This window comes from Dipodomys spectabilis, unplaced genomic scaffold (genome assembly GCF_019054845.1).
Source record: "Dipodomys spectabilis isolate Male_0828 unplaced genomic scaffold, ASM1905484v1 ptg000137l, whole genome shotgun sequence".
Classification (NCBI taxonomy): domain Eukaryota; kingdom Metazoa; phylum Chordata; class Mammalia; order Rodentia; family Heteromyidae; genus Dipodomys; species Dipodomys spectabilis.
The window spans coordinates 8,034,336-8,178,514 of NW_024870814.1; the positions used below are offsets into that span (position 1 = coordinate 8,034,336).

A 144,179-nucleotide genomic window follows, 5' to 3' on the forward strand; every position below is an offset into this window, starting at 1 on the left:
GTCTTCTCCAAAGAAGGAGGGAGGGGTGGGGGGAAGAAGGGAGAGAGGAAGAGAGGGAGAGAGAAAGGGAGAATCCATAGATACGGAAGCAAGCTTGGCATTCTTCCTCTTAAAATACAATTTTATTGTTATTGTTAAGGTATTCCTAAGTCAGGTAATAAGTACCTTCTTTTCCTTTACCCCTTCCCTCTTCCTTCCTTCCTTCCTTCCTTCCTTCCTGTTTTTCTCCCTTTCTTTTTCTGGACAATGTATTCTTATAAAGTGACAAATGTCAAGCCAGGTCATTCATACCTGTTAATCCTGGCTACTTGGGAGGCTGAGATCTGAGAATCACAGTTTAAAGCCAGGCAGGAAAGTCTGTGAGACTTATCTCCAATGAACTATAAAAAGTGGGAAGCAGAAATGTGGCTCAAGTGGTAGAGTGCCAATCTTGAGTTTTTTCACTCAAAGGAACAGTGACCAGGCCTTGAGTTTAAGCTCCAGTATTGTCACACATTCACACCCTAAAAATCCTAAACTGGGGCTAGGAAGGTGACTCAGTGGTAGAGCACTTGTCTTGCATGCATAAGGCCCTGGGTTCGATTCCTCAGCACCACATAAGCAAAAAGGAAAAAAGCCGGAAGTGGTGCTGTGGCTCAAGTGGTAGAGCACTAGCCTTGAGCTGAAGAGCTGAGGGACAGCGCCCAGGCCCAGAGTTCAGGCCCATGACCGGACGCCCCCCCCCCAAAAAAAAAATTAAAAACAAAACAAAAATCCTAAACTGGGGAGGTATGTCAGTGGTAGACTCTTGACTGGAATATGCAAGACTCTGGGTTTGACCCCCAGCAGTGGGTGGGAGGGGAGAGGGGAAAGCATTCCTTTACTCTCCACTATGGATGATAGTATACATACTTTGGTATTATTTCCAATGTGGAATTTTCAAATGTGGAATTATTGTATCCAGGGAAACTAACTTTCAAATTTAGACAGAAACTGATGAAAAAATTTCATTATCCCCCCCCCCCCCCACATACAACATTTTGGTATGGAATTGTAACCCCTTTGTACAACTACTTAATTTTAAAAAATGTATAGCCCCAAAAGGCATTCTGGTTTGTATTTCCAGCCACAGTGTATAGAGAATTCTTTCACTCTGTTTCTACGAATGGGCACATCTTCAGAACTTTTGCCATGTGTTAGTGGAAAAATGGAATTCCATCGTTGCTTTCATTTGTATGTCCTTGGTGAGCAGTGCACATTGATTTTATTTTGTTCTTTAAAAACAAAAACAAAAACTATCTTGCTTTCAAAAAAATAAAAAAGCAAACCTACAAACCATCTGTGATTTGCCAGATTACACCTGTGGTGGATAAATCCTTACAGTCAGCAAGCAGCCCTTGTCCTGTTTTGTAAATGGGGGGGTCACAGCATCCCGAGGTTGGGGAGCGAAGGGAGTGATTTCTGTGAATGTAAATGACCCAAGACAGAATTTGGTATGCAGCTGCCCCCCCACCCCCACCCACCAGAAACCTTTGCCATTGAAATTCACCCAGAAGCTCACCTGCTGGCTGCCCAGCAGGCCTTGGCCCAGGGAGGAGCCAAGCCACCCCAGGCGGGATTGGCAATTACCTGTCCTCCTCTTCATCCCCCCCCCCCCCATTTCACTTCCCAAGGGTCTCTCTGAGCTACACCTTCAACATCCCTGGTCTCCACACACAGTCCTCCTGCATCTCTCTCACAAACCTACTTGTTCCCTCCCAACTGCACCTGTTGCTGACTTGTCTTTCCCCCATTACAAAGTCCCTGCCAGGGAAACCAGAGTTCTAGGCCTTTCTTCGGTGTCTGTCGTCCCCACGTGGCTGGTCTGAACCTACCTTCTTGAGCCAGGTATTTGCACCAACAAAGCCTGGCGCCACTCCCGACTGGGCAGACTGCCAGATTCCTCATCCCAGCCTAGAAAATGGACACAGCAGCCAGGCATCTTTTTATCTCTCCAGACCCTCGGGCAAGGCTGTGTCCTGGCTCCTAGAGATGTTAAAGGAATGGAGGGGACTCACACTTAGCTACTGTGTTGCCTGGCAGGCTAGGGTCAAAGTCCGGGGAGGAATGCTTCCAGTCCCATATAGCCCCCCCATCTAACAAGGCCCTTCCTTCCCTATAATTCTTGAATCCTTTAATAATAAGTAACTGTGGTCTTCATTGAAACAAATGCCAGCTTCCACTCTTAACATGCATATTCAAACAACTCCATTTTCGCAGAAACTCTGTGTGTGTGTGTGTGTGTGTGTGTGTGTGTGTGTGTGTGTGCATGTGCAAGTATTAGGGCTTGAATTCAGGGCCTGAGCATTGCCCTGTACTATTTGAGCCAAACCTCCACTTCCAACTTTTTGCTGGTTAATTTTGGAGATGAGAACTTCATGGACTTTCCTACCTCATAATGTTTAGATCTCAACCTCTTGAGTAGCTTAGAATTACAGATTGAGGGCTGGGAAGGTGGCTCAGTGGTAGAGTGCTTGCCTTGCATGGCCTGAGGCCCTGGGTTCGATTCCTCAGCACCACATAAGCAAAAAGAAAAAAAAGCCGGAAGTGGAGCTGAAGTGGTAGAGTGCTAGCCTTGAGCTGAAGAGCTGAGGGACAGGGCCCCTGAGCTCTTCAGCTCAAGGAGAGCCCTCTACCATTTGAGCCACAGCCCACTTCCGGTTTTCTAGTGTTTTATTGGAGCTAAGAGTCTCACAGACTTTCCTGCCCGGGCTGGCTTTGAACCGTGATCCTCAGATGTCAGCCTCCTGAATAGCTAGGATTACAGGCGTGAGCCACCGGCGCCCGGCTTGCCCTTTTTCTTTCTTCCTTTCTATCCTTTAACTAAGCCATGGGAACATCCAGAGGTTCTTTCTCTAGCTTTTTCTCTGACCCTATCAATCAACTAACCAACCAACCAACCAATCAAATGTACACACGTGTGCACCTGTGATTTTATGAGTGCATGTACATATTTGTATAACACTTTAAACCCATAATTATACTACCAAATCCTCACCATAGCCCTACTGTATACAGAATTGCTCCTATTTTAGAGTTGAGGGGTTCGAAGTTGTGATTTCAAATCGCTATTTATAGAATTCTAACGATATTGGCTTCCATGCCAAGGGTTAATGTTTTATTGCTTCATTTTATCAACAGTATTTTCAGTAAACAGATTAGAGAGCTAAGGGAAATATGTCAACAAGAAGTAAAGCAGCAGGCTGAGGTTCCAAGGCTCAAAGTTGTCAAGTCACCTGTCACTCCTGGGAAATGCCCTGGAGATGGGAAGGACAGCAGAGCAGTGAGAATTGTTATGTAAATGTGGTGGATGGAAGGATAAGTACATTATTACAAGCTTCCTGTTATGCTGCTGAAGTTGTTTTAATGATTGTATTCTGCTTTCTCATGGGTAAAACAGCAATAAAAATATCTGCTTTGTAGCAGTTAGGCTTAGTAGGATTAAATGAGACCCTGTTATATTCTTCTACAAAGCAGAATACAAATGTGAGATCAATTAAGGTATTTTAAATGATGTTTATTGGTTTTCTTATTTCTTAGTTTATTAATTTAGTATCGGGCTGTGATTGTAACCCAATGAATGCTTAGTATGCATGTGGCCCTGGAGTTAATCTCCAGCATCTATCTGTCTGTCTGTCTGTCTAGCTAGATATATGCATGTATATGTACATGTATATATATTTATGTATCACAGAAGTATGTTAAATCATCAGAAAAGAGTCTGATAACATGGACATGGAGACGCACATCAAATTGAATCTCTTTACATCATCTTTCAACATCCTCAAGGCAATAAGTACATATATATATGTATATATATACACATACATATATATATATATATATATAGTGTGTGTGTGTGTGTGTATGTGTGTGTGTTTGTGTGTGTGTGTGTGTGTGTGTGTGTGTGTGTGTGTGTGTGTGTGCCAGTCCTGGGTGTGATGATCCTCACCAAAAATTCAAGGTATCCAAGTTACTATTCACTGGCAGAAACTTCCTTCTATTGTATCCTTGGGAACAAAAATGTGAAATCAGAAAACAGAACAAAATTATTGATAGAGGGAAAAACCTCTTGGTAAAGAGGTCAGCCTTAGCTCCTTTACATCCTTGCTAAAAAGCAAAAGACCATCTCTCCCTCACTCAAGTGTACCAAGCTGTCAGCTTTGCAGTTTACCACAAACTTTGCTGAAGTCACTCACAACCTGGAGGCTTATCACCAGCTACACTGAGATGCTGTATTAGTCAGGAGCTTATAATAAAAACCGTTTCTGTATAATAGACTACCCCCACCCAAGGTTGTATTTTGACTTCTGTAATCCAAGGATATGTTTTGATGTTTTGTAATCAAGTATCAATAGTGTCAATAGAATTGATAGTATCAGTCATGTTGGCCAAGTCTAGAATATGTTTTGCCTATGCTCTTGTGACTCAAGGCTATGTTTTGCTTCTGTAACCTTGCTTTGGCAAACATCACCTACATGTAATCCCTTCCTATAAAAATCCCCCATGCAAAGCAAAGCTCCAGCTCTGTGAGCTGGAGACCAATGCCACGTGGCTAATAAAAGGCTTCCAGCCAGTTTGGCTGAATATTGGTATTCCTTTTTGCCGATCATGGGTTTGAGTCCCCCTGGTCATGGGAAGCTGGGATATTTCACTGGGGCTTGAACTTGGGGCCTGAGTGCTGTCCCAGAGCTTCTTTTGTGCTCAGAGCTAGCACTCTACCACTTTGAGCAACAGCCCCACTTCTGGTTTTCTGGTGTTTAATTGGAGGTAAGAGTCTCATGGGCTTTCCTGCCCAGGCTGGCTTTGAACCCTGATCCTCAGATCTCAGCCTCCTGAGTAGCTAGGATTATAGGCTTGAGCTACCACCACCTGGCAAGTACAATATTTTGAATGCTTGAAAACTGTGGGGAGATAAATTTAAATGGGCATAGAAGCAGCTGTTTTGTTTGGTAGCACATACACTTAAGTTAATATGCATTCTGCTTTCTCAGCTGGCACACTGGCTTTAAGCAGATGCATAATATTCAGAAGGTCAATGTATTTACCTTTATTCAGCTATTCTGCGTATGGTTTCTGATGCAAGGTCATTTTTTCTTCTTCGAGACTTTTCAGCACCATTCTCTCTCCCTTTGGGTGGGTTTGTGACCTTTCTGGGTATTGAAAATTCTCCCAGGCTCTGGGAGGCACTGGAGCTATGTACCTATACTACTGCCTTCTTCCTCTTCTTCTTGCCCTTTTTCTTCTTCCTTTGTCTTTGCTCCCTTTATTATTAATTATTTCTAAATTATTATTTACAGTATGGGGATTGTACCCAGGGACTTGAACATACTGAACAAGCTTTGTATTACTTGAGCTAAGCCAGGGGGCTTAGATGCACTCTGTCCTTTGGCTACACTTTCAAAGGTAACATCATTTAGGAAGGCAATGGTTCTTTTCAAACAGGTGGCTTCTTACCATAGCTCCCCTTTCCTGGAAGTCCCTCAAAATTCAACACCATAGAGCAGTAACATGCTGGAAAGCAGACATGCTTAGATGCTTGTCAGAGTTGCCTTTCAGTTCCCTCTGACCTTGTACTCAGTAAAGCCATTAGCTTCCTGCTGGGCACCAGTGGCTCACATCTGTAAAACTAGCAACTCAGGAGGCTGAAATCTGAGGATCTTGGTTCAAAGCCAACCCCACATTCTTATTTACAATTAGCCAACAAAACATTGGAAGTGGCGCTATAGCCCAAGTGTTAGAGTGCCAATCTTGAGCAGAAAAAAGCGAAGGGACAGCACTAGGCCCTGAGTTCAAACCTCAGTGCCAGCACATCCCCCTCCCCGCACCCCACACATACCAAAGGAACAAAAAACCTATGACCTCCTCCTCCCTCTTCTAGCCAACCATGTTCCTCTTTTCCCAGGGTGACTTTAAAACCCACTTTTATCACAGAATTCTTGGAAAATTATTGTGTTCTTAAAGGGGACACTTGTCAATCCTCAACCCTCCTTTTGGATTATGTGGAAATCCTCACACCTGAAATCCAGGAGCTAGGGGCTGGGAAGGTGGCTCAGTGGTAGAGCACTTGCATTGCATGCATGAGGCCCTGGGTTCGATTCCTCAGCACCACATAAGCAAAAAGAAAAAAAGCCAGAAGTGGCGCTGTGGCTCAAGAGGTAGAGCGCTAGCCTTGAGCTGAAGAGCTGAGGGACAGCGCCCAGGTCCAGAGTTCAGGCCCCACGACTGGATTTCCCCCCCCCCCCAAAAAAAAAAGAAAAAAAAAGAAATCCAGGAGCTATGTTTTCCCTAATGTCTTAGGGAAGTCTTAAACGGATCTATTTCTTCCCACACCCACCATGATAGTCTCCTCTTTACTCCTCCCCAGAAGTCTTAGATATTCTGCAACTTCCCCCAACTTTTCTCAGGCCTCTCAAAGCTGAAAGAATTAAAGAAGAGAGCAACTCTGCTGCTTCAGAATGGGAGGAACTGAAGAAGGGCCTAGGGAAACATAAGAGTTGCTGAAAGTGGCTGGCTCTCTTAATCACCCTATCTTTAGTGTTTGAAAGTCATCTTCCACATGAGAAATTTAAAAGCAGTTCACAGCAAAAACAGTATGGGATTTTGTGTGGTTGACTTTTGCAATGTGTTACACATTTGAGTCAGTCTCCCATTGATGTGCTTACTGGCCATGATGCATTGGATGTTTGGACTAGGTTGAAGAAAGTTAACCTCCACCTTCAAACTACTTCTTGTGGGAAAAAGTGGTAATGTGCCACCTGGTGGTACTTACTGTAGTTGCAGGGATGGAATTTCTGTGGGGGAAGTCTTAAAACAGTGCCTTGATAAATTTTTTCCAAGCCTTTCCATTTCCTAACAAATGGGGCAATGTCATTCTTTTTGATGGAGGTATAGAATTCCATTGTATATATATACCACATTTTCTTGATCCATTCATCTACTGAGGGGCATCTGGGTTGGTTCCATAGCTTAGCTATAGTAAATAATGCTGCAATAAACATAGTATATTAAGTGAAGTAAGCCAAGCCCAAAGAAACATAGGTCCTATGGTTTCCCTTATTTGCAATATCTAGTATATGTCTGAGTCTAGCAGAAAAGGTCAGATAAGGTGATGTTAGGGAAATGAACCCTAAGATATGTATTCAAATGTTTTTTTTTCTTTCATGCAATTGTTTCTAAAGCATTTATAAGATTATTTCTTTGTTGCTTTATATGTCCCTCCCCCACAGTATAACCCCTGCTTTGACTGCATTTGATGTTGGTATAATTGGTGGAGGGGAAGGGGAAAAACGAATCGTTTAAATAGGGATACAGGTGGACCCGTTGCAACAATGAGAAGTACAAGTCGTTATGTCGAAAACGAACTTTACAACTTTGGGGGGGGGGTGGGGAGGATTGGGTGGGGCGGTGGGGGGGAGGATGGGAAGGGATGGGAAGGGGAAACAAAGGAGGAGGCTACAATCTTGATAAGAAATGTACTCATTATCTTGCCCATGTAATTGTAACCCCTCTGTACAGTATTTTCACAATAAAAAATAAATAAAAATTAAAAAAAAAAATAAAACAAAACCAGTGCCTTAAACATCTAGTTTGGGGGAAGACCTAATGCTCCCAGAGGTGAGATGTATTCTTTGCTGGTACTCTTTTAAACCCCCAAAGACAAGAACCCTGCTGCTTCATGTTTAATAGGGCACCTGTTCAAGGCGTGTCAGCCAGGGTCAGTTCTCAGGGAACTACTGGGCAGGCAGGTGGAGGAGAAAGAAGTTCAGTTGGCAGAGGCAGTGGTAGTGACATTTTCAACCTCAGCCTGTAGCCTCTGGAGAGAGCAGTGCTAGTCTGAATGTATATATGAGTTGATCTCTAGTGTCAGGCTACTTCATCAGGCTATCAAGCAGGTTCTAGTAGCACATAGATATATGAGGGATAGAGGGGCTGGATTATTAAACTCATCAGAAACCAATCAATTCTACCTAGTTGGGAAGCATTTGTGTTCACTGTTCTTTAAAAGTATGGTGAAGGGCTGGGAAGGTGGCTCAGTGGTAGAGCGCTTGCCTTGCATGCATGAGGCCCTGGGTTCGATTCCTCAGCACCACATAAGCAGAAAAAGCTGGAAGTGGCGCTGTGGCTCAAGTGGTCTTGAGCTGAAGAGCTGAGGGACAGCACTCAGGCCCAGAGTTCAGGCTCCATCACCGGACCCCCCCCAAAAAAAAAAAAATATGGTGAAATTCACTGGGTGCTGAGTAGTACACTGGAAATAGTTACTCAGAAAGCTGAAATCTGAGGATCCAGTTTGAAGCCAGCTGAGGCAGGAAAGTGTATGAGACTTTTATCTCCAATTAACCCCCAGAAAGCCTGAAGTGGAACTGTGGTTCAAATAGTAGTGTGTTATCCTTGAGCAAAAAAGCTCAAGGACAGTACCCAGGCCTTGAGTTTAGAACCCACCTTCCCCCCAAAAAGTATGGGAAAATTCAGTAAGGGAAATCAGGACTTTTTATGTGAGATTTTGTTACTAGTTCAATCTCATTACTTTGTTATCGGTCTATTCTGGTTTTTATCAGTCTATTCTGTGTGTCCCAAGATGAGAAAAGATTTCTGTTATCTCATTGAATAGGTTTTTCTAGGCCTGTGGTCTTTATTTCTTCACATTCAACTATGTAAATGATATTTAATCATTAAGAAGTCTTCCCAAGTGGCTCAGTGGTAGAGCGCTTGCCTTGCATGCCTGAGGCCCTGGGTTCGATTCCTCAGCACCACATAAACAAAAAGAAAAAAGCCAGAAGTGGTGTTGTGGCTTAAGTGGTAGAGTGCTAGCCTTGAGCTGAAGAGCTGAGGGACAGCGCCCAGGCCCAGGCCCATGACCGGACCCCCCCCCACCCAAAAAAGAAGTCTTCCCAAAATCCTGAATGCCTTCTTCCTTATTTTTAAAGTTTTCTGTCCAAAGGAGATATTTAGACAGGCTTCTCTTCATGCTCCAATATTTGTTATTCTAACCGATCTAGTATGTCATTGAGGGTTCCAGCTGAATTTGTATCTAAGTTATTGAGCTCTTCATTCTATGATTTTCTTTTATTTTGGTGGTATAGGACTCAAACTCAGGGCCTTGGGTTAAGTAGGCAGGCACAGTCCATGGTTTCTGATTTGTTGTTTTTTCAAATCTCTCTGATGAATTTCTCCTTCATATCCTGAATTATGTCTCTGATTTCATTTAAGTATTTATCTGTGTTTTCTTGGATTTCACTGATCTTTTGGAAAATCATTCTTTTGAATTTTTTATTAGGCATCTCATATACTTCATTATTTATGGAATTTGTTACTAGAGAGTTATAATATTTAGCAAGTGTCTTATTGCATATTTTTATACTGAGACTTATACTTTGCTAGTCCTGGGGCTTGAACTCAAGGCCGGGGCACTGTCCCTGAGCTTCTTTTGCTTGAGGTTAATGCTGTACCACTTGAGCCACAGCCCTACTTCCAACTTTTCCCAGTAGTTTATTGGAGATGAGTCTCAGGGTCTTTTCTACCTAGGCTGATTTCAAACTGCAATACTCAGATCTTAGACACCTGATTACAGATGTGAGCCACTAGTGCTTACACTTTTAATAGAATGGATAGTTACTTTTGTCAGTTGTGGGGCTTGAATTCTAGGCCTGGGCGCTGTCCTGCAGCTCTTCAGCTCAAGGCTAGCACTCTGTCATTTGAGCCACAGTGCCACTTATGGCTTTTTCTGTTTTATGTGGTGCTGAGGAATCAAACCCTGGACCTCATGCATGCGAGGCAAGCACTCTACCACTGAGCCACCTTTCCAGCCCATATATATTTTTAAACATAGCAGAAGCTTGCAACCCTACTTGCTTCAGTTCCATGTGCTGAATTACAAGCATGTGCCACTTTAATACCTTCCTTCCTCCTTTTATTGAAGGGCCCTCTTTCTAAGCTATTTTACTGACTTGTTATTTGATGCTGAGTTTGTTCCAGACAAGTAGCATACAATCTCCCTGTCGGCTCTTTGTGATGTGTAACTTTGGTCATAGCAAATACTGAATCAGTTAGAGAAACTGACCATCTCTGTGTCACAGGAAAATGAGGGCTAGACATCAGACTGTGTGGGGTACACTGTGTGGGTATTCCCACGTCAGTGGCGTCCCCTAGTAGGTAATGGGAATTTCCTCAGGCACTGTTGCTATTTGTTTTGTTACTTGAAAGACAGGTTTCTGGTCTTAGCTGCCCCAGTGCCAAGTGAGGTAAAACATCTGTTTTCTGAGTAGATGCTGACAAGGTCCAGGTGCTTTCCAGGGAACACAGCTCCCTCTCAGTGGCATGCACACCAACCAGTCTTGGGGCCCAGGTAGGGGTGGTGACAGCAGTGGCTGTTGCCCTTATCTGCTGCTACTGTGAATGGGCCTGACCAGGACAGAGACCTCAGAAGCTCCTCTCTATACATTTCTGGGACTAGACAATGGCCAGGGGCTCCTCTTCCCCACAAGAGAACCAGCAAGAGTGGGTCACAGTAGGACAATATTCCTCTTAGAGGAGCCAGTAAGAACAGAATGAGGCTGGCTAAACTAGAGAATTCTCTTCAGACCTTCTTGGACCACGTGTGGCCTGGAGATGGGGGACAGATGGGATGACGGCATTGCTTTAGGTCATCCTCAAGTGTCTATGTGGGTGGGGGAGTAGCAGAGATATCATTCTTCCTTCTCTGCAACCGGTGACCCAGGGCCCTGATAGGTGGCGGGCACCACCTAGGGACTCTAAGTCCTGCCACCCATGTGAACCCATATGATTGGACACATCCCTGATCTTTAAGAGCAGGTTCCCCAAGATGGCTTCTACTCAGCCACCTTATTCTACCCAAACTCCCCAGGATTTGCAATGATAAGTAAAGTCTTCTTCTTTTTCCTATTTGGCTATTCACTTCTGAGGGCTGCAGATGCCCTGGGGTTGTACCTATAGTCCCAATATGCAAATACGTAGCCAAGGACCATGCTTTACATTAGACTGTGCTGGATCACAAGCAGCTTTTTCTTGTGAATCATAACAATGACTGAGGGAGGCCAACATGTACCAGAACTACTAGCTGATCTGTAGCTTGACAATGATAAATGTAATTAGTACCAAGCGCTAAAAGCAGAGGCCAGTGTGTACATGGGGTGTTGGAAAGGTGCCAGTCTAGCAGTAGAGAGGGGGTTAGGTTTGGAGTCAGTAGACATGTGAGAAGGCAGCTGTGGACTTGTCAAGTGTTGCTGGTCCAACCCCTTGTCTCCCATCCTCAGGCTGACTTCCTGAAGGTGGCAAGCAAACTGTATCTAAGATTAAAAACAACACAAGTCCTAATTATAACATGTAAGGATTTGCAAAACTAGATCTCGTGGTACAAGAGAGTATACAAAACACTGACTGCGAATCAGATTTACGGGTTTTGACCCAGTTCTGCTCTTGCTGGCTTTGTCATCTTGAGAAAATCACAGCACCTTTCTGGACCTGAGTTTGGTCCTAAGTAGAATGACAATAATAATGGCTGTCACACTAGCTCCCAGGGCTGTGGTAGGGGGTTGTGAACCTTCAGAAGGCTGAGTGAAATGTTCTGAGAAGCTTAAAGAGGAAGAGAATAGCAACTGGAAATCTCTATTTTAGGACTCCAAAATAAAAGCCAATCATAAGTAATTTAAAAAACTTTTATTAAATCATTTAGACTTGAAAGAAGTCATCATAGTTAACACACTTAACGTGCGTTCTGTACACCACCAACCCAAATGGATTGATTTCAGAATTTTTTTATAAATAAAAAATAAACATATTTACAGGGAAAAATAAAAACATGTTAGAAGTGAAATGATTAATCTATAATCAGTTTGGGGATGAACCAACCTACAGCATTATGTAGAAAACTTTTAAGATTTTATTATGTCAAAAGTCCATAGTTGAAAGTTAGTTGTAATAGATGATCCATTTTTTTACTAGTTTCTTTCCTCCTCAAACCAGAATTTTGACTGATTTCCATAAAAAGCTTCATTTTCCCTTTATTGGTGGTAAAAGTACAAAAAGCTCTTCAACTCTCCCTAGAACCATCTAAGGAATAAAGCTATTGAATGCTACAAATAGGACTATAAAACTACAGACATAAACTGTCATACAATTTGTGCTACTTGTCCTCCAAAATAGTGCAGATTCATTGTCTCTCCAGGGACAAAAACGGAGTCAGCTTCTTAGAAATCGGTTTCAAAAATCATGTCTTGAAAGCATGTTTCTAGAACAATATAGTTACTATATGGAGGACTTGCATTCTCCTGTACTATAAAAATATTTCCAGTTTAAATTTCTTTGTATTTTAAGGATTGCTTCTACTTCCTAGGTAAAAGGTGAGGGAGGGCTCTTATAGTTTGGCCAGCTAGCCTTAGGAGATAAACAAAGAATAAGGACCATGTACTGTTTAGATAGTCCTTTCCTTTAAGTACAGCAACATCAAGAGTTGGCTCAAATTAGGGTAGGCCCTAAAATCCAGTTTGATTTGACTTAGAAAAAGCAGTCCAAATAAAACTGAGCAAAGTGGCTGGGTCTCAGTGGCTCATGTTGTAATCTTAGGTACTCAAGAGCCTGAGATCTGAGGATTGTGGTTCGAAGCCAGCCCAGGGAGAGAAATCCACGAGACTCTTATCTCCAATTTAACTGGCAAAAAGCTAACAGCGGTATGAGTCCAATAGTAGAGAGTTAGCCTTGAGCAAAAAAGCTAAGTGAGCGCATGAGGCCCTGAATCCAAGCCCCTGTACTGGCACAAAAAAAAAAAAAAAAAAAAAAAAAGAAAGAAAAATTGTGCAAAAAACAATCTGGAATGCCACCTTCCTCAGAAGTGGCTGTCCTGTCACCTGCTTGGGTTGCTTGCACAAGTGAAAGCTAATTGCTGGGCAAAGGGCTGTGAGAGGTGCTGGACTGTCTGGAATGTTTTGTTCCCGATGAACTCATGGAGCGGGAGCGCTGTCTGAGCACTGTTTTTCCTGGAATCTCCAAGTCTGCAAATACAGCGTTTTCAATGATGTCTGTGGCTTCAGGTCGTTCCGTGGGGGATGGGGAGAGCATGTCTTGAACCATCAAATACTGAAATAGAAGATTTGTTTTGTGATGAAAGGGCCAGATTAGTAAGCACTGAAGGCTCATAACACCTTTAACACCTTCAAACCCAGCAAAAATGTCTGTATACAAAGTTTGCAAACTATATAGTTTCTGATTTGACAGATCAACTTTGTCATGAAAGCCCAACTCAGACATAGATAATATGTAAGTTCAAGAGAATGGCTGTGTTCCAGTAAAACTTTATTATACAAATAGGTAGCAGGCTAGATCTGATCTACTGGTCCTAAGATGCCAACCTCTGCTCCAAATGAACATGGAAAATTTGGGGCAATTGGTGTATTCCTAGCATATAAAAGTTAAAAATCATATCTTCGAAGCAAAGCGGTCATTTGATTTTAAAAATAAATTCAGTTGAGTGCCAGTGGCTCTCACCTGTAATCCTAGCTACTCAGAAGGCAAACCTGGGCAGAAAAGTCTCTATGAAACTCTTTATCTCCAATTAACCACTCAAAAACTGGAAGTGGCACTGTGGCTCAAAGTGGTAGAGCATTATCCTTGGGCAAATTGCTCAGGGACAGTGCCCAGGCCCTGAGTTCAAGCCCTACAACCGACAAAAATAAATAAAATAAAAACAATCATCTAGGGGCTGGGAAGGTGGCTCAGTGGTAGAGCACTTGCCTTGCATGCCTGAGGCCCTGGGTTCGATTCCTCAGCACCACATAAGCAAAAAGAAAAAAACCGGAAGTGGCGCTGTGCCTCAAGTGGTAGAGCGCTAGCCTTGAGCTGAAGAGCTGAGGGACAGCGCCCAGGCCCAGAGTTCAGGCCCCACGACCAGACCCAAAAAAAAAAACACAAAAAAAACAATCATCTATTACTCAATGTGTCTACAATTATTTGATAAGATTTTAAGTTAAAAAGTAACCATGCCACAGAGCAGCACCCAGCACTTCCTCTTGATTTTCTAGAATAGTTTGGAATGTTACCATGTATTCTTATGAGCCATGCTGAGAATAGCTTCATCCATTTTGAAAGATAGAATATTTCTTTATTAAAACATACTTTGTAGGTTAGCATATCTAATTATATTATAAAGTTTTTGGTTTCAGTGCAAGCTTTCCTTATACTTACAATACTGAAAGACATTTTGACTTTTCCCAACTTGTTCATATACTGACTACTTTACTTCAATTTATTTAAGGAAATTCAAGATTGACTAATGTATAAATTTTAAAATGATATGTTAGTGGGCATATGTACTATGAAAGCTGAAAAAAAAGACAACTTTAGAAGTTTATGACATATAATTTTTTTACCTTCAAGACCGGCTTAATTTTTCCATCTTATTCTTCCTGTGTGGTATAACCCTTGATACCCATAATCAACAGAAATTAGTGTCTTTCTCTCTTTTTTTCCCAGAAGTCTTTTTTTTTTTTTTTTAAAGAGCTCTAGCAAGTTCACCAAAATAAAGACATCAACAGTCTGCTCCTAACCCTGACTCTGCTTCTATGGGGTACTGGAGGGACTCAGCCTTATTCAAGCCCAGGGTCAGGACTGTTGAAGCAAAGTTGTTTAATAAAATTTTAAGCAGGCTGAGACCCCTGCAGCTGGACCTCTGCAGGGCCCTGGGCTGAGAAGGATCTAACCAATGCTGTTCTTTAGGGAGCCTGATCCTATATTCTTTAGACCTTAGCTTCCCTATTTTCTATAAATGAGAAAACTGATGAGTTAACTGCTAAGGGCCCTTTAAGTTCTTGATATTATTTTAAAGAGAATGGGATAAGAACATACATACCTCATGAGGATATTTCTGAGTAAACAGTGGTGGAAATTTAAGATTTCTTACATCAGTTAGGGTCTAAAAAGAAAGAAAAATGAGATTTAATGTTTACATTTACTTTGACTTGTGGCTCTATTTGAAATTTTTTTTTTTTGTGGTGCTGGGGACTAAATCAGAGGGCCTCATTCTCTACCATGGAGATATACCTCTTAGCCTAGAATGCACAGAAAACTCCAGAAATTCTGATGTTATCTAGTTCTTTAGTCTTTACCTTTCTTTCTCCACTTATTGTACAGACCACTTGAGTTCTTTCTAATTAGATATATGAGTCCTTTGGTTCTGTATTAGGACTTCATTCTCACCTGGGCACTGATGGCTCACACTTGCAATTTTTGGTCCTCAGGAGGCTGAGGATTGTGGTTTGAAGCCAGCCTGGACAGATGAGCCCATGAGATTCTTTTTTTTTTGTTGGTCGTGGGGCCTGAATTCTGGGCCTGGGCACTGTCCCTCAGCTTTTCAGCTGTAGACTAGCGCTCTACCACTTGAGCCTCAGCCCCACTTCCGGCTTTTTCTGCTTATGTGGTGCTGAGGAACGGAGCCAAGGGCCTCATGCATGCAAAGCAAGCACTCTACCACTGAGCCAACTTCCCAGCCCCGCCCATGAGATTCTTAATTCCAATTAACCAGAAAAAAGCTGGCGTGGCTCATGTGCTAGAGTGTTATCCTTGAACAAAAAATTTCAGGGACAGTGCCCAGGCCCAACCCCTATAAACAGCATAAACAAACAAAACCCCTAAAAAGCCTTCTCTTCTGCTAAGGTCAGAAGTCAGCAGAAATTAAGAAATGGTGATAAGAGCATAAACTTTGAAAATTGGAAGGTAAGTGCAAGGGACAACAACCGGCAGTGTAAAACAACTTAGGAAGGATGTTGAAGAATATGACAGGCTTACATTTTTGTTGGTGTTGGTACTAGGGCTTGAACTCAGGACCTGAGTGCTGCATTCCTTAGCTTTTTCACTCAAGCCTGGCACTCTACCACTTGAACCACACCTTTACTTCTGGTTTTCTGGTGGTTAATTGGAGACAAGCACATCTTAAGCTACCAGCACTGATAGACTTACTTTTTTTTTTTTTTTTGGCCAGTTCTGGGGCTTGAACTCAGGGCCTGGGCACTGTCCCCGAGCTTCTTTTGCTCAAGGCTAGCACTCTATCACTAGAGCCACAGCACCACATCCAGCTTTTTCTGTTTATGTGGTAATGAGGAATCAAACCAGGGCTTCATGCATGCTAGGTAAACTCTCTACCACTGAGCCACATTCCCAGCCCGATAGACTTACTTTTAAAAGACCTTCAGTACTGTCTTAAAATCTATAGCCATACTTTACTCTGAGAAGGAAAAAAAACAACAACAAAACAATGGCTCTGTATGTAATTTACCAGCTTTTAAGTATAAGAGTGGGTGGTAACTGGTCCTCAAGAAGGTTGTTTTTTTTTTTTTTGGCTATTATGGGTCTTGAACTCCGGGCCTGAGATCTTTATGTTCAAGGTTAGCACTCTACCATTTTGTGCCACAGTGCCACTTCTGGTTTTCTGGGGATTAATTGGAGATAAGCCTACCTGGGCTGGCTTTGAACCGTGTTCCTCAGATCTCAGGCTCCTGAGTGGCTAGGATTATAGGCATGCCAAGCCTCTGGAAGAATTTTATGGCCAAGTGCTATCACTAGTTCATCCCCCTACTTTTACTACCATGTTGTTCTCCTGGTTTTCACTTACTGTAAAGGCATTGAGTGCAAGATATTATTAAATTATTATGAATTTGAGCCTAAACAAGGTATGACGACAAACCAATTGATCCAATGAAATAAGTGTTTTGAAAACTGAATTTTAAGTAAAAGCTGTCTACAAGTCTTGTTCACATGGTCTCTTTGCTTCTAGTCAGTCTGCTGGCCTTATGAATAATCTTTTTCTTTTTCAATTTTTCTATGTACATCATGTTTTATTTATTTTGCAGTACTAGGGATGGAACCCAAGGCCTGCCGTCTGCTAGGCAAGTGCTCTTCCACTTGAGCTACATCCCCAGCCTTCTTGTTTACATTTTAAAGTTCTTTCATAACTTGTAGATAGTTTTCTTCTTCGATTTGTCTGAAGAGGAAGATACTTACCCTGACTCTCTCCATCTGAGTGCTAAATGGGTACAGCAATTCAAACAGAATCAGGCCTAAAGAAAAGATGTCCACTTTATGAGAGTAGTTGTTTCCATGAATCTGAAATACCACATAAAAGATATTTTAAAAACTTAACACAGAAATAGTACAACTCAGAGTATAGCATTACTGAATGCTGAAGTTTACTTTAGCCACTTCTTGGTTTAAATACAACAAAGAGTTAACCTATCCGGAGCCCCTTTCACTCCAGGAGTAATTACACTACTCAGCATTTCAGAGGGAAAGCCCAGGTATGGCCCAGAGATATGCATCAGTAAAGTCAGCCAGCAGAAACCTGGAGCCTGGTGTGCTAAAAAAGTGAGACAGAGCCAGAAGAGAGCTCAATTCCCCCTGAGGTGAAGATTTTCAAAGCAAATGCTATCTCCAGCAAATCTCATTTCTAATCATCCTCATCCTTACCCATTTTTATGAGAAAATCTTCATTACTCCAAACCACTAATCAACTGGAGTTAGCCTTCATTATGGCACTTAATTACGGACTGCTTTGCATTCCTACTTGTATTTTTCATGTGTATATCTCTTATTCTACACAATTAAATGATAAAGTCCTAGAGAGGAGAGATCTGCTTCTATTGTATTTCTGTCATTCAAGCATTGGGCTAAGTATAGAGTGAGGCCCCAATAAATACTTGTTAAGTGAACAAATGAATCACAACTCAATTACTCTATTAAAGAAAGCCTCCTTCAAATGAAAAGTGACCTCATGGTGACTCAGTAGAGCTCCTTTATTGGTGACATTGTTTTTAGACAGGTAACAACATTTTGGTAAATAGCTTAAGAAGGGGGACCCATATGGAAACTCAGCATTTCTTGACTGGGGAACGGAGGTGAGGTGAAAGGCTTAAGAGCTCATTATACCTTCTTCTCTACCTGTCTCTTGGTATCTACCTCCCCGATTCCTTCTATGTAGTAGCCTGGCTCTGCTCACAGAACAGAGGTCCTAACCTGAGGTTCTAGTGACCTCAGCTCTGTCACCCTCTTCACCTTCCATCTCTGTGGTTCAGGAGAATATGGTGAAGATGATGCCTACAAGGGTACAGTGAAAAGGACACCCTCACGGCCATTCGGACAACATTAAATGGACACAAATTCATAAGGAACCAGATTGTAAATATTTGTCCCCATGTAATAGTCCATCTAATCTTTTCTATCCTAGTTTAGATGGAAGTGTGACAGAGATTTGCATGCAGGGGTAATTATCTCAGTGACAATTCTGACAGGAAAATTTACAAAATTTTACAAAAGTAAAGTACTTGAAACAAATTCTGAGTAAACTGCTGAACTGAGTTAATGTTACCCAGTCAAGAATATTTTCCAGAATTAAAAAAAAATTTATTTTATTTGCAAGACATTGACCATAATGCATTGTACTCATAAACTGACACGTTGAATTGTAACCCCTTTGTACAATTACTTAATAAAAATAAAAATGTTTAATAAATAAAAATGTTTAATAAAAAATGCTTATATATTAATACTGTGACCTATGGAACAGACTCTCAATTGTGTCTCCAATAGACTAAAATTGCTCTATATAAGTTGTATATTTATATAAATAACTAACCATTATAAATATTTTAGAGATTTTTAGTAAGTGCCTTTTTCTTTACCTGTCCATGCATAAAAAAACAAATTAATATATAACAAGAAAAACTATCATTAAATATATTTAGTATAATGTTAAATATTTTAGGACTTTTGTTTTTCATGTAGATATTTTAATTATATTAATTATACTAATTCATGGGTATTAAAAGATTTTACCTAATGAATACCTGTAGAATTCTAGGCATTGTTTTATGTAGTAAAATAAAAAGGCAAGTTGGATCTCAATTCTGATAGCTTCTATTTTAGAGGGCTTTAAAAAGACAATTTCAGAGAATTTAAAATGTCATGAAGGTTGTACTGTGTTGCTTATGTAATGAAGAAAGGCACCTAAAAAAACATTTATATCAAAACAGAACTTTAATAACTTCTAAGGACTTCATTTTCTCTCTCTCTCTCTCTTTCTCTTTCTTTTTTCTTTCTTTCTCTCTCTCTCTTTCTTTTTCTTTCACTCTGGGTCTGGGCACTGTCCCTGAGCTCTTTAGCTAAAGGCAAGCGCTCTACCCCTTGAGCCACAGCACCACTTCTGGTTTTCTGGTCGTTAACTGGAAATAAGAGTCTCACGGCCTTTCCTGCCTGGGTTGACTTTGAACCGAGACTCTCAGATCTCAGCATCCTGAGTAGTTAGGATTACAGGTGTGAGCCACTGGTGCCCAGCTTTTCTTTTTTCTTGAAAGTGGCACTGTGGCTCAAGAGGTAGAGCACTCCCCTTGAGCTGAAGAGCTCAGGGACATGCCCAGGCTCAGAGTTCAAGCCCCATGACTGACCAAAAAAAAAAAAAAAAAAAAAACCCCACAAAAACATATATATGTTAGTACTGGGGATTAAACTTGGGGCTTTGTAAATTGCACTATACTCTCTTTCCCACTTCAAGCCCTTTTGTTTATGGTTTTTTTTTTTTTTTTTTTGGTCAGTTGTGGGGCTTGAGATCTGGGCCTGGGTGCTGTTCCTCAGCTCTTCAGCTCAAGGCTAGTGCTCTATTACTTGAGCCACAGCACCACTTTCAGCTTTCTGAGTGGTTTATTAGAGATAGGAGTTTCTCAGCCTTTCCTGCCTGGGCTAGCTTTGAACTGTGATCCTCAGATCTCAAGTCTCCTGAGTAATTAGGATTACAGGCGTGAGTCCCCCCCACCCCCACCCCCGCACCCAATTTATGGTTTTGTTTTTGAGATGAGTTTTTCCTAACTTGGTGGACTGGCCTCAAACTGCCTCTACCTTCTAAGTAGCTATGATAACAGAGGTAGGCCACTATTCTTGGCAACTTGAGTTATTTAGGAAGGTTTTTAAAAACCTGCCAGCAAACTAAAACAGAAATAAAAACAAAATAACACAAACCAAATTAAAAACAAAAAACAACAGTAAAAAAAAAATCCCTCTAAAACCTCTATTGCATTATGATTACAGAAAGAGACATATTTTGTTTTCAAATACATTGACATTTCTCTGTAACCTAGCAATGTGATAAGAAGGCACATCTCATTTTAACTTATCCATCAAATAAATGTTCAAATATATGTAGGCCAATTATATAAAAAACCTAATATATTTTTTTGCCTAGTTTCCCTTTTTGGCTTTAATTATCGTATTATTTGGTTTTAGCATTACTTTAAGCTTTGTTTCTTTTGTATATCCTTTCCTTTTTATTGTAGGTTGTGTTTATCTTCTGTAGTGATACAGACATATTGTTAAGTTCCATTTGCTGAATGTATGTTTATCAAAAACAAATCCCTACTCTTTCCTTGTTCTTACCATCTTTCATTTCTTGATCTCTGATCATGTAATGTGTGCATTTAATTCAGCTTATTATAATACCTATATTTTAGATAAGTATTTTACCAAAAAACATTCAATTTCAAATTGACATCTATATTCATAACAGCCACTGGCACATATCACTTACTGATTTTTGTTTTTTTGTTTTGTTTTTTTTTTTGGTTGTGTTGTTTTGTGCCAGTACTGGGGCTTAAACTCAGGGCCTGTGCACTGTCCCTTAACTTTTTCCGCTCAAGACTTGTCCTTGCCACATAAGCCTCTCCTCCACTTTTGGCTCTTTGCTGGCTAATTGAAGTTAATAGTCTCTTGGATTTGTCCACCTGGTCTCTGCTGCAGTGGCCCAGCAGTTTGACTCTCCCAAATAAACTCTTTTCTGCCTGAACTGTGTGGAGGTCTCCCTTCGGCAACCCTTATATCTTCAAACTGCAGTCCTCAGATCTTAGCCTCCTGCATAGCGAGGATTACAGATGTGAGCCACCAGTGCCTCGCTTGAATTTTGCTTAAGACAAAACAAACAAAAAAACCCCAAAACAACAACAACAAAATTCCCCATTTTTTTTTTGGCAAGTACTGAGATGCAAAGTATGAAATCATTGATTTAAGCATGATCAGTCTATGAATATCGTTACTTTGGTGGTGGCCAGTTCTACTACTTTAAGCTCTCAGGATTCCCCATTCCTACTGTTTCTGCAGTCCCCTCCCAGTTTATAGAGCTTGTCCTTTGAAGCCTTCTATAAGTCTACCTGTCTTGGTTTCTGCATGTCTATGTCTTGCCATGGTACAGCCTGGAAGGTGCCTATTAATTAACATAGAGGGTAGCTCAAGGATGTGCTTCTGTTACAACAGTTTATACAGTCTACACAGCATATACTAGAGTTGGGTTTGAGAGGAGGCATTCAAAGTCTCATTCTACATTTCTTGTTAGGTTTTGGTTCAGAGGGCAAGGCCATGTTTTATGCATTGTATTTTCCTTACTCCATTTCCAACTCAAGTTAGAGGTATATTGCTTGTGGCACGCTACTTTCCATCATTTTCAGATGGTATGGAAATGGGTATTTTAATGAGAACAAAGAAAAAGATTCATCTGGAATATCTAGCTTTTTGCCCTATCTGGAAGACTCACCTGCTCTGGACTCATATATAGTTTGGTCCCTACTTGTCCTGTGTGTGTGGCATAGGCTGGCATTGGCGTCAGAACCGTCTGCTCTTCTTCATCCTGGTCCATTGCAGTAACTAATCCAAAGTCTCCAACCTTGACTACATCATCCATTGTGAAGAAAATGTTGGAAGGCTAGCAAAAACAAAATAGACAATAGTGAGTATGTATAGACAAAGAGAGAAAGTACTGGATATTATTTAAGTGATTGCAGAAAATATATGAAGGTAGAAATTCTATTTTTCTTTTTATGAAAATAACTTTTTTTTCAATGCCAGACAAGTACTATGGGTAAAGAAAAGGGAAGCATAGAAGAGAGAGCTGGATTTATTATCTACTTAAACCCATGGAGATTCACAACCCCTTGGGTCTAGCATTTTTAATCCCCAATCTTAATGGTCTGTGTACTTTCTCTGGGCAATGTTTTCTACATTTTTTTATTTAAGCCATAATAGCTATATTAATCATCATAATAGCAAATGCATATGTAGCACCTGTATGTAATGTGTTGGGTGCTATTCTTTTTATTTTCTTTTTTTGTTGTTTATGGGGCTTGAACTATGGGTCTGGGTACTGTCCCTGAGCTCTTCAGCTCAAGACAAGTGCTCTGCCACTTGAGCCACAGCACCATTTTTGGTTTTCTGGTAATTAATTGTAGATAAGGGTCTTACGGACTTTCCTGCCCTGGCTGGCTTTGAACCTTGATCCTCAGATCTTAGCCTCCTGAGTAGCTAGGATTATAGGCGTGAGTCACTGGTGCCCAGTTGGGTGCTATTCTAAGCAGTTCATTTCTATTAACACATGTAGTACAACTCGCTCACATGAGTACTATTGGTCTCCCATCTTACAGATTTGGAAACTGAGGCTCTGAAGTTAAACTAATTACCCAAAGTTATTCACCAACAAACTGTAGATCCAGGATTCAAACTGAGGCTGTTTGGCTCCTAGGAAAAGACTTTGTGCTTTACTATCATGTCCAACATTTAGCATAGGGAATTACTTTCTGATGATGAGTGCTAACTAGTCTTGGTTTGTGTCTGAGCAGAAGAAACAGAAGAAACAGACTACTAAAAGAAACAGAAGAAACAGATTATCAAAATCAGAACTCTTAACCAGCACTCTGTGCTGTCATTTGTACAACACATATGCCAAGCTACTGACTTAATTTTGTTTTTGTTTTCCTCATGGGGCTTGAACTCAAGGCCTGGGCACTCACTGTCCCTGAGCTTTCTTGCTCAAGGCTAGTGATTTACTGCTTTGAGCCACAGCTCTACTTCTGGTTTTCTGGTGGTTAACTGGAGATAAGAGTCTTATGGACTTTCCTGCCCCAGCTGGCTTTGAACCTTGATCCTCAGATCTCTGCCTCCTGAATAGCTAGGATGACAGGTGTGAGCCATCTGTGCCTGGCTCTTCCCCTCTCCTCCCTCCCCACCTGCCCCAGATCCTGGGGCTTGAACTCAGGGCCTGGGCCTGGGTGCTGTCCGTGAGCCTCTTTATGTTCAAGGCTAGCACTCTACCACTTGAGCCACAGCACCACTTCTGGCTTTTTCTGAGTGGTTTACTGGAGACAAGAGTCTCACAGACTTTTCTGCCCAGGCTGGTTTTGAACTGTGATCCTCAGATCTTAGCCTCCTGAGTAGCTAGGATTACAGGCATGAGCCATCTGTGCCTGGCTCTTTGGCTCTTTGTTTTCTTGATTGTCTGAGACTGGGACTTGAAGTTTTGCAATCTGACACTCTACCAATTGAGCCATGTCTCCAATCCTGTGAGTTCTAAACTTCCCTATAAAACTACTTACAGAATATATCTAGCCAAATGACTCACAGGTTCTTCAAACTCTATGCCTGACATGAAGAATGTCATCTTTTCATCAGTTTACTCTATCTTGCAGGTACCACAACAGAGCTATGAAAATAGGAAAAAGGAAGCTCACAAAATTGAGTTTCATCGTGTTTCAAATATTGTCAGAAAACGCCACTTTGTTCTCTATTTTTAAAATATCATTCTACAATTTTGACTTTGAGGCAATGAAATTATATAAAAATAAAATCTATGGTAATAACCAGCACTTTTTCCACAAAGAATCCTGTGCCAGAGATCAGAAGAGACTGTACTGCCTTCATCTTTCCTCTCTACTCATTTTCTGATGGCAGTTACTTATGGAACTCAGCAGACAGCATCTGTTCCACTATCAGATGTCTTATGACTTTGCTTTCTCTTCTTCCTGTTAGGCAGCGCCACTGGTATTTAAACCAAGCCATATAATCCCACTCCCTGCCCCAGAAACCGGTTTATAGACGGCCTTACATCCTTGGTTTACTGAGCAGAACAAAACCTAGGACTTCTGACCAATGTGCTCCTCACATCCAAAATCTCTCTAAAAGGTTTAAAAGAAAAATAGGCAAGCCCAGCACTGGTGGCTCACACTTGTAATCCTATACTTAGGAGGCTGAGATCTGAGAATTGTGGTTCAAAGCCAGCCCGGGCAGGAAAGTCCGTGAGACTCTGATCTCCAATAAGCCCCCAGAAACCAGAAGTGGGGCTGTGGCTCAAGTGGTAGAGTGCTAGCCTTGAACTGAAGAGCTGAGGGACAGCGTGCAGGCCCAGAGTTCAAGCCCCAGGACCGACCAAAAAGAAAAAAAAAGAAAAAGAAAAATAGGCACACTTGAGGATCCCTTGCAGCCATCCTGAGGCTATATGGGGAAAGCCTGCATGAAAATGGAAATAAGAAATGTGAGGAGAGACTCAAGGAGGATACAGTAGTAAGGGCCAATAAAGCTCTTTCTGGATAAATCGGTATTAACTGATAAGCATTTAGACTATGTTGAACTGAGGTGAACAAAACTGACATGGACTGGGCACGGGTGGCTCATGCCTGTAATCCTAGCTACTCAGGGGGCTGAGATCTGAGGATCATGGTTCAAAGCCAGCTGGGGTAGAAAAAGTCTGTGAGACTCTTCAATAAACTACTCAGAAAAACTGGAAGTGGCTCTGTGGCTCAAGTGGCAGCACTTGATCACAAAGAGGCCCAAGGCAGTGCCCAGGCCAAGTTCAAGCCCCAGGACTGGCAAACAAAAAACAAAAAACCTGACATGGTTCATGCCACCATGGAAACAAGAGGATAAATAAACCAGGTATGAAGAGAGAGATAGGAAAGAAATACAGGATCTCTCAGAATACAGTATATGAGAAACTAAGGAAAGAGTGAACGACTAGAAAAAAGCCTGAAGAGGCAGGAAGTAAAGGATAGATGGCAAAATGTGACCAAAATAAAAGACAAAGGAAAGCCTAGAGGTTTAACATTGAGCTCAAAGACTTAGATTAGAAGCTAGTAAAATGTATAGGCTTTTCAACGGGGCTAGAAAAATCTTAGTGGCATTTTTTTCCCCCAGCACACAAGAAATCCTTAACGTGGGTTATATTTGGAAAAAAATTGAATGTTTTTGATTTCTAGAAACACTAAGGAAGGAAGAAATAAACCTCAAGGAATTTTTCTGGTGTACAAACAAGTATAAAAAAAATCTTTACACAACATTGTATCAAGTAAATATTTACCAACATCACATTTACATTTATAAAATCAGACTATTCACTATTAGTTAAAAGCAAAATGGATCTTTTTCAGTCTGGGATATGTGGATGTGTGCAACAAGCATTAAGACCTAAGAGAATCAGCATATTACGTACTTGTTTTTCACCAAATGGAGAATGATTAGCATATAAACCTATTCCGCTATTAGTGTCTCAAGTTAAAGGATCATGGTTCTGCTTTTCTATAAGTTATCTTCTCTATCCAAAATGATTCCTCTCTAAACTTTTCATTCAGTGTAAAATAATTCCTGGTAATCAGTTTGGAGCCACATAAAAATCACTGAAAGCACAGTAATTATGTAACGAACAATTATACTGGAATCACTTCTAATTCTTATTTCTCCTATCTCCTTAAAATTTACTCACCAACTTGAAAATCTACCAGCTAATTTTAGAAGAAAATAATCTTTGTTCCAACCTCTACTTTGGTGCTTGAAGCAAAAGACTGTGGTAACATAAAATACAATTTAAAATACTTCCAATGGGGCTGGGAACATGGCTTAGTGGTAGAGTGCTTGCCTAGCATGCATGATGCCCTGGGTTCAATTCCTCAGTACCACATAAACAGAAAAAGCCAGAAGTGATACTAGCCTTGTGCCTAGGCCCTGAGTTCAAGCCCCTGAAGTGGCAAAATAAATAAATAAATACACCTTCAAATATATGGCATATACCAATAAACACAGGTCCTTGAGAGGAAGAGCGTGGAGGATCTTGGGGTGAGGCTGGCCCAGGCAAAAATGAAGACTCTATTTGAAAAACAAATTATAAAGTAAAAAGATTGAAGGTAGGGCTAAATTGCTGGAGCATGTGGCAAGCCTGTTCCTAGCAAGTGTAAGGCCTAGAGTTCAATGCCCTGTTCAGTCAAAAAAGCCCCTCAAACAACAAAAACTAAAAAAAAAAATTAAATTAAAAATATTTCAATCCAAAGCTGTCAAGAATTTAAATCACTTTCATCAGAAAAATATTTATACAGTTACTATATACCTATTGATTATGCTCATAGCACACAGAATATGGCAGAAATTAAAAGTTCTCATGCTTATCTTCAGAAATATATACTATAGAAATGCCATGTAGTTTAGTAAGAATTTTATGCAAATTAGCACACAGCATGCTATACTATTTAATACTGTATACAATAAAAGCAGACTATGAGGTTTTAGAACTATAATCATCTGGGTAACCATTTGTTACCTTTTCTCATCCACCTTCTCCCTCAAAGCTTAAACAGTTCTGGGGGACAAAGCATGGTGATCTGCTGCACCAATTCAGAGCTGGCTAGTACAAAGACTCATTTTCTTTCCACATGGGTCCCTTTCACTACCACTGGAGGTTTTTGTGGCAGGGTTATTCATAGTCATAGAAAAAATATGGTTTAACTGCTTACAGTGGAATTTTTTTTTTTTTTTTGTGCCAGTCCTGGGGCTTGAGGTCCTGGGGTCTGAATTCATTTCACTTCAGGCTTTTTTGATGCTTAATTAGAGTTAAGAGTCTCATGGACTTTCTGGCTCCAGCTTGATTCAAACTACAATCTTCAGATCTCAGCCTCCTGAGTAGTTAGGATTATAGGTATGAGGTACCCTTACTCATTGTGGATTTTACATAGAGACTTTTCTTTTGACAATCAGAACTAATAGGGACACCCTTTACAGTAAAATGAACATAAACATAGTGTACAGAAGAATGCATGGTTTGTCTGAGGGTACAAGAGACTTAGTCTTGAAGCAAGCCCTGTCTTAGGCTTTTGCTCCAGATGCCTTTACTCTTTGCTGTTCTTGTAGGTCCTTCAGTGAAAAACTGACAAACACTGCAAGTACAGCTTTGAACCCCCAAATATCAGACTGAAACCCCTGTGTGATGTTCCACAGTTACAGACCTTGAGGTCCCTGTGCATGAGTCCTTTACTGTGTAGAAACTCCACTGCCTCTGCGATCTGTAGGAAGATATGCAGACATATGCTCCTCTCTCTTTCCTCGATGGTACACCGTTGGTTCATCCAGTCTTTGAGGTTTTCCTTTCTGCACAGCTGCATCTGAATGTACAGATACACCTTTGGTGAACTGGGCTGAAGCTTATCTGTTGTGTTCTTAGTGAGATCTAAACTTAAAGTAGTGGGTCTTGGAGGGGAAAGAGACAATGTAGCTTCAGAAGATTTGCTGCTGGAATACTTGAAATCAGTTAGTTTATTAGCATAATGGTTGCCAATGTGTAACCGGTTAATGTTGAGATCTTCTTTACTGGATGCATTATCACAGCCAGAATCTTCAAACACTATGGAAGAAGAGGTTCTCTCCCTTGACCTTACATAAGGAGAGGCTTCAGAAGGGCAAAGTTCAAAGGAGTGCCCCTCATCACTGCCATCCATGGTACCATCTTCTACATCACAGTCTGTCAGGCAACTGTCCTGGAGGTTGTGTGCTGCATCCACTGACCCACTGCCATCTCCTTGGTCTGTTCCTGAGAGCTCCAGAGGAGAGAACTGGCTCTCAGATGAACTTGTCTGGCCACAGGAAATCCCCACTGAAAAAGACCTCCTTCTCTGAGGTGAAGGAGCTATGATTTCAATATGTTCTTTTGTAGAGAAAGGATCCATTCTGCGAATCTTAACGGATGGTGCCTCCATTGGGCTAGGAGAGCTGAGTGGCCAGTCTGTGCTAGAAGTGAGATAAAAACAAATGATTGAGAGGGAATCTATGTGGATTAAGATACCTGAGAGCCAGCCAGTTTAAAAAGCTTCAACTAAGCTGGCAGTCAGGAGCTTATGCCAGTAATCCTAGCTACGCAGGAGACTGAGATTGGAGGATGAAAGTTCCAAGCCAGATTGGGTAGGAAAGTCTGTGAGACTCTTCTCTCTAATTAACCATCACCCAAAGAAAAGCTTCAAGCATTATCAAACCACTGACCAAATGACAAACAGAAACAATATATAGACTAAATTAAACATATTATATGAGACAAAGAGCATCTCATCAAGGTCTTCATTTGAAAGCTTAATTTTATACCTGAAATAGTTATCTGGGACTGTGTTGCTTGATTATGTAGCTCCTGTACAAATTAAAATGGCTCACTGGGCCTTGAGACAAAGGGCCACATTGCTTGGTTCTTGAGTCTATGACAAAGGTCACTGAAACAAGGTATTTCTGGGGGATATAAAACTGCAGAGGTTTTACTTCCATAGTTTGGGAGTCAGTCTGCACATGCTGCCTCTTTACAAACAGCTTTTTTTTCTTCTTTCTTTTCTTTTTTCTGTCAGTCATCAGGGCTGAACTCTGGGCCTGGGCACTGTCCCTCAGCTGTTCAGCTCAAGGCTAGTGCCCTACCACTTGAGCCACAGAGCCACTTCCGGCTTTTTTCTGCTTATGTGGTGCTGAGGAATTGAACCCGGGGCCTCAAGCATGCAAGGCAAGCGCTCTACCACGGAGCCAACTTCCCAGCCCATATAAACAGCTTTTAAAAGGCAGCCTTCTTTCCTAATGTACACCACAGTCAGCAGGGAGAATGTTTTCAGACCACTAAGTTTACATGGTTTTAACTGTAATTAGTTTAAGACTATTTAAAGTGTAAACTGTTGTCTGCTAAAAACAACAACAACAACAACAACTTTATAAAAACTTGAGAAAACCCACCATGAATCTCTCAATCATAATTACTCAAACACTACCGATAATAATTTTAAAAACCATGTTCTCAGAAACGAAATGAAATCTCATTTAACAAGTGGCTGGGAAGCTTTTCAAACAATGATAGAAAATTCTATTTTTGTTTCCTGAGGAAAAAAATAGCAGGAAGATAGTAGGAGATGATACTGCATTCGGAGGAGCAAAAACTAGTCTGAAAAGAACTTAAAATCAATGTCTAACTAAGCTACCTTTCATCTTTCAGCCAGATTTCATCCATCTTTTCTTGCCATTTCTCTGGTGGTGTTTCCAGCCAGGCATTAAAATATCTCACAATTCCTGGGTGTTCCAGCTTGGCTAAGGCTTTAACTTCTCTCATTACTTTTTCCCGAGCCAGTTCCCTGAAAAAGAGAATAAGGAACGTTAAAAGTTGTCCTTGTCGGGCTGGGAAGGTGGCTCAGTGGTAGAGCGCTTGCCTTGCATGCCTGAGGCCCTGGGTTCGATTCCTCAGCACCACATAAGCAAAAAGAAAAAAAGCCGGAAGTGGCGCTGTGGCTCAGGTGGTAGAGCACTAGCCTTGAGCTGAAGAGCTGAGGGATAGCGCCCAGGCCCAGAGTTCAGGCCCCATGCCCGGACCCAAAAAAAAAAAAAAAAAAAAAAAAAGTTGTCCTTGTCTTGAGAAGTACTCAGACCCAATAGCAAAAACAGAAGAAAAAAAAAAGATATTGGAGGTCTCCCTTGAATCTAAACTTAGAAACAGATAAGTCAGCATTAGGCATAATTCTAATAAGCCACATATTAAGTCCTGGAATAAGCGTGCACTCTCTCTCTCTCTCTCTTTCCTTTATTTCCGGAAATAAGTGCTATAAACACACACCTATTGCCTCATCCAAAAAAAATTTCTTGGCTAAAAATCAATAAGCATATCCTTAAATATTTGCTTATCAATAGTATCCACACCATCAAGTTTCTACATTCCTATCAAGTAAAAAAAAAAAAAAAAGCAAAAAAACATAACTATGATTTCTGGAGACTGAACATCATCTAGAATAAACAAGACCCTTTCACAGGGATGGGAAGGAAGTGTTGCTGAAGGCCCATCATCTTAATCAGAATACTGTTCTTAACCAGAAATTCTACTCTGATGAAGCTACTCAAGGGAAATAGATGTGGTGAAAATGTTCTATACAAACTCCAAGGTTATATAAAAGATAAACTGCAGCCTGGCGCCAGTGGCTCACACCTATAATCCTAGCTACTCAGGAGGCTGAGATCTGAGGATTGAGGTTCAAAGCCAGCCCAGACAGAAAAGTCCGTGAGACTCTTATCTCCAATAAACCACTAGAAAACCAGAAGTGGCGCTGTGGCTCAAGCGGTAGAGAGCTGGCCTTGAGCTGAAAAATGCAAGGACAGCGCCCAAGCCCAGAGTTCAAGCCCCATGACCAAGCAAAAAAAAAACAAAAACAAAAAAAGATAAACTGCAAACTTTTCTTAAAATTACAAATTAGAAACCACATTGCTTAACAATAAGAACTGGTTAAAAGAAAATATAGTATATGTGTTTAGTGGATTATGAACCAGACATACTTCGTTGTTGTTGTTGTTTTTTTTTTTTTGGGTCCGGTCGTGGGGCCTGAACTCTGGGCCTGGGCACTGTCCCTCAGCTCTTCAGCTCAAGGCTAGCACTCTACCACTTGAGCCACAGCGCCACTTCTGGCTTTTTTCTGTTTTGCTTATGTGGTGCTGAAAAATCGAACCCAGGGCCTCAGGCATGCAAGGCAAGTGCTCTACCACTAAGCCACTTTGCCAGCCCTCGTTGTTGTTTTTTAAGATAGGATCTTGTTATGATATAGTCCAAGCTAGTCTCAAGCTAATGATTTTCATGTCTTAAAACACCTAAGTGTTGAGATTATAGTCATATGCCACAATGTCTAGCTAATAAGTCATACTTTTTCGTTTTCTTTCTTTTTTTGTAGGACTGAGACCAGGACTCAAACTTGGTATCTGACGCTTCCAGTCTTTGGCTGGCACTCTACCAACTAAGCCACATCTAACCTCTAATAGGTCATAAATTTAGTGAATTTTTTTGTATTCATATAAAATTCTCTTAGTAACGTAGAAAAAAGCAGTAGACAAAATTGTACAGTATTGATATTAGGCAGATTTATTATTGGAAAAAATGAAAAGAAAATATTCTAAAATGTTAATAGTAGTTATTACTGGGTAAAGTATATAATACTAATATTTTGTCTGTTTTGAAGTACTAGGGTTTGAATTCAGGACCTTGAACTTGCTAGGCAGGCACTCTACCACCCTTTTTGCACTGGTTCTTTCTTTCTTTCTTTTTTTTTTTTGGGGGGGGGGCCTGGTCGTGGGGGGGCCTGAACTCTGGGCCTGGGCGCTGTCCCTCAGCTCTTCAGCTCAAGGCTAGCGCTCTACCACTTGAGCCACAGCACCACTTCCAGCTTTTTACTTTTTGCTTATGTGGTGCTGAGGAATCGAACCCAGGGCCTCATGCGTGCAAGGCAAGCGCTCTACCACTGAGCCACCTTCCCAGCCTGCACTGGTTATTTCTGAGATAGTACCTTGCTTCCTACTGGGTCAGCCTGGAACAGTATCTTTTTATTTTCTGCTTTTTGTAGCAAGGCTGACAGGTACATACCGCTATATCCAGCTATCATTGAAAAAGGAGTCTTGTGAACATTTCTGCACAGCCTAGCCTGGAAATGAACTTTTTCTAACTCCAGCCTCCAGCTAGGATTACAGGGATAAGTCATTAGCAACCAGATTTTTGTGGTTATTGTTTTTGGATTTTTTTTTTTTTTTTTTGGCTGGGCTTGGGGCTTGAACTTTGGGCCTGGGCACTGTCCCTGGGCTCCTTTTGCTCAAGGCTGGTACTCTACCACTTGAGTCACAGCACTACTTCTGGCTTTTTCTGTGATTAACTGGAGATGAAAGTCTCCTGGAATTTACTGTTGTCTGGCTTTGAAAACTGTGATATTCCTCCTGAGTAGCTAGGATTACAGGTGTGCGCCTCACTATTGTTTTTTGTTTTTTAAGATACATGTGCCTCACTATTGTTTTTGTTTTTGTTTTTTTTTGGGGGGATCCGGTCATGGAGCCTGAACTCTGGGCCTGGGCGCTGTCCCTCAGCTCTTCAGCTCAGGGCTGGGAAGGTGGCTCAGTGGTAGAGCGCATGCCTTGCATGCCAGAGGCCCTGGGTTCGATTCCTCAGCACCACATAAGAAAAAAGAAAAAAGCCGGAAGTGGCGCTGTGGCTCAAGTGGTAGAGCGCTAGCCTTGAGCTGAAGAGCTGAGGGACAGTGCCCAGGCCCAGAGTTCAGGCCCCATGACCGGACCCAAAAAAAAACAAAAAAAAAGCTCTTCAGCTCAAAGCTAGAGCTCTACCACTTGAGCCACAGCGCCACTTCTGCTTTTCTGAGTGGTTTATTGGAGATAAGAGTCTCAAGGACTTTTCCTGCCCGGGCTGGCTTTGAACCATGATCCTCAGATCTCAGCCTCCTGAGTAGCTAGGATTACAGGCGTGAGCTACCAGGGCACCCAGCTCTATCTCACTTATTGATGTGCCAGCATGAAGTGAATGGCTTGCTCTACCACATATTCTTTGCCTTGAGGTGTTGCCCCACCACAGGCCCCAAATCAATGAAGCCATTTGACCATGAGTTGAGATGTCTGAAATTGGGAGCCAAAATAAACTAGCTTTCTATGTAGGTTGATTTATGTCAGGAATTTTGTTATTGTAACAGAAAGCCAACTAACACACTGTAATAAACAGAAATTATTTTTACATGCTGTGATTTATTAAAGTCTGTGGTAATTATACATTCCTATGGAAAATCTTGAGTTGCTAGGAATAAAAATGAGACTATTTTAAGTAAATACAAAACAATCTAGATTAGAACTTTCAGAAAACTTATTACTTGTTAGCACTTGGAACTAGCTTCTCTACTAGTGGCTATGCAATACAATAGTAAGAACATTGCCCTATAATTAGAGCATGCAGTACTAACTCCATATATATTAAAAGTACTATCCATTACCTATTGGGGAGTCTGATCCTCTTGATAGCATAATTGCAGTCATCTACTTTGTTTTTAGCTTCAAAGACAACTCCAAAGCCACCACGACCCATGCACTGGATTGGTTCAAAATCTGTTAGGTAGCTTAAAAAAAATAGGTAAAAAACTTAAAGGTTTGCCAAAGTTTTAAATAGTACAACAAGGTATAATACATTCCAATCTCAAATTGCCATACAAAAATGTATAAATAAGGTAAACTGTCAAAACTTAATTTCACAGGGAAAATAAAATCAAAGGAGAAAGGGTGAAAGAGTGGAGCAGTGGAGCTCATTGGACACTGATGAAAGTGAACTATTCAATTCGTAGGTGGAGATGGGAGGGAGGGAATAGAAGACACTGTAGGAAAGGAAATGTACTCATAATCTGACTCATGTAATTGTAATCCCTCTGTATAGCACCTTTTTAACAATAAATTAAAAAATTTTTTAAACTTTGTTTTCTTAGGAATCACTTGTCAATTACTTCTCCTTAGAATAATAATCATACTGTTGATTTTGTCCTATCCAATACTTACCATGATCTACTAAATATCATATCTGTAATTCTTTAATCTTTTTTTTTCTTACGGCTCTGTGTGTGTGTGTGTGTGTGTGTGTGTGTGTGTGTGTGTATGTGTGTGTGTGTGTGCACGTGCGCGCGCGCATGCGCGTGTGCATGTGTGCCAGTTCTGGGCTAGAAATCAAGGCCAGAGTCCTGCCTCTGAACTTTTTTGTTCAACATTAGTGTTCTGCCACTTGAATCACAGCTCCATTTCTGACTTTTTAGTGGCTCTTTGGAGATAAGAGTCACAAGGAGCCAGGTGTTGGTGGCTCACACCTGTAATCCTAGTTACTCAAGAGGCTGCGATCTGAGGAGCCTAGTTCCAAGTCATTTGGGGCAGGGAAATCCTTGAGACTCTTATCTCCAATTAAACCACCAGAAAACTGGAAGTAGAGCTGTGACCCAAAGTGGTAGAGTGCTAGCCTTGAGCACAAAAGCTCAGGGATACCAACTAGGACCTAAGTTCAAGCACCATGACAGACAAAAACAAAAAACACGAGTCTTAAGGACTTTCCTGCCCACCCTGGTTTTGAACGGTGATTCTTAGATGGCAGCCTCCTGAGTAGCTAGGATTACAGGCATGAGCCACTGGCACCCAGGTCTCCATGCATTTTACACCCAATTAAATATGTAGGGTTTTTATTATTTATGTATTTGTATTTTTTTATGTTGGCACCTCATGAGTCAGTATGCTCAACACTTAAGATATTCAGAGAGAAGCTAACTCACTATCTGTCTCTTATTGTGGACCTCTGCATGGCAACCTGTTTCTCCTTTTAGTGCCCGATCTCAATGACTTACACTGTAGAGTTCAGTCAGTTTGCACCACGCTTTCTCACATTTTCAGGAAATTTGCTCCTACCATTTGTTCTTTGCACTTAATGAAACCCTATTCTTCCTTCATCAGGCATCTCATCATCCCTGTAAAGCTTTCCAAGAACTGTGTCTTAATGTTCCCTTATTACTGTGTATCTAGCACTTTGAACTACTCAGTTCATCTCACTAATTTGCAGCTATTTGTATGTAGCTTCCTCATCTCACTACCACTGTATCATGGGGACCATGAATGCAAGAAAAAATTCTGGTTTCTCCTATATGTTCAGAACCTGGGCAAATCAAACATATAAAATATGTCTGTTGAATAACTATATGAATCAATGTACACATGTGTGTATGTTATGGATTATTCTAGCCACACTGAGGAAGGGGGAGAATTAAATCAGATGCTCTATGGTGTCTCTTGTTGACCCTTCAAAATGAGAATATGAACTTGATGGTCTTTTTTTGCTGTGGGAGATGGATTTGTACTGAGGTACTTTACCTGTTTTTAGGAATACTGATTATTATTTTTCATTTTCCATGAAGGTAATGGGTCCATGGAAGGTTGAGATCTATTATATCTTCTCCTGAACTCTGTTGTCTAACCAGCTGAGGCAACTACTAAATTAGCATAAGTGTTCAAGTCATAAAGCCCAAAACGTAACCTGAACTCTGGGCCTGGGCGCTGTCCCTCAGCTCTTTAGCTCAAGGCTAGCACTCTACCACTTGAGCCACAGCGCCACTTCCGGCTTTTTTCTTATGTGGTGCTAAGGAATTGAACCCAGGGTCTCGAGCATGCAAGGCAAGTGCTCTACCACTGAGCCACCTTCCCAGCCCTAAAAGGGAAATTTTGACTTGATTTTTTTTTTTTTTGGTCTGTTGTGGGGCTTGAACTCTGGACCTGGGTGCTGTCCCTGCACTCTTCAGCTCAAGGCGAGCGCTCTACCACTTGAGCCATAGCGCCACTCCCATAGTTCATTTTCTTAATAGTGTCTCGGAAATCATAGGCACAAATAAACAATAAATAAAATTATTAAAATCCTTTATTTAAAAAAACAAAACAAAACAAAACTGGAAGCTGAACATTGGTGGCTCAGTGCAAGTCCAAGCTATTCAGGAGGATGAAATCTGAGATTACAGTTCAAAGTCAGCCTCGACAGGAAAGCCTGTGTGACTCTTATCTCCAATTGCCCACCAAAATGGTGCTGTGGCTGAAGTGGTAGAGCATTAGCATTCAGGGGTAAAAAAAAAAGCTTAGGAACAGCACCTAGTCCCTAAATTCAAGCTGTAGGACTGGCATAAACAAACAAAAATAACAAAAACACAAACCAAAAAAATAAAAACTCTTGCAAAACAAAACAACACACACATACACACATTTAAGCCCATTTCATTTTTTTCTTTTCTTTTGGTTGTGAGCCTTGAACTCAAGGCCTGGACGCTGTCCCTAAGCTTTTGTGCTCAAGGTTAGTACTCTACCACTTTGAGACATAGTTCTACTTCCAGGTGGTTATTTGGAGATAAAAAGAGTCTGAAGCCTTTCCTGGCTGAGCTGGCTCTGAATCACAATCCTCAAATCTGAGTAGCTATAATTACAGGCATGAGCCACCAGCACCTGGCCCATTCCAATTTTAAAGTACAGCATTGTAAATCTCTTGACATTAGCCTTGAAATGCATCGTCATCCACCTCCACCTCAGACCCAATTCAATGTGACCTCATTTATCATGGCCTTTTAAATCATCCCATTCAGACCATTAGTTCATGGATTATTTTCCTTTAAGAATTGTCCCGTGCACTGTTGTTTAGAGAAAGCACTGAATGAGCAATGACTGGCTTTGGATTATGTCAAGGGAGTCATTGGTTCCCTTGTTCTTTCCCTCCCTCTGTCCTGCTGCTACTGAGAGCTACTGACAGGTTAGCCAGCATCTTCATTAGCAAGGGCACTTTTTATGTCCTTAGTATTTGTCACTTAGTAAGTTTGGTTTTATTCCTGGAATTCATTACTGTTCTTACTATTTTCCATTAGTTGGCTTGATAGAACAGAAAATCTTAATACACACATTTGTAAAAAAATCTTTTGTCATAAAACTATTATTCTAGATATTTGAAAGTCCCATATCACATAAATGATCTGAAATATGCAGTTAAAACATACATCTTCTGAGAAATCAACCAGACCACCATCTCCTATACCACATGGCATAAAAGATGACATTTTATTCCTGAGTTACTATAACAGCTTCTTTGATTTTACTTTGAAACTACATGAACTGTTTACCTTTAGCTGATCAATTTCCCTTGTGATTAAAAAACAACAATGGCATGTTCTATGAGTATTTTCCTTTATCTATCTATTCCCTATTACAGACAGAAAAACATGAACTTAATTTGATCATTGAGATTTTAAACCCAAATAACACTTTATTTTAATCCTTTTTAGGATTAAAACTACTTTTATTTATTTATTTATTTTACTTTTTGCAAATCTTGGGACTTGAATTCAGGGCCTGGGCACTGTCCCTGAGCTTCTTTTGCTCAAAGCTAGCACGCTACCACTTGAGCTACAACAGCACCACTTCTGGCTTTTTCTGTTTATGTGGTACTGGGGAACTGAACCTAGGGCTTCATGTATGCTAGGCAAACACTCTACCACTTAGCCACATTCCCAACCCAAAACTACTTTTAAGTTACTTAAGGGTTAGTTCTATTTGCTTAGGTACACATAAATAACAATTTAAAAAAATGTTAGTTTAGAGGCCTCTTCATGATTTAAATGCTTGCTATCAGAACCTATAACTTGTAGAGATGTTTCATAAAACTCTTACCGTGATACATATCCCGAGTTTTTCAGATCATTCCAGCTACTGTCACTGCCTTCGCCACTTACAGAATCGTATTTATTTTCAGTTTGACACTGAGTTTCAGATTCCTTCCTTTGCTGACAAGAGAAAAAATAAACTCACTACCAGAACAAAGCTGAACTAACCATCTGAGGTTATAACATTGAAAAGTAAGTAGTATTGAGAAAAATAAAGAGCATTAGAAGAACACAAAATACATCATCTCCCTTTAATAAAGAAAAAAGTTTATCTTCCCATTGCCACCACATTGAGGGGATTTTGTTTCTTTGTAATGTGGGTATGTTGGTGTAGGGTCTAATACATGACTAGATAAAAAGGATAGTGCACACATGTAAGTATGAATGCAGACTTCTGGGCAAGACTTGATTACTTTATTTCTCAAGACTCTATAGATGATTTAAAAATATTGCCAACAACAAGACACTGAATTTAGTAGCCTCTTCACTAGTATTTCCTATGATTTTTCAGAGGATGTTAATAGTTACTATGGTCAGGGCAGGGTACTGTGGTTCACTGATTCAGTAAGTGATTCTTTCAGCAAATCTTTACAACAATCTGGTTATATGCCAGATGCTGGGAAGATTAAGGCAAACAGACCACTCCCTGTCCTTTTGCTCTCTGCCTATAGACAGAGAAATTAGGAACTACTTATCAAATAAGTGGTCATTACTTTAGTAAGGAGAAGACAGGGAGAGAACCTAACTCAGAGTAAGGAGGTTAAAGAAGACTTCTCAGAAATATGACAACTAATTTCAAATTTAAAGATGATAGTTAATAATGTAAAAGAGAAGGGAGAGGAGTTCAGAGGATGAGCACTGTTGGGCTTGGGGAGAGCATGATTTCAAGAAGGACTGAAACAAGTTCAATATGGCACTGTGCGTGGGAGAGAGGGGAGGAAGGGATCAGGGTATGGTGAGAGATGAAGATAAAGCAGGCAAGGTATGATCATTCAGAACATTGAATGGTTCTAAAAGGTTAGACTTTATTCAAACAATAAGGAATTAGTAATTAGAGGTTTTGAAGTCAGGAAATGCAGATGGAGAGGACTAAGGGCATGGGGACCAGGTAGAGACTATTTGAATAATTCAGAAGAGGTATGATGCTTATATCAAAAAAATAGAAACTGGGATGTGGAGAAGACAGTGTATTTGAAGATAGGAGAAAAACGACACAATTGATGAAGGGTGAGGGAGAGAATGATTTTTGGCTAGATGATGGAATATAATGGAACAATCCACTCAGAGAAAAAGGATAGAGGACTAGGTTAGGGATGAGGACAGTATGATACATTGTTGATTTGCACTATTTGTATAGCTCCTACTAGACAGTTGACAAAGAACATGATCTGGAGTCAGGCGCTGGTGGCTCATGCCTGTAATCCTAGCTACTCAGGAGGTTGAGATCTGAGGATCATGGTTCAAAGCCAACCTGGGCTGAAAAGTCCCTGTGAGACTCTTACCTCCAATTAACCACCAGAAAACTGAAGGTGGAGCTGTGGCTCAAAGTGGTGTGCTAGCTTTAAGTAAAAGAGCTCATGGACAGCTTCCAGGTCCTGAATGCAAACCCCACAACCAAAAAATTAAAAAAAAAATAAATTAGAGTTTATAAGATGATTGGAGCTGGGAAAATAGGGGCAATTTTGTGGAATGAACAATAATTTGTGTCCTGAAGTATAATTGATGTGACCAGGAAAGCATAGAGCCAAGGAAGCCAGGCAAGAAAAGTCAAAGTGTTTGATATTATCAAATACAGAAGGGTTTCATGAGATGATGGGGAAGTGTTTATGACATGGAACAAGGCCATCTAAAACTTTGGCAAGAGCTGCTTCCATGGAATGGTAGGATGGAAACCATACTGTGGTGGGTTGAGAAGTGATTGGAAGTGAAGAAACAGGTATGAGAGACAGCTCAATCATCAACAGACCTCGTATATGACATTGGTCCTGCTAGATTATAATCAAGCTAAAACATTCCTATATTTTTATTGGGTCTTTTCTCATGGCTAGAAACACAAATACTTACCATTGGGTTCCAACTGCCTATGATATTACAAAGTGGAGGTATATGCTAGATAATTTTGAAGCCTAGGAACAATGAGCTATATCATCTAATGGAATTATGTCCTTTACATTCTGGAATTATATTCCTTTTTGCAATGTTTTCTACTGTCTAATGTATTTCTCAGCAGTCTCATCACTAAGTATGTACCACTCTACAAGCAATGATTTCACAATAAAACTTAAGTACATTTACCTTTTTCCCTACATAATAACATAGTTTTCTGTATTTCAAATGCTTTAAAATATATTTGATTATAAAAGAACATGTCTGTTGGGCGCTGGTGGCTCACAACTATAATCCTAGCTACTCAGGATGCTGAGATCTGAGGATTGGGGGATCAAAGCCAGCCTGGGCAGAAAAGTTGCTGTGACACTCTTGTCTACAAATAAATCACTCAAAAACCCTAAGTGGAACTGTGTCTCAAGTGGTAGAGCAATAGCCTTGAGCACAAAGAGGCTCAGGAATAGAGCCCAGGCCTTGAATCCAAGTCCCACAACTGACAAAAAATAAAATAAAAATAAAAAAACATGTCTTACTCTGTGAGGCTGAGGGTGGAAAAGTCTGCGCACAATAAAAGTTGTGGCTACGATACAAAACAGAATAGTTCCAACGATTTCCTTCCACCAGTGTAAGAGAAGAACAGGATCCTTTTTACGAATGTTCTTGCCATAATTTGGGTTGTCGAAGAATCTAACCGTGATTTGTGTGCTCCGTTTGTTTCTTTCTCTCTTATAGTATGGTAGATAATAACCATTATCTTTAAAAAAAAAAAAAAAACAAAAAAAATTAAAAGTTTTTCTTTTTCAGTTAAACCAAACGTACCCATCTTTAATTGTTAAAAACAATCTAAATTCTGTGCCTTATATTAGTAATTCTTTTCTTAAAATATCATTTCTTTATCTTAAAAAAATCTCTTTAGCATATATCAAATATCTTCCTTTGCCTCATTTTTTCTCTTTTCTTAATATAGTCATTGATCTTTTATGAGCACCTTATATTTTTTCTTTATATGAAATGGTAAGACTATAAAACAATTTTGAGATTCACTCCATTCATTACATACTTACTAATGAATTCTTCCTTTCCTTTTCTTTGTCCTTCCCCTTTTACTATCTTCTTCCTCCTTTTGTCATTCCTTTTGTCCTTCCCCCTCTCCCTTCCCTTTCTGGTGGTACTAGGGATTGAATTCAAGGCCTCCAGCCATGCTTTCAGTTTATTTTTCAGACAGTCTCACACTTTTGCTGACAGTAATCCTCCCATCTCTCCCTCTCAAGTAGTGGGATTACTGATGTGTACCATCACACCTGGCCCCACAATTGGATTCTTTAAGAATTAGTACTCAAGATTCTTTCAAGATGGTTTGTTCTTTTTTTACTTGGGATCAATAAAATACCAAATTTTACTATGCATCTTTCTTAAAAATTCTAAGAAAACATCCTTATGATGCTCTCTGGTTCAATTTTCAGCGGCTATAAGATGAATTCTGTTTTCTGTTTTGTAATATACAATTCTCTCTAGCCCTGTCTATTGATCAGTTTCAAATGAAGGCTACTATTTCTAGTTCAGAGCCTTCTGCTTTTAAAATATTGATTAAAATTACATAATAATTTTCTAGAATCTAAGATAATAGATGAGGAACATGTGTTTTTATCTTATATAGATCTGAGGATTTTTTTTTGAGACAGTCTCTCACTACATAGACCAGGCTGGCCTTGAACTTTCAAACTTGAGCATCTGTGAAATATTTTGCTGTTAAAAATTTTTTCATATGTGACCATTTCCTAACTAAAAAAAACAAACAACAAAAGAAGAACCAAACAAATAACCCCCCCCCCAAAAAAATCCTGCTGCTTACTTCACAATAATTTACTTCATGCTAAATTTCACCTATTTTTAAACTTTTGCACTAATTTGTCTGAGTAAAAAAAGTTAAAATAACTTCATTTTATAGTATTTTCATGTAGCTCTATTGGAAATATGTTTTCCTTTATTATGTAGACAATTATATACTTTATACCACAGAGGCTGAGTTAATGAGAACAAGAGTTAATATTTATTGACATATATGATGTGCCAGGCACAGTAGTAATTGAGACTTTACATCCACTATCTCATTTACACTAAGAACCCAATGGATACACAGTAGAATTCCCATTCTCATTTTACAGATAAGAATGAGACACAGGGAATTTAGGTGTACCCAACTTAGTATATGAGAAAACTGAGACTTTGGAGCTCCTATTCTTAGTCACAACCCAACAAAACTGCCCTCCAAATATTTTTCTATTCACCAATCAACTTCCCTTCCATTATTTAATTTCAAGTAATTGAGTAAGATAAATAAAGCTCAGTATTTTCAATCAAGAATAATCACACTGGGCTGGGAAGGTGGCTCAGTGGTAGAGCGCTTGCCTTGCATGCATGAGGCCCTGGGTTCGATTCCTCAGCACCACATAAGCAAAAAGAAAAAAGCCGGAAGTGGCGCTGTGGCTCAAGTGGTAGAGCACTAGCCTTGAGCTGAAGAGCTGAGGGACAGCGCCCAGGCCCAGCGTTCCGGCCCCACGACCGGACCCCCCCCCAAAAAAAAGAATAATCACACTTACCATAAGGATACTGTAAGATTGAAAGTGCCCCATTACTGTATTCTTCATGAGAAAACTTATCATTGCTAAGACATTTGTCAAATTCATCAGAACCTACCAAGACAGGAGTTCTAGATGGAGAATCTAAAAGACAATGATAAAATATTAATTGTGATGACTTCAATGAAAATGCATATGTTCACTCTTTGAATAAACTGATATCTCACCACAGTTCAGCTCAAAGATATAAGATATAAGTTGCTGCTATTGACAATCTTACATAGGCTATGAAGATGGGCATGGTAGTGCACACTTGAGGTCTCATACTTGGGAGGATGAGGTGAGAGGAATTACATAACCAGCATAAGTAACATAGTGAGACCCCATCTCAACATAAAACAAATATAGAATGAGTATTTTAAAGCATCAATTAAGGTGGAAAGCCAAGAAGTAAGAGCAAGTTAAGCCCTGTTTGGAGAGCTGAGAGAAGTCTTAAGACAATTGGAGGCTGGGTATGTGACTGGAGGATGGTGGTTGTTCTGGGCTGAATTCAGTCTTTCTGAAATTCCTATGTTGAAGCTGAGCACCAGTTGCTTACACCTATTATATTAGATACTCAGGAGGCTGAGATTAGAGGATCGAGGTCCAAAGCCAGCCTGGGCAGGAAAGCCCAGGAGGTTCTTATTTCCAATTAATTACCAAAAAGACAGAAGTGGAGCTGTGGCTCAGTGGTAGAGCACTACTCTTGAGCAAAATAGTTCAGGGACAGTGTCCAGGCCCTGAGTTCAAGCCCCAGGACCAGCCCAAAAATTTGAAAAATCCTATGTTGAGGTCCTAACCCTTAACATAGTTTCAGATTGTGACTGTATTTGGAGACACATTTTTTAAAATTAAATTAATTTTTTTTTTTGTCAGTTGTGGGGCTTGAACTCTGGGCCTGGGCATTGTCCCTCAGCTCTTCAGCTCAAGGCTAGTGCTTTACCACTTGAGCCACAGGGCCACTTCCTGTTTTCTGCTGGTTAATTGGAGATAAGAGTCTCATAGACTTCCTGCCTGGGATGGCTTTGAACCATGATCCTCATATTGAGATATGAGTAGTTAGGATTACAGGTGTGAGCTACAAGCACCCAACAATCTTTATTATTTTTAATAATAATTTACTGAAGTTAAAAGAATGGACTCTGAATATTTTTACCATAAAGAAGTCAGAAATGGTTAAAAAGAAAAAATTTTGTATATATTCAAACTATACAATTTATAATATATTAAAATATCACATAATATCTCACAAATGTGTAAAATTTTTATGTTCTAGTATGTTATCTAAAAATAAATTTAAACTTAAAAAAATAAAAAAAAGAAGCAATTGTGTATTAAAAAACAAAAAAAAGTTATGGAAAGATCATTAAAGGAGAGGGCAACACATTGTTTATATTCAACTCACTTATATCTCAAATAATATGATATGCTATATAGATAATTTTTACCCAAAATATTATTATAAATATGTTAAAAGCTAAACTTTATTTTAAATCACTACAAATTTTTCTAAATTATACAGAATTAACATTCATTTCTGGGCTGGGAAGGTGGCTCAGTGGTAGAGTGCTTGTCTTGCATGCCTGAGGCCCTGGGTTCAATTCCTCAGCACCACATAAGCAAAAAGAAAAAAGCCGGGGGCTGGGAAGGTGGCTCAGTGGTAGAGCGCTTGCCTTGCATGCTTGAGGCCCTGGGTTCAATTCCTCAGCACCACATAAGCAAAAAAAGAAAAAAGCCGGAAGTGGCGTTGTGGCTCAAGCGGTAGAGCGCTAGCCTTGAGCTGAAGAGCTGAGGGACAGTGCCCAGGCCCAGAGTTCAGGCCCCACGACCGGAACCCCCCCAAAAAAAGAAAAAAGCCGGAAGTGGCGCTGTGGCTCAAATGGTAGAGCACTATCCTTGAGCTGAAGAGCTGAGGGACAGCGCCCAGGCCCAGCATACAGGCCCCATGACCGGACCCAAAAAAACAACAACAAGAAAAACATTCATTTCTATAGAAGCAACTGCTGCTTCCCAGAAAAAATGTTCTGAATTACAAAATGCATTATTAATATCTGTAATGTCTTCCCAATTTATTGGTAGAATATAAAGTGTATAATAGTGATTATGTCTGCAATATTCAAATATGAAAAGACAGGATTAGGTCCATAAACATTTTAGCAGTAGTTGTGAAATTTATGATCACTTACGAATTAAGGGCTTCCACTTGATTGTTGGCAAAGGAATAATTGCATTCTCATTATTGACAGATTCCAAGGCTTTGGGACTAGTAGGAAATTTTTCTGAAATTCTGACTGATGACTGCAGATACAGCTGGCCTCTATACATTCCTGAATCAACCAGAACATTGCTGATTAATAATTGTTCATCAACTATGCAAGATCATTTTTAAAAGGTTCACTTTTATTGGATATGATTAACTCTACTTACTTTTTTTGTATGTATATGCTCATAGAATAGAAAAGCCTGGAGCACTTGAATTTAACTTAATGGTTACTAATGTTTATCTGAATACATATAATTCTAGAACTATAGCTAATCATTCAAATACTCTCATACCACATGTATGACACTTATTTCTTAAAATCCTTGCTTTTCATGGAGTCTGAATTCTATGCTGGTACCAGGGTCTGAACTCAGGATGAAGTATTTTCTAGTATTGTTTGCCTGGCTGGTGTTCTACTACTTAAACCACTCCTCCAGACCCAAACCCTAATTTTTAAGACAAGGGTGGGAGAATAATAAACATGGAAATACAAATGGAAATGCAAATTGTAGACAGTATATACTGTCTTCAAATTGTAGACATACATATTAAGTAATTTTCTATCAAGTTGTACAATAAGAACATTTCTAAACCCTTCTAATATAGATATGAGATGAAAAGGACAAACTATAATTAAGTTTCAGAACTGGATAAATGGAAACATAGCAGAAATGGAAATTAAAATATAAATTTAAGGGCTATCTAAATCAAAGAATACATTAAGGAAATAAAACTATGATAGGTACTTCTAAGTAGGAAGAAATAATATATCAACACAGTACAGCTGTCAGTATGCCAATGGTACTATCATTCTGCAAGTATTATACTCACCCAAGTATACACTATTTTCTGTGGCTCCCCGAGCAGCTTCTACAATGTCTTCTTCATCTTCCAAAACTTCTTCGTTAGATGCGTAACTTGTATCATCAAAAAGACTAATGGGAATAACTTTGCCATCCCTAACCAACCAGGCAGATGCAATTGGAGTACAAAACTAAACAAAAATGGAAACAAATTTTAAATAATTAAAGCAGTATTTCAGTAGTGCTAATTCATAAAATACCAATTAAAATTTTTTTAAAGCATAGAGAATAAGTTGAGGACACAAAATGTTAGTGACTTCACTCCACCAGTAAGTATGATCAAAGTAGGAGAGGAGAAAACATTTATAAGCTCTCAGTGGGTGTTAGATACCTGATACTCCCATTCCAGATGTCCTTCCTTCTTACTAAATGCCATAACCTTCCAATCAGCAACTGAGACCTTTATAATCACCGTGTCCAGCATGGCAGCCTCCTGTTCTTCCACATCTGAAATAATTTTAGTATCTTCTTTGTTTCCACTGGGCTTAAAGGTGCTTTCAATAAAGCCAGCTCTAGTTTCCATGTCTGGAATATACCGAAGTTCAAAGTGGCCAACACTGAAATTCCACCTTAAATTTACAAAGGTGTGTTTTAGAAACTTACACTTAAATAAAGGGACTAAGTAATACAGAATACTTCTAGACTAAAGAAACAAGCATCAAAATTTTGTGATGAGAAATTGAACAAATCAATGTAAATTTCTGGCAGAGGTTGTCTTACTGATTTGCGCCACAAGAGGGCCTGTGAGAACCCTATCTGAGACTAGAAAAACTAGTTCTGAGAGTTGTGGGCAGACAGACAATAGTATGGATCAGATATTTTTTCCCCAAAATTAACAAATGTTCACACTTACAAGTCAGAATGAGTCTCTTCAACACAAAGTCCCCTCAAAATGAGGTGGCATACACTCTGGCTTTTGAGTGGCTGATAGGAGATAAGAGTTTTATGGACTTTTCCTGCCTGGGCTGGCTTTGCATTGCAATCCTCATATCCCAGCCTCCTAAGTAACCAGGATTACAGATGTAAGCCACCTGTTTCAGGTCTTACCATGTCTCTTAATAACCCGAGTACATTTCATTCAAGTGCAGAGAAATGAACACATCCCTATAAACCAATGTAAAAAAGCCAGAAGAATGAATCAACTTTAGCGTCATGTGAAAACATGGCCTTGAAGATGCAACTTCAGCTCCCCTCACCACCTTACCTCCAGTATCAGATCTCTGAGTTGTGGCAAGTCATCTACTCTTTCCTAAGTTTTAGTGCACTGCTAATAAAGTGATAGTAAAGATTTCTCTATAGTTAGTAAATAGAAAGGTCACTTAACTATTGACATTATAATGTCTTATCATAGAATGGGTTAAGAACTTTGACATCTAATGAGAAAAATATACTTAAGAACATGGTTCTTGGAACTACACACTCTTTTTATTCTGGTAGGTGAATTGTTAAATTGTACTTTTGCTTTTACAGTGACTAAGTTCCCACTGAACACTCAGAGCCCTTAAGAAAACAAAATCCCATCAGGATAAAGGTCAGGCTGTCAGCACACGCAAAGCCCTATTCATGGCCCACCAAATGTGGAAACCATCAATGAATTTTTAACTGGGTTTGAGGAAACAGTTTTCAGGAAAAACAATTGAATCATATTGCATCAGACTGGGAAAAATCTGAGCGACTGGTTCACTTTCAAAAGATAAAGATGAGATCTAAGGTTATTTTTACTACTCAGGCAATTTAAAACTTTAGTATTAAGTTTAAAAAATATGGCACATGATAGAGGATCGGAATATCTTATGTTTTAATCCTATCTTTAAGTGTAGAAATCACATAAGGAATTCATTATCTAAAGAAACAAAAAGTAAGAGACTAAATAAGTTAAAGAAAGTAAAATAACAGTCCTAAAATTGGAAGCTGGGGATATAACTCAGTGATATAACACCTGTCTTGCATATGTGAGGCCCTGGGTCCAATGCCTAATATTGCAAAAACAAAATAGTAATAAAGACCCAAACTATGAAACTATAGAGAACTACAGAGTCAAGCAGACAAACTCTCATACATGATTGTTGTCTTCTGCAATCAAAGAACTTGGTGCTGTGAAAAGCATCATTAATCTCATCTCAGTACTGTCATTCTTTATACCCACTTCTCATTGCCACTACGAGGTCCGACAGCTCTCACGGTTTTCTGGGTGCGTTGCAGCAGCAGAATGTCTTCTTCTTCTTCCATTTCATCACTATCCCATCGGCGACACCCCAAAGCTGAGCAGATATATCTCACCTGAAAAGGCAGATGTAAAATGAGCAAAGGACATAAGACACAGGAGATCAGAGACATTAAAAAATGTCTAGAACTTTTAAAAAAGAGGAAATTAAAGAAATGTGCCCAAGTAGAAGTGCCTAATAAGAAATATCATGATTAACTCCTAAGATTTACATCATGAAAGTCAATCTCACAGTTTCCATATAACAAAAGTGGTGTGGTTAAAAAAAAAAAAAACCCAAAACTGAGGGGCTGAGAAGGTGGCTCAGTGGTAGAGTGCTTGCCTTGCATGCATGAGGTCCTGGGTTCGATTCCTCAGCACCACATAACCAGAAAAAAAAAGCCGGAAGTGGCGCTATGGCTCACGTGGAAGAGCGCTAGCCTTGAGCTGAAGACCTGAGGGATACTGCCCAGGCCCACAATTCAGGCCCATGACTGGACCTCCCCCCCCGCCCCCCAGCCAAAAAAAACCAAAAAACAAAAACTGAACCTTTTCTAATAGCTTTCAAACTTAGAATACCTCCAAAATATCACTGAACTAATAAAGAAGACTCATATTTTAACCCAAACTAAAATCCTTACAAAGAAAGTATATCTGCTAGAGTATCAAAATTTTGCAGTAGCACATCCAACAAGAACCAGATGATGGGGTTCAAATCTGTTATTTTACAGACGAGAACATGAAAGCAAACTTCAATCTTCAAGTGCGTGTTTGCTCAAAAAAAAAAAAAAAGATGGAATTATGATAGCCTTCTCAATACAACACAGATGCAGGTGGGTCAAGAAGGCAGCAAAACATTCCAAGTGCAAGAAGGTGCTATGGGCCTAACACTTAGTTGAGGAACAATTCAAGTTAAAAGTCACATTATTATGTTTCCTTATTTAAGACTACGTTTATAGCAGGGCACCGGTGGCTCATGCCTGTAATCCTAGCTACTCAGGAGGCTGTGATCTGAGGATCATGGTTCAAAGCCAGCCCAGGCAGAAAAGTCCGTGAGCCTCTTATCTCCAATAAACCACCAGAAAACCGGAAGTGGCACTGTGGCTCAAGCAGTAGAGCGCTTGCCTTGAGCTGAAGAGCTGACAGAGCCCAGACCCAGAGTTCAAGCCCCAGGACCGACCAAAAAAAAAAAAAGAATAGGATTATATACAAAATATTCACATACCAAGGGTTTAAAAGACTTTTGGGGGGCTGGGAAGGTGGCTCAGTGGTAGAGCGCTAGCCTTGCATGCATGAGGCCCTGGGTTCGATTTCTCAGCAAAAAAGAAAAAAGCCAGAAGTGGCGCTGTGGCTCAAGTGGTAGAGCACTAGCCTTGAGCTGAAGAGCTGAGGGACAGCGCCCAGGCCCAGAGTTCAGGCCCCACAACCGGACCCTCCCCCCCCCCCCTGCAAAAAAAGACTTTTTGGTTGTTTTAAAAGGATGATTTTAATAATGAATTTGCATTGCAAGATGCAATCTTAGAAGCAGATCGTATTTTGACTATATCCCAACAAAATACATCAAATCTGACCTGGGAAATTTCTGAGCCTTTTTAAAGGCCTAGTTCTCTCATCCGTAAGATGAGTTTAAGCTTTCCCTTTGGATTATCTTTTTATATGATCACATTAGATAAACCAATGAACTGGGATATCATCAGGGTTATTATTTATCTTTGCAGGGTTCTACCCTTGTCAAAATATGAATAAATCTTGTAACCCTTAGTAATACTCTGAAGCTTCAAAAATAATGTATGAGGGGCTGGGAAGTTGGCTCAGTGGTAGAGTGCTTGTGTAGCATGCATGAGGCCCTGGGTTCGATTCCTCACATCACATAAGCATAAAAAAGCCGGAAGTGGGACTGTGGCTCAAGTATTAGGGTACTAGCCTTGAGCTGGAGAGCTAAGGGACAGCACCCAGGCCCAGAGTTCAGCCCCCATGACCGACAAAAACAACAACAACAAAAATAATGTATGAGCTGGGTACTGGTGGCTCACACCCATAATCCTACTCAGGAGGCTGAGATTTGAGGATAGTAGTTCGAAGCCAGCCTAGGTAGGAAAACCCAATAAACTAATAAAAAAAATTGGGAAGGGCTGGGAAGGTGGCTCAGTGGTAGAGCACTTGCTTTGCATGCATGAGGCCCTGGGTTCGATTCCTCAGCACCACACAAACAAAAAGGAAAAAGCCAGAAGTGGCGCTGTGGCTCAAGTGGTAGAGTGCTAGCCTTGAGCTGAAGAGCTGAGGGACAGCACTCAGGCCCAGAGTTCAGGCCCCATGACCCGACCCCCCCCAAAACAAAATTGGGAAGGGGTGCTGTGGCACAAGTGATAGAATGCTAGCCTTGTATGCTATGAGATTCAGGGGACAGCACCCAGGCCTAGAGTTCAAGCCCTAGGACTGGCAAAAAACAGACAATAAAGTATGAAAAGGGCACCTGACATAGTAGAGCACATTCATTCTCTTCCTTCTACTATTTCTGGCACTGCTTTTTATTCTTTTCTTAGATAAATTTAGTTTCCCCTTTCTATTTTACTTTTTTCTTGTTAAAACAAGTGCTATCCCCGAGGAAATGATAATAAACCTCAATAGTATAGTTTCAAAAATTATTTCCTCTATCCCAACTTATTTTGATCTCCCCCAAATAAATACATTTTCACTCACCTTCCCACTATATGCACTGAGTCCATATGTAGTAAGGGATTTTCCTCCAACCAAAACAACATCATCTCCAAATTTATAAGAAGATTCAAGAAGGGATTCAACAGTGAAAGGAACAGTTTCCATGCTCTCCCGGTCTCGGTCCCACTGAAAGAGGTCTCCATCCAGGGAAGGAATTATCATTTTATTCCCAAATACCTAAAACAAAAGCTAACTTTGAAAAGGTCCATAACATTAAGAGTAAGACTTAAGAGCCTGAATCTTCAGTATCATATACTCCAGCCTCCTTCTGAAGAGCAGATGAAGAAGCTGGGTCCATCAACCAAAAGTGATTTAAAAAAAACATCTAATTATTCCTTGGGCCTACATAGAACAGTTCACTATGGTTTATCTCAAACTCTGATGTGAGCCAAGAGGACCTCTAAGGTAGATAAGTTCCCAAAAGAGAGTTTAGGAATCCAATAATGTCAAAAGGTTACTGTTGTTCTTATAGCTATTCACATAGTCAATGATTTTTCTAGCAAATGGATAGCACATACAGTATTTTCTAGACCTATTTTATCTAGTCCAATTATGGTCATGGACTTGAACCCAAGGAATATAGGTTTGGAGATGCTGATTCAAGCAGTATTCCTTTCCTTCTTTTATTTATTTTCTCAAATCTGCTATGAGCTAGATGGCTGAGAACTAAGCTTCCTGGGTTTATGTGTCAGTTGTTCTTGCTTCTTTAAACAGTCTTTATGAGGGTCAACTTATATACCTGGTACAGTCTTGATGGTTAGCCCACTGTGCAAAACAAAGAAAAGTCACTGCTCTTGTGTCAGAAGAAACAACGTAAATAAGTTAATACAGCCTGTTAGGTGATATATACCACAGCAGGGAAAGTATAACATGAAAAAGGGGCCTGGGAAATGTCAGGGTGAAGTGGGGAAGAGGCTGTCAATAAACAGCTCGTGTTAGATCCTGCTGAGAAAATAACATATGGACAAAGATCTCAACATGAGCAGGTAAACTATGCTGATGCTGGGAACCAGGCTTTTAAAATCCTTAGGTTGAAGTGTACAGGTCACAATAGAAGAACCACAAAGAAAATAAACAGACTGATAGGAGATGGTGGAGACAGGAAGTACAGACAGAGGCAGGAATTAGCTGACAGTGGCTGGTCAGGCCTGGGATATTACTGCAAGTTAGAGCAACAGGGCTTCATGGTGGATTCTCTGAAGTGCATAGGGCTGTACCAGTAAACACAGATACGTACAGTATGAGAAAGGAAGGTTAGAGTTGGAAAAATTAGCTTTTTGTAACCAGAAAGACTGGATTAGACAAGAATCAGCAATGATGTAAATGCTAATTACAGGTAGAAATGTTGATGAGGAGTACAATATTTGCACAGGCTTTAAATGTCTCCCTATAGATTATTACTTGTCAGTTATAAGACAATAAAACAATGGTATTGTGTGTGTATGTGCATGTGCATGCATGCACACGTGTGCCAGTTTAATTCAGGGCTTGGTCACTGTCCCTTAACTTTTTTTGCTCAAGGCTGGCACTCTACCACTTGAGCCACAGCTCTATTTCTGTTGTTGTTTTTTTTTTGTGGTTAAGGTCTGCCAAGGCTTCCTTTGAACTGCAATCCTCAGATCTCAGCCTGTGAGTAGTTAGGATAACAGGTGTGAGCCACTGGCACTTGGCTGCAGAATTCTACAGTGAACATCTCAGACAATACTTTTACTAGATAGTCAAAATTAATCCCATCCATTCAAGATAGCAGTGCTCTCTTTAGGGAGATATAACATAACTTATGTTGTACTTCTAGAAGTTAACTTGATCAGAGTGGACTGTCAGGCAAGCACAAGAATGATGAAGTGATGAGGTAACTTCTATTTTTCTTTAATAAAAGAGCAGCTAGGCTATTCTCCAAAAATATCAATGGCATAAAAAAAAGATGAAGGCTATGGGAACCAGATCAGAAAAGGCTAATGACATATAAATGATGTAAAGACTAGACGCTGAACTATGGGTAGAAGATGCTATAAAAAACATTATAAAGGCTTTATTATCATAAGGTTGAGTATAGTGGTGCATGCCTGTAACCCCCAAACTCAGGAAGTTTAGGCAGGGAGGATTGTTGAGTTCAAGGCCAGTCTAAGCTACATAGCAAGTTCTAGGCCAGTTGGTGATACAGCAAGATCTACCTTGGGGGAGAAAAAAGGACATTTATTAAATAATTTGACAGAACTCAAATATAAGGAGATTAAAGAACTGCAATGTTTTCAGGAGTAATATTCAACACACATATTTATGTATATTGAATTCATTTCCAAATGTTTTATACAAGAAGTGTCAAGGTGGCAGACATACAAGGAGTGCAATGACTAAGCAAAAGAACACAACACATTTTTAATAACTTCTTTAATAGTTACAATTATTCTATGCATTGGATATAGACAAGTTTTTCAGCTGCTTCCTATCAGTAAATTATGTTTTTATTATTTACTTTATTGTTATTATAATGGTGATACACAGAGAGATTACAATTACATGAGTTAGGTAATGAATATATTTCCTTTCATACATTTTTTTTTTTTTGTTGGTCATGGGCCTGAACTCTGAGCCTGGGTGCTATCCCTCAGCTCTTCAGCTCAAGGCTAGCACTCTACCACTTGAGCCACAGTGCCACTTCTGGCCTTTTCTGCTTATGTGGTGCTAAGGAATCAAACCCAAGGTCTCATGCATGCAAGGCAAGCACGCTACCACTTAGCCACCTTTCCAGCTTCTCCTTTCATACATTTTCTGTTCCCTCTCTCCCATCTCTATCCATGAGTTGTGTAGTTCACTTTCATCAGTGTCCAGTGAGCTCCACCACTGCATTTTTTTGAACATAGTGCATGTAAGTGATAAGTCAAACAACTAAGTTAGGGCAGGCAAATCTGATTGTCTATTCGTATCATTATGACTGCTGTAACTTTTCAGAGTTGTTGTAACTATTCAAAGTTACAAAGAAAAGAAAGGTACTCAACATCAGATGCCACTGGTTCATGCTAGTAATTCCAGTTGCTAAGGAGGCTGAACTCCAGAGGATCTCCAGACAAGTCAGAAAAGTCCAAGAGATTCCATTAAACAAAAGCAAAAAAGCAGAGCTAAAGTTGTGGCTCAAGTGGTACAGCACAAGCCCAAGAAAAGTACTTAAGCCCCTTGCAAGAGTTCTGTAATTCAATGCAGAAGACTATACCATTACCATTCTGGCACTGAAAAATTTCCACTTATACTTCTTAATGGAAAAAAAAAACAGTATATTTAACAAGTTCTCAAACAACATTGACATGGATCTCATTATTGTTTTAGCATTACTATTTTATCCTTTATTTTCTCATATTTCTTGATAACAGAAAAGATTTTTAAAAATTAGAACTTTTTATCTTCTGTATAATGTTCAAACTTGAAGTTGTCATTAAAACAAATTTACATCACAACATTCATACTCTACAACAACAGGACACAGTATTTAGCTTATTATCTTCCATTTTGAGCTACATTATCAGTTAGCGAATCAAGTATTTATAATTCTCCATCTTCCACAGTATGTTAGGATTTCTATATTTACTAGAACTGTAGATTCAAATTATGACAAAGTTAAAAAATAGGTGTTTCAATTGTTTGATCAAATCAGCAGTAATACCAGGTTAAGTGCAAACAGGAAAGCAGGTATACACCAAGGAAAGAAAGGCAGGTCTAGTGATCTATGGTCAGCAGAGAACATTTATTTCGAATTGTTTCTCCTTCCACCAACAATCTCTTTTTCCCTAAAGTGGTAGCAGATCCTTAGGGAACACAATGGCTCTTAGCTACAAAAAGCAACTGTCAAACTACAAGGTGACTAAAATTTTTGTCCTCTTTGAAGAATAATCCACACATCTCCAAAAAATAAAAAAGAGAGTGACATTGTCCAAAAGGAAATGTACTCATTTAGTTTTAGTTTTTTTTTTAAACAAACTGTATTTTTTTTTTGTCTTTTCTTTTTTGGCACTAGGGATTGAACCCAGACATTGCACAAGTGCTTTGCCACTGAGCTACATCCCAGCCCAAGAAATGTACTCTTTATCTGACTTATGTAATTGTAAACCCTCTGTATATTACCATTATAATAGCAATAAAAAATTTAAAAATAAAGAAGTTTCAATTAAAAACAAACAAATATAATTTAAACAACCAAGGTTTGAGATGACTAAACATATTGAGCAAGTGGCCTTAATTTAAATATTAAAGTTCATCAATATTAACTCAATAAATACCAGACATAAAATAACAAAAAATTATGATTCAACATTGAATCATTATGTCATACTTATGGATTATGATTTTTAGAAGTTCACTTTTAAATAGCTACTCTTCATTAATTGGCTGTTGATGAGTCATACACATGGCTGCTGACCTTTGCACCAATCTCAGTAATGTCTCAGGCTGCATATGTGAAAGCAGATGGTGTTTTTCCTTGAGAGCCTGAGAAGCGATATATATGTATGCAGTTCAGGTAGAGAGATGACATCACCTCTCACAATAGCATTACCTCATCCTCTAAGCAAAGGAATGAGTCACTCACAGTCAGCTGCAAATCTCTTGGTAGAAAAAAAATGTAGGTTATGGTGATGCATTTTCACATTCCAGTGATTTGTCCATGTAAACAGTTATTTGTTCTGATCTGAGGCTCTGCATCTCAAAGTAATTACGGGACTTGCTTTTCCTTTGGTCATTTAAAAAAATATAAAGTCTCATGTTTGCCTGTTTATTTCCTCTCTTTGTTTTTCCCTATTTGCAATTTTAAAATATAAAGTCTGCTACATTGGCTAGCAAACAGTACCAAGGATTTGTAGTCTTCGTGTAATCACCACCCAGTTTAGTCAAGCAATTCAATTTCTGTTCCTTAACAAAATCAAGTGGAACAGTGAATATGAAGGGGCACACATAATCAGGGACTGCTATGTAAATTTAGAATATGAAAGTATTAGCTCTAATTTTCAAGAGGAAGAAAGAACTTTGGAAAACAAGAAGTACCGCTACTAAAATGAATACCATCAGCAATAAAAATGCCAAAAATTCCTCGTTCTATGAGAAAAAGAATTCATTTAGTTCTTATTTTCTATGTAACTTACACCCAGACACATAAGCATACATACAAACATATGCACATACATTTTGGTTAATACATTCAACTTTATTTTTACTATGAAAAAGTTCAAGCATATAAAATATTTAAAAAAAGGGCTGGGAAGGTGGCTCAGTGGTAGAGTGCTTGCCTTGCATGCATGAGACCTTGGGTTTGATTCCTCAGCACCACATAAGCAGAAAATAAAAAGCCGGAAGTGGTGCTGTGGCTCAAGTGGTAGAGTGCTAGCCTTGAGCTGAAGAACTGAGGGACAGTGCCCAGGCCCAGAGTTCAGGCCCCACGACCGGACCCCCCCACCCCACCCCCAAAAAAAAGCCAGATGCTGGTGGCTCATGCCTGTAATCCTAACAACTCAGTCAGGAGGCTCAGATCTGAGGATTCAAAGCTGGCCCAGGCAGGAAAGTCCAGGAGATTCTTTTTTTTTTTTTTGTCAGTCGTGGGGCTTGAACTCTGGGCCTTGAGCTCTGTCCCTCAGCTCTTCAGCTCAAGGTTATTGCTCTACCACTTGAGCTACAGTGTCTCTTCCGGTTTTCTGATGGTTTATTGGAGATAAGAGTTATATGGAGTTTCCTGCCGGGCTGGCTTTGAACCATGATCCTCAGATCTCAGCCTCCTGAGTAGCTAGGATTATAGGCATGAGTCACCGGCACCAGGCTGATCCAGGAGATTCTTTTCGCCAATCAACCACCAGAAACCCAGAAGTGGGACTGTGGCTCAAAGTGGTAGAGCACTAGTCTTGAGCAAAAGGGTTCAGGGACAATGCCCAGGCCCTGAGTTCAAGCCCCATGACTAACCGACAAAACAAATAAATAAAATCTAAAAATACCAATATAGTAATCCTTCATGTATTTATCTAATTTTAACAATTATCAACAGCTTATCAATTGTTTACATATTCCACAGTTTCTTATTAGGATAAATGCACTGAATATTCAAATTTGTCTCAAAAATTAAATTTACAATGAGGAATTCAGTCTACATATTACATTTCATATGACATAAGACAGACCAAAGGAGGTGACTTTTACCACCCCACCCCTACCCCTTATCAAGAGCCCCCTTTAGACTCAAGAACTAAGAATTCACATTCTCTTTACTATACAATTTCCCACAGTCAAGAGTTTTGTTTCTTTATTTCTTGTATTTCCTGAGTAGTGTGATTAGATGTGGAGCTTCGATATAAGGTCAACTTTTTTGACAGGAACAGCTCACAACTGTACTACTTACTAGGTGTAAGGAAATGCCCAACAGGCCTAATCTCTGCCCTTGAAGGCAGTACCTGCGCAGTAGATGAGGCACCTCCCACTTCCAGCCTCTGATATAAAAAGGGGCCTCCAAAGCACCAGAAGACGCCATTTTCTCCCTTTCCCCTTGAGAACTTGGCCTTGTCAGCTCTGCTGGCAATAAATCATTCCTTCTACTTCCACGTGGTCTTTTGGGTTACTTTTTTGGTTTACTTCCTACCCGGGTTTACATTTTCTTCTTCACTAGGAACTTCCTACCATATTATGCATCTGTAAACCACATTCCTTGGGCCAAATTCCTCCAGCCACTGTTTCAGTAAGTAAAGTTTTATTAGAATACAGCTGCACATAAATTCATTTGTCTATTATCTAAGGTCACTTTCAAGGCCTTAGTTGCAAGAGACCATATCACTCTCCAAAGCCTAAGGTATCTACTATATGGCCTAGATAAAAAGTTTGATCACTCTTGTGTTATATTATGAGGTATTATAATGTCTGTTTGACTTTTTAATTACTACCAATTTGTGGAATCAGGGGAGTCAGACCGATCCTTCCATTCAGAAAGCTCCGTATCAATTTTTGTAACCATATTTATATTAATGATCTACTATTCAATTAAAGGCAACAAAATAGTGATTTCTAATTCTATCACATTCCTCCTTAGCTTGAATTTTTCTATCAAGAAAAATCTTTACTCTGCTTTGGAAACCAGATTTGTATACAAAAGCATTTTTGCAGTTAGTAGCTCAGACATTACTCTCAATCCCAAAGTTGCATCTGGAAGTACCATGCACAATGAAACTGAAAACTGAAAATGGCCCTTTTGATTTACTGAGACCAGTGTTTTTCATATCCAGAAAGAGGGAAAGGGAATTGACAATTACAGAAGCTGCATTCCATGCACAAGCTAAGAAACACTTTCATTTAAACAGAAGGGAGAAGAAAAAAATGTGGCAAAATACAGATATACCAAGGGTTGACATAAATGAATTAATAAAGATCTTGAAGAAAAAGGATGGAAAACAGCAATTACCTTAGAATATTTTCTACAGTGGTCCATGCCCCTACTTAGCTGCTAACTCTAGGGAGCCCATCTAGGATACTATAAAACTCATGCTTACAATGGTGATTCCAAGAAACTAAGCAATAAAAACTCAGCAATACTAGGAACTTGTAAAATGCATGAACAATAAATATTTAACTGAAAGTGCAAAAAGGTGTTTGTTGATTTTTTTGTTATCTGAGAACTCCCTTTTTCCAGAACAATTACTATCCTAGAGATGTTGGTTGATTTGCAAACTGATGTGTGCAACATATATCCATACATAAAAACAAGGCATATGAAATCAACACAGGGTGCTCATCGCCACCCACCATTCACTAAAGAATAAAAATTAACACTTCACTGTTGTTGGGTTTTTGTTGTTGTTTTTTTCAGGTCTGGTCGTGGGCCTGAACTCTGGGCCTGGGCGCTGTCCCTCAGCTCTTCAGCTCAAGGCTAGCACTCTACCACTTGAGCCACAGTGCCACTTCCAGCTTTTTTCTTTTTCTGCTTATGTGGTGCTGAGGAATCGAACCCAGGGCCTCATGCAGGCAAGACAAGCGCTCTACCACTGAGCCACCATCCCAGCCCGTGTTGTTGGTTTTTTATATAAAATTTCTCACATTAACTTATTTCATTTGTCATAATCACTCTTGACAACTATTTTCAAGGTATGTACATTTGTCTCTTATGTTTGTACCACTTTGGGTATGCACTAGGCTTCCTGATTTAACTTATTCCCAATTCCTCCACAATCAAAAGAAAAGATTTGTTTTTGGTCGGTTTTGGGGCCTGAACTCTGGGCCTAGGTGCTGTGTCCCTCAGCTCTTCAGCTCAAGGTTAGCACTCTACCACTTGAGCCACAGTACCACTTCCGGCTTTTTCTGTTTATGTGGTGCTGAGGAATTGAACACAGAGCTTCATCCATGCAAGGCAAGCATTCTACCACTGAGCCACCTTCCCAGCCCCATGAAAAGAATTTCTGATGTTCTCTTTTGCTATGAGATTTTCAATGGGACTAATGAATCATGATGTTGTCTCAGTGTAGCACTTTCCTTATAAGCTAGTTATCTCTAATAGTGAGTATTTCTATTTAAAAACTTTTTTTTGTCAGTCATAGGGCCTGAAAAACTTTTATAAAGTATTCACATCTAGTAGCAAATAGAGAAGCTGGAAGGAAAGTGATCAAATCTATATAGTCCCATTAATACCAATTCATTCTTTTTTTCTTTTTCTTTTTTTGTTGTTGGTCGTGAGGCTTGAACTCTGGGCCTAGATGCTGTCCCTCAGTTCTTCAGCTCAAGGCTAGCACTCTACCACTTGAGCCACAGCACCACTTTCAGTTTTCTGGTGGTTTATTGGAGATAAGAGTCTCAAGGACTTTCCTGCCTCGGCTGGCTTCCAAATGTGATCCTCAGATCTCAGCTGCCTGAGTAGCCGTCAGCACTTAGCCACTCCCTTATTTTCAAATGCTAGATTCTCAGTTTGGTTATCAGTCAATTCTCAAGGTAATGGATGTTTTTGGTTAGAGGACACTACCACTTCTGTATGTAGTTCAGACCTCTCCTCTGAAAGAGTTGAAGCCTCAGTACTGACACACCAATGAATTAATTAATTAATTTTAGTATTCTGGTGGTGGTGGTGTGTGTGTTTAAAATTTTCATTTTTTTTTTTGGTCCTGGGGCTTGAATACTACCCTTGAGTCTCTTTGTACTCAAGGCTTGCACTCTACCACTTGAGCCCACAGCCCCACTTCCATTTTTTTCTGAGTTTATTGGAAATAAGAGTCTCACAGACTTTCCTTCCCTGGGCTGGCTTCAAATTTCAGTCTCCTGAGTAGCTAGGATTATAGGTGTGAGCCACTGGCACCTGACTTATAATTTTCATTCTTAATCCAGAGATATCTGACTACTTTTAAGTCATCATAAGTCTTATTCTATTCTATATAAAATATCAAAAGAAAAGAACTTTTAGAAGTCAAAGATTTGCTCCAAAGGTAAAGACAAAGGGAGAACAGACAGAAAGGTTAATTATGACATGCAAATTATTTATTTCTCTACCATGGATCTATTATACCCATCTAACAACAGAGCCTCAAATCCCAGCACATGGAAGGCTGAGGCAGGAGAATGACAAGTTTAAGGCTGGTGCCTGGACACCCTAGTAAGACTTTTTTTTTAAAGTAGAAAGGAAAAAAAGCCTCAAAAAGACTAATTAACGTGGAATAGTTCAAATGGCTACCATTTGGGGGGGGGGGATCCAGTTGTAGGGCCTGCACTCTGGGCCTGGGCGCTGTCCCTCAGCTCTTCAGCTTAAGGCTAGCACTGTACCACTTGAGCCACAGCACCACTTCTGGCTTTTTACTTTTTGCTTATGTGGTGCTGAGGAATTGAACCCAGGGCCTCATGCATGCAAGGCAAGCGCTCTACCACTGAGCCACCTTCCCAGCCCCTGGCTAACAGTTTTTATCAGAAATTCCAAATCAGCTCTAAAATTCTTTGATTATAACATAGGAAGTCTGAAAGATTACAAACCACTCATCAATCACTTAAGAAAATGAACACATAGCTGGATGCTAGTGGCTCACGCCTGTAATCCTAGCTACTCAGAAGGCTGAGATCTAAGGATTGCAGTTCAAATCCAGCCCAGGCAGGAAGGTCCATGAGACTTGTAACTCCAACTAACCACCAGAAAACTGGAAGTGGCTCTGTGGCTCAAGTGGTAGAGTGCTCACCTTGAGCTGAAGAGCTGAGGGACAGCACCCAGGCCCAGAGTTCAAGCCTTATGACTAATAGAAAGAAAAAAAAAGAAAAGAAAATGAATACAAAAGAAAACTGAGCAGTAATAATTTCCTATATTTCAATTCTTTAGAATGATATCCTATATGTAGGACATAAAATAACTCTTATTCAAAACAAACAACTGCCTATGCCACTAAATAATTGACTAAATAAACAACTATACTTTGTGACTTAATAAACATTGTGCCACCCTTGTTGTATTGTGAAAATACTGTTTATTTCCTTGAAAATATTAAAATTATTATAATGGGGCAATAAAAGGAGCACTGATAAAAGTACAGGATCTGAGCTGGGAATGTAGCTTAGTGGTAGAGTGCTTGCCTAGCATGTATGAAGTCCTGGGTTCAATTCCCCAGTACCATATAAATAGAAAAAGCCAAAGTGGCTCAAGTAGTGGAGTGTTAGCCTTGAGCAAAAGAAGCTAAGGGACAGTGCCCAGGGCCTGAGTTCAAGCCCCAGGACTGGCAAAAGAAAGAAAGAAAGAAAAAAGGATCCCTATAAACCATTCCTCAGAGACTAGGGAGGGGGGATTGTGGTTAACAGCTAGCTAGATGATCTATAGGAGGGCATATGCTATCTTTTAGCAGATCTAGTTATTAGAATGCATTCCATGCTTAAAAGAAACCCAATGACCGCCCCCCAAAAAAATGCAGAAAGAAAAAGAAAAAAAAACCTACCCAGAAATGGTTTTGTGTTTACCATCTTCAAAGACTGTGAACTGACCTCCAGAACAAAAAAATACCAAGTAGATAATGTAATTTAATTCTCTTTCCTTAAGTCAACCTACAACATGCCATAAAGAAACTTAACAGAATAGCCTTTAAAATGTATCTTTCATACTCATGATGAAAGAATAATGACTTTAATAATGATCTCTATCTTTACCTAAATTAATATATATCTATAAAGTAGAAAAGCAATGTCTATTTCCTAAAATATAGGGTTAAAGCAATTTCTCACTTGGCAATACACATGCTAAAATAAATTGTCTTTGTTCACAGCTTTAGCCAAGCTAAGGGACTAATAAAATTAAATCAAAGCACAGTTTCATTTCCATAATTAAAAGAAAAGTAGTTAACTAAAGCAATTATTTAAATACTGGCTTACTACATAATTGACAGTCACTCTTCAAAATAGACTGCCATTTTAGATAACATAGACTCAAAATGCCCTATGTTTTGTATACAAATGTACAAGTAACATACAAATGTATTTAAGGTCCAAAAGGATAAAAGCATGGGCCAGGTGCAATGGTATCTGTCTGTAATCTCAGTACTGAAGCAGGAGGAAGCAAGAGGATATAGAGTTGGAGTCCAGTCTGGAAAACATAGGAAGACCTTGTATAGAAAAAAAACTGCATTCCTCTAAGGTCACAGTTGAGATGAAGAAGGTAGGCTACAGAGCAGAGGGGAGGATGGAGAAACCCATCACTGTGTTTGTCTGTTTCTGCACCTGTCTGAAACAGAAAGGCTTGTCCTTGGGGGGAGAATCATGCCAAAAATAAACCAAAACCCCAAACTCTAAGTATAGACGTAACAATAGTTATTTGTTCTTTTTAAAAGAAAGAACAAGGGTGTTTTAGCAGAAAATGATAGAGGCATTTGTCTAAGTATACATTAGTATATACACACAAATACAATGTACTCCATAAAGGAATTTTTAATAAAGATAAGAAAGACTCCTGCATTCATAATTGTGTTCCAAAACAACACAGTTGAAGAATACTTTCTCTACTGAGACTTGATAAAGCCTAACCACACAACCCCTAAAAAATATTAAGCAAATTATTTATTGTTTATTATTAATCTTAAGGCAAGCAGTGAGGAACTACAGGGAAATATCTCAGTGCTTTATCAAGGGTTGAATCTGCATTTAAATTACTAGAAGAAAGCAAATCAGCTTTCATCTTGGGAGGTCCTTCTGAAAATTAAAAGCAAAATTCTTAGGTACTATTAAGTGTCAATAATATTAGGCTTAGTATCTAGAGCACACCTGTTACAGCACCCAGGATGATCATTAGCATACCTTAGTTTCACCATTCATTCTAACACACACAGGCACACACACACTCATCCTTCAGCTCAATTTTGTATCAACATTATTTTGAGGAAGTTTGTAGATACTTTGTCAAGAGGAAGGAGTGGTAAATGAGATCTATGTCCCTAGGCACTTCAACTTCCCTGCAGAAAGCAGTTCCTTCCAAATATGATACAAAACACTTGTTCTAAATGACACTGTCAATCTCTCTTATCTGCCAGTAATTCTCATGGACATAATAAAACACCATAAAAGCAACAGAGCACTTCATTTTATAGACCTTTTGGGTAAGAAAACATTAAGGACTGTACCAGCAAGCCGAGAGGCAATAAGATAGGTGCCTAAAGGCCATTTGCAATGAATGTATGTTCCCCTCCTCCCCCCACATACTTGCATGTTTAGTAAAAGGGGAAGTTGAAAAATTTGAATGTTCAATCTTTTTATTTTTTTTTATTTATTTTTTTTTTGTGTCCGGTCGTGGAGCCTGAACTCTGGGCCTGGGCGCTGTCCCTCAGCTCTTCAGCTCAAGGCTAGCGCTCTACCACTTGAGCCACAGCGCCACTTCCGGCTTTTTTCTTTTTGCTTATGTGGTGCTGAGAATCGAACCCAGGGCCTCATGCATGCAAGGCAAGTGCTCTACCACTGAGCCACCTTCCCAGCCCTGAATGTTCAATCTTTAGAGATTCCAATCCAATCCTATAATTTTATTTATTTTGTTGGTATGAGTTTGAACTCAGAATCTAGAAGAGGCATGCTTCTGTAGTAGAGACATGCCTCTAGCTGTTTCGTGTGTGTGTGTGTGTGTGTGTGTGTGTGTGTGTGTGTGTGTGTGTGTGTGTGTGTGTGTGTGTGTGTGTGTGTGTGTGTGTGTGTGTGTGTGTGTGTGTGTGTGTGTGTGTGTGTGTGTGTGTGTGTGTGTGTGTGTGTGTGTGTGTGTGTGTGTGTGTGTGTCCTGGAGTTTGAACTCAGGTATCCTGGAGTTTGAACTCAGGGTCCCTTTGTTCAAGGCTAGCACTCTACCACTGAGCGACAGCTCTACTTCCTGCTTTTTTTGTGTGTGATTAATTGGAGATAAGAGTCTTACTGGCTTTCCTGCCTGGTTAGGTTGGAACCTTGATCCTCAGATCTCAGCCTCCTATGAGTAACTAGGATTATGGGTGTGAGCCACTGGTACTCAGTTACCTGGTTAATTTTAAGATAGGGTCTTGCTTCCTACCAGGGAGACTATCTGGATGGGATTGGGATTCTCCTATTTTAATCTCCATTACTGCTGGGATGACAGGTACACACCACCCCCATTAAACTTCTTTCCAATGACTTTCCAATGATATGGATTCTTATGGATTTTTTTGGCCCTGGCTAGCCTGGAACCACAATTCTTCCAGTCTCGGCCTCACACAAAGTTAGGATACCACTATATGTAGTTATACATTGAGAAGGGGTCCTGAGACCTGCCCTTCTGCCTAGACTGGCCTCAACTCACAATCTTTCCATTCTCAGCCTCCCAAATAGCTTATCTTGTAAATTTTTGAAGGCAATTAAAGCTCTCCTGAGCTAAATAATTCAGCTAATTTATATGGCAAGTTAATGGAGGAATAATGACCAGTAGTAAAGTTTCCAATTCCTCAATACCTTACAGCCTAAAGAGTTTCTATTGATTTTAATTTTTTTGTGTACCTATAATCAATAATCAACTCCTTAATCAATAATTAATTCCATTCTTTCTGCCAGCTTCACCTAGCCTTCTTTTTTACATAACTCTTTCCAAGTAAACACTGAATTTGGTAGAGAACATTAACTATTTCAAATGTTAGGGAACTTTCCAAACTATTGTACCACATGCATTTAGAAAGATATTATTATTGTATGCATCTAGCTCAGGGAATTTCAAATGGCAGTTTTGGGTCCTTTTTCCTGAAATTTCTAGATGCTTTATAGCATCTTGCTGAATACAGATGATTCAACTCAAATACATCCCACTCTCCTCAGTATGATGTTTATAGCCATTCTTATAATAATATTTTTATCATGTACTCTATCAGCAATTTTCCATGTATAGTCTGTGGGTCCCTGAGGAATATAGAAGGTCAAACAGTTTTCCTAAACAGGTATTAGTGGCCTTTCACTGTGTTGCTATTTGCTGATAGTGTAAAAGCAATGCTGGCTAAAACCAGTGATGCCTTAGCAAGAACTAAGAACCAAACTAGTAAATGCTGTGTTCTTAACTGTCATATACTTGCAACCACAAAAGAAGAAACAACAGATTATTGCACTTGATGAGCTGGGATTTGTATCAGCAGAATAGGATTTGTCTAGTGTGCTGTACAAGGTCCAGAATTCCATTTCTTGCACCATAGGAAAAAAAATAACCTAACAAAACAACACCTCTGAAATATTATCCAAGTATGGTGATTCATGTCTTCAATTCCAGATATTGTTTGTTTGTTTTTTTTTAGGGGGGGGGTCCGGTCGTGGGCCTGAACTCTGGGCCTGGGCGCTGTCCCTCAGCTCTTCAGCTCAAGGCTAGCGCTCTACCACTTGAGCCACAGCACCACTTCCAGCTTTTTCTGTTTATGTGGTGCTGAGGAATCAAACCCAGGGCCTCATGCATGCAAGGCAAGCACTCTACCACTGAGCCACCTTCCCAGCCCTTCAATTCCAGATATTGGGAAGCAGGATCATGAGTTTAAAGCCAGCCTGGGTTACAGAATGAGATTATGATTCAGAGATAAGGAAGAAGAGAGAATCTACTTACTGAATAAACACGATTGGTTTTGATATAATGAGATTAACTTTTGTTCTTCCTTAGTACATATCATTTTATTGGGTTTTTTTGTTTTGTTTTTGCCTGTACTGGGGCTTGAACTAAGAGCCTAGACACTGTCCCTGAGCTTCTTTCGCTCAAGGCTAGCACTCTACCACTTGAACCACAGTGCCACTTCTGGCTTATTCTGAGGAGTCAAACCCAGGGCTTCATGCATTCTAGGCAAGCACTATACCACTAAGCCACATTCCCAGTCCTCATTCTACTATTCTTCATGACTAAATAGGATGTATGTACCCAGCACCTCTGCACATAGTAAAGCAAGCCTTGAGGAGAAGCACTTCTGAGACTGAGCTATGAACTAAACTAACTGCTACTGTTCATGAGTTCTATTTCTGGTCAACAAGCAACTTAGAAAAATTATGGTTGGGGCTGAGAAGGTGGCTCAATGGTAGAGCGTAGGACTTGCATGCATGAGGCCCTGGGTTTGATTCCTCAGCACCACATAAGCAAAAAGAAAAAAGCTGGAAGTGGCACTGTGGCTCAAGTGGTAGAGTGCTAGCCTTGAACTGAAGAGTTGAGGGGACAGCGCCTAGGCCCAGAGTTCAGGCTGGATCCAAAAAAAAAAAGAAGGAAAAAAAGAAAAATTATGGTTATAAGGTTTGGGTATGTGAAATTTTCTCAGAAATAAATAATGTATACTTCTCATTTCAAAAAAAACTGGCAGTAGTATTTGTAATAAAATTCAGGTTCTCAAGTGAAAATTAGAATAGAAGCTTATTTACATGTCTGCCATGATAAGCTTGAAAGCTTTTCAGTACTTAAAACAAAAACAGACTTTCTGATGAAATCAGCAGTGAGAATGAGAACTTCATTTTCTGTGGATGTTCTGTAAGGAAATATGTCAATATATGTAAGGTCAGTAAACTCAGTAAATCCATAGAAAATCCATTAGAAAATCACATGAGGGCTGGGAATGTAGCTTAGTGGTAGACTGCTTGCCTTGTATACACGAGGCCCTAGGTTCGATTCTTCATGACCACATAGGCACTGTGGCTCAAGTGCCTTGCATGCATGAGGCCCTGGGTTCAATTCCTCACCACCACATAAGCAGAAAAAGCTGGAAATGGCACTGTGGCCCAAGAGTGCTAACCTTGAGCTGAAGAGCTAAGGGACAGTACCCAGGTCCAGAGTTCAGGCCCCACAACCAACAACAAAAAAAAAAAAAAAAGGAAAGAAAATCACGTGTGAGTAAAAGACAAGACAGAGCAATGGATTTTAATGGACTACTACACTTTATGATTTCATAATCCACAGCACAACTTACCTTTAAGAAACTTTTATTTGCTTTGGTACAGTATCAAACAGAAAGTCCAAAATTCTTTGAAAAATGGTTGCTAAAATACTCCTCCTCTCTTTTCCAACTACATATGTATGTGGCTGGATTTTCTTCTTTATAGAATTAATCAAAACAACAATACAGCATTTTTAATAAAGAGAAAATAAATTATCTTCTATCAAATCAGATTTAAAGAGATTTGTAAATTTGTAAATTAATGTAATTTTTGTTTTTTTTTTTTTTAAATAGTTATTCTTTTTTTTCCCTCTTTGGTAGTGCTGGGTTTGAACTCAGGATGTCAGACCTACTATGAAGCATGCTACCACCTGAAACAGACAGACAGATAGATGGAAACACACACATACATACATATACATACATATATCTACACATATACACACAGAATCCTTTTTGGATTATTTTTCAAATAGGGGCTGATGTTTTCATCAGCTTTGATTTTCCTTTTTCAAAAATGAACCTGTACATCAATATCAAAAGGTTTATAAGAATTACATGTGCATAAGGAACATCAAATATGTATTACGATACTGGGAACAATGTTTTCATTAGCATATCTACATACTGAACAAGAACTTGGAGCAACAGTAAAATCTAGGGAGCCTGTCATATTGTCACAGATGGCTCAACACCTTTAGATTTTCTATTTTTTTCCTTCTGTACAGTAAAAAATAAAAAACGATGATGTAAGGAAATCTCAGCATTCTTCTTTTGCACAAAATGTAGTGAACGTTTTTTACTTACTGCTATAGAGGTGCAAAGTAAAAATTTAAAATATACTTGCAATTTAACATTTCAAACCATTCTATCCAAACAAAACATAGTTGGGCATGGGTGGGAAGGTGGTCATTTAAACAAAAGATGACTAGTAAATCACACAAAAAAATTAAGAACTAGAGACAGTAAAGAAAGTTGAACTTTAAAATAGCTAATGTTATTTGCTAGTACAACTAGCTGCTTGCAATTTAAACACATTCAGTAGCACTTGGGTTATGTGTAACTATTTATATTCTACTTTTTTATACCATGCAAAGCTTGTGTGTCTATGCTTCAGTTTGCAAACACACATATGCTTTGTATCATAACAACACACTGTAAAATTACCTCAGATATAGGCAGCTTAAAATCTTCTTTGCTGATCATTCTTTACGTCTAATTTAAAAATAAAGTAAAACATGCAGACCTAAGCATAATCTCACAAGAACACAATTAAATGTCTAGCTGGAGTAATAAGTCATTTGAAAACTATTCAAAAGCCTTGACTACAAATTCAAAAATTTTTAAATAATTCACAAATTAATATTTGTTTAGTAATTCATAATACAACAGAAGTTAATTATTTCCTAAGATAGCATACTGTCTGACAAACAATGGGCATCTTAGATAGTGTAGTCATGACTTAGCACAAAGCCAATGTGGAAATTTGACAGAGCTGTTTCCCTAAGTACCTGCTGGGTGCATTAGCAGGAACTCAGGCTAGGTTTACTGGAAGATTTACTGGAAGATTTACTGGAAGGCACAGTGAAGTCTTGTTATTTCAGATGGCAGGAGTTTTGCCATCAGAAAGTTCCATCAACATGAGATCATTCTCAAACTATAAGTTTTTATCTTTTCTAAATTTAATGCCAGCTAGGAAATCTTTCAAAAAAAAGGACTGATGAAAGAAAAAAAAAAAAAAAGACTACCATAGGTAGTGTCCTACAGTTGGAACAACTTGATGTGGTTGGTGGAGGACTGAGAGCATTATGTTTTCTTTCAACTGTAGCAGTCACAATTCAAAAGATAAGACATTTAAAAATAATCCAGAGGGCTGGAAAGGTGGCTCAGTGGTAGAGTGCTTGCCTTGCATGCATGAGGCCTTGGGTTCAATTCCTCAGTACCACATAAGCAGAAAAAGCTGGAAGTAGTGTTGTGGCTTAAGTGGTAGAGTGCTCACCTTGAACTGAAAAGCTCAGGGACAGCACCCAGGCCAAGTTCAGGGCCTACAACTGATTAAAAAAAAAAAAAATCTAGACAATAAAGTTCTGAAATGGGAGACTTAACTCATTAACATCAATACTGAAGGTGAGGAACATAAACTTACTTCCTTTGGTCCTCTCCCATCTCAGCAGGAAGACAGGAAGGTCTTCACTTTAATGATAAGGCACTCTAAAGCTCTGATGGACAGAGTCTTTAAGTGACAGAGCTGTTTTATTTTTAAATTTTTTAAAAATTGTTATTATAAAGGTGATGTGCAGAGAGGCTACAGTTCCATGTCAGATAAAGACAGAGCTATTTGGAAGTAAGATTCGAATCTATACTTGTTCCTCTCTTCCATTCTAGAGCTCTGAACTACCAAGCACAAATTTTCTATAAATATCTGCATTTGTCCAGAATTACATTCTAGAAAAATTTCAGATGAATTATGCCCAAAATTAGGATGAAAATGTAGGGATTAATAATGTATGGGACCTAACAGCATGGAGTTCTAACTAGTACAACTCAGTATGTTTTCATTTTTGTCACATTATTCCTAGAAATCTTGTAATAGTTGTAAGCTGATCACATTGTACTTCAAGTAATATGCTCTATTAATATAGCAGGTAATATTCCTCAGTTACACATTTGTATGATTTTTTTTTTTGCCAGTCCTGGGGCTTGAACTCAGGGTCTGGGCCCTGTCCCTGAGCTTCTTTTGCTCAAGGCTAGCACGCTATCACTTGAGCCACAACACCACTTCCATTTTTTTTGTTTTTGTTTGTTTATATGGTAGTAAGGAATAGAACCCAAGGCTTCATGCATGCTAGGCAAGCACTCTGCCACTAAGCCACATTCCCAGGCCCTAACTAACTTATTTAAGGACCATAACAATCCTAAGGAGCAGGTGCTATTACCAACCCCATTTGACAGTAGGGAGACCAAGGAACAGAAACCTTCATTTTTCCCCAAGTGGACACTGCCTATAAAAGTTAGATAGGCTTTATAAGAAAATACATCAGCAACTGCTTATTGTAACTAAGTTTTCTAATCATCTAATAGAAAATTCTTACCTCTGGCTTGCTAAGGCTAGATGAAACCAAGGAACCAGATCCTACGTCTAAATCCCATTGCTTTTTACCATGATCCTCAGCATCCAAGGCAGCGATACGTCCATCTAAAGTGCTGATAATTACTAGTGACCTGTAAATTGGAGAAGGAATAGGACAAAATTAAAAAGATCGCTAAGATATTATGTACTAATTCCACATATTTTAAAGAAAACTAGCCCCTATGAAGACCCCTATTGTATTAGGGGCTATTGTCTATCCTTAGGGCAGGGCAACTTCAATAAGTTTATCTATTCAAGTCACTCATGAAAGCTTCAAGATTCCTAGGTTTTTGTTTTCTTTCTTTCTTTCCTTCTTTCTTTCTTTCTTTCTTTCTTTTCTTTTCTTTCTTTCTTTCTTTCCTTTCTTCCTTCCTTCCTTCTTTGTTGTACTGGGAAAAGCTTGATCTTGCACTTGTTAGGCAAGTACTTCGCCACTAAGCTACATCCTAGCCCCAGATTCCTAGGTCACCTCTCCTTCCATGCAATAATCACAAGGAACTCAGCATCCCCATCTGACCTCTTCTTCTTCCCCTTCCTGGTGAAAGCCTCCCTTTGAAACACAGACCCACGGCAAATGTTAACTTCACTTCCTCTTCTAGAAATCAGATTTTCCCAGGGGTTTTGCTTCCCTACAGAAGAAAACTTCCACTCATAACCCATTGATCCCTGGGTTCAGTGTACTGTTTATCTCCTGGATCATTGTCTTTCATTTTTCCCCTCAAAACACTGAGGATCAGACAGTTCCAGCCATTACTCCTCCTAGAAGTTGCATGCTTCCATTCCTGGAAAATTTTGACCTGCTTGTGAAGGTCACTGCCTTACATACTCTTGCCTCAGTTCTCTGGGTTTTCACTACCAGTCTACCTTGCCTCAATCACTCCTGTGGTCAGCCTGTAGACTTTGTCATTACCAATAGCAAATGCCGTCCTCAGGTACAATTTACAGAAGTCTTCTTCCCAGCTCATCTCCTCTACTTCCCCGACTCCAGCAAACTTCTGATTCTACCAGAAGCTATAAGCTGGATTCTAAGACCTATCTTCACAATTCTCATGTCCTCACTTCAGAGTGTGAGTGTGTGTGTGTGTGTGTGTGTGTGTGTGTGTGTGTGTGCGTGCATGCACGTGCGCAGATACTGGGACTTGAGTTCAGGGCTTGCTTTTTTGCTCAAGGTTGGTACTCTACCACTGAAGCCGAATCTTCAATTCTGGCTTTTGGCTGGTTAACTGGAAATAAGAATCTCATGGATTTTTCTGCCCAGGCTGGCTTTGAATTGTAACCCTCAGATTTCAGCCTCTTGAGTAGCTACAATTATAGGCTTGAGCCACTGGTACCCAGCTTTATTTGTTTGTTATCCAATTTTAAGAGCAGAGCTCTTCATTTTAAGCACTACTCCGTGTGCATCCCCAACTTCCTGTGCGCTCTCTCTCTCTCTCTCTCTCTCTCTCTCTCTCTCTCATCACACACACTTGAATGGCAGAACATCAACCCTGGTCAGACCTTTCTCCATGATCTCATTCCTTGTACCCCAATGTAGCTGGAGAAAAATATTAACTGCTGACTGGTCTCATTTTACTCATGACCACTAAGCTGGAAAAGGCTAACAGTGATGCTCAACAATTTGAACTAATGAACCAGGTTAATTACTCATTGCTCCTCTCTCCTCAACCTTGTGATACCAGCTCCTCCAAGCTCTGGAATGTCAGTGACTGTGCTTTCCAATTTATTGAGGAAAGCAGAAACAATCATAAGAGCTTGCTTTCTACCACATCTACCCACTTACCAGCAGTTGGAACCATGAACTCTTCTCCCTCTTGTGAATGCTAGTAAACTGTCCTATAGTCTCATCCACTACTAACACCTCTGCTGAAGTAACAGAGCTCTCTCTCCTTCATGTACATATGAAGAACAACTCCTTCAAATGTCTCTCTTGCTCCCACATCATCAGCTATTCTCTTGCCTATAGCATTCCTAGCAACATTTGCTATAGATTGAATGCCACTCCCCTGAGTGACAGTATGAGGCTGAATGTCAGAAAGTGATTAGTTAAGGAAGGTAAGGCCCTCATAATAGTAGTGTCCTTCTAAAATGACCCAGGCAGATGGGTGTGATGGTGCTCATCTATAATCCCAACTAGGTAAGAGGATCATTGTTCAAAGCTGGCTTGGACAAAACTTGAGAGATTCTATCTGAAAAACTAAAGCACAAAGGGCTGGAGGGCTGAGTGCTGGTGGCTCATGCCTATAATCTTAGCTACTCAGGAGGCTGAGATCATGGTTCAAAGGCAACTCCTGGCAGGAAAACCCATGAGACTTTTATCTTCAATTAACAACCAAAAAAGCAGGAAGTAGAGCTGTTGCTCAAGTGGTGGAGTATTAGCATTGGACAGCTCCCAGTCTTGGAGTTCACGCCCAGGAGCGTCACAATTAAAAAAAAAAAAGAATTGGAGGTTTAGCTCAAATGGTACAATGCTTGCCTAGCAAACCTAAAGCCTTGAGTTCAAATCCAGTATTGCCAAAAGTGGGGGGAGGGGGGAAGAGGGGACAAGACAGAAAGTCTTTTCCTTTTCTATCGCCTGAGGACACAGATAGACCTGTGAGAAGTGGGTCCTCACCAAACATAATAAATCAGCAGGTACCTTGATCTTTGTCTTTCCAGCCTGTGGAACTGGAGGAAATAAATTTCTCTTGTTTTTAAGGCACCTAATCTATATTATTGTATTATAGCAACTTAAATTTTTTTTTAAAGCATTCAAATTTGCTACCATTTTCCTTAACTTAAAAACCAAACCAGCGGGGCCAGATGTTCAAATCTGTAATTTCAGGACTTGGGAGGCTCAGACAGGAGAGTTATGAGTTTGAAACTAAGTCCTTGTTTAAAAACAACAAAATAAAGCTGGGCACCAATGGCTCATGCCTTGTAATCCTAGCTAGGATCTAAGTCACGGTTCAAAGCCTGCCTGAGCAGGAAAGTCTGTACATTGTCATCTCCAATTAAGTACAACAACAACAAAAAAAGCTGGAAGAAGAGCTGTAGTTCAAGTTGTAGAGTGCTAGCCTTGAGTAAAAAAGCTCAGGGATAGGACCCAGTCCCTGAGATAAGAAAGAAAGAAAGAAAGAAAGAAAGAAAGAAAGAAAGAAAGAAAGAAAGAAAGAAAGAAAGAAAGAAAGAAAGAAAGAAAGAAAGAAAGAAAGAAAGAAAGAAAGAAAGAAAGAAAGAGAGAAAGAAAGAAAGAAAGAGAGAAAAGAAAGAAAGAAAGAAAGAAAGAAAGAAAGAAAGAAAGAAAGAAAGAGAGAAAGAAAGAAAGAGAGAGAAAGAGAGAGAGAAAGAAAGAAAGAAAGAGAGAAAGAGAGAAAGAGAGAAAGAAAGAAAGAAAGAGAGAAAGAAAGAAAGAAAGAAAGAAAGAAAGAAGAGAGAAGAAAGTGAGAAAGAGAGAGAGAGAGAGAGAGAGAGAAAGAGAGAGAGAAAGAGAGAGAGAAAGAGAGAGAGAGAGAAAGAGAGAGAGAGAAAGAGAGAGAGAGAAAGAGAGAGAGAGAGGGAGGGAGGGCGGGAGGGAGGGAGGGAGGGAAGGAAGGAAGGAAGGAAGGAAGGAAGGAAGGAAGGAAGGAAGGAAGGAAGGAAGGAAGGAAGGAAGGAAGGAAGGGGAAGAGAGAAAGAAAGAGAGAGACAGAAAAAGAAAGAAAGAAAGAAAGCATTACAGACAGACAACAACAAATATCCCATTAAAAAAAACAAAAAACCTAGATCAAACTCCTCTCCTGCCTCTAGCTTCTTCTAAACTTGCTTATCTTTGCAACAAAACTTCTTTGAAAGGTTGCTACATATTTCATGTCTCCAAATCCTCTCCTCTTTTATCTGGAACTGTTTTATAATCAAGTCCCCCCCTACTGAAAATTCCCTTGGAATTGCTAATGACCTTCACAGTGACAGTTCCTGAGAGTCAAGGCTCAGATCTCAGTTTCCTTGACCATTAGCAGCACTTGACTGGATACATCTCTATTCCATGAAACACTCTTTATATGGTTTCCAGGACATCCTGCTCTCCTCACATATTTCATGTCTTTCTTTTCTTTTCATTCCTTTCCTTTCCCTTCTTTTTCCTAGCTCAATTTATTCACAGTTCTATTTTCTGGTTACTCTTCAGCTTTCTTCTCTCTTAAAATAGTATCTACCTATGGTGTTAACTTTTTTTGGTGATCTCATCCAGTCTCAGAGCTTTAAATACATCTATATGATAACAATTCCCAAAATTCTATCTGTGGTTCCAACTTTCTCCTCTGAAGTCTGGACATACATGTCTAGCTATCCCCCACATTGAGGCTGTCCACCTCAAAGTTCACATATTCAGAATCAATACCTCCTAGGGATCCCTCAATTCTTCAAACATATGGCATGATTCTCCCTTAGTGTCTTTTCAGGCTGGTACATGTACTCTGACAAGAGTAGTGTCTCCATAAATTACATGGTGAATGAATGAGTATTGGTTCTTAGAATCTATGAGGTTTATTTTCCTACTTTAAAGATCAGGCAAATTCCAAAAGTGTATAGTTATGTTCCTATTTAGGATTACAACATTATCTCTTCTGTTACACTTGATGTACAATGTATATAAATTCAAAGTAAACTCATAAATTCACAAAACAATCAGTTTAATTACAGAAAATAATAATAGTGCTTTTTGACTTGGAAGAAGGCATACTGAACAACTCATTGAGCAAAAACACCCCCTTGTCGGTTGTGGGGCCTGAACTCTGGGCCTAGGCACTGTCCCTCAGCTCTTGAGCTCAAGGCTAGAGCTCTACCACTTGAGCCACAGCACCACTGCCAGCTTCTTCTGCTTATATGGTGGTGAGGAATCGAATCCAGGACCTCATGCATGCAAGGGAAGCACTGTACCACTGAGCCACCTTCCTAGCCCTGACCAACCACTTTTAACAGTTGGACTTCTTACTTTTGCCTTGCTTTAGTTTAGAAGGGCATTTGTTTGGATGATTCCACAGCAAGCACCGTTGCAAATCTTTCCAGCTAGTCTCAAGGAATGTTATCAGTGATTCCGATCTGCCAGGTCCATTCCCCTTACAAACTTCCTTGCAGGTGTCACGCAGGAGCCATCTCCTCACTCTGAACATTCATTTTTCCCTGCTTCCTGTAAGAACAGCTCCTCACAGATCCCCACCTGTCATCCTCATCATCCAACAAGCAGTACCAAGAGGAACTGCAAAGCCAAAGCCACAGACCAATCTCTCCTTGTGAGCCCCTCATCTACACAGCTTTGCAGTTTACCATCCCTGTCTAGCTAGTAGCTCCAGCAGGATCTACCTTTATAACAAACTATTAGAAAAGTTAACTTCTTATCCACAAACTCTTCCTTATACATTTTTTCTCCATTTACAGCATAACCATTTGTTTTGTTGCCTAACATTTAAATCAAATATTACTTTACTTACTTCCTAATTCTATCATACACTTTTTCTGAAGCTGCTCTTTAAACTGTTTTTCTCCTTTACTACAACTCCTCTAGCTTAGGACAGATTCTCATTTAAAAGGCTCTCTGACATATTTTCCTGCCTCATATCTTTTTCTTTTTCATTCTTTCAACCATTTTGTTTCTATAGAAAGTTCTGATAAACTTCTGAAATTCTCTTGTGTCCACTGAGAGTGCACAATGGTTGAAAGTGGGAAGTAAAATTTTTCACAATTGTGATTCAGTGGACTTTGTTAATCTCATTTTCTGCATCTTTTGCCAACCCAGTATCCTTTCTCAGACCCAGACCCAGACAGACATACAGACAGACAGACAGACACACACACACACACACACTTCTAACTTTTTCAACAAAGTTCCTTTGTTCATCTACATTTTGCCCTATTCTTAAAACATTTCATTTACCAAATAAACATTGCTTATAATACATTCTTCATCTTTGCAGGAGATACTTTTAAGATCACCTATTGGGCTGGGAAGGTGGCTCAGTGGTAGAGCGCTTGCCTTGCATGCCTGAGGTCCTGGGTTCGATTCCTCAGCACCACATAAGCAAAAAGAAAAAAGCCGGAAGTGGCGCTGTGGCTCAAGTGGTAGAGCGCTAGCCTTGAGCTGAAGAGCTGAGGGACAGCGCCCAGGCCCAGAGTTCAGGCCCTACAACCGGAGCGCCCCCCCCCCCCAAAAAAAAAGATCACCTATCTAAATATTAATGAATTCTATAATTATTACCTAAAGCTTGATATAATTCTTGTTCAGAGCTTGACTTTAGGTTTTTGTTTTATTGATTTATATATTTTTTTTCAATTTTAATTTTTTTTTTGTGGTTGGGCATGGGGCTTGAACTCGGCCTGAGTACTGTCTCTCAGCTCTTCAGCTCAAGGTGAGCACTCTACTACTTGAGCCACAGCACCACTTCTGGTTTTCTGGTGGTTAATTGGAGATAAGTCTCATAAACTTTCCTAGCCCAGGCTGGCTTTGAACCATGGTCCTCAGATTTCAGCTTCCTGAGTAGCTAGGATTACAGGCATGAGCCACAGGCACCCAGCAGAAACTTAAAACTGGCCTTCTTATTAAACATTCAAACCCATTACATCATTTTTAGAATGGTGACAGTCTCATGAATCCCCACTGTATGTCAGGTATTCCCCTTTGCAGATCCACAGAAGTCCAGGAGCTCTGACTTAGGAACTACTGCTCTGTGACCTGACTCGGAGGATGCCATTGCCTGTACTATCCTTAACATTTTTTTACATTAGTGATTCTGTCAGTTGACAATTTCATTCTCTTCCCTTTAGTAGTACTTAGAAGATACATGTTATCCATTGTAGATAATTGCTCTTCAACACAATTATCTTCTTATCAGACATGGAACTTCTCCAGAAAAAAAACATAGTCCATTACAAGTATTAACAGCACTTAGCTTCTAATACAATACAATAAATATTTACTGAATGAGCAACTGTGGTAAGACAGATATTAGCCACATAAAACAAAAAAAAGAGACTGAGAAAGATATGAAAAGATGTGACTTGCCTAAGATCATACACCAGGAAAGAATGAATAGGAATGGGAATGCATGATTCTTAACACTATTGTAAGTTTGCCTAAGTGACTATATTAATATACTATATTAACGTATTATGAAACATTTAATTCCTTTCAGGAAATTCATCAAAGTGTCATTTATCTTGTAATTGCTCTCATTATGCCCCTAATTGAGCAGAAATGACTGTATGCCAAACGGATACGTAATTTTTATAGAACTGTTTATTTTGACTTAAGTGACCCAGAACACCTACCTACTTAGTTATATTTATTCAATTCCAGTAAATATATGCTAAATCTCTTTATAAAGTAATATTAATGAAGGTCCCTATCCTATAGAAATGTCTCATGTGAAAGAAAAGTGATTAGAGAACATCATCTAAATTGAATACTTTATTATTTAATAGCTGCTTATTTAAAAATTTTCACATTTCTTTACTTGGGGAAAACATTTTATAGAGTGAAAATGTGATTTGTTTGAATCTGATGTTAGAGAGAGAAAAAGAAAGAAAAAGAAGGGGGGACAGGGGAAGAAAAGGAGAGGGAGGGAGAATGTGTGTGTGTGTGTGTTTGGTGTAGAATCCTCTACCCAATCAGATGCTTCCACTGAAGGAAGCATATTTTCATTTTAAAACAAACCAGTACTAATTAGATTTTACTTCCTCATCCTTACTTATTAAATTTCAACACAAACTCCTATATTTAAACATACAAGACACGACATGCCTCAAATTAAAACAAATAATAGTGCCCCAAATTGCCAACTATAGTTAAAAAAATCACTTTGACATATCAACTAGATCTTGAAGAAACACAATCTAATTTTTCAATGTTATAGGATCACATGAGCATGACATACCCTTTTCCTGGTAGATTAAAACATTTTTGAGACATAATAATCCAAGCACTAGAGAGGCTGAGACAGGAAGACTGTGAGTTCGAAGACAGTCTAGGCTACAAAGTGAATTTGTAGCTAGCCTGGGCTACATAGTAAGAATCTGTCTAAAACTATATAACAAAGCAACAACAAATTAGAAGCACTTCTACTTTATTCTGTGAAAAAATTTTAATCTTTATAATTTTATAAGCAGAATGTGATTTTTTGAAAACCCACATTTCATTGGCTCTCTTCACGTCAAGTTTTGTAATTTACAAGTCTACTGTGGGGTGGAGGGAGGAATCCTGAGGATTGAATCTAGGGCCTCTTGACAGTAATAACATGGTTTACCACTGATCTACATTCATAATCCCTTTCTGTGCTTTAAAATAATTTATAATATTTATAATTAACATGTATAAGTAGGTCCTCTGTTGTAAAAAAAAAAAAAAAAAAAAAGCAGGTGAAGTTGCCAGGCAATACTTAGGGAATGAAAAGCCACGGTAACTAATAAAGACAGGTCCTTCTGTAAAACCTAATATCACACAGAGCTGAGAACAAATAAAGAGAAGTCCAGCCTCTGTCATATATACAGAGTTTTCACTTTTAACTTCTTTGAAAATTATGTATAAATTCTTCTTTAAATGTGATTTATAGTTAACCTGAATAGATTAGCTTCCTGCCAACATTATGTTGAGATGCTATGTTATTCAGTGTTCCTGGCAGTTAAAAAGCAACAAATAATTAATTATAAACTTGAAATTCTGAGGAATTTGGTGATTTCTCTCCTACGTTTCCCATTATTTCAGTTTGTAAAAGGACAGAAAAAAAGTAAAGATGAGCTGGGAATCAGTGGCTCATGCCTGTAATCCTAGCTACTCAGGAGGCTGAGATCTGAGGATCATGGTTCAAAGCCAGCCTGGGCAAGAAAGTTGGTGAGACTCATCTCCAGTAAACCACTAGAAAACTGGAAGTGGTGCTGTGGCTCAAGTGATAGAGCTCTCACTTTAAGCTGAAGAGTGCAGGGACAGCTCCCAAGCCCAGAGTTCAAGCCCCAAGACACACAAAAAATAAAGATGAATAAATTATATTTGCAAAGTATTTTCATGTTGTCTCATTTAATCCAAATATTCAGTTTACAGATGTACAAACTGAAGAAGCATCAGAGAGAAATGTCAAATTTAGTGATACTTTTTTTTTTTTTTTGTCGGTCGTGGGGCTTGAACTCTGGGCCTGGGTGCTGTCCCTCAGCTCTTCAGCTCAAGGCGAGCGCTCTACCACTTGAGCTACAGCGCCACTTCCATAGTGATACTTTTGTTAGAGAATTAGAGACTATAGACAAAGGAATGCAAATGCAGGTGATATGTTAGTAAGATAAAACCCTTTCTTTACAATTTCTGAGGTTGTCAGAATGTCCTTAACATGAGATACCAAGTTCACTATGTGAAACCCAAGTAATAGTTTGCAATTTGCTATTTGTATTGGAGCTGGAAAACTACTAACATTAATTATACCAGTATCCAGAAAACCTGGTGAGATGAGATTAAGGCTTTCTTCCAAACTTTTTATATATTAGCTATCACACTTAAATTTCAACATATGTAATGTTTAACACAAGTTTGCTACTAGAAAAGCAAATTTATTTTAGCTACTCTTTTGACAAAAGTTTATTCACTCAATCACATGCTTGAAATTCATTAACACTCTGAATGAAACCAAATGAACCACAAGAAATTCTATTGATTTCTTGATTTATTAATTTAATAGTGCTGGGGATTGAACCTAGGTGCTGTGTATACTAAGAAAGCATTCTATTGCTTGAAGTACACCTCTAGCCTTCTGCTTGATTTTGTGTTTGAAACAAAGGTTTCACGTCTACATTTGCTGGGGTTGGTCTCAAACTCTTGAGCTTGCAGTTTTCCTCCCTAGTGCTGGAACTGGAATTATAGGTATGAATTACCATAATCTGTTCAAGAGCAAGAAATACTACTAGAGGAATTAACTAGAGAGTCCTATCTTACTTTTTGAGCATCAAAAGGCAATGTGTAAAAATGTAGGTTTGAATTCCTCACCTCCCTCCTTTTAACAGTTTTGCATGTACCGTAGTTCTACACAGCTGTTTGTAATAAACGCTTGGTTAATTCTGTCCCCCCAATTCTTGAAATAAACAGGATACTTGTCTATTATTATGGGACAGCTATTTCCTGGGCTTTGTTTTTAAAGAGCCCTTAGAAAAATATTTTATAAACTTGGCATATTTACCTTTTATCATTTGTTGATTATCAAATTCCTCACCCAAGGTTTTATACTATCATAACATCACACTTCCAGGCAGACTGTTTGCCATGTACATCTTCTCCAACTACCTTCACTTCTTTGCCTATTCCTGTCATTTTTAACCTACTCCTCCTCACAGAGGTGGTCACTGTCTTTAAAATTGCCTCCAATCCATGAAGAAAGAAGGGATGAGACAGAGGACTGACTCTTTAACCTTTTGTACATTATCTCTGTAGCTCTATTAAAATTCTTGTTTAATTGTGCTCATTACTGAATCTTTCTTTCCACCACATTCCCAAACCTCCAGTCTTCTTCTTAGCCCTCCAACCTAGCCAGCTGTATTTCTGTTTTTGAGTTTGGTGCAAAGGCTTCCCTAAAAGTAAGGAATTTCCTTGTTTCTCATGGATGTCTCTTCTTTTCTCTCTCGCCTTCAAATATAGACTCAGACCTCCCCTCCAGCTGCACTCACTCATTTCAGCTTCTACCAGATGTTTCCCTCTGGATGACCCGTTTGTACTACAGGTAATCAGGCCCAACACCAAGTTCTTACCTTTTCTTCCCCGCTCCCCTGAACTTCTTGATCTTCCTACCTATGCTGTCATCTTCTGGCCACCCAGTGTCAATCTTTTAGACAGAGGTGCCAAAGAACAATCAACTCATTTGCCAGGAACCAAGACTTTGCCTGAAATATTTCTCAGATCTGTCCAGTTTCATACCATGTAAAAATGAACTACTCTTATACTTCCCTTCTGTAATTCTTATCCCAAGTTTTTAGCACACACGGTTGCTACAGAACTATTTCTTTAGCATAATTTTGATCAGGTCTGATAGTCAAGATGGTCTACATAACATTTCCAAGATTAATGTGCATATGAACCATAGAGTAATCTTGTAGAATGAAAAGACTCCATCTGTGGGTATGGAATAATATCTAATTCTGGAGATCTAACACATTCTCAAATGATTATAATCTTACTACTGTAAGAATACACACACATACACACACACACACACACACACACACACACACACACACACACACACACACTCACTCATAGCCCTGGCCTATTTTTCTAGCCTCATCTTTCAGGTCTTCTTACCTAGCATTCATATCTATATTTCTCATACCCAGGTCATATCATACATACATACATATATACATACACACATATTCACACACTACAAATTTACAGAGATTAAATGTTATTTAAAATAATTTCCAGGGCTAGGAAGGTGGCTAGTGGTAGAGCGCTTGCCTTGCATGCCTGAGGCCCTGGGTTCGATTCCTCAGCACCACATAAGCAAAAAGAAAAAAGCCAGAAGTGGCACTGTGGCTCAAGTGGTAGAGCGCTAGCCTTGAGCTGAAGAGCTGAGGGACAGCGCCCAGGCCCAGAGTTCAGGCCCCACGACCAGACCCAAAAATAAAATAAATAAATAAAATAATTTCCAGCCTTAGTGTCTCCTGCTGTTTCACGTCTAATGCCTATCAGAATTCTACCTATTTTTCAAGGACCAATTCATTCTGCCACAGCCTCTTTTTATATTCTAACCTACCAACCCCACAAGCCCCATGAACGCTACCAAAACATAATTCTTAAAAGTACACTGTTCCTGCTCTGTAATGCTATTAGAGATCTCCTCATTCACTGTCACTGATGGACTGACTGCACATTCCTCTGGGAGGGCAGGTAGGCAGGCAGGCAGGCAGGCAGACATTATCTGCCCAACCTCTGTAACCCCAGGGTACCTTGGGCTCTTGTTAGCATCAGTTGAAGTAGATGTGTGTACTACAAAACAAAAACAAATACCAAGACCTTCTTACTCTACTTCATGTAATTTACTTTGAGCAGCTGCTCCTGAAGTTTCTTTAAAATAAACAATTACATATTAGCTACTTAAAGAAATTTGAACATGAAAATTCAAATGTTACCCAGAGAATTTGTTAGTACTTATGTCTACAGCAGCCTCCAGACAAACTGAAAGGCTCTGATATTTAATTAAAAATCAAATCTAACTTGTTAGAATCTAGTAGTTACTGCGCCTGAGCTTTAGAAATATTTTCTCTAATTCAGATTCTAGACTTGCTTGACTTAATTTACCTAATGTTTCTTTATCATTCCATATAGCAAATCATATTCTCCCAAGCTAAGACTGGCTGTCTGAAAAAATACCATTAACATGCATTTGCATCCGGAAAGTGCTCCAAAACACCTACCTCGAAGTAATATGTCTAACACGACTAAGAATTTCAACCAAACCAAACTTATATTAAATGTTTACAGAGTAAACTCCTTAAATATCAAAGATCTGCCAGCGTTCAAGAACCTAATCACAGCTTTTAAACTTTAGTGTGTTCAAGAATTGCCTCACGCCACCTCACCCCAACCTCAGCGCTTGTTAAAACATACCGACTGCGGGTTTTTGCTCCAAATACTATCTGATTTAGGGAGGGAAAAAGAAATCCCAGGGTGGAGCCTAGAAAACGACATTTAACCAGCATCATCTGGTGAGTCTGTGATGCAGGTGTCACTCAGATCTCAATGACTGAAATACCGATCCCAGTGCTGGTCCGGGTGCACTATGGAGACGTATTTGGAGGAAAATCTAGACATCTTTCTCAAAACAGCTGTCACCACGGCATAGGGATAAGGGGGGAAACGACCTCCTCGTGTGGAGGATGAATAGAGCCCGAAAACAAGGAAACGGAAGAGAGTGACATTTCTTTGCAACCTCTGCTCTCCATTCTCCAGGCGTCCTTCCTGAACCTTTCTCCGAGGATGCCCCAAAGCAAGGACCAGGCAGCTGAGCCCAGGACGCAGGGCAGGAGGGCATCGCGGTTCCTCTCCTGGTCACCAAATCCTGCTGCCCGCGAGGGAGGACGCCGAAACCCCGACCCCTCTCGACTCTCCCGCAAACAACGAGGTGTACCCGGGCCCCGCGACCCCTCACCTGCCGCGCGGCCGCAGCTCCGCGTCGTCGTCGGGCTCCGACCCCCGCGACTCGGGCTCTCCGGCGGCGACTGGCAGCACCTCGGCGTCCTCTACGGTCACTTCGGCCGTAGGCACCGTCCCCGAGGCCGGCACTCGCGCCGCTGAGGTGGGGGCAGCCGCAGCTCCCAGGCCAAACGCCGCCTCGGTCGTGGGCGCGGGGAGGTTGCGGGCGCGCCCCGCGGCGACGCTCCCCGCCACGAGCCCCAGCAGCAGCTGCATCAGGAGCAGCGCCCGCGCCAGCGGCCCCGGGCGGGTGGCGCGCTCCATCAGCGGCCTGCCCAGCACGCGGGCATGGAGACGCAGCCGCCGCCGGCCTCTCTCACCGCTCTGAAACCCCCCGACCACAGCGAGGAAGCACTAGTGACCCCGACTCCCAGACCTCAGGAACAGCCGGACGCGCTCCCACAGCCACGTCCTAGCCCGGTTTCTGCCACCGCCACGGCCACCTGAGTGACACTCTCCCGCGGACATCGCCCATTGACCAGACGGGCCGCGAGTCTGCTCTCCGATTGGTTCACAATCCTGCCACTCTGGGGAGGGCGGGCTGTTCCCAGTTGTCAACATCACACCTACCAATCAAATCATAGTTTCGTCCCGTCTAAGCCTTGCCCTCTTCCGGATGCAGTTACCAATGAGAAATGCCCCTCCCCGGAGTCTGGTGAGCTGACCGGGAGGCCCTACAGTTCCCGGAACAATTTTACTGGGACAGATTGGCTATGCCCGTGGTTGCCTTCGCCCCTCAAAGGGAGGCGCAAGAGAAGGCTTGAAGCTTATTGGTGGAAATGGATGTCACTCAAATCTCTGAGACCACTGCTTCTTGATTGGTTGGAAGCCGCACTTAATACGTGGCCAATTCTGACTGTGAAGAAGACGGTCCCTAGTGGAAGGGAGAGTGGGAGGCAAGTCCCTAGTGGCGGGGAGGCGGCCGACCTTAAAGGGACTGCTTCTGTGGCTCTTCCAAAGTCGAGTCTTTAGAAAGGCAAAAAGGAAGCAGAAAGAAAGAAAGAAAAAAGTGACCCTACAGATTGTGTGGTCCTTACCAGGACTACAATAGGATGGAAGGATGACGCGGGTTAAGGAAATAGCCTTACTAGTGGCCAGGTCAAGGTTAGGAAATACAGCTTGTGAAAGCAATAATCTATACAGAGATAATCTAGTGTATCTTATAGGCCTCCTGCCTCGTTATAAACTGAAAGGAGACCGGACCGCGTGCATGTATGTAATTTGCCCAAGGTCACAAGTTAACCTCAGAAGTATAACTAATTCAAATCGTCTTGACTCTGATCTGTCATTCTTTGCCAGGCCATGCTTGCTGAAAAGAGAGTTTACGAACACCTAAAGTGAAGAAAGTGTGGGGGTTTAGCTAAGGCATTTGAATTTATAACAGCAGTCAAGACCCATGAAGAGCAGCATAATGGAACAGTAAGAAGATGCATCCTTCCTTCAGTAGTGTGTTTAGAAGAACAGAAGAAGAGATTTATCAAAACACTGGGAAGATTTTTGAGGATGTTGGCATTTTGTGACATACCTACATTATTCTACATCTACATGCAATCATGCTCTATTTTCTTCCACCCCAAAACAACAAAGATTCACTTTCCCTCTAGCTCTTACCACCTTTCTTTGCTTTTCTGTACAGCAAAACTCTAAACTTCTTGTCTTCATTTCCCTTCCTCCCATCCCAGCATTTGTACCCTCTGCCCAAACTGCTTTTTTACTGAGGGCCCTGTTACTAAATTCAAAGAACAGTTCTCAATCTTTATTTTAGCTATATTTGACTCAAGAACTTAGTTTTTCCTTTATGAATTACTTTTCCCCACACTGTTTCCTCTTCTTCCCCATAAGGGGGGTGATAATCTTCAAATGTCCCTCCTCCCCCACCCCATTCACTCAGGATAAAGACAGAGTCCTGAAACTTACCCAGTGTTTTTTTGTTTTGTTTTGTTTTGCTAGTCCTGGGGCTTGAACTCAGGCCTGAGCACCATTCCTGAGCTTCTTTTGCTCAAGGCTAGCACTCTACCACTTGAGCCACAGCATCACTACTGGCTTTTTCTGTGTATATGGTACTGAGGAATTGAACCCAGGGCTTCATGCATGCTAGGCAAGCACTCTACCACTAAGCCACATTCCTAGCCCTCCCCAGTGTATTAATTTCCTAGGATTGCTACATCCAATATCACAGAACAAGTGGGCTAAACAACAAATTTATTTTCTCACAGTTCTGGAGGGTAGAAGTCCCAAGGCCAAGAGACGGACAGGATTGAGTTCTCTGATGGAGTTCTTCTTAGGCCATTCTTTGGTTTATAAGGGGACATCCTTTTGCCTCTTCATCGAGCTTCCCCCTATACCCCTGCATCCTTTGATATCTCTTTTATTATGAGGATATCAGACACTGGATTAGGGCTCCACACTTTGGCTTCATTAAATGTATTTGCCTCCTAAAATTATATTCTGAAGTACTGGGGTTGGGATTTCAGTACAGAATAAGGAGGGAGGGAGGACACAATTCACTACATAATACCTGGATGTGTTCCCTCACTTCATTCAAGGCTTTAGTACCTTCCCAACAAACCCTTCTGTTCTACCTTATTTAAAATGAATTTATATTCATTTCCTGCTTTATATTTCTTAGTCCTCAAATGCTACATTTTCATATTTGCTTTGTTTATTAGATTATAAACATTACATTCGTATATATGTTCTGCAATTATTTGTTTATTGGTGTATCCCAAGAGCCTAATATGAAGTAAACATTTAATAAATATTTGTTGAATGAATGAATACCTGAAGATAGAGGGGAAAGACACAGAGGGAAGGAGGAGATAGCAGCTGGTAGATGAAGGAGTTCATTGGGGATGTAAGATCCTAGAATATCTTGAAGGAACAAGGACATCTCTGTCTTCATGTTGACAGCAGGAGTTAGGGGTACCCTATAGAATGCTATTTTAAAATATAGAGGAAATAGAGCTCAAACAAATTGACACTATCCACTCAACAAAGCAGGAGATAATACCTCCCTCTTTATTGGATGATAATAAGTGATATGGTAAAGGTATCAGAAAATTGATACAAGATGAAAAATGGTTGTTAACAGTTTGCAATGGCTGGTTTAAGTCATCTAGTGCATTTATGTAGTAGACATGATCTTCATGGGTTTGTAGAGTTTTCAAAAAATGATCATGGCTCACTTGGGAAATGCAAAACCAAGCCTATGAGAAATAAGAAATAATGACAATGCCAAATGATGGTGAGGATATAGAGAAACTATCTATGAATCTATGGTGATAAATTATTTATAGTAATATAAAGTAAGACTGGGAATTTTCTTAAAAATTGAAATGTGGGGCTGAGAAGGTGGCTCATGGTAGAGTGCTTGCTTTGCATGCATGAGGTTCGATTCCTCAGCACCACACAAGCAGGAAAAGCCGGAAGTGGTGCTATGGCTCAAGTGGTAGAGCACTAGCCTTGAGCTGAAGAGTTGAAGGGCAGCACTCATGCCCAGAGTTCAGGCCCCATGACCGACAAACAAAAACAAACAAACAAAAAAAACCCTTGAAACGTGTAACTACCAAATATGTATACTGAAATGCTTATAACCCAGTAATTGTATCCCTGGGCATTTATCCCAGAGAAATGAATACCTATATTCATACACTAACAGAGAGATGATCATGGTATGGCTAAGGTTATTAATATAATCTAGTAAATTAAGATTCTGCTTGTAAAATAATGTAGGTTTTTTTTAATTATCCTTAAGTAATTTTACGAAGGGGTTTCAGTTCAGCATGTCACTTTTAGAAGTTTTGCTCATTTATTTAACATTCAGGGAATACCACATAGCCATGAGCATGCAGTGGGAATACAAATAAAAATGAACAAAACAGATGTGGTTCCTGCCTTTTTGAAACTTAAAACCACCATAGAGAGACAGACATTTATGATTACACACATATAAAAGGAAAGATAAGGTACTGATATGAGTTGGGGGCATGGCTCAGGTGGAAGGGAAACTGCCTAGCAAGTTCAAGGCCCTGAGTTCAAACCCAAGTACTGCCATAATAATAATGGTACAAAGGAGAAGACAATGATGGAAAATTTGCTCTGTTATAAAATTTGCAGCACTGTATTAGTTAACTACTGATGTAATGATGCAGTGTAGAACAACAAAAATGTAAGCTCTCCTTTCATCTGAGCTAGCACAGCAGTGGTAGAAACCTAAGCTGAGTGGAAATTGGAGCATTATTACTTCTACCCAAATTTGATTGGCTAAGAGCAGGCCTAACTTCAGTGAGGCTGGAAGCCCTGTTCACTTGTGCAGCAGTTACCATAAGGCATTTTAGTCAGCTGCTTAATTACCTGCCTCCTCCTTAGACTGATTTCCTTAGGGCAGGTGTTATGCCACACACAACTGCCTCTCTAGGGCCTCACATGAAGCCAAGGGTACAACAGGAACTTTGATCTTTACATCTCTCCTAAGTTTTCTGCCTTTAACACCCAATTCAAGTCAATAACTAACACCATAGCTCCTATTCTTGGAAACCTGAAACATTTAACTGACATAGTCTACAAAGCTGATCATATATAATACTACCCAATAAGCATGAAAATATAAGGGCTCCAGGGAGAGTGAACTGGTTCTTCCACCTGCAAAATATCAGAGGTCAAGGTTGATCTTCAGAGGTGAAGTGAGAGTTGCATTGCCCTAGAATGGAAGGTAAAGGGAATGGGCAGAAATTAGAACTGAAACTAGAATCAGAGACCAAAATTTAAACTAAGAAGTAGGAAGACAGGAAGGTATGAATGACTGCTTTGGAAACCACTTGATGGAGGTAAGACAGAGCCTCACACAGCACTGAACTTACACAAATCCAACTAGATACATCTGGAAGAAGAGAAGGAGCAAAAGGCAACGGTGGAAAAAAGCAAGGGGCTGAAGCAAGGACATTTAAGAGAGAAAAAACATTTCTTAAGGTTTTTTTTTTATTTGCCACATAAACTACACAAGGGAGGATTTCATTGTGACAATTTTCAGTCGTGTGCTTGAAGTTTTTATCATAAAAATATAATATTAATAATTATTAACAAAGTGAAATAATTTTAAAAGGGAATGTATTTCAGCTCATAGACCACTTCCTCATTGTCTTCTTTTCTTTTCTTTCTTTCTTTCTTTCTTTTTTTTTTTTTTTGCTAGTATTGGGCCATGAACTCACGGCCTGGCGCTGTCCCTTAGTTTTTTCACTCAAGACTGGCACTCTACCACTTAAGCCGTAACTTTGCTTCTGGCTTTTTGGTGGTTAGTCAGAAATATGAGTTTCACAGACTCCTTCCTTGGTTGGCTTCAAACCCTGATCCTCAGATCTCAGCCTCCTGTGTGGCTCAGCTTACAGGTGTAATGCCTAGCTTAGCTTTCTCATTTGCATCCTTGCTGCACAGTAGCCCATTGCGTGGTTCCAGTTCTGTGTACATTTACTTCACTATGCTCCTTACCCTCATCTGCTTCTCAGCTGAACTCCTGGAGGTGTGTCCCAAATGGCTACAATAAGCACCAACCTGAAAGCGCTGCGTGCCAGCTATTCCAGATTAGGTGGAAAATAACAGTGATTCTGGAGGACATTGCACTTGAGGCAAAATGAAGTGGGACAAACCATAGAGACAAGGGAGATCCAGAGGTAGAGCTGCCTAGAAGCATCGGTCAGCAGTGGACAGAATACTGTATTAGTCAGACTTTCATTGCTGTGATCAAATACCATAGAGAAACTGTGAGGGAGGAAAGATTTGTTTGGACTCTGGGTTTCACAGGTTTTGTTCCATCATGGTGGCAAGGAAGAAGAGAAGAACAACTTATATCAATGTCAGCCAGGAAGCAGAGAAAGAGAATGGCTTTTTCCCTCTTATATTCCACCTGGACCTCTAGCTTAAGGGGTGTCCCTACCCACACTAAGCAGAGGTTTTCCTCTTAGGGAATCCTACCTGGAAAGAGCCTTATACCCAGTCTCCTAGGGTACTTTTCAATCCATTCACACTGATCATCAAGACTGTTGGCTGTGCAAATTAGCTCATGCCTGTAATCTCAGGTACTTGGGAGGCAGAAATAGGAGGAATGTGGTTCTAGGCCAGTGGAGGAGAGAGGGTAACTTACCAACACCCTGTCTCTTGAGAACAAACTTGGGGGGCGGGGGAGTGCTGGGAAGGTAGCTCAGTGGTAGAGTGCTTGCCTTGCATGCATGAGGCCCTGGGTTTGATTCCTCAATACCACATAAGCAGAAAAAGCCAGAAGTGGTGTTGTGGCTCAAATGGTAGAGCACTAGCCTTGAGCTGAAGAGCTGAGGGACTGAGCCCAGGTCCAGAGTTCAAGCCCCATAACCACCATCAACAACAACAGAAAAATAACAAACTGGGGGTGTAGCTCAAGTGAAAGAGCACCTGTCTAGCAAGTATGAGTCCCTGAGTTCAAACCCCATGCTGCCAAAAAGAAAGCATTAACTATCACACGCATTCCTCTGCCAGGGTTTCCAGGAAGTTGGGAAAGTGAAGGAAGTAAATGACATCACTAAGAAACAACACGGCTGTCTTTTAGAGTGTCTCCGTTCTGTGGTGGAACTTATGCTATTTTAGGATAATTGCATCTAAGACTTCAGAGAATGTTAGTCAGGATTCTTCTGTGGCAAGCCACCGAAACCACTGTAACCAATTTTAGAGGAAAATTTAAAAGACATTGTTGTTGAAAGGATATGAAATTACTCCAGAATTAAAAGAAGAGTGTTTTTGTTTGGAGGTGGTCTTTCCAAGTGTTCAACTATTGAAAACTATCTGTAAAGTGCTGGTATTGAGGTGCTGAGTCCTTCAAGAGGCATAGCCTAGTTGGAAGTCTTTACATCACAGGTAGGTTGGGGGCTATACTTGATGGGGACTAAGGTAGTTTTCCTGGGACTCAGTTAGGTCTCACAAAAGCCTGAGCTTGACCCTTGAATTACTGGCTGGCTTTCTGTCTGATAATGGGATCATTGTCTCTTGTGCATTCTTCTACTATTATGATGCCATCCACCATGAGGCCCTCACTAACTGAGAAGAAGCAGACACCAAACCCTGACTCTCCAGAACTGTAGGTGAAATAAGCTTCCTCTCTTTAAACACTACTCTGCCTTGGGTATTTCATTACAGCAACACATGAAAAACTGAAAGAAAATAGGCAAATACCAAGAACAAAGCAATCAAGGCTTAGGGGAATGTGAGAAACAGAATCTAATGGAGAGTCCCTTTCAGAGCTATATCACCAAAAGTGAAACACCTCAATTATTTTCTTCCCAGAATCATACTGTCACCATTTCCACTATCTGGAGAGGGTTATGGTTGATGTAGCTTGGATTTCAGGACCATTTGTAATTAGGGAGGACAGAGTTCTTAGAAAACTGTCCTCTTACGACTTTTCACAGAGGGTGGGGGAAGGGTGTGTTTCTGCAAGAAAATCAAGGTTCCTTTAGCAGCTAAATAGAGGATGGATGGTGGGCAGATAAAAACAACATGTGTCCACTTCTAAAAAGAGGAAGGCTTCTAGGTGGGTAACTGTGGAGCTGGAGTTCCAGGAAGACTGGGTAGACCCTAGAGGATAACAAAGGCCCTTGATTTTCTCTAAGTACGTGTAGCCTGAGAAATATGGGCTACATTAGAGAAATCCAGGAAATATGATCGTCCTACCTTTTCTTGTCCAACAGAGCTTTTAACACTTCCTGGAATTAAAAGAAATATATATATATATATATATATACTTATGTGTAATATATTATAATTTATAATACTAATTTACATATAGTTTATACATAATAACCGAATAAAAAAGAACAGGATGAAAAGTGTCATAGACAGTAAGACCCACAACCACTGATGAGAGCTCAAGACAATAGCTTTGCTGCCTTCTCAGGGCAAGGAAATCTCCATCCACTGTCCTGCTATAGAACTGTGGACTTTTGTTCCTCCCTGTTCACCTGCATGACCAACTGCTTTAAAGGCTTATTCTTCCTGTTGAGAGTTGTTATACTCTGGTGCTGAATTGTGACAGTATAAAATAGTGACACTCTTGATTATAAAAACAAGAGTATAGGGGCTGGGAAGGTGGCTCAGTGGTAGAGCTCTTGCTTTGCATGCCTGAGGCCCTGGGTTCGATTCCTCAGCACCCCATAAGCAAAAAGAAAAAAGCCGGAAGTGGTGCTGTGGCTCAAGTGGTAGAGTGCTAGCCTTGAGCTGAAGAGCTGAGGGACAGCACCCAGGCCCAGAGTTTAGGCCCCACGACTGGACCCCCCCCCCCCAAATAAAAGAACAACAACAAAAAAAAACAGAGTATAGCCAGGTACCAGTGGATCTCACCTATAATCTTACTTACTCTGGAGACTGAGATCTAAGAATTACATTTTAAAGCCAGCCCAGGCAGGACAGTCTATGAAACTCTTATCTGCAATAAACTACCAAAATAAGCCAGAAGTAGAGCTGTGGCTCAAGTGGTAAACCACTAGTCTTGAGCAAAAAAGCTCAAGGAAAACACCCAGGCCCTAAGTTCAGGCCTCAGAATTGGCACAAAAACCCCAAAACAACAACAACAACAACAAACACCAGAGTGTGTGTGTGTTTGTGGGGGGGGGGGCAGGAAGGGGAGGGAGGGGGAGAGAGGGAGAGAGAGAGAGAACTATGGAATTTCCTTTTTTTTTGTTGGTCATAAGGCTTGAACTCTGGGCCTGGGTGCTGTCCCTCAGCTCTTCAGCTCAAGGCTAAGGCTCTACCACTTGAGCCACAGTGCCACTTCCAGCTTTTTCTGTTTACGTGGTGCTGAGGAATTGAACCCAGGGCCTCATGCATGAGAGGCAAGTACTCTACCACTGAGCCATCTTCCCAGCCCTGGAATTTCCTTTTGGGATATCTGTAAATATGTAATAAAATAAATTGCTAGCTAGACACCAACTTTGAAATGAATTTTCTAGATGTCTCCACCCTAAACACTTTTGTAAAATCTCTTTAAGAGTCAAAAAATGCAAAAATTAGACAATTTAATGTTTTTTAATTTTGATGCCATTTGAGGAGACATTGCATCAAAGACCTGAAAACTTGGTTGCTGAGATTTAGAGATGGGTGGCTGTTATTATTGTTCACGTCTTCAGAAGGATCTTAAAAAATAAAGTGAAACAATTATGTATGTTAAACTATGATAAGGAAAGGAATAGCATGAAAAGTTTCTGGAAGGAGAATGTATAGTAACAAAGAGCTCTAGCACAAGGAGGTGCCAGAGGCGCAGGAGATGACCCTGTTCATTCCAGTCTTGCCAAGTCACTGTGGTTTCTTTCTCAGCTCTATTTCTTCCTCTTTATTTTCCTCCACCCTCTCTTCTCTTCTTAACATGTCTATGTTTGTTTTAGTAAGACCGTGCTCATTTAGTGAACTCAAAGAAAAGGTTGTTGGGAAGATTGTGAATTTGGGCTGATCTAAAATTTAAAACATCATCCAATGCGTTATCTCTTGATTCAGAATCAGTGGTTTTCAGAGCTATAGCTCAACAACTTTGGACAGGGAGTCAGGAGATGAAGACGTTGAAGGGGGTGATGTGAATAGTCCCTCCATCATGGTTCTACATTTCCCTCCCCTTCACTGCATATGGGCTCCTCCTTGGCAGCATGGTGACTGATTATGCTTTCCATTCTTCTCCTTACAGTGGGTAAGGGTTATTGAGCCAGGGAATAGACCACATTCTGTTCCAGGAAGATAAGGAAGCAGATGACTTGGAAGTTCCAGGCTCTTATGTACTACTGGCACAGAGCAGACTCTCAGTAAATATTTGACAATACATAGATGTGAATAACTGAGTAACTAGCACACAGGATGTTTGCCTGGACTTGTTCTGGAACTGAGAATAAGGCCCCTCTTCTCAGCACTGTTCATCAGTGTCTTGTGCCTTCCTGAACCAACCACATTTAGCATAAAACATATGACTGAGTGCTGATCTAACCTTAATGGCTGTCATTTCACCAAGCTTGTACTGCATCTAGAAACACAGGCTCTCCTTTGCTGTTGAACTTTTTTATTCTTTTCCAGCAGGCTGAAGCTTCTGAAATCCTCCATTCACTTGGAAAGCAGCTCCCTCCCTCCAGCTCTACAAGCAGGAAATGTATTCTGGTAACAGTAATAAACTTATTGATTGGCTTGGGAATTACTTCCAGTAGAGTGACAGTCACCAGACCCTCCACCTCCTCTTTTGCTCAGAGGCCAACTTGGGATACATTTATTTTCTGAATCATGAGAGGCAGATGTGATGGGACTGGCTGATCATGGGTGGGACAGGAGAACTGCAGGGGTTTTTTTTTTTGTTTTTTTTTTTACTACTTTATTCTGGAAGAAAGGTCAGAAGGGAACAGTGAAACCAGAGAGAGCCATCTCTGAAATGGCCATATCTAACAAAATGGAGGCAGAGACTGGGAGTTGGTGGCTCACACCTGCAATTCTAGCTACTCAGGAGGCTGAGATCTGAGGATCATGGTTTGGAGCCAGCCCAGGCAGGAAAGTCCATAAGATTCTTACCTCTAATTAACTCTAACTACCAAAAAAAAAAAAAAGCTGGAAATAGAGCTGTGGCTCAAAGTTTGGTAGAGTGTTAACGGTGAGTACAAAAGTTCAGGGACAACCCCCAGACCCTGAGTTCAAGCCCCAAGACTGGCACAATAAGCAAATAAGCAACAAATAGAAGGTAGAGAATTTTTTTCATTTTGCTTTGTATTGTATATACAGGCCATGCTGGCCTCAAACTTGTTACATAGCCCAGGCTGGCCCTGAACTTGAGATCCTCATGCTTCAGCCTCCTGAATGCTGTGGTTATAGGTATACTTTACCACACTGACCTTTGTTTTGGATCATTTTTTTGTTTTCTTTCTTTTTGTTTCTCTGCATAGCCAAGACACATGAACAACAAAATCTACAAGAGGGAAACTTTAGGAAAAATCATTTGGATGTAAAAATCCAGCTCCTATTGCTAGGTCTTAGTTCAGATGAAGTTTATCAGCACTATAAGGACCTTGCACAACCTGGTAACTGTACTTACTTCTTTTTAAGATCTAGAAGGACAAGAGAAGGATATAAGACTTCAAACATCACAGCAATGCTAATAGTCTTTCATAAACAAAAGATAAAAATGGGCTCTACAAATGGTGAATCTGCCTGCCAAAGAACACCACAAGCAGAAATGATGGAATGTACAGGTGAAGGGAAAAGGGATAGAGTACAAAGGGCCTCTTGTGTCAGACTAATCAAAAAAAGTGTAGAGCATTCAAGTGGAGGAATGATGGGAAAAAAATGAAGGAAGATTGCTAGTAGTTCATGCATTCCATGAAGCATGAGATCAAAGACATGCTTCCTAAAAAATGATCCCATGGACAAATAAGCTCAGAAACCTGTTCATTCCTGTCCTGGGATCTCCTAATGATTTATAAAGTACATTTGTTTTCATGTCTATGCAAAGTCCAAATAAACATACAATACTCTAACCCAGAGTGGGAGCAAAAAGAAGAGTATATTGCTGAAAACCGTTTTCTCATTTTCTATCATTTCCCACAACAAAACAATTACCTTTCCTCAATACACAGACAACTTCAAAATGAATGTGTTTTATTTTTTTTATGGTGGGGAGGTCCGGTCGTGGGACCTGAACTCTGGGCCTGGGCGCTGTCCCTCAGCTCTTCAGCTCAAGGCTAGCGCTCTACCACTTGAGCCACAGCACCACTTCCAGCTTTTTTCTTTTTGCTTATGTGGTGCTGAGGAATCAAACCCAGGGCCTCAGGCATTGCAAGGCAAGCACTCTACCACTGAGCCACCTTCCCAGCCCATCCACTGCATATATTCTCGGAATACCATTTGTAGAGCCCATGTCCATTTTTTGTTCATGAAAGACTACTGGCATTTCTGTGATACTTGAAGTCACATCCTGCTCTTAACCTGCTGTGGTACACAAAAAATCCTGGATTTTTAAAAAGAAATAAGTAAGAATTTGGGGGGAAAAGGGTGAAAAAATGCAACAGTAAAACTCATGGACATTGATGAAAATGAACTATACAACTCATGGGTAGAGACAGGAGGGAGGGACTGGAAGAGAATGAGGGAACAAAAGACACTGTACGAAAGTAAACATACTCATTATCTGACTCACGTAATTGTAATCCTTCTGTACATCACCTCAACCATACATTTTTAAAAATTAAAAAGAAAGAAGTAGACTTATCATGTTATATAAGTCCCTTATAGTTCTGAGAAACTTCATCTGAACAAAGACCTAGCAATAGCTGGATTTACATCCAAAAGATTCATGGAAGATTAATTGCTGGTTATAGTCAATAGCAGGAAGGCAACCCACAATCATCCAACACTTGGTATTTGAAAGACCAAACAGAAAGCCTTTTGGGAAGAGTTTGGGGTCCAGTGTATACTGGGCAAAGGTGAAGAGGGCAAAAGAAGAGCACCTGTTGGGGCTGGGAAGGTGGCTCAGCGGTAGAGTGCATGCCTTGCAAGCATGAGGCCCAGGGTTCGATTCCTCAGCACCACATAAACAGAAAAAGCCGGAAGTGTGTGCTGTGACTCCAGTGGTAGAGCGCTAGCCTTGAGCTGAAGAGCTGAGGGAAAGCACCCAGGCCCAGAGTTCAGGCCCCTACCGAAAAAAAAAAAAAAAAAAAAGAGCACCTGTTGGTCCACCTCTTTGGGATCAGATAGGGCAGATAATTTTTTTCTCACATTTATCCCTTTTTTTTTCTTTATTGGTGGAACTGAGGTTCGAACTCAAAGCCCTGTGAGGCAGGGCCTCTACAACTTTGGTAACACCCTTAGTCCTAGTATATATTTAAAATAAAAACCTTTTCCCATTGAAGAAATGTATATTTATCTTATTTTTGTGCATCACGTTGTGCAAAGTACTTTACTTTCAGCACCTCAAACATTTACCATTTCCTTGTGATAGGAGCATTCAAAATGCTCTCTTGAGCAACTAATGTAAACACACAATTGTGTTAACCAAGGTTAGTTTACTGTGTTATCGAAGATTAGAAATTATTCCTCCTATACAAATAGACCGTGTGCCTGCTAACCATTTTGTCTACATTAACCTTTGTCCCCTATTCTTTCCAGCTTCTGATGACCACTATTCTACTCTCTACTTGTGTGAGATCAATGTATTTAGCTTCTACATTTAAAAGAGACTGTGTATTTCCATCTTTCTGGGCTTATTTCACTTAATATAGTATCCTCCAAGCTCATCTATCTTTCTGCAAACACCAGGATTTCATTCTTTTTTCTGGTCAGTCGTAGGGCTTGAACTTGGGGCCTATGTGCTGTCCCTGAGCTCTTTATGCTCAAGGCTAGCACTGTACACTTTGAACCACAGGACCACTTCCAGTTTTCTGGTAGTTAATCAGAGATAAGAGGCTCATGGACTTTCCTACTTAGCCTGCTTCTAACCACAATCCTCAGATCTCAGTCTCCTAAGTAGCTAAGATTATAGGCATGAGCCACCAGCTCTGTGATTGAATAATATTCCATACTACATAAAGGGGCAATTCTTGATCTACTTATTGCTTGATTTGCTTAGATCTACTTATATTCTCATTCTCAGATTCACAAATTTTAATTTATTTTTAATTTTAATATCTTGGGTTTTATCTACTATTTTCCAAATGTCACTTCTTTCCCCTTTTCTGTTTTTTTCTTTTCCATTTTTCCTTTTAGAGATATCAATACATGTATTTCTGAGCATCTACTGTAGAAAAGATATTTTTAAAATTGATGCAAATAATATAAAGTTAAATTTGAAAGAAATGTAAGCAAATTAGGAATGATAAGAAAAGATACAGCCAATAGAGTGTCTGGTATATGAAATGAGTCCTATGAGCCCCTTATCTCCAATTATGCACCCCCTCATAAAAAAAGAAGCCAGAACTGGAGCTGTGGCTCAAGTAGTAGAGCACTAGCTTGAGCAAAACAGCTCAGAGACAACACCCAGGCCTTGAGTCAAGCCCCAGGAGCAGCGCACGGGTGCACACACACACACACACACTACAAAAAAGGACTCACAATAAACTATGTAACTCATGAGGACAAAATAAAGCACTAGAAAGAAAATAACACCATTAAGCTACATCATTTCATCCTAGAAAATAGAGATAAACATGATACCTGAGATAGTGAAGATTCCAAACCTCTTTTAGCCACACTCTTGCTCATCACAACAAGAGATTTGCGGAGTGAGGGTTGATACAACCAAGTGCCTGCAGCCTCCATGAGAGCGACTAACTCATCATCTCCACCAGTAGCAAGGTGTAAGTGAGGACCAGTCATATGCTCTACCTTTAAGCTTTTGAGTGCTTTTCTTGCCAGTTCAAGAATGTCTGTGCCTACACATCCATGACTGGTGTTGAAGAATATGAACGATGAGTTAGCCTTCGGTGAGCAGGAAACCATGTTTGTCTTGGTCTCTCTAGAAGCCTTCCCAGCTCAACCACCAGCCATTTTGTATTTTGCTGAAACTCAAACAAGCAACAAGCAAGGAGAGAAAAGGTTGGCCAGACAGACATGAGATCCCACCTTCACTTCCATCCAAACTCTGTTATTTCTTATATGAACTTTACTTCAGGCTGACCAAAAAATCAACAAGGTCAGGCTTATCTTTATAGACATCAAAATCAGGTCCCTCAGGGGATGAGTATTGCATGTGAGATGACCACTTCTCTAAATTTGAAAGAGGCTGTACACTATTACTTTGTATTTAGTCCAGATGAAACGCAGGCTCTCCCAAGGGTAGTTGGATGGCAGCCCACCTACCTTTTCCAGCTGCTGCCCTTCTCAGGGTGGTAACACCCCTTCTCAGGTAGATTCTGCCACTGTCAGGTAATGTTAGGAGCATAGCTATGAGTCATTAGCACGGGATGCCTGTGTCTGTTCCCATTCTGTGGTTGGTCCCTGCCAGATCAAACACACTGGCACCCAGGCAATTGGCCATGGGGCCCTAGTCTTGTTTATTCTGGCAAGTTTGTATAGTCTTTGCAGCAGATCCATGATGGATTTACTGGTGGTATGTGGCCATAAATTGCTGGACTTCATTGAAGAACTGTACAAGGGACAATCCTTTTGACCCAGGCAATTGTCCTTTGCTGAATCTTCCTAACTTATTTCGAGCATTTATTTAGTGGCTGAGCTTAACCATAGTTATGTACATGCATGTCATAGTAGGAAGAAGAGCTATGTAATTCATGAATTCCTGGGCCTTGGAAGGGTAGATTGTTTAAGATTGACAGTCTGTATAGCTGAGTAGGTTAAATTTTTAAAATTAAAGTAGTTGTATAAGTGGAGTGTTTTTTTTTCTTTTTTTGGGTCTGGTCATGGGGCCTGAACTCAGGGCCTGGGTGCTGTCCCTCAGCTCTTCAGCTCAAGGCTAGCACTCTACCACTTGAGCCACAGCACCACTTCCAGCTTTTTTTTTTCTGCTTATGTGATGCTGAGGAATCGAACCCAGGGCCTCATGCATGCAAAGCAAGCGCTCTACCACTGAGCCACCTTCCCAGCCCCAGCGGGGTGTTTTTATTAGACTTAGCTGTCCGATTCATTTCTTTTTACCTCCTCCAAATTTTAGTTATTTTGACTTCAGTCTTAGGTCTTGAACTCAAGTTCTAAGCATTCTCCCTCAGCTTCTTCTGCTCAAGGCTCTACCACTTGAAACACAGCTCCACTTCCTGCTTTTTGGTAGTTTTTTTTTTTTTTTTTTTTTTTTTACACTGGAAATAAAAGTCTCATAGACTTTTCTGCACAGGTTGGCTTTGAACCTTGATCCTTGGATCTCATCCTCCTGAGTAGCTAGAACTATAGGCATGAGCCACTGGCACCTGATTCCAAGCTTCATTTTTGAGGTACTCTCCATATGTTCAATCCAATAGTGAAATGGGATACCTGGAAATGCAAGCTGAAGCTAAAGATCTCTGTTTCTTGGAGCTCTTGCTTTTGCCACCAGAATTCTCATCATTGTTCCTGAATCTGGGGCTTCTAGCACTGCAGTTCTTACTCTGCTTTGTCCCAATCCCCAGGGGCCTGGCATGCCACCCATGTGGCATGATGCAGCTGGGAACACTGGTCCCAATTTCATACTCCCATTCATTTCAAAGACTATAGCAATTGTATTTGGAGATTCTGCAAGAAACTCTGATACTTTCCTGTTCAGTACCAGCATCAGACTAGACAGAAGGGAAGGTGAATTAATGGATAAGACAGTGAGTGTACACTTCAGGATTAAGCGTTTAATGTTTTATTTTCCCCTCATTTTTCTATGCAGTTATTTGTACCCATGGATTCTGCATGTGAGGATTCAACCAACTGCGGATCAAAAATATCCAGAAAAAAGAGAGATCATATCTGCACTGAACATCTATAGACTCTTTTCTAGACACTATTTTCTAAACAATATAACAAGTATTTAGATGGCATTTACATGGTGTTATGTATTATAAGTAGTGAGAGGTGATGCGAGGATTGGGTAGGTTCGAGGACAATGTGATGCCATTTTATACAAGGGTCTTGGCATCCATGGATTTGTGTTTCTTAGCTATGAAATATGGGTGAGGTTGTTTGGGGAACTGTTCTGGAAAGAGATTTTCTCATATGCAGCAGGTAATGGTGTTGGTGTGGAGTTCTCACCAATCTGATACTATGAGTGTGATTCAAATGGCAATTTACTTTTCCTATCCAGCTTAGTCCGGTCTACTCTGCCTGTCCAGCCAGGGTAGTCATTTTACAACACTGGATAATGTCCTTCCTCCTTATAAGTCCTTCCCTTCCCTTCCCTCCCTACTGCCACCGCCCACCCCCTCCCCCTCCCCCCTTTCCCTCCTCCTCCTCCGTTGTGGGGCTTGAACGCAGGGCCTGAGTGCTGCCCCTGAGCTTTTTTGCTCAAGACTAGTATTCTACCACTTTGAGCCATAGTCACTTCTAGTTTTCTGGTGTTAGTTAGAGATAAGAGACTTCCCTGACCCTGCTGGCTTCAAACCAAGATCCTCAGATCTCAGCCTCCTAAGTAGTTAGGATTATAGGCATGAGCCACTGGCATCTGGCTTCTTTTTCCTTTTTCTTTTCCTTCCTTCCTTCCTGCTACTTTCTTTCTGGCTCTCTTTCTTCCTTCATCCCTCTCTCCCACTTTCTTTCCTTTTTTCCTTCCTTCCTTTCTTTCTTTTTCTTCTTCTTTCTTTCTTTCCTCTCTCTTTCTTTCTTTCTTTCTGGCTCTCTTCCTTCATCCCTCTCTCTCACTCTCTTTCCATTTCTTTCTTCTTTCCTTTTTCTTTTCTTTTTCTTTCTCTTCTCTCCTTCCTTCCTTCCTTCCCTCCCTCCTTCCTTCCTTCCTTCATTTTTTTCTCTTTTTTTCCTTTATTGTTCTGGTATTGGGTCTTGAATCCCCAGGCTGGGTACTGTCCTTTAACATTTTTACTTAAGGCTGGCACTCTACCACTTGAAACACAGCTGTAGTCCTGGCTTTTGGCAGTCAATTGAAGATAAGAGTTTAGTGGACTTTTATGTTTGGACTGGCTTCGAATCTGGATCTTCAGATCTGAGCCTTTTGAGTAGCAAGGATTACAGGTGTGAGCCACCAGAGTATTTCTTTACAAAAGAAAAAAATTCCATACCAAGGCCACAAGACCTTACATGAACTGTCCACTACCAGACCCACCACAGCCCTGGCCTCCCACTCTTCCTACTCTTTTCCTTCTGCTCTAGTAGTCACACTGGGCATTTTTTTGTGTTTCTAACAACACTTTAAATTTCATTTTATTTCATAGTCTTGGCATTTAACTCCCTGTGCTGACAGGGAGTTTCCTTCCCTCAGAATGTTGGATACCTGCTTCTTTATATTCAGCTAGGGCTACTTCCTCACAATGGCTGCTAAAACCTAAACTAAAGCTCCTCCTCTCCGCCAGGTTTTTCTCCACCTCATTTGTGGGGGTTTCCAGGCTTTCATGACTCAGATTGCTTATGGACATTGTCCCAGGCTACAGAGGGCAGGTTTAGGTGCAGCTAACATCAAGACACAGTGTCCTGGTTGGCTGCTCTCATGACCACACAAGCTCAGTGACAAGACAGAAGAAAAATCATTCTTAAATCTACTCTCTCTCACATGGAGCTCTCCTTGGAGTAGGAGGAAGAGAGATATTATCTCTACGTAGGGTGGCCACCAAATGTCCCAGCCTCCCAGGATTTTGTGATACATTAGGTTTTCAGGTTTATATGATTGAGAAAATACCAGAAAAATTGGGACAAGCTGGCCATAGAATGGCGAGGTTTCTTAGGGTCAAGCTGATTTGTAAGTCAAATTAAACCACCTTTGTCTATAGTTTTATTCTTTTAAGCTTTGCTCGGGATACTTTAGTAACACCTTATGAAACTTCACATATGTTCAATAGGAAAGCATCCAGAAATAAGCATACATACATCTTATAAGCAAATGTGCAGCCTGAACATTTGATGGTACGCTGGTCCTAAGTACTAGATACACAACCTGGGTAAGTACTTGTTAGACCACTGAATGGAGTTTAACTAAGAACATTACTGGGTCATTTTCAAAACATCAAGGCCAGAAAATCTGGTGTTTGAAAATGATCCAATAATCTTCCTTCATGGAAACAGAAAAACTTCATAATCTAAATTTTAGTAGTAACCATTTCCTCTCGCAGCCAAATTGGTCAGTCAATAGAGAGGAAGGTCTGCCACCTGGTGGCCACTCTTAGCTTTGCTCCGCGGTAAACTACAATTCCCCTATTGGGTGAATTTACTGGGCACAAAATTAAAGAAGGTAAGTCACCACCAGGGCCTGACTATGATGCCATTTTGATATTATCATACAGGGGAAATTATATAGGACATAACTTCTGAATTTGTCTGTGAAAAAGCAATCTAGGGCTATGAATGTGGTTTAGTGGTAGAGTGCTTGCCGAGCATGCATGAAGCCCTGGGTTTGATTCCTCAGTACCCCAGATAAAAAAGCACTCTACTAGGGCTGAGAAGGTAGCTCAGTGGTAGAGTGTTTGCCTGGCATGCATGAGCCTCTGTGTTCCATTCCTCAGTACCACATAAGCAGAAAAAAGCCGGAAGTGGTGCTATGACTCAAGTGGTAGAGCACTAGCATTGAGCTGAAGAGCTGAGGGACAGTGCCCAGGCCCAGAGTTCAGGCCCCACGACTGACAAGAAAAAAAAAAAGCACTCTACCAGCTTCTTTTTTGCTCAAGGCTAGCACTCTATCATTTGAACCACAGATTCATTTCTGTTTTTTGTTTGTTTTTTTTTGGGTCCGGTCATGGGGCCTGAACTCTGGGCCTGGGCACTGTCCCTCAGCTCTTCAGCTCAAGGCTAGCGCTCTACCACTTGAGCCACAGCACCACTTTCGGCTTTTTGCTTTTTGCTTATGTGGTGCTGAGGAATTGAACCCAGGGCCTCAGGCATGCAAGGCAAGCGCTCTACCACTGAGCCACCTTCCCAGCCCCTATTTCTGGATTTTTTTTTTTTTTTTTTTTTTACTAGCTAGTTGGAGAGAAGAGTCTTTCTTGCTCTGGGCTAGCTTGTACCTTGATCCTCAGATTTCAGCCTCCTGAGTAGCTAGGAATACAGATGTGAGCCACTGCTACCCCTGCAATTTTATCTCCTTAAACTCTCATCCTTTACTTATTCCACATACACACAGATTTTTATAATATGCTCTCCAAGAACAATTGGAGTCACAACTATAAACATAAAATAAAGTATTGTCTGGGGCTGGGAAAGTGGCTCAGTGGTAGAGTGCTTGCCTTGCATGTATGGGGCCCTGGGTTCGACTCCTCAGCACCACATAAGCAGAAAAAAGAGCCAAAAGTCGCATTGTGGCTCAAGAGGTAGAGTGCTAGCCTTGAGCTGAAGAGCTGAGGGACAGTGCCCAGGCCCAGAGTTCAGGCCCATGACCGGACCCTCCAAAAAAATAAAAAAAATAAAATATTGTCTCAGCAAGGCAAAGTTCATTTCTGCACAAGATGGGTGTGCTATCAGCCAAAAATTTGGCAAGCAAGCACACAGCACACACAGTCTGCTATATATTTATTCTTAACACAGCAGGCCCTACCCCTCTGCTCAGACTGGCTGAGCTCAGGTTCACGATCTGCTTGCGATTAATGAGTTTGAATAGGGTAACATGTATTTACATAAGGTAGTTTTGAAATAAGATGGACAGTTTACAAGTAATCTCAAAATATATCCATACCCTCTACTATTTCTTCAACAGTCTAGGGAATGTCATAATTCCATCACGAGAAGAAACCAGTTTAAGACAAAATCTTATATTTCAAAAATCCTTTCTTATCCCAAAGGAGTTCCTCTTTTCCTTAATATCCAAGCTATCAGGCTTACATAATACACTTTGATAGAAAAGATAGTTTTTCTCAAACTGACCAAAAAATCCATATGCATCCATGAAGCTAGTCCTACTTGGAACTCAAATTCACAGACACAAGGCCAGGAGCTGGTAGATCACAACTATAGCCCTAGCTATTCAGGAAGTTGAGATATGACAACCCTGCTTCAAAGCCAGCCAGGCAAATAAATCCAAGAGTCTATTATCTCCATTAACTAGCAAAAATCTGGAAAAGGAGCTGTGACTCAAGAGATAGAATGCTAGCCTTGAGTAAAAAGGCTAAGCAAGAGACCTTGAATTCAAGTCCCAGTGCTGAATTGTAGATACACATATATACATGTATGTATACACACGCGCGCGCGCACACACACACACATTCAGAGACATAGAACTACTCTGGGTGGAGAATGCAAGCAAAAGTCAGCACAAGTCCCTAGAAGGGAACTGGTTTGGAGTTGGCATGAACCTGAAAGATACGAGAAATTACTAGACTAAAGCCAGAGCTGCCACAGTGGGAGTAAGTCTGGGAGTGCCTGATCAGAGGAGACTGCCAGCACAGTGCCACCTCCTCCTGCCCTCAGTACCCAAGTCAAGTGGAAAGTGAGTTGGGAATTGGCTCACACCACCAATGAGTGTGGCTTTGGGGATAGGGGAGGGGGGGAACCTGTCCAATGTGATAATTCCCATTAGTCAAATTAGTGAGGCCTGGGGTTGACACAAGAAGGAAGTAGCCTAGAAAGAAGTGGGAAATCAGGGGTCTCAGACTATGTGGAGACAAGAGATCAGCCCCACTTGCAATCAGCATTTTCTCTCTACCTGCTGCCCTGGAGATTTGGCTCAAGTCTTACAAGCGCAGGGAGGGTATTCTGGCACTAGGTCAAATCCCTAACTATTGTCCAACCCATTTATACTTCAAAGAAAAACAACTGCTCTGGAGGAAAGGGAAATCTACCCACCTCCTCGCCAAGGGAGAACTACAATTTCTCTCTTTCTTTCTCTCTTTCTCTTTCTTTCTCTTTCTTCCTTTCTTTCTTTTCTTCTTTCTTTTCCTTCCTTCCTTCCTTCCTTCCTTCCTTCCTTCCTTCCTTTCTGGCTTTTGTATTGTTGATATGGCTGTATCATCTTTTCGTCTATTTTGTCTCTTGTTGCACATACCTTACTATATTATCTCTTTCACTATAATATCTAATATTGTACCATATACTTTCTTTCCCTTCCCAACTCTGCATCTTCTCTGCCTTTTCCCACTGTGCTTTTTTTTTTTTTATTACTTATTAGTGCCTATAACATTACTTTTTAGGGAGCAAAAATTTTTTTTTTCTTGGGTCCGGTCGTGGGGCCTGAACTCTGGGCCTGAGCGCTGTCTCTCAGCTCTTCAGCTCAAGGCTAGCGCTCTACCACTTGAGCCATAGCACCACTTCCGTTTTTTTTTTCTTTTTTGCTTATGTGGTGCTGAGGAATTGAACCCAGGGCTTCATGCATGCAAGGCAAGCGCTCTACCACTGAGTCACCTTCCCAGCCCCATTTTTTTTCTTTAATGGGCTTTGGATTCAGGTCCTCATGGTTGCTCAGTTGTCACTCTACCACTTGAATCATGCTAATAGCCTGGCTTTTTGCTGGTTAATTGGAGATGGAATCTCACGGACTTTTCTGCCCTGGTTGGCTTAGAAACTTTATCTTTTAGGTCCCAGCCTTCTAAATAGCTAGGATTACAGACACAGCTACCAGCGTCCAGCAGATGATTTATTTTTTCCTATTAAAAGCATGGTAGTTTATTCCTATATGGCACCCTCTATAGAAATGGTTCTCAAGATACGATCCCCAGGCCAGCATCACATATGGGCATGGTTAGTAAAACCAGTCCTTAAGCCTTTCCCTAGAGTAGCTAAAACAGTTCTGAAAGTGGATCTAGAGAGCTGCTTTAATAAACACTCCAGATTCTTTCTAAACATACAAAGTCTTGAAAACAGTGCTTTGCAATGTGAGTATAAAGAATCTACCAATAAATACACTAATATGGAAGTATCTTACAAATACAATGTTGAGTGAAAGAAACCAGACACAAAAAAACAGATGATTTTTTTCCCCAAGATTAATTATGGTGTAACTTATTATGGTGTAACACAGATCTTCAATACACTTGGTAATTTTCCATCCACTGACTCCCATCCCCCTTTTTGGTTACGAACCTCCTCTTGTCCATGTTGTCACAGTCCAGTTGTCTCTGTCCCCCATTGTATGACTGCTGCATTGGCCTCTGTATCTGTCAGCATGGATGATCCTAAGTAATTTGCCTTACCATCCATAATAAGTGTCCTGAATAGATTTTTTTCTTTAATAACATCAAATGCTCAGATTTGTTTATTATGAAGTTTCTAGTAGTGGTTACAGTAGACACTGAACCTTGTCTGGGAATGCTTGTACTGTCGAAACACCTTCAGAATAATAATTTGAGAATGCCAGCAACTTGTTTTGCTTTTGTCTTCCCTGAAATAACTATAATGATGCAGCAGCCTGCTTTTCTACCAATGGTGCTTTATGTCAGACCAGGTGCTTTTCCAGGGGGAGAGAACAAAGGTAACTAGCTCAGGTCTATTTCCTTCCTGATTCAACTCCACCCCCACCCAGCATTGGCCTACTCCCTCTCCCTGAGTTCCTCCCCTCCAAGCTCTAGCTGCATCTGACTTCAGGGAGACCAGGTAGGAAACAGTTACTGCAAATTAGAAATGCTGTACTGGACATCCAATAGCTTATGGCGAGTATTTCTTCATACAGGGAATTACAACAGAAGGAGAAACACTAGGGATGGTGTTATCTTGGTTGATTTTTTTGGCAGTTGTGGGGCTTGAACTTGGCCTGGGAGCTGTCTTTCAGCTGTTCAGCTCAAGGCTAGCACTCTACCACTTGAGCCACAGCGCTACTTCTGGTTTTCTGGTAGTGTATTGGAGATAAGAGTCTCACAGGCTTTCCTGCCCAGGCTGGCTTTGAACCCTGATCCTCAGATCTCAGCCTCCTGAGTAGCTAGGATTACAGATGTGAGCCTCCGGCACCTGGCTGGATTTTTTAAAACAGGTTTCTTAGTGAAAGTATTAAATGCTTTAACTGAATGTGGGCCATTAAAAACAAAAACTGTTCTGAACCTTGACTGAGATCTAGTAGTGGTGAATGTGGGGAGATGAAGGATATAGAAAGGAGCCATGGGCCACGTCCTACATCCATTTATTCTGCAAATGATAGGATCCATGAGTGAATAAAAAAAGATGAGTTTCTGCTTGTATTTTAGAAGGGGAAGCTCAAATAAGCAAAGAATAAACTACACAGTAAGGTGACCGTATAATAAGAAGATATAGGAAGAGGTGCTGTGTCTCAAGTGGTAGAGTGCTAGCCTTGAGCTCAAGAGCTCAGGGACAGTGCCCAGGCCCAGAGTTTAAGCCCCACAACCACCACCACCACCACCACCAACAACAAAAGGACACGCACAGTGTTTAAGGGCTGGGAATGTGGTTTAGTGGTAGAGTGCTTGCCTAGCATGCACGAAGTCCTGGGTTCAATCCCTCAGTACCACATTAACAAGAAAAGCTGGAAGTGTAAGGGTGGCTCAAGTGGTAGGGTGCTAGCCCTGAGCAAAAGAAGCTTGGGGACAATCCCAGGCCCTGGGTTCAAGCCCCAGGACTGGCAAAAAAAAAAAAAAAATGGAGAAATAGAGTGTGTGTGTGTGTGTGTGTGTGTATGTGGTGGGGGGGGGCAAAGGCAAAGGGAGGGGGAACAAAACGGTCCCATTCTGCCACTGTTCATTAAAGCCCAAGACTTGGGAGGCAGTGACAGGAGAAGAAAGAACTTTGTTAATAAGCTGGCTGGGGAAATAGTGGGTCAAACACCCTTAGAAACGTGGACACTGGTGGCTCACACCTGTAATCCTCAGGAGGCTGAGAGGTGTGAAGCCAACCTGGGCAGAAAAATCCCCAAGACTCTTATCTCCAATTAGCCAGCAAAATATTGAAAGTGGAGCTGTGGCTGAAGTGTTGCCAGCCTTGAGAAAAAAAAAAAAAGCATGATGACTTGAGTTAAAAAACAACAACAAAACCACATTTAGTGACTATCTTGCCTTCTACCCACGTTAAATCTTTCAGTGATTTTTTTTTACAAAGGAGGAATAAGGGTCCCAGATAGACATCAGATTTGGTTATTAATCTTGCTTTTACCAAAGTCAATGAGCATGTCAACTCTGTGATTCTAAAAAAACATAAATGAGCCAGGCAACAGAACATCATATCTGTAATTCTATCTACTCAGGAGGCTGAGATCTGAGGATCATGGTTCAAAGCCAGCCCAGACAGGACAATCCCTGAGACTCTAATCTCTAATTAACCATCAGAAAACTGGGAGTGGTGCCTTGGCTCAAAGTGGTAGAGTGCTAGCCTTGAGCTGAACTGTTCAGTGACAGTGCCCAGGCCCAGAGTTCAAGACCTATGAAGACTGACCAAAACAAAACAAAACACCATAAACGATCAAAAAGATTTGCTCATTCATGTCTGGTTTTTGTTATGGCTTTCATCTTGCCACTGTTTTCTTCCCCCTAAGGTAACAGTCTAATCAGGGGAGGAGATAAATAAAATCCAGTCTCAGGAACAAAATTTCACTTGTGCTAGGATGTTTTCTTCAATCCAGTACATGGCTTCAGTTCTTTACTGATAAATCAGGAGAGACCTTTGAGGGATACAGAGCTAAACTGAGGTGTGGGAGCCAGCTTAGGAAGATTCAGTGTTTTCCAGTATTGGAAAGTGTCTCTGTATTCTCTGGAGAACTCATTTATATGCCCTAATGGCAGAACAGGTTATTTTCTTCCTCAGTTTTTGGAGGCAGGAAACAAATTTTTTAGGCTGATGTTGCTCAAGGCTAGACTAAGACAGTCTCTTTGAGCAATAGTACAGATGTTAGGGTTAGATCATTCTGACAGTGTGAAAAGGCCAGACCTTGTGGATGTCTGTCCCTCTCCCTCACCAGATTGGTAAAGCTTGACATCCTTCATCCTCCTCTTCTTAACTCACCCACACAGCTCCTAGGCCTCTTCTAGCTCCAACAGGGGTGTAGAGAGGGAGGAATATCGATGGGACTGGATAACCCTGATGAAGAGTAAAGATGACCTTCTATGAGTGCTGAGGGAAAAAGAAGCACTCAGCTCCTTTGGAGGTGAGAAGTTCTTTGACCTGATAGGTCTAAAGAAGGCTCACCATCTCAGGAGTTCTGGCTGTGGGTGAATCAGTCAGGTGAAACAAGTTGCATGAGGTACATGAGCCATCATCAACTCCCATTTGAGGATTCCTTTTGTTTTTTTTTTTTTTTTTGTCGGTTGTGAGGCTTAAACTCTGGGCCTAGGCTCTGTCCCTCAGCTCTTCAGCTCAAGGCGAGTGCTTTATTACTTGAGCTACAGCGCCACTTCCAGTTTTCTAGTGTTTATTGGAGATAGGAGTCTCATGGACATTCTTGCCTGGGCTGGCTTTGAACCACCATCCTCAAATCTCAGCCTCTTGAGTAGCTAGGATTATAGGCGTGAGCCACTGGTGCTGGTGATTCCTTTCTTTTTATTATATACATTAGTTGTACAAGAAGGGTTTCATCATAACATTCTTACACATGTGTGTGTGTGTATGTGTGTGTGTATGTGTGTGTGTGTCTAAGTGTGGAGTTTTTCCTACTTCACCAAAGCCCAGGCAGGGCACATAATCATGGATATGCATCTCTCTGGGAGCACCTATATCCCAGCATTAAGGGACATGCCATGTGTCCATTGTCTTTGTTTCCTCTCAGTCTGGCCCACACTGGAGCCTAAATGGGCAAGGTGTCTAAAGCCTCCCTCACCAACAGTCATATGGTACAATGGCGGGCTAAACCTTATGAGATCTTTTATTCAGGCTCTGAAAATTCTTTTCCAAGAGTTCATTGAAATCTCAACTGTCGGGAGCCAAAAGTTAAGTCTCTCAACATAATAAGCTTGACTATCTCACTGGAACGTCTTGAGGATGAGTTTACAGAATCCCACCTTTTCACCAAGCCCTAAGTAAACACCCTGCAGCTACTAACGACCACCTTTTCACCACGCCCTAAGTCCAAGCATATAAATACCCTTGTGTGAAAAATAAAAATTTGGCAGCTTGATCAGAATCCTTGTCTTGCTGTCCTTCTTCGTGTCTCTTGTCCCTTCATTCCTTCTCACTTAGGTTCATTGCCCTCGTTGAAGTCCTGCAGGTCGGGACACTCAACCTATCAAGTTCTCTAAAAGAGGGGGTGGAACAAAAACAGCTTTTTATATTACTTGAAGGTAGAGAGGGGAGGGGGAGAAATAGGAAGGATGGAAGGGGTGAAATTGAGCAAGATGCACTATACTCACAACCAGACTTATGACATTGAAACCTCTCTGTACAATTAATTAAAAAATGCTTGCTGGGGGCTGGGAAGGTGGCTCAGTGGTAGAGCACTTGCCTAGCATGGCTGAGGCCCTGGGTTTGATTCCTCAGCACCACATAAGCAAAAAGAAAAAAGCTGGAAGTGGCGCTGTGGCTCAAGTGGTAGAGTGCTGAGGGATAGCACCCAGGCCCAGAGTTCAGGCCCCATGACCGGACCCCCCCCCCAAAAAAAAAATGCTTGCTGGACACTGGTGGCTCAATGCCTATAATCCTAGCTATGCAGGAGGCTGAGATCTGAGGATCACAGTTCAAAGCCAGCCTGGGCAGGAAAGGGCAGGAAAGTCCGTGAGACTCTTATCACCAGAAAACCAGAAGTGGTGCTGTGGCTCTAGTGGTAGTGTGCTAGCCTTGAGCTGAAGAGATCAAGGACAGCACTCAGGCCCAGAGTTCAAGCCCCACGACTGACCAAAAAAAAAAATTTTTTTTTAAAAAAGGTTTTAGTGGATCTGATGATTATAAAGGAGATTGAAGCTGGGGATATAGATTGGTGGTAGATCTCACCTAGCTTGCATAAAGTTTTGGATTCAACTATCAGCACCATAAAAATAAACAAATAAAAAACAACCAAAAGCCAAGCAATGGGGCTCATGCCTATAATCTCAGCTACTCAGGTGGCTGAGATCTGAGGATTGCGGTTCAAAGCCATAGCAAGAAAGTTTGTGAGACACTTATCTCCAAACAAACTACTCAGAAAAAAAAAAAAAAAAGGAAGCTGACGCTGGTGTCTCACGCCTGTAATCTTGGCTATTCAGGAAGCTGAAGCTGAGGATCATGGTTCAAAGGCTCAAGTGGGAGAGCACTAGCCTTGAGCACAAAGAGGCTCAGGGACAGCACCCAGGTCCTGAGTTCAATCCCTGGGACCAGTGAAAACAAAACCAAAAAAATAACCAAAAGCTCAGCACCAGTGGTTCACACCTATAATCCTAGCAAGGTTTGAAGTCCTCCAGGACAGAAAGTCAGTCTGTGAGACTCTTATCTCCAATTAATCATAGAAAAAGCTGTAAGTGGAGCTGTAGCTCAAGTGGTGGAATGCTAGCCTTAAGCAAAAAAAGGAGTGCAGGGACAGCCGCCCAAGCCCAGAGTTCAAGCACCTGGACCAGCAAAACAAAACAAAAACAAACAAAAACAAAACAAAATAGAAAAGCAATTGACCTCCGCATTCCAAGCTTGTATACTTCTGAATTTTAAGGTCCCTTAGGCTAGAGGAGTAAAGCAGATTTGGGCTAACTTTTGTTCCAGGTACATTTTGGTATTGCATCTGAAAAGCCTAAACAGGGAAAAACTGCCTCCAAAGAGATACAGAAAAAGCCACAAACTTACCTGCTATGGCTTTCAACTTTGCAGATCAACTCTAGATATTTTTTCCCATCTCTTAGTCAGAATCTTATGTTAATTTCTAATTGGAGCTAAGGGCTCCAGTATTATCTCAAACAACTTTTCCTCCTATAAACCAAGGAAAATATACAGGAGCAGATAGCAGATAGCTCCAGGAAGCACAACACAGTAAATATATTTTTGTGTCTAGAGAATATATGGCCTAGATGATGGAGATTAATAGTAGTTCTTGCTGGGACTTTACATGTAAATCATGAAGGCCCTGGGCAGGTTTGAAAAATTTGAGCTCAAAAGTAGACAGATAGGATTTCAGTAATATGGGTGTGAAGACCAAAAGCCACACATAGTTTCAAGGAACTACAACTGAGCTTAGTATTATTTTCCTCATTGCTTATTCTTTTTTTTTTTTGCCAGTCCTAGGGACTGAATTCAGGCCCTGGGCACTGTCCTTGAGTTTCTTTTTGCTCAAGGCTAGCACTCCGCCACTGAGCCACAGCACCACTTCCGCCTTTTCTGTTGTTATTAGTACAGAACAATCGAACCCAGGGCTTCATGCATGCAAAGCAAACACTCTACCACTAAGCCACATTCCCAGCCCTTAACTTTAAAATACTTTTAAACCAGGAGTTAGGGGCTTCAAACGGTAATCCTGGCTGTTCTGATGATTTGAGATCCACAGGATGCTCTTTTGGAAGCCAGCGAAGGAAAAACAGAAAACAAAAGATCCAGAGACTCTATCTCTTGGAAAACAACTGCCAACAACTCAGGCTGGGAGGGCTACTGAGAAGGCTGCAGCTCCAAGTCTGCTCTGTGAGACATTATTATTGTTATTATTTTTGTGCTGGTCCTGAGGCTTGAACTCAGGGTCTGGGTGCTGTCCCTGAGCTCTTTTGCTCAAGGCTAGAGCTCTATCAGTTTAAGCCACAGAGCCACTTTTGTTTTTTTAGTAGTTAATTGGAGATAAGAGTCTCACAGGGACTTTTCTGTCCCGGCTGGCTTTGAACCGTGATCCTCAGATCCCACTCTCCTTATCAGCTAGGATTACAGGCGTGAGCCAGCGGGCTTAGAGGTGTCATTTTTAAGAGGGCCTTGACCTCCGCAGAATCTCTTCTCCGAGTGTCGTTCAAGGCTCAGCCACAGGAAAATGGACAGGGTCATTTCTAGCACTCCTTTTTCTGATGCCTGGGCAGATAGAAAAGTCCCTAGCATTCTTCTAACGGTAGTGTGATGACCTGGATAGCAGTCGCCAACCATCCGTGCCCGTCGCTACTTGGACCTTTCGGACAGATGCGCCCGATTCCGTCGCGGATAATTTGCATAACTGGTCGGCGAGCATTGTGGGGCTGGTAGTTCATACTAGGGCCATTGTTAAGAGTTAGCAACGTCATAGAACTACATCTCCCGGCAGGCCGCACGCAGCCGGGCGCGCGAGCTGCTGGCGTGAGCGAACAGACTTCCGGAAGAGCGGGGGGCGGGATCTCAGCTGGGGCTGGAGCGAGGCGTCGGGATGCAGCGCCCCGGGCCCTTCAGCACCCTCTACGGGCGGGTCCTGGCCCCGCTGCCCGGGCGGGCCGGGGGCGCGGCCTCTGGAGGAGGCGGGAACAGCTGGGCCCTCCCGGGCTCCCTCGTGCAGCTGCCGGGGCGTGAACAGTCCGGGACCCGAAGTGGTACGGGCGCCTTAAGCACCAGCGGCCCGGACTCCAACAGGGTCTGTCCGGCCCAATCCACAATGTCCAAGGCCGAGGAGGCGAAGAAGCTGGCGGGTCGCGCGGCCGTGGAAAACCACGTGAGGGTGAGCAGAGGGGCGTGGGGAGCCTGTCCGCGGCGTGATGGGTTCGTGTCGGGCGCGCGGCGGACTGCCAGGGCGTGCCCAGTTCCTGGAAAGAGCGGCTGCGTGAGGGGGGACACGGCACGAGTCTGATCTCTCTTCCCTGCCCCGGAAAGGCCCTTTAGATGTGGAGTCTACTGCTGTCAAGGCTCCTAGGGACTGTGGTTTCCCAAGGTTTCTGGCACCGCTGGAACAGTTTTCACAGTGGAGCACGGTGGTGTCTGATGTTTGGAGTAAGTGTTAGGGGCACCTACCGGTTGGCTTCCTTGTCAACAGATGGGAAATAGCGAGCCCTGGGGCTGTCTGGAAGTCTAATTCCCACTGTCTCGGGAAGCCAGTAAACCGCAGGTTTGCAGTGTGCTCTGAAATTTCACCCCAAGGAAGCTCTTAGCTTGGCGCGCGCGCGCGTCTCTGAGTGTACACGTGAGAGGGAAGGAGAGATCCAGCCCAAGGGGGAAGCGAGGACTTTAAGACTTCTACCTTTAACGAGGCCCGGTGGACACTTGAAGGCTCAGAGTGGAGCTGCAGAGATGTTTAGAAGTTACCCAACGAGGTCGTGACCCCACTTTTGCTTGGTAAGTGGTAGGTGTGGTGCTGTTGGTAAAGTCTTTCAACCCAGGTGGGTTTTGCTGTCAACTAGTCGAGTTAATTATTTTTAATTACAGTACTTCAGCAGAAGACAAGTGCTGTGTTTCTGCCCTGTGGTGGACTTTCTTGGTCTTGTTAGTCTTTTTTGTCTATTTTCTACTTCGTAGGCAGCATTAGCAGATCCCCTTTTCTCCTCAAAGGAAACTTCTTCACCTTTGTTAATACTTTACTGTGTGGAGCAATGCCCTGGCAAAGATGATGCCCTATGAGTTTCACTGCAACCTAGGTAAGTGGGAGGACCAGTGTCAGGTCGAGGATGTTGAGCCCAGTCTTTCCTGCTACTCTTAGACCAGTTCCATTGCCACCTTGTTTTTTGTAGGTCTGGTTGGCAATAGGATTTTCTATAGGAATTAGGAGTGACAATGTAAATTAATTTGACCCTGTTTGGGATTTTAGTGCCACAGCCTGTTATACTGGGAATATTAAGCTGAAATTTGAATACTGGCTTAAGATTTATTCATAGATGGATAAATGAAATCTATCCAATTACAAAATCCCTACATCTACCTTATCCTGTTAGTCCTTTTACATTAATATCTGGTGGCACATGTCTCCCTGACCTTTGATTTATAGTTATGTCTTTGGCTAAGTAAACATCTGCAAACCTTCATCTCAAAAAACATTGGAATACAGCCATATCACTCAAAGAAGTTATCAGGTGATGTTGGGGATATCTCCATTGGCCTTCTATTTGTCTTTGAAAGTTTGGTTCAAAGACCCAAGTTTTGCTTTCTCCTTTCTCCTTCCGCTTTTCTTTCTTTTCTTTTCTCTTTTTGTCGGTCATGGGGCTTGAGCTCTGGCCCGGGGTGCTGTCCCTCAGCTCTTCAGCTCAAGGCTAGCGCTCTACCACTAGAGCCACATTGCCATTTCCCATTTTCTGGTGATTTATTGGAGATAAGAATCTCATGGACTTTCCTACCTAGGCTGGCTTTGGACTGCGATTCTCAGATCTCAGCCTCCTGAGTAGCAAGGATTATAGGCATGAGCCCCCAGCGCCCGGCGCTTTCATTTTTTTCTTTAGCTTCCTAAGGCAAGAAAGGTTTCTCCTCCAGTTCTTCATGCTTAGGAGGTGCTTTATGTTGGTGGCTTGCGTTCTAGTTATCTTTGCTTGTCTGCCTAGCTCCCTAAAGGATAAGCCCTTGGGCAATAGTCAACCTTACCTTATCTTCTTCATTCAGTGCTAGCCACAGTGAAACCTCATCCAGAAATGTTGAATTGTGTAAAGTGGCCCTTTGCTTAGATCTGGATGTATGGTTTCCAGACCCCTGTGCATTGGTGTTCTGGTGTAGTAATGATTATTCTCACTTCTGGGTAGATGATAATCCTGGAGAATTCTCAGTGAAATACTGGGTTTAGATCTGCCTGTTTTAGAGAGTGATGGTGGGGTAGAGAGATATAGTTACCCTAGGTTGGGTTACCAAGCAGAACTAGCTTTGCCCCAAAGCCTTAATTTTCTCTGTCCACTCTGCTTTTTTTTTTGCTGGTCCAGGGTTTTTAACTCTGGGCCTTGTGCTCCCCCTTGAGCTTTTGTGCTCCAGACTAGTACTCTTACCACTTGAACCATGGTTTTACTTCTGGCTTTTTGTGGTTAATTAAAGGGTCTCACAGAATTTTTTTCCCTGGTCTGGTTTCGAGCCTTGATCCTCAGATCTCAGCCTCCTGAATAGTTAGGATTACAGGCATGAGCCCCTGCTCCTGGCTGGCTTTTTTTTTTTTTTTTAATTGTTTAGTTCAAAGAAGCTATTGGATAGTGGCTCCATTTGGTCAGCAGTATTTCTAAAGTTATCCCATAGAACAGGGTTTGTGAATTTCTGCCGTTGCACATATGGTCAAGTATGGTCCATTAGAAGGGCTTTCTGCTGTAAGACTACCTCACAGCCAGCCTTTGGCCACTTGAAGTTAGCTTTGGCTAAGGCAGTGATTCCTAGGTTTGTCATTTGATTCTAGGGCTATTAAGAGCACATGAATTTAAGAGCTTTGGGTCTTTCAAGCCCCTGAAATTAGAAGCCAAAGGAAGAGCTCTGTAAAAAAAAAGTCTGATGTACCCAAGTTCATCTGTGTGCCACCAGCCTTCTAGGAGTTTGTAAGTGTGTAGTAGTGAGGAATCTGGCAATCAAATTATTGTATAGGTAGAGCCCTCAGCTTCAGATCAGGTTAAACCTACCTAAGCATTGTGAAGGCAAGACCTTTTTTTAGTTGAAGATTTTTACATACTGAGATATATAGCCATTTGAGTTTTTGTTTGTTGTTGTTATGGTGAACCTTGTGATGACATTGTGGCAGTCCACATTCTTGCTTTGAAGTCCTTGTGTTTGGTGTTTGCTCTGGCAGCTAAATGACTTTATTGGATGCTTCCGTCATCACAGGTAGAATCTGCAAGCTCTGCTCTGATAGCCTAACTAAACCCTGTGGTGCATTTGATAACTTTGGAAGTGTGCATTAGTAAAAATGGTTTCTACTAGATTAAGAATACAAAAATTGAATTTAGGCACTTGTGGCTCACACCTGTAATCCTTGTTACTTAATTTTTTTTTTTTTTTTTTTGGGTCCGGTCATGGACCCAAAAAACTCTGGGCCTGGGCGCTGTCCCTTAGCTCTTCAGCTCAAGGCTAGCACTCTACCTACCACTTGAGCCACAGTGCCACTTCCGGCATTTTTCTTTTTGCTTATGTGATACTGAGGAATCGAACGCAGAGCCTCATGTATGCAAGGCGAGCGCTTTACCACTGAGCCACCTTCCCAGCCTGTGAGACTCTTACCTACAATAAACCACCAGAAAGCCAGAAGTAGCGCTGTGGCTCAAGTGGTAGAGTGCTTGCCTTGAGCTGAAGAGCTGAGATACATCTCCCAGGCCCAGAGTCCAAGCTCCCACGACCAACCAAAAAAAAACCCCCAAAATACAAAAAACAAACAAACAAAAAAAAAGAAAGAAAGTTGGAGAGAAACTTTATCTCCAGTTAACTAGCAGAAGGCCAGCTTGGAGGCATAGGAGAAAGCCAGCTCTGAGCCAGCAAGCTGAGCAAACTCCTGAGTTCAAGTCCTACGGAATACAGAAATATAGTCTTCTGTAGGCAGGAAAAACCTGCTGGAAGTTTTATTTTATTTTAAGGTTTTGGTGTTCCTGGGATTTGAAATGAGGGCTTCATGCTTCCTTGGCTTGTTTGAAAGCTTGCCTGGCTCTCTATCATTTGAACCATGCCCATAGCCCTGCTTTTTCCTTCCTTCCTTCCTTCCTTCCTTCCTTCCTTCCTTCCTTCCTTCCTTCCTTCCTTCCTTCCTTCCTTCCTTCCTTCCTTCCTTCCTTCCTCCCTCCCTCCCTCCTTCCCTCCCTCCCTTCCTTCCTTCCTTCCTTCCTTTTTTTTTTTTAACCAGTCCTGGGGCTCAACTCTGGGCCTGGGCACTGTCCCTAAGCTTCTTTTGCTCAAGGCTAGTTCTCTACCACTTGAGCCACAGTGCCACTTCTAGCTTTTTCTGTTTATGTGGTACTGGAATCAAACCCAGAGCTTCATGCATGCTAGGCAAGCACTCTACCACTAAGCCACATTTCCCCCCCTTTAAAATATTTTTTTTTGAGGTGAGTCTTATGCACTTTTATGCCTGGGCTGGCTTTAAATCTTTATATTCTGGATCTCAGCCTCCTAAGTACCTTAGGGTTACAGGTACAGCAATGGCACATTTTTTTGTTTTTGTGGGAGTAGGTCTGGTACTGGAGTTTAAATTCAAGGCCTTAAGTCTGCTAGGCAAGCACTCTACCATTGAGCCATGAAGCTCTGGAAGCTTTTTAAGTGTTCCAAGTTTGTGGTTGCCAAGGATATTAATTAGTATTTAATTTTGAATGTGTTTTAAAAATCTACCTGTTGGTCATTCTTTATTTGATGTAGTCTACCTTTAAGAAGCACCTAATCAAGCCTGTGGCCTAGGGGCTTGCCCCTGGGTATTCTTGTGGTTTTGTGTTATGCAAAGTGAGGAGTTTCAACTGTAGTCTTCAGTTGGTTTGGAGGGGCTCCTGGGACTTTTCTTCCTCCCGCAAAGGAAGTTTCAGAGTAGACTTTCCCTTGCCAGTGTTAATAAGTTGTTGGGACTCTTAAATGGGAAACTGACAATGTAGTGTTATTTCAGCACTTCCTGAAATTCTTTATTCAAAGTAAAGTTGTATATGTGTATGTTGGCAGTTCTGTGATTAAAAGATGATATTTTGAAAAGATAAGTTCTTGCTACACATATAAAATGGAACATATGGTTTTGTGTGTGGTGGGGAGTGTGAGGGAGGTGGACTGGTTCTGGGGCTTAAACTCAGGGCCTGGGTGCTGTCCCTGAGTTTCTTTTTTTTTTTCCTTGAGGCTGTCATTCTACCACTTGAGCCACAGCTCCATTTCTGGCTTTTGAGTAGTTTATTGGAGATAAGGGTCTTATAAAATTGCTTGCCTGGGGAGGGATGGGGCGGGCTTCAACCCATGATTCTCAGAGCTCAGCCTCCTGAGCTCTGAGGAATGCAGGTGTGAGCACTAGCATTCAATTACTTGGCAGTTTTTTTTTTTTTTTTATTAAATTAATTCACATGTGTCTTAATTCATTTAATAATACTCGAGGTTGGGTTATTTGTAATGAGTATACATTTATGAATTCACAGTTCTAGAGGCTGGGAAATTCAGTATCAAGGTGCTGAATGGTACCTGGAAGCGGGGCAGGGGCGATTTGAGGTGGCAGTGGAGGAGAAGAGGATGAGAGTCAGTAGGTAGATATTGGTGCCATAGTGTGGCATAGTCTCATCTGTGGGAGTGGAGCCTCCATGACCTGATTACCTCCCAGAGGTCCTACTTCTTAACATAGAAAGTCTCTGCCTTACAATGGTTTGAATGATAGCATGTACATACTACATATGTAATTTTTTGGGAGGAGTACCAGGATTGAGCCCAGAGCCTTGCCACATAGCCTTGCCCATACTAGGCAGATGCTTTACCACTTAATCCACAAAGCCAGCCATTTCTGGGGGTATGGGGCTTTCATGATCTTTCACTTGGTGCTCCATGGCCTAGCACTCATTTTATAAGGTTTCTGAGACAAACCCTCATTGCATTTATTACTGAGGCTGGCCTTGAACTTGTGATGCTCCTGCTTCTATTTCTGAAGCAGTTGGGATAACAGGTATGCTCTACCATGACTTAACAGTATTTTGATGGTGGGAAAATGATATGTACATATTGATAAGTGTTACCTTCAACTTATGGTGTATTTATTAGGACATACTCATTTTAATTACTTAGTTAACAGGTTTTTTTTTTTTAAATAAGTTAGAGCCTGTTCTTCATAGTTGTCAAATAATACAAACCCTGAAAGGTCAAATAATGTGAGTGGTTCCAGCATTGCATTGAAAGGATATCCAGTGATCTCCTGCCCATTTTCAAGTTGTACAGTATTGGATTAATCTCTAAAGTGGGGATAGTGGGTCACCAGGTCATAAGAGACTGTTGTGAGATTTGACTTTATATTAACATTTGTCACTCATTCTAGGTGGATATTTAATAAGTGGTAGCTGCTGCTTTGGTGTTATTTGTTGTGCCATAGCCTGGCAGGAGGTTAATCCCAGTAAGTTGCTTATTAGTTTCTGGCAGTAGTCCTGGGCCTTTCTTTGCTCTCATGGTCTGACTGTTCTGCACCTTTCTTAGAATGGCAAGTTCAGTACATGGACAAGTGTTTCTTGTTCTTGGTATTCAGGAAGAAGCTTTCCACATCTATAACATGCTATGTTGCAGATGGAGACTGTCAGGCTTCCTTACTCATAAGCTTCTGTTCTCTTCCCATTTTCACTGAGGCAGGCTTGGAGAAAATAGGGACTCTGTGGGATTAACAGGACAGATGCTGATGTGATTTACTATTTTGAATTTACTTCATACCCTTACCTCTTCTACTTTCTTAGAGAGCTCTAGATAGTAGCCCTGATATGTCCCTAAAGTTTCCTGAGTTGCTCCCATCTTGAAGGTGGTAAAGTTGAAGGTGTCAATCCCTGACTTCTAGGTGTTAAGTTTGTGTGAAAAGGTATGAAAGCCAGAAACACCAGCTTTCCACCCTTACCTAAGCTTTTTCTTCTAGGGCCTTTTTAAAAAAAATATACTTTTTTATTTATTTGTTTTTACTGGGACTTGAATACAGGATTTTGTGCTTACCTAGCACAGGTACTCTACCCTCAGTCCTTTGGTCATTATTTCCTCTCTTCCTTCCTTCCTTCTTTCCTTCCTTCCTTCCTCCCCCCCTCTGTCTCTTTCTCTCTTTGTTTCTTTTATTTCTCTCTTCTGTCTTTCTCTTTTATACATTTTTTATTGTAAAAATACTGTTTTCTAGAGCCTTTTGTTTCTCTTTCCTTTGTTTGGTAGAAATCTTTCAGTGTTTAGTGAAAGGCTATTTCTTTTCTTGTCCTGGGCCTTTAATTCTGGGCCTGGAGATTGTCTGTAAGCTCCTTTTTCTTTTCTTTTCTTTGTCAATATTTTTTATTGTAAAGATACTGTACAGAGGGGTTACAGTTACATGAGCAAGGTAATGAGTCCATTTCCTATCAAGCATTGTTACCCCCTCGTTTTTCCCCTACCATCCCTTTCCTCCCCCTCCCCCAAGGTTGTAAAGTTCATTTTCAGCATAGTGTCTTATATATCTTGTTACAATAGGTCATCCTGTGTCCTTATTTCAGCAATTTGTTATTTCCCTTCCCCTCCCCAAATTAGAAAAATGTATATATAAGATACATGACACAGAAATCAAATACAGTGACAACAGGGGTTATACCATGGGGAAAGAACATATAAAGAAACAAAAAAAAAATCACATAGTACATTATAAGTACATTAAAACGAACAGCAAGAAAGAAAATCTCTTGTGTCCCTATCTTGGGGTTCATTTCACTTAGCATCAGCTTGTATGGTCATACGTACATAGCTTTTGATCTCTTCTGCTTGTTTTAGACATATACTAGTTATTGAAGATAAGGGAAACCATGGGACCTACATTTCTTTGGGTCTGGCTTACTTCACTTAATATAATGTTTGCCAAGTCTTTCCATTTCTTAACAAATGGGGTGGTGTCATTCTTTCTGATGGAGGTATAGAATTCTATTATCTATCTATCTATCTATCTATCTATCTATCTATCTATCTATCTATCTATCTATCTATCTATCTATCTATCTATCTACACACACTACCTTTTCTTGACCCATTCATCTACTGAGGGGCATCTGGATTGGTTCCATATCTTAGCTATGGTGAATAATGCTGCAATAAACATAGTTGTGCTGGTAGCTTTAGTATGGTCTTGTTTGTGATCATTTGGGTAAATGCCTAAAAGTGGGATTGCTGAATCATAGGGGAGCTCTATGTGGAGTCTTTTGAGGAACCTCCATACTGCTTTCCAGAGTAGAAAACTAGGGCTCCTTGGCACAGGCTGAAATTTTCTTAATAAAGACCCAGAAGCACAACAAATCATTGTTGTGGGAAGGCAAACTTGTAAGCTCCTTCTTTTTTTTTAAAAAAATTATTTTGTTTTAGAGGTGGTATACTGTGGGTTTACCTTTACATGTGTCAAGTTTTGCTTGGTATCTGTTCCCTTCTTCTCTCCCATTCTCTCTCTCCAATCTCTGCCCACGAGTTGCCTGGTTCACTTTCATCAATGTCCATTGTGCTCCACTGCTATACTTTTTCACCGATTCTGTGTCCTTCCTCAACCTTCCCTCAGATGTGCATGTACGCACATTGTGTGAGGTAAAGAATACAGAGTCATCTGAAAATGAAAAAAACAAATTAAGAAAAGGTCCTTTGTTTCCTTATCTTTGGAGTTTGTTTCAGTTTGTATATTCTTTTATATATATAGGAAGAGGCGCTTAGGTATTACAATTTGGTGTTTTTCTCCTAAGACTATCCTCTTTTGGTCTCACTGTGAGGCCAATCTAAGTTGTGAAGTTACTGTGTAAAGAATTGAGCCAATCATTTTGTCTGGTGGAGTGTGTGTGTGTGTGTGTGTGTGTGTGTGTGTGTGTGTGTGTGTGTGTGTGTGTGTGTGTGTGTGTGTGTGTAATGGTGGTATTAGCAATGTTAGAATGGAAAGGAGGAAGGTTCTGTTGTCCACTAGATACTGGATACCAGGATAAAGTACAGTTTTGAGGTTCAGTGGTTATGTGCATGGAAGGTAGGCACAGTACCTGCCTTGTACCTATGATAGTAAATTGCTCTTTATAATTTTTAGTTCTAGGAACTAGTCTGAAGAGGGAATAAAATGCAGTATAATGAATTTTGTTTTCTCTTCCCTATTTTTTCACAGAATAACCAGGTGCTGGGAATTGGAAGTGGTTCCACAATTGTTCATGCTGTGCAGCGAATAGGTATGTTTTGAGCAGTCTAGGGAATGCTTTGTGTTTGGTCATGGGGGTGGGAGGTAGAGAATGGGAAGCACTGGGTACAGGTTTGCACTTTCCCATCTTAGCTCTTGTCCTGAAGATCTGGGAGAGGGGGCTGTTTGCCTGGGGGTCAGTTGAGTATTTCTGTTCTTTGGGGAAGGGGGTTCTTGGGCATTTTCTACCCATATTGGGGTCATGATGCCCAGCTAGACATGGAGAGGCTAAATCCCAGCAGAACTGTAGTTATCTTAGTGGTGTATTGCCAGTAGGAGTCCTACGTTTGGTCCCAGGCTTCCTGTGGCAAACAAAGTAGGTTTTCCCTGTGTATGAGAGTAGATGAGGCTCCTGTAGTTGGTGGCTGGTTCCTAACTTCATATTTAATAGGGTTGTGTATGTGCTTGGGAAGGACTCAGGAGTGACCAGCCCCATGGCTGCTCAACAGGTTCTGCTGCCCTGCTCTTTGTTTGTGAGTACAAAGCCTGGGAAGGCTTACCCAACCCTGATCTCTTTTAGATGCTAAGGGTCAGGGCCCAGGAGGCAAAATCTAGGTTCTCTTGGTTATTAAGAAGTGGTTGTTATGCTGGTGTATTGGCTTCTGGGAGCCACCTTACTGGCCGAGCTGGAGCTGTAGAGCTGAGTACCTTTCTATTCTAACCAAGAAGTGGGGATTTAAGGACAGGGCATACTATGCTTTGGTAAGAGTGGCAGCCAAGCCTTCCATTATGCAGACTTGGTGATTTAAAACTTGACATTTTAAGAAGAAAGGTTTTCTTTTTCTTTTTCTTTTTTTTTTTTGAGAAAAGTATCTGTTGAGCATACAAAGATGATAGGTGACTCTGATCTCTTTCTGCTACTTTGCTCCGCTCATGGCTAAACTCAACTGTTTTGGTTGCTGCCTACTGAACTCTATACCCTTTTCCTAATGCTGGTTTGGGGTTTAGTCATGTGGTTCAGCCACTGTTCAAAAGACAGTTTTTTATTAATTAATTTACTAATTCTCTTTAAGTAGCTGTACACAGAGGAGTTGGCCATTTAACAACATAGTTTTATGAACACAATATGTCTTGATCAGTGTCATCCCTTTCAACATTCTCACTCATCCTTCCTCCCTCCCTCCCTCTCTGTCTCTGTCTCTCTTTCTTTGTCTCTATCTCTGTCTCTCTCTCTCTCTTACTCACTTTTGTTGCCTGTTTGGGGCTTGATCTCAGGGCCTGGGTGCTATCCCTGAACTTTTTTTTTTTTTTTTGTCGGTCGTGGGGCTTGAACTCTGGGCCTGGGCGCTGTCCCTCAGCTCTTCAGCTCAAGGCGAGTGCTCTACCACTTGAGCTACAGCGCCACTTCCGGTTTTCTGGTGGTTTATTGGAGATAGGAGCGGTCTCTCCTGCCCAGGCTGGCTTTGAACCGCGATCCTCAGATCTCAGCCTCTTGAGTAGCTAGGATTACAGGCGTGAGCCACTAGCGCCTGGCTCCCTGAACTTTTTTTGCTGAAGACTAGTGCACTGACACTTGAGCCACAGTGTCTTCCAACTTTTTCTGAGTAGTTTATTGGACTTTTCTGCCTGTGCTCGCTTCCATTCACAATCCTTAGATCTCAGCCTCCTGAGTAGCTAGCTAGGGTTACCAGCAACTGGCACCCAGCCTCCCCTTGCTCTTTCCATCTTTTCCCTCACTTTTCTTAATTTTTTTTTTTTTTTTGGGTCCGGTTGTGGGGCCTGAACTCTGGGCCTGGGCACTGTCCCTCAGCTCTTCAGCTCAAGGCTAGCGCTCTACGACTTGAGCCACAGCGCCACTTCCAGCTTTTTTTCCTTTTTTTGCTTATGTGGTGCTGGGGAATCGAACCCAGGGCCTCATGCATGCAAGGCAAGCGCTGTACCACTGAGCCACCTTCCCAGCCCCCACTTTTCTTAATTTTGTAGGATATACATTGAATTCTTAATTGCATTCTCTTTCCCTTCTCCTCTTCCCTTTCCCCTAAACCCTACCCTATACCTTTCAAGGAACCACTTCCTGGTGTTTATTTTGTTGAACTTTGCCTTTGCCTTTCTTAAGAATTTCACTATTTGAGTTCTCCCTTAAATCTATCACATTTCATTTAATACATTTATATATACTTGCATGCCACCCAAGGTATTTATAAGTTTATAAGCTAAGTCTAGGTTTTACATATTTGTCTCTTTGGGCTTGACTTAAGACAGTTTTTCTTTTTAAGACTTGCTAAAATTTAAACTTTACTGAAAAATTAAAATGAATAAATATATCTAAAATGAAGACCCTTGGGGCCTACAGATGATTACTTTCCCTGCTCTCTCCCTTCCTTCCCTGTACTGGAGTTTGGAAAGCTGTCCCACTACTGCTGAGCCAGCACTGAGATAGGGTCTCTCATTTTGCCTAGACCTGGGCCTGGCCCATATCCTTCCTAATTTATACTTCCTTTCATAGCTGGGTGGCAGACACATGCCACTGTGCTTGGCTTCTTTTGGGAAGGGGTCGTGCAAACTTTTTTCCTGGAGTTGATTTGGAACTTCTAATCTAAGCCTCTCTTGTAGCTTGATAACAAATATACCATTGTGCTTGGCTATTATATTTCTTATTAAACGCAAAAATTAAATTCAGACTTGTAGTTTATGGTAATAGTAATACAGAATTAGGCTGCCTACAATCATATTCCAGCTCTATCACAGATTAGCTGTGCAACTATCAAGATCCTGTATCTCTTTTCCTCAGTTTCCTTGTTTGGAAAATAGAGGTAATAATTGTAACTTATCTTTTGGTTTGTTTGGATTGAAAGAGCTTGTTTGTACATGTTTTTTGCTTGGAAAGCTGAGATTGTTCTGTCTTAACCTCCTTAGACGTTCCAGTGTCCCTGTTTTCTGGCATTAGCTTTTTCACCAAGGATGGGACACAGAATGAAAGACAACTGTCAGTGGGAGATAGGCCTTTCCTTCTGGTCAGATTTGAGCAGATGTACTAGTGACAAGAGAAGTGAGTCACCAATGTGACTTTTGTCTCCACAGCTGAAAGAGTGAAGCAAGAGAATCTGAATCTCGTCTGCATCCCCACTTCCTTCCAGGTATGTCCTGCTTCCCATGTTTTTGCATATTGGCAGCTATTGCCAAACCTGGTTCTGCTATGCGGATACGGGGCTATGCAGATATCAGGGTTCTTGTGAGAGCAGGAATTTGTTGACCAAGGATTGCTCTTTAGAAGTAGGGTTTTACATGTGCTCATTTATTTATTCCTAGAATATTTTAACGTATTTTGACTTTAGAATATATAGATTCTCTCTCTCTAAATATATTTTGACTATAGAATATATATTGTTTTAGTGTATTTGACTTTAGATTATATAGAGATGACCATATGGTCTCTGTCCTCAAGGAATGTTATCCTCATTTATAGGTGAAAAAAATTGAAGCTAAAGGAAATTAAGCAAAGTGGTAGTAATGTACATGCAGCTTTTTCTTTTGGTGCCAGTCCCTGGGCTCTGTCTCTGAGCTTTTTTTGCTCAAGGCTAGCATTCTGCTTGAGCCACAACTCCACTTGTCTTTTTTTGGGTAGTTCATTGGAGATAAGAGTTTCACAGATTTTCCTACCTAGGCTGTCTTTAAACTGTGATCCTTAGATCTCAGCCTCCTGAGTAGTTAGGATTATGTGAATGAGCCATTGGCATCAAGCTGTACATATAGTATTTTGGTTTCATATCTAATGTTCCTCTTTCATAAAATAGTAGGGACTGGAGGAAAAAAGTTATGGAGCCAGCTAAATATAGTCAATGATTAGGAAAATGTGAACTTTGGGAAGTGAAGGGGGATGGAGATAACTCTCAGTTGTTCATTCTCAATTGTTGAGAATTCTCTATTAAGGTATTTCTTGCCAGGCACCTGTAGCTCACTCAACATCTGTAATTGTAGCTACTCAGGAGACTGAGATCTGGAAGATTGTGGTTTGAAATTAGCCCAGGCAGTAAAGTTTATGACATTCTGTCTCCAAAATAATCAGCTAAAAAGTAGAACTGGAAGTGTAGCTCTGGTGGTAGAGCTTCAGCTTAGAAGCACAAGGCTCTAAGTTCAAACCCCAATATTGATTTAAAAAAAAAACCAAACAAACTAGTTTTTTAATTTATTGAGGAGCTTGATACTACCATTCTTTTTTGTTTTTAGAGGATAGTTTTTATTCATGAGCAAATCACAACAGAGCTATTACAAGCACCCTATTAATCCCCTCCCTGTTAATAACTAACACAAAGTCCAAACTTGATTAGTTAAAATGAACCCAAATGCTCAGAAGAGTTTGTAAATAAAGGATCTGAAATTTTCCTGTCAAACAGCAAAAGCCCAAATTAGTTCACATAAGCCACAAAATGCCTCAAAAGACCTTCCAGACTGAAAAAAAAGGGGAAGGCAGCTGGGCACTGGTAGCTCATGCCTATATTCCTAGCTACTCAGGAGGCTGAGATCTGAGGATTGCAGTTCAAAGCCATCTGGGGCAGGAAAGTTCGTGAGACTCTTCCATAAACCACCAGAAAACTGGAAGTGGCACTGTGGCTCAAGTGGTAGAGCCCTCACCTTGAGCTGAGGAGCTGAGGGACAGCACCCAGGCCCAGAGTTCAAGCCCCACGACTGACAAAAAAGAAAAAAAAAAAAAAAGAGAAAGGGGAAGGCCTGAGACATACCAGTCAGGGAGAAGTATTAAGGGTCAGACCTTAGAGCCTGTAGCTGATACTAGCTGTAGGAGAAAGATAAGAAAATGTCCTTAGAATAAGTCCATTTTTCATCTTTGTCTAGGGCCAACTAGCTGTAGTGGCTGATGGGAAAAGGGCACATTTTCTTTCAGTTGCCTCTCCAAAGCTGAAAGCAGAGTTATGGGACTCTAGTCCACGTGGCCCCCCTCCAGGAATTCCATGTGTTAGGTCCAGGCACTTACCCCAATCTTTCAGGTAAAGTGTTGAGTGCTGGTAAAATAGAGGAGGATTATTGGATGGCAGAGATGGCCATGAAAAGAGGCAAAGTAAACATGTTAGCCCATCTTGAGCCATCTTTAGAGTGTAGCCATAAACTTTAGATTTAAATAGACAAAGAATTTGGCCAGGTATGAAAGACATACATCATTAAACAATTATAGTAAAAGTACGTCCTGGCTGGTCATTATCTTAGTCTTGGTTTTTGGAGGGATTCTAGAACTAGCTGCTAGCTGTCTGGTCAGAATAAGTAAGTCATTAATGGCTCAGAATAGATTGAGATGGGTGTTGAGCTTTTCTCTTATTTTTAGTTAATATGTGGGTCTGGTAAGGAGTGCTTTTTTTTTTTTTTTTCCAAAAGTGGTTAAATACCTGTTACAAAAATAGTGGGCAGGTAGCCCAGTGGTAGACTGTTTGCTTTGTATGCATGAGGCTCTGGGTTTGATTCCTCAGCACCACATAAGCAGAAAAAGCCGGAAGTAGTACTGTGGCTCAAGTGGTAGAGAGCTCGCCTTGAGCTGAAGAGCTGAGGGACAGAGCCCACGCCCAGAGTTCAGGCCCCACAACCAACCAAAAAAAAAAAAAAAGTGATTTATTAGGAAAGTAGGGTTACACCTTAATGGATGAAGCAGGCAGTTGCTTTGAAAACTGTCAGTTGGATTAAACTAGTTTTATCTAACAGGGTGGGGTTATAAAAGGCTCTGGGCCCTTCTCTCATGGCCACTCCCCAAAGATTAGACTACTGCTCCTTAAGTGTGGGAAGGAACTTACCTTTGCCATTAGCACTCTTTTCCCCTCCCAATTTAACCTTGAATGGGGGAGTATGTGGCCTCCTTTGGGCCTTTATCTAAGTCCTGGATGTAAGCCTTAATATCAGTCTTTGGTTTGGGGAATCAGCCCTCTGAGTGTTGTAGTGTGACCTTTTTGGTGTAGAGTCTCTCTGGGCACTTGGCTTTTGCTGCTTTTACCTTCTTTCACTAATATTCTTCCTTCAAGAACTTAGGACTGGGCTGGGAAGGTGGCTTGCCTAGCATGCATGAAGCCCTAGGTTTGATTCCTCAGTACCACATAAACATAGAAAGCCCAACAGGTTCTCTGTGGCTCAAGTGGTAGAGTGCTAGCCTTAAACAAAAAGTCCCTGAGGACAGTGTCCTGGCCCTGAGTTCAAGCCCCAGGACTAGTAAAAAAAAAAAAAAAAGCTCAGGACCCTGAATTCTTCTAGTGGTAAGAATGATGAAATGAATCAGACTTCTTCCTGCTTATAGGGGGAAATGGGATCTTCACTGTTCAGAGTCTTGCTGTCTGTCAGGACTCAGGAAAGTCAATCTGGCTTGAGCTGAGATAGCTGCTGAGAATGTTGTCAGTGAGACTGTGGTTGTCAAGAAAGGAAGTGGTTTTCTTGGCATTTACCCAAATTACCACAAATAAGGCCACACTAAAGCTACCAGGACAACCATGTTCATTGCTGCACTGTTTACCATAGCTAAGATACTGAATCAACCCAGATGCTTCTCAGTAGATCAATGGATCAAGAAAATGTGGTATATATACACAATGGAGTTCTGGGCTTCCATCAGAAAGAATAAGAATGACATTGCCAGACCCAAAGAAACATAGGTTGCTTGGTCTCCCTCATTTTTTTTTTTGTTTCTAATTATCTTTTTATTTATTTATTTTTATTTTTTGTGAACATACTGTACAGAGGGGTTACAATTACATGGGCAAGATAATGAGTACATTTCTTATCAAGCATGGCAGCCTCCTCCTTTGTTTACTCTTCACATCCCTTCTCAGCCTCCCCCTGCCCCCCACCAAATCCCCCCCCCCCCACCAAAGTTGTAAAGTTTGTTTTGGACATGACAACTTGTACTTCTCATTGTTGCAACGGGTCCACCTGTATCCTTAAACGACTTGTTTTTCCCCATCTCCTCCACAAATTATACCGACATCAAATATAGTGAAAGCAGGGGTTATAATGTGGGGGAGGGACATACAAAGCAACAAAGAAATAATCTTATAAATGCGTTAGAAACAAGTGCATGAAAGAAAAAAACATTTAAATACATATCTAAGGGTTCATTTTCCTAACATCACATTATCTGACCTTTTCTGCTTGACTCATACATATACTAGTTATTGCAACTAAGGGAAACCATGGGACCTATGTTTCTTTGGGCTTGGCTTAATTCACTTAATATAATTTTTTCCAAGCCTTTCCATTTCCTAACAAATGGGGCAATGTCATTCTTTCTGATGGAGGCATAGAATTCCATTGTGTATATATATCACATTTTCTTGATCCATTCATCTACTGAGGGGCATCTGGGTTGGTTCCATATCTTAGCTATGGTAAATAATGCTGCAATAAACATAGTTGTGCTGGTAGCTTTAGTGTGGTCTTGTTTGTAAACATTTGGGTAAATGCCCAAAAGTGGGATTGCTGGGTCATAGGGGAGCTCTATGTGAAGTCTTTTGAGGAACCTCTATACTGCTTTCTAAAGTGGTTTGAACAAGTTTACACACCCACCAACAATGAAGTAAGGTTCCCTTCTGTCCACATCCCCTCCAGCATCTGTTGTTGTTAGAGTTCTTGATTTTTGCCATTCTAACTGGAGTGAGGTGGTAGCTCAATGTTGTTTTGATTTGCATTTCTTTTATGGCTAGGGAGGTTGAGCATTTCTTCATGTGTCGATTGGCCATTCTTCTTTCTTCTTCAGAGAAGTTTCTCTTTAAGTCTTTAGTCCACTTTTTTATTGGGCAGTTGTTTCTTCGAGGATTTGTTGTTGGGGCATTTAATTTTTTTTTTTTTTTTTTTTTTTTTTGGGTCCGGTCGTGGGTCCTGAACTCTGGGCCTGGGCACTGTCCCTCAGCTCTTCAGCTCAAGGCTAGCGCTCTACCACTTGAGCCACAGCGCCACTTCCGGCTTTTTTTCTTTTTGCTTATGTGGTGCTGAGGAATCGAACCCAGGGCCTCATGCATGCAAGGCAAGCGCTCTACCACTGAGCCACCTTCCCAGCCCCGGGCATTTAATTTTTTGAGTTCCAAGTATATTTTAGATACGAGTCTCCCTCATTTGTAATAACTAGATTATGTCTAGGATATTCTTAGCAGAGAATCACAGTACTTTAATAGCTATGTGCATATGATTATATAAAATATTTATCAAAATGAACTCCAAGAAATGGAAACGAAGTTTTTCTAGTATATTGTTTGCAGTTATTTCATTTTTTCTTTCTTTTTTTCTCCCTTTGGTTTATTCCCTATTGTCACTGTTTTTGATCTCTGTTTTTCTGATTTGGGGAAGGGAAGGAGAATCATAGAAATGGTGGGACAATGGGTGAACCAATGTAACAGTGATAATCACTAGACACTGTTTGAAATGAAATATACAACTTGGGAGGAAGGGGAGTTGGAGGGGATGGAAGAAAATGAGGGAGGGAGTAACACTGTTCAAAAAGAAATGTACTTATTACCTTACTTATGTAACTGTAATCCCTCTGTACTTCATCTTTACAATAAAATTAAAAAAAATAGGAAAAAAAGGAAAGGAAGTGGAAAGATAATGGTGCAAAGTTGTTGGTATTGTCTGATGAGGATACCTTGTAACCCTTTGATTATATTTGAGTCATGGCACCAAAAGGTTATTGGTGTCTGGGGCATTGAAGATGTTCCTTAGTTCTTGGGACTGAGGCCTAAGAGTAGGATGCTGCCCCAGGTACAGTAGACAAACCACCACAAATAAAAACTAAGTAAAGAACCAGCTAGATACTATTCTCTTTTTTTCCCCCTGGTCATGGGGCTTACCCTCTGGGTCTGGGCACTGTACCTCATCTAGCTCTTCAGCTCAAGGCCAGCACTCTACCACTTGAGCCACAGTGCCTTATGGTTTTCTGGTGGTTAACTGGAGATAAGAGTCTGATTGACATTTTTGCCCAGGCTGGCTTTGAACCGTGATCCTCAGATCTCATTGATACTGTGATACTGTTCTTTATATGGCCCTTCAGAATGTTTTTTACTACCTGCTGTAAATATTCTGGATATAAATTTTCTTTTACTTCTAATATAGTGTCAGTGGTAGATGAGAGAAAATATTTATGACATTTTGTATCTGGATATAACTTTTGTTTCTGGGTATAACTATGTGACTTGTTTGTCATTGGGACATGATCTAGTGAGATGAAAAGTGCTTTTGCATTGAGGGTTGACTCTTCATGCTGCCAGGTTATTCTTTGAAGACTAGATTCTTGCGGGATGAGAAGACCTGTGGAGATCCATTCCTGGCAAGTGAATGAGGCTTACACTAACAAGCCCAGATGAGAAGTCTTTCCAGCCAGTCCACAGAATCATGAGACATTATAAATATGTGTTCTTTTTTCTTTTTTTTCTTGGTGGTCCCTCATGGGGCTTGAACTGTGGGCCTGAGTGCTGTCCTTGAGCTCTTCAGCTCAAGACTAGCTCTCTACCACTTGAGCCACAGTGCTACTTCCAGTTTTCTGGTGGTTAATTGTCCATGATGGCTTTGAACTGTGATCCCCAGCTCTCAGACTCCTGAGTAGCTAGGATTACAGGTATGAGCTACTGATGCCCGGCTTAAATGTTCTTTTAAGTCACTGAGTTTGGGGTAGCTGCTATGCAGCAGAAGCTCACTGATGGCATACCCTAGTCTTTAGTTGTTCCTGGAAACCAGTCCTAAGACCAGCCAGCTCTTTTCTTTCTCCCAAGAATCATCCTGCTGCTTTGGCAGTAGGAGAGGAGGATATGGAGGTATAACAAGATCTTAACTTGCCTTTCAACCAGTCTTCCTTTTCTATCTTTGTGTGTGCTTTCTGGTGTTCATGATAATGCTACTTCCTGAATCATTTGAGAGATTCTGTGTTTATTTGGTTGCTTTTTAGCTTTCTGGCCTAGTGTATCTCTTATTTCCTTCATTTACTGTTGCCTATCAATGACTGTATTAGGGTTTTCTGGAGAAGGACTATGTTCAGGCCCTGAGTTCAAGCCCTAGTACTGACATGCATGCACTCACACAGGTTTTGGGAAAGAGTTTAGCTAAAACAGGTGTTCAGATTGCTATCTTTAGGTGAAAGTTTTTTAACATGGTGTTCTCCTAACCCACCTGTGTTTTTTCTGTTTGTTGACTGGAAAATGCTGTCTGATTCAAGTTATTTAGGTGGTGTAGTCATTGAAAATTAATGGATCTTTAAAAAAATTTCACTAGTTATCCCTTCCCCCTCAAATCCAAACTTAATTTGTGATAAGCTTGGCTAGGTATAGTCTCCCGAAATAGTTGAAAGGAAATCAGTGTTTTGTGTCCTGATGAACCTAATGTGACTTAAATGATTTTATGTTTAAAGTTGCAGGCTTTTGAAGGAAAAAAATAAAGCATTTACAAGCCAGATTTGATTTAAGCCCAAATCAACCCCCTCTTTTTTTTTTGTCAGTTGTGAGGCTTGAACTCAGGGCTTGGGTGCCATCCCATAGCTACTACAGCCCCACTTCTGGTTTTCTGGTGGTTAATTGGAGATAAGAGTTTCATGGACTTTTTTGCTTGGTTTGGTTTTGAACCATGATCCTCAGAGCTCAGTGTCCTGAGTAGGTAGGATTACAGGAATGAGCCACCTGCACCAGGACTTTATTTTCTTTTTGTTCAAATACTAGATTGAGGGAAAGTGTAGATTAGATAGGAGGGAAAGTGTGGAATTTTCAGTTAGGTTATGAAATTTATAAAAGACAAGAACTGCTCACCTGCTACATGCCACTGTTCTTAAGACATTATGGAATTCCAATGAGAAAGCATTATTTTCAGAAGGCTCCTATTTCCAGAAGCACAAGCAAATCATTAACTTTCCTGCTTTGTGCATTTGAGAGAGCTTGGCTGGAAGAGGTGGGTAGGGCTGTTTGCTTTATACCTTCAGGAGACCACGGCTGCTGGATGAGCTAGTGGTAGGGAGGCCTTTTTGAACTTGTTGTACATTTGATAAGATTGCTCCAACAAGGTACCACTAGTTGAGGAATTTTTTTTTTTTTTTTTGTTGGTCATGGGGCCTGAACTCTGGGCCTGAGCACTGTCCCTCAGCTCTTCAGCTCAAGGCTAGCGCCCTACAGGTACCACTAATTGAAAGCCTTTAAAGTTGCAAAATTTTTGTCTCATCATTCTGGAAGTCGAACATCAAAGTATGCCTAGAGTTTCCTTCTGAGGCTTGTTCTGTGCTTTTGGAGGATTACTGGCAGCCTTTGATGTGTCTTGGCTTGTGGGTCCATAACCTTGACATCTAGTTCATGCTTATGTGCTCTTCTTCCTGTGTATGTGTCAGTGTGAAAATGTCCCCTTTTTATAAAGATACCAGTGTGTGGCTCTGATAACTTCATTTTAGCTTGATAACCTATGATGGCCCTGTCTCCAAGAGAGCACACACTCTGAGGTACTGGAGCTTAGGATTCTAACATATCTTTTTTCTTTTTTTTTTGTACTGGAGATTGAAGTGAAGGCCTAGTGATCTGCCACATGAGCCACACTCTAGTCATTTTGCTTTTGAGATAGTTTTCCCATTTTTCCCATGGCTAGCCTACAACCGTCCATCCTGGGATTTCAAGTGTGCAGGATTAGGCCAATCTTTGTGGGGAACACAGTTCAACCCCAGCACTCAGGGAGAATGAGACTCATGAGATTGTACTTGTGATTTCTCTTTTTAGCTGTAGGGCCACATGTGGGGAATCAGGCCAGAGGTGGTGGAAGGAGAGTAGTCGGAGGAAGGGGGATAGTGGGGGACCTGAGTATTTTATTAGAATATTTTATTCCTGAGGGATCCTGAGGTCATGTAAGGACCTAGATTTCAGTTATATTAAGTAAAAATAGAGGAGGCCATTGTTTTTAATTTTTTATTGTGAAAATACCATACAGAGGGATTACAATTATATGGGGAAGATAACGAGTACATTTCTTATCAAGCATTGTTGCCTCCTCCTTTGTTTTCCCCTTCCCATCCCTTCCCATACCCCCTCTCCCCCTACCTGATCCTCCCCCCCCCAAAGTTGTAAAGTTTGTTTTTCGACTTAAAGACTTGTATGTCTCATTGTTGCAATGGCTCCACCTGTATCCCTATTTAAACGATTTGTTTTTTCCCTTCCTCTCCACAAATTATACCGACGTCAAATACAGTGAAAGCACGGGTCATACCGTGAGGGAGGGACATACAAAGCAACAAAGAAATCATCTTATAAATATGTTAGAAACAATTGCATGAAAGAAAAAAAACATTTGAATATTTATCTTGAGATTTATTTCCCTAACATCAACTTATCTGACCTTTTCTGCTTGACTCAGACATATACTGGTTATTGAGAGGCCATTGTTTTAGACTGGACTTGTGTACTAAGTGGACCAGGCCAGTAATCAGAATGTAGTTAATGATAAAAATTCCATATCACCAAACTGAAACTAGGTTGTTTTTTGTCCTCCCAAGCTATCAGGAGAATAAAGGGTAACAGCCAAGTTTCCTAAACAGGCTAGTTTCCATTGGAGTGATAATGAAGTTTGTTTTGCTTTAAACAGAAAAGTAATCTTGGAATTAACCAATTAGTTATTCTATTTCCTCTTTCTTTTAATTTACTAGGAAAGTCACATTGAAATGGCCAATCTGTTTCTGCTTTCTATAGCTTTTCTGTCTATAAAAGCAACCTCCTGTGCTCAGTTATTGAAAAACTCATTTTATTTGATGGAGTGAAATGTTGCCCTATTCTATTTTATTTTTTATTTTAAATGTTATGTTTATGATTGAAATATTTGTGTTTATTAATGAGGTACAGTGTGAGGTGTATATGTTAGAGCATGTGTGTGTTCTCACACTTGAATATCCATCCTCTCCTGTCCTTCCTTCTCTGCACAGCATCATTTATTAACTAATCTCAGTAGTGTGATACTATCTGTTCTCTGCCACTGATCACACAGTCTAGGACTGTGGAGAAAGATATCAGAAGGCAGGAATCCTAAATGAATGGAGATCACTGGGGCCAGGCCTCAGGGAATGTAATTAATGTGGTTTCAGTAATACTACATCTAGCAAGCCAGAAAGAGTCCAGCAGTACCATTTATTATTACTCCCTTCCTTCATTATGTATTATTCTATAATTAAAACAGAAGTTTTAGTTTTTTTCATTTATCCTGTTATTATTTAGGCAACATTTTATTTTATTTTATTTTATTTTTTTTTTGGTTGGTTGTGGGGGTTGAACTCTGAGCCTGGCCCCTGTCCCTTAGCTCTTCTGCTCTTCAGCCCCTCAGCTCTACCACTTTAGTACCATTTATTATTACTCCCTTCCTTCATTATGTATTATTCTATAATTAAAACAGAAGTTTTAGTTTTTTTCATTTATCCTGTTATTATTTAGGCAACATTTTTTTTTTTAATTTTTTTTTTTTTTTTTTTTGGTCCGGTTGTGGGGCCTGAACTCTGGGCCTGGGCGCTATCCCTCAGCTCTTCAGCTCAAGGCTAGCACTCTACCACTTGAGCCACAGTGCCACTTCCAGCTTTTTCTTTTTGCTTATGTGGTGCTGAGGAATCGAACCCAGGGCCTCATGCATGCAAGGCAAGCACTCTACCACTTAGCCACCTTCCCAGCCCTATTTAGGCAACATTTTATTTTAGTTTTTTTTTTTTTTTTTTGGTTGGTTGTGGGGCTTGAACTCTGGGCCTGGCCCCTGTCCCTCAGCTCTTCTGTTCTTCAGCCCCTCAGCTCTACCACTTAAGCCACAGTGCCACTTCCAGTTTTTTGAGTGGTTTATTGTGGATAAGTCTCACGGGCTTCCCTGCCCCGACTGACTTTGAACCACAGTCCTCAGATCTCAGCCTCCTGATTTGGTAGGATTACAGGCATGAGCCACTGGTGCCAAGCTTTTATTTTAGATTTTTTTATTGTAGAAAACTTCCAACTTCTAAAAGAAAAAAGGAACAGTAAAATGAACTTCACTGAACTAACCACCCAGTTTAAAATATTAATTCATGGTCAGTCAATTCTGTTTAATTTATATTTCTTTTCTTCTTTTGTCGGTCGTGGGGTTTGAACTCTGGGACTGGGCTCTGTCCCTTAGCTCTTCAGCTTTAGGCTAGCGCTCTACTACTTGAGCCACAGGGCCACTTTTGGTTTTTTAGTGGTTTATTGGAGATAAGAGTCTCACAGACTTTCCTGCCTGGGCTGCCTTTGAACTATGATCCTCAGATCCCAGCCTCCTGAGTAGCTAGGATTACAGGCTTGAGCCACTGGCTCCGCCTTAATTTATATTTCATCCTCCTCCTTCAACCATTATTTTGAAACAAATTCCCAGCAGAATATCATTTCATTGCATAAACCTTATTGTGTCTTTCTGAAGGACAAAGGATCTCTTAACAATAATGATATTAAAAATTAGTATTCCTTCATAGCATCAAGTTAAAACCTAGGGTTCAAATTTCTTTTATTGCTCTTATCCTTTAAATTATTTTTACTTTGACTATAGCATCACGTAAAAACCTGGGGTTTAAATTTCTCTTATTTATCGTATCCTTTAAAATATTTTTACTTGGACTGTAGGTGTGGTTCAAGTGACAAAATTCTTGCTTAGCAAGTTAAAACCTAAATTCTGCACTGAAAATATAAATATATAAAAATTTGTAAATATATAAGAATAAATTGTTCTCTATCAATACATAGTGATCTGTAGCCTTTTTCTCATACCTTAGGATTTATTTATGTATTTCTTTGTATGCATATATGTATTTTATATTTGAGTTATATTTAGCCAAAATGATTCTCTGCTTTAGCTTCTTGAATTCTAGAATTACAGATATGCATCATTGTGCTTGGGTTGTTAGATTGTTAAAAAACTTTAAATAATCCTTTTTGCAGCTAATTAATAATGAAAAAAAAAAAAACTAAGATTCTTGTGAGCTTGGTTCTTAATTTATTTTTAAAGTCCTGGAGATCAAGTCCAGAGTCTTGCATTTGCTAGGCAAATACTCTACCACTGAGCTATAGATCCCTAAACTCCCCTTTTTTCTTTTTTGCAACTCCCCTTTTTCCTTTTTTGCTATGTAGCCAGGCTGGTTTGATATTTGCAATCTTCCTATCTTGGCCTCCTGAATGTTGGAAAAAGAGGTGTGCAACCTTGCTCAGCAAAGACTTTTTTAATTTTTAAAAAATGTATATTGTTCAATGTTTTAGGAATAGTTCTAAGCAACAGGTCACTGAGTTAGTTTTGTCATTTGTGTGGCTCCATCTCCTGGCCTAGGTAGACCAGGTTGGGATTTGAGTGGGAACTTTCATGAGGCCTCCGGGTTTGACACTTAACTCCAAAGGAATTCTGAGAATCCTTGCCATGTATTTTGAACAAATGATTACGAGTGCGTTTTCTTGTCTTTCCTCAGGCCCGGCAGCTCATCCTACAATATGGCTTAACCCTCAGTGACCTGGATCGACACCCAGAGGTAAGAGAAACATAGATTATTGTACATTTCTTTCCTTTTCCTTTATAGTTCTCACTTGTTCATGCACTCCAGATATCTTGGCAACTAAGACTAGTTTGTCATAGTTTAGTTATATTAACTTTTCTTCTAGGACCCTGAGTATTCATTCTGGCTGAGGTCACAGAGGAGAGGTGGTTAGTTGATGTTATTGGTATAGTACAAGGTAGATTACCTGGGACTTAACTCCAAGTTTTGAGTTAAGTATGCCTTTCATAAAAAGGAACTGGATAAGCTTAGGGTTTAGTGCTTCTTAAGATAACTTTTTCTAAGAAATGCAAAAGAGTGAGCTAGTCCATAGAATTTACACTTAAGTGGAGACAAGAAGTCATTATCTGTGGCAGCCGTGAAAACTGATATTTTGAAAACTGACAAGTTTTACAGTAGAGACCTACTCCTAGGGGTTGTTAGAAAAGACCAAAGATGAAAATGAGCAGTTTGACATGTGATCGCAGCACATTTTCTGAACCATTATTAGGTATCAGGTTTTAGGACTGTTCTTCCTATATTAAGTTCTTTAGCATCCAGCAGTCTGATGGTGGATAATATACTTATTCTACTTTAGAGATATGAAGAAGGCACAGTTAAGAGTATATCATATGATTAAGGCCACAGAATAAGGAGCATGCCCAGAATTAGAACTTGTTTACTACTGCCTCTAGAACAGTGGTTAGAAGAGCAGTAGGACAGTGTTAGAATTGTTGGAAGTGGTAATGTTGGAGCTGAAGTGGATGGGCAGGAGAGGACCTTTCAGATGGGTAAGTAGGAACCACAGGCATGTGGGCATATATGGACAGTGCCCAGACTTTCTGGGGTGATTTGGACAGAGTGAGTGGAATGTGTTGGTGCGTAGTGAGAACTAAGAGGGTACCACTTTGATACACAAATGGTTTGAGGCGTTAGTAAGACCCATGGAAGGCTTTTTTGGGGGACTGTGGGTAGAGCTGGAGGCACAAGCTGAATCAGCAATTCGGCAGCTATAAAGAATGTACTTTTGGCTGAAGGTGGGTTCAGATACTAGACAGAAAAGGTAGCACTTTCCTGGCATATAGTTTCCACAGTGTATCCTGGCCTTATGTGCAGGTTGGGGGAGAATAATGCAAACTGCAGCTTCAGACATGCTGTGAAAGGATAGAAATTGTGTGCTTCTCTGAAACTTTCTAGGCTTTATACCTGTGCTACCCTAGCCATGTCAAGCAGCTATAGCATAGGTGGAATGTGTCCCTTGCATATTACTACTTGAGAAAAACCTTACCTAAAGTTACCATGTTGCCCATACAGAGTATGGGCAGTGCTTTCTTGAAATCCTGCTTTATTGAGTTTGATTTTTTTTTTTTTGGTGCCAGTCAGTCCTGGCTCTTTAACTCAGGGTCCTCTGTCCCTGACCTTTCTTTGGTCAAGTCTAGCACTCTACTTGAGCCATAGCTCCATTTTTATTTTTTTTTATTGGCAGTGCCATTCTTTTTTATTGGCTACGTGTTAATCACACAGGATGACCTATCATAGTAGCAGAGATAAAACATACTTAGCTGGGATGGGCAGGTGGGAGTCCTGGTGAGGAAAATGGTGTTTAAGAAAAGTTGAGGACAACAAATGAATGAGAAATTCTCCCTTGCAAGCTGAACAGTGTTCTTACTGTTCTCTGACACAGGTAGCACCAAAAATGGCTTATAGCAGTGTGAACAGATGTGTGCTTAGCTTAGATTTCCTTAGATCATAAAGCAAAACAACTTTGAACTAGTTCATGAAAGTGCTCATTTTGTTACTTGACTTCAGTGAGACAATTTTTGACACTTCTGATTTATTGGAGCTAAGAGTCTCACACTCAGGCTGACTTCCAACTGTGATTCTCAGATCTCAGCCTCCTGAGTAGCTAGGATTAACAGGTGAGAGTCACTAGCAACCAGCTTGATTTTGATTTATGAAAGATGAATGAATTTATGGGCTCCCTGACTGCTTTTGGGGCTGACAGAGGAAGGTCTTAATACAGAGGTTGGGAAATGCAGTCAGTTGCTTTGTGAAGTCTTAGTGAACACCTTGGATAATCTCCAAATCAGGAATACACTGAATATTTGTCAACTTCTTTGGAGAGGTCTCCATTTGGTATTCCTGTCCACTTAAAATTGCTTGTATTTGCTCACATCAATACCAACTTCAGAAACCAGCTTTCCTTAGCTTTTTCTTTGTTATTGACCTTTCCCCTCCCCATGGATTTTAATACTGTAGATATTTTGTATATCTGTTTGTATACTTATGGTGCTTTGGAGGGCCCAAAACCATAACAACTAGGATAATTTCCTTTGAAGTGAAATTGCCTATGTTGGGAATGCATGCTCTGAGGAATTCTATCTTGTTCATGGAGAATTCCATCAATGAGAAAAGGGAGCATAGTGTGTGGCTTCGAGCTGGATTGAGGTTTGTATTTCAACCTTAACCCTAGTGAAGTGGCTTAACCTGCTGGAATGTCAGTCTCTTGATTGGTTAAGTAGAAATACTAAACCTAGCTAATAGAGTTGCTGAGGACTTAATGAACTATTATTGTGTGGCCAAATTTGAAAATGTGCTTTCATCTCATGAGATTCTCAGTGGTTTTTGTATCTCCCCTTACACAGATTGACCTCGCCATCGATGGTGCTGATGAAGTAGATGCTGAACTCAATCTCATCAAGGGTGGTGGGTAAGTGCTATGGGACTTTCTGGTATACTATTTGATTAGATGGTTAAGTCAGTGGCCTTTACTTTAAACCTGTTCTTATGTCAGTGAGCAGTCTGCGTTGCTATTCCTTATTTGGAAAGTATGGGTTTTTGTTAAGTACTGGTTTGGAGAGTGTGGAATGGTGAGTGGAAAAAGTTGAATTTTGTTCTATTAGTTCTTAATAGTCAAGCAGACTGTTGAATAACTGTACTTTAATTTTTTTGAATGTGTTACACATTCTTCTGGTTACATATGTGAAATAGTAGGCTACTAGTAGAGACAGGCAGACTTGATCTGCAGATTCTGTCTGGGACTATTTCTCTTTTTTTTTGGGTCCGGTCGTGGGGCCTGAACTCTGGGCCTGGGCGCTGTCCCTCAGCTCTTCAGCTCAAGGCTAGCTCTCTACCACTTGAGCCACAGCGCCACTTCCGGCTTTTTTCTTTTTGCTTATGTGGTGCTGGGGAATCGAACCAAGGGCCTCATGCATGCAAGGCAAGCGCTCTACCACTGAGCCACCTTCCCAGTCCACCTATTTCTTTTTTTTTAAATATATATTTTTTATTGTAAAGATACTGTGCAGAAGGGTTACAGTTACATGAGCAAGGTAATGAGTCCAACATAGTGTCTTGTACATCTTGTTGTTATAATGGGTCATCCTGTATCCTTATTTCAGCATTTTTTTATTTGTCTGGGATTATTTCTACTCCCAAACCCTGACTGCGAAATAGTCTATGAGAGTAGGTTGGGTGAAACTTGCTCTTCTCAGGCCATGTCTTGAGCATACTACTTCCTCCTGGAAGCATCTTGGAAGGGATTATGGCAGGACTGAATGGAACACTGTTCATTTGCTAGATTTCTCCCAGGTATGGGCTGATACTCCTGTAAGTCATATACTGGGAGCAGAATGGTGGGATTAAGAATGACTCTTTACAACTTGAAAACTGAATGTTAAACTTAACAAATTTAGATTTAACTCAAAAGTTAAATCTCAAAAGTTAAATCTCACTAAATGTCAGGACTCAGCAGATTTGAGGTTCCTGTATGTGACCTTACACCTCCTATGTTCACTTCTTTTCTCAGAGGCTGCTTGACTCAGGAGAAGATTGTGGCTGGCTATGCCAGTCGGTTCATTGTGATTGCTGATTTCAGGTAGTGTGCAGTGTTCTGACCTGCTTGCTTAGAAGGTAGATTGGACCTCAGCTCTCATTCCCAATTATAGAAGAGGAAGTTTATGGAGAAATGGAAGGACTCTCTGGCTTTCTGAGACTTAGGACAGTAGTATCTCTCTGTCTTGTTTCCATGTTAAAGGTGGATGTTGTTATCACAGCAGTATTACACTTAGCCAGAATTAAGCAGTGTTTTATGCTTTCGTGAGGAGAGACAGTCTATAACCCTGTTAGTGGAGCTTGTTATCAAATGTCACTCATTGGATCCTCAGGGCTCTGCCCACATGCAGTGACTCAGCATACCCTGCTTCTTCCTGGGTCAGAGCTTGCCACACATAACTCATATTATGTGGACAGTCTTTGACCAATCTCTCGGATTCTGTTTCAAGAAGTTTGGGAGGAAGCGCTTGAGCATAGCATGTTAAAATGTGTGTATGTAATTACTTGTGAAATACAGCTGCAGGAAAGATAAAAGTAATAAATACTTATATGCAAATCAACAAATGATTGAAAAGCCAGCTTTACCAAACTTTAATATTGTTGTCATATTTCAAATACCTCCTAATTATGAAACAGCCAATACCTTTGAAGCCCCCTGTTCTTTCTGGTTACTATTTTTTGTCCTCACAGGATCTAATTTAACCCCATTCCTGAATCTGATGTTTGTAACATTTATTTTATTTAATTCTAATGTACTTTTTGATTGTGCCTTCCTAGGAAAGATTCAGTGAATCTTGGGGATCAGTGGCACAAGGGAATCCCTATTGAGGTCATCCCAATGGCCTATGTCCCAGTGAGCCGAGCTGTGACCCGGAAGTTTGGGGGTGAAGTTGAACTTCGAATGGCTGTCAACAAGGCAGTAAGTGGCCAGAGAAGTGTCCAGAGGCCCTTCAGCTCTCTGTTGTTCTTTCTGCTCTAATAAGCCACTGTAACCTTTATTTTTAGTCTGTTTGTTCTTAGAGTTGGGTCTATTCATTTCTATATTCAATCTCAAAGTAGATTAAGATGATAGTCAATACAATACATTTCCCTGGCACAAAAGGGAGAAAAATTCTGTTTCTATGTCTTGGGATCTGATGTTCCTCAAGTGACTGTCCACACCTCTAACCTTTGTACCTGAGACCTGGACAGTCTTGGTGAATTGCTGGTCTCAAATCCCCTGGAACAGAATGTTTTCAAGTTCTATAATATTTTTCTTCTCTTTACTCACATTCTGTGACAAGAAGTAGAACTTTTGGGGGTGAATACCTCATCAGGGAATATACTCTAGATACTTGAGTCTGTATGATTTTCTTCAAATTCTAAACTGGGTTGCAAAAAACTTTTGTTTTCTTTTATACTTAAATAAAAGTAACCACTCTAAAACCTAACTATAGTTCAGTGTTTCTATAGTTCAATTTTGACTATGTGAGAAGTTTGGAAGATAGAAATAGATGATATGTAACTATCCCTTTGATATATTTTTATTTTGTCATGTTTACTTCCTGGTATTGTTATGATTTAAAAAAAGTTATCCTAATTGTAGTGGTTGTACAGGGCCCTCACTGATGTCTTATGTTCATTTGTAGCTGGAAGGCCAGGAGGCGAGGGTGTAGGGTCTTTCTCCTAGCTGGCTTAACCCAGGTGGAATACCAGCCCTCATTTGACAGAACCCTAACTGAGCTCTTACTCTCTCTTCTTCAGTTTGTGTGGGAGATCTAGTTTCCTTGCCTGTGGTCCTGATGTTCTGTCAACATTTGTGTTCCTAAACACTCAGTCTACTTTTCTAGTGTCCAAAGCTGTTGAGGAATGCTGGACTAATTAACTAAAACACTAAAGCTCTGCCTGTTTGACCTCTGACCCTGTCTCTGCTTCCTGCTGTTTTTTTTAAACTGGTCCTCAGGCTTGAACTCAGGGCCTGGGTGTTTTCCCTGAGCTTTTTTGCTCAAGGTTAGTGCTCTACTACTTGAGCCACAGCACTTCTGGATTTTTGGTGGTTAATTGGAGATAAGAGTCTCACAGATTTTCCTGCTGGTGTTATATTCGAACCATACTTCTCAGATCTCAGCTTCCTGAGTAGCTAGGATTACAGGTGTGAATCACCATACGTAGCAATGTTGCCAGTCTTTTTGATGGGACTTCCTGATCGTAGGGAAGTTATAATGGGCTATAATGTTATAATGCATATCAGCTTCCTTGTGAAGTATACATTGTACACCTTTTGCAATTGAGAAGCAGGCTCAGAGAAGTTAATATTGTCTCCGAATTCTGTTCCTATATGGTGTTCAGACTCAAATTCAAGTATTTCTGACTAAAGCTCTTGCAGTTCTGCCTTTTAGAAAGCAAAAGGCAGGATTGATTATTGGAGCCCATTAATTATGATGCTTGTCTTTGGCTATCACTTTCACGTCCCTAAGCCTCTGCCTACAGTGTCTTTATCCTTGGTCATTATGGAAAATTACCTTCTAGGGTCCTGTGGTGACAGATAACGGAAACTTTATCCTGGACTGGAAGTTTGACCGGGTGCACAAATGGAGTGAAGTGAATACAGCTATTAAAATGATCCCAGGTAACCCAACTGGCATTTACTGAGCATAGTCACCCTATTTTGTTTTATTTTATTATTGTTGTTTTAATTTGCTTGGGAAGAAGAATTTCCTCTATCCATATTTGGTGTTACTACTTTGAATTCATTTCCCTTCTTCCCCCAAGAATAATTATTGTCTACCCAGCAGCTTTGGAGTATATTTTAGTCTTTCTGAGTTGGAGTAGCTATCCAGCTAATGTAGGTCAGATGGGGCTTGTCTTGAAATAAAGCCACCATCTCTAAGTTGAGCCTGTCCTTCCAGGAGCTTGACTGCAGCCTCTGTGATTTTCCTGGGCTGTCTTCTTAGCAGAGGGGGGAGTGATTCAGTTCACCCACTTTCACTAGATGCATGTCATAGGGAAGATGCTATGCTTTGGGCCACAGGAGATGTTCTACTCCTGTTCATAGACTCAGTCCTCAGGGGGAATTGGTATAAACCTGGGAAGCTGTGTGGCTTTGTGAGCCATGCCTGCAAATAACATAGAATGGAGCCCAGAGTGCACAGCAGCTGTTTTTTTTATTATTACAACTATTATTATTATGTCATACAGAGGTTAAAATTCTGTCAGGTTATAAGTACAGTGCTTAATCAGTGTCACCCCTAAATCATTCTCTCCCATCTTTCTCCATCACCACATCCCTACCCCCAAGTTATGTAGTTCAATTTTTACATGATGTACATTGAATATAATGATTACATTTGCTTACTCTACCTCTCT

The 144,179-nt window shown here is 40.7% G+C and overlaps 2 protein-coding genes across 2 annotated transcripts in view; one reads left to right on the top strand and one right to left on the bottom strand.

The window, feature by feature from the left end:
* Window positions 1-12,797: 12,797 nt before the first annotated feature.
* Window positions 12,798-83,041, bottom strand: Eif2ak3 (eukaryotic translation initiation factor 2 alpha kinase 3). The gene is made up of 17 exons (XM_042690426.1): window positions 82,463-83,041; window positions 69,298-69,427; window positions 49,863-50,057; window positions 47,106-47,239; window positions 45,291-45,528; window positions 44,928-45,090; window positions 44,020-44,160; window positions 41,816-41,938; window positions 39,749-39,969; window positions 37,117-37,229; window positions 32,892-33,014; window positions 29,082-29,231; window positions 27,090-27,867; window positions 21,590-21,757; window positions 17,026-17,127; window positions 14,879-14,941; window positions 12,798-13,110 (listed from the first exon to the last, which is right to left on the bottom strand). Exons 1-17 carry the CDS (start codon window positions 82,768-82,770, stop codon window positions 12,910-12,912), a joined length of 3,351 nt encoding a protein of 1,116 aa, XP_042546360.1. The 5' UTR covers window positions 82,771-83,041; the 3' UTR covers window positions 12,798-12,909.
* A 29,160-nt stretch (window positions 83,042-112,201) lies between these two features.
* Window positions 112,202-144,179, top strand: part of Rpia (ribose 5-phosphate isomerase A) — a 37,306-nt gene continuing 5,328 nt past the window's right edge. Inside the window, exons 1-8 of the mRNA XM_042690424.1 lie at window positions 112,202-112,516; window positions 121,505-121,565; window positions 124,595-124,650; window positions 136,938-136,997; window positions 139,646-139,710; window positions 140,809-140,877; window positions 141,612-141,753; window positions 143,343-143,442. Of these exons, the coding sequence (XP_042546358.1) occupies window positions 112,232-112,516; window positions 121,505-121,565; window positions 124,595-124,650; window positions 136,938-136,997; window positions 139,646-139,710; window positions 140,809-140,877; window positions 141,612-141,753; window positions 143,343-143,442 (838 nt within the window). The 5' untranslated portion in view covers window positions 112,202-112,231. The remainder of the gene's footprint in view (window positions 112,517-121,504; window positions 121,566-124,594; window positions 124,651-136,937; window positions 136,998-139,645; window positions 139,711-140,808; window positions 140,878-141,611; window positions 141,754-143,342; window positions 143,443-144,179) is intronic.

Coding starts and splice junctions, on each gene's coding strand:
- Eif2ak3 (XM_042690426.1), bottom strand. CDS start 82,770: ATGGAGCGCGCCACCCGCCCGGGGCCGCTGGCGCGGGCGCTGCTCCTG. Junction 39,970..41,815: donor AATCTTACAGTATCCTTATG/GTAAGTGTGATT, acceptor TTTTTTTTAAAG/ATAATGGTTATTATCTACCA. Junction 37,230..39,748: donor TCCACCCTCAGCCTCACAGA/GTAAGACATGTT, acceptor TTCTCTTGTCAG/CAAAGGAAGGAATCTGAAAC.